Source organism: Pleurodeles waltl, chromosome 2_1 (assembly GCF_031143425.1).
Source record: "Pleurodeles waltl isolate 20211129_DDA chromosome 2_1, aPleWal1.hap1.20221129, whole genome shotgun sequence".
Taxonomy (NCBI): Eukaryota; Metazoa; Chordata; class Amphibia; order Caudata; family Salamandridae; genus Pleurodeles; species Pleurodeles waltl.
The window spans coordinates 472,785,406-472,929,584 of NC_090438.1; positions in this window are offsets into that span (position 1 = coordinate 472,785,406).

Genomic DNA, 144,179 nt, shown 5'->3' on the forward strand with positions numbered 1-144,179 from the left:
CCTGGTCCGAGCCACACAAGTCACCCCATCTTGGATTCCCCTAGGTCTCTAGTTTTCAGAAATGCACAGATTTGGTAGGTTTCCCTAGGTGGCGGCTGAGCTACAGGCCAAAATCTACAGGTAGGCACTTTGCAAAAAACACCTCTGTTTTCCTTCACCAATTTGGCTGTGTCCACGTTGCGCTTTGGGGCGTTTCCTGTCGCGGGCGCTAGGCCTACCCACACAAGTGAGGTATCATTTTTATCGGGAGACATGGGGGAACGCTGGGTGGAAGGAAATTCGTGGCTCCTCTCAGATTCCAGAACTTTCTGCCACAGAAATGTGAGGAACATGTGTTTTTTTAGCCACATTTTGAGGTTTGCAAAGGATTCTGGGTAACAGAACCTGGTCCGAGCCACACAAGTCACCCCATCTTGGATTCCCCTAGGTCTCTAGTTTTCAGAAATGCACAGGTTTGGTAGGTTTCCCTAGGTGGCGGCTGAGCTACCGGCCAAAATCTACAGGTAGGCACTTTGCAAAAAACACCTCTGTTTTCCTTCACCAATTTGGCTGTGTCCACGTTGCGCTTTGGGGCGTTTCCTGTCGCGGGCGCTAGGCCTACCCACACAAGTGAGGTATCATTTTTATCGGGAGACGTGGGGAAACGCTGGGTGGAAGGAAATTCGTGGCTCCTCTCAGATTCCAGAACTTTCTGCCACAGAAATGTGAGGAACATGTGTTTTTTTAGCCACATTTTGAGGTTTGCAAAGGATTCTGGGTAACAGAACCTGGTCCGAGCCACACAAGTCACCCCATCTTGGATTCCCCTAGGTCTCTAGTTTTCAGAAATGCACAGGTTTGGTAGGTTTCCCTAGGTGGCGGCTAAGCTACAGGACAAAATCTACAGGTAGGCACTTTGCAAAAAACACCTCTGTTTTCATTCACCAATTTGGCTGTGTCCACGTTGCGCTTTGGGGCGTTTCCTGTCGCGGGCGCTAGTCCTACCCACACAAGTGAGGTATCATTTTTATCGGGAGACGTGGGGGAACGCTGGGTGGAAGGAAATTCGTGGCTCCTCTCAGATTCCAGAACTTTCTGCCACAGAAATGTGAGGAACATGTGTTTTTTTAGCCACATTTTGAGGTTTGCAAAGGATTCTGGGTAACAGAACCTGGTCCGAGCCACACAAGTCACCCCATCTTGGATTCCCCTAGGTCTCTAGTTTTCAGAAATGCACAGGTTTGGTAGGTTTCCCTAGGTGGCGGCTGAGCTACAGGCCAAAATCTACAGGTAGGCACTTTGCAAAAAACACCTCTGTTTTCCTTCACCAATTTGGCTGTGTCCACGTTGCGCTTTGGGGCGTTTCCTGTCGCGGGCGCTAGGCCTACCCACACAAGTGAGGTATCATTTTTATCGGGAGACGTGGGGGAACGCTGGGTGGAAGGAAATTCGTGGCTCCTCTCAGATTCCAGAACTTTCTGCCACAGAAATGTGAGGAACATGTGTTTTTTTAGCCACATTTTGAGGTTTGCAAAGGATTCTGGGTAACAGAACCTGGTCCGAGCCACACAAGTCACCCCATCTTGGATTCCCCTAGGTCTCTAGTTTTCAGAAATGCACAGGTTTGGTAGGTTTCCCTAGGTGGCGGCTCAGCTACCGGCCAAAATCTACAGGTAGGCACTTTGCAAAAAACACCTCTGTTTTCTTTCACCAATTTGGCTGTGTCCACGTTGCGCTTTGGGGCGTTTCCTGTCGCGGGCGCTAGGCCTACCCACACAAGTGAGGTATCATTTTTATCGGGAGACGTGGGGGAACGCTGGGTGGAAGGAAATTCGTGGCTCCTCTCAGATTCCAGAACTTTCTGCCACAGAAATGTGAGGAACATGTGGTTTTTTAGCCACATTTTGAGGTTTGCAAAGGATTCTGGGTAACAGAACCTGGTCCGAGCCACACAAGTCACCCCATCTTGGATTCCCCTAGGTCTCTAGTTTTCAGAAATGCACAGATTTGGTAGGTTTCCCTAGGTGGCGGCTGAGCTACAGGCCAAAATCTACAGGTAGGCACTTTGCAAAAAACACCTCTGTTTTCCTTCACCAATTTGGCTGTGTCCACGTTGCGCTTTGGGGCGTTTCCTGTCGCGGGCGCTAGGCCTACCCACACAAGTGAGGTATCATTTTTATCGGGAGACATGGGGGAACGCTGGGTGGAAGGAAATTCGTGGCTCCTCTCAGATTCCAGAACTTTCTGCCACAGAAATGTGAGGAACATGTGTTTTTTTAGCCACATTTTGAGGTTTGCAAAGGATTCTGGGTAACAGAACCTGGTCCGAGCCACACAAGTCACCCCATCTTGGATTCCCCTAGGTCTCTAGTTTTCAGAAATGCACAGGTTTGGTAGGTTTCCCTAGGTGGCGGCTGAGCTACCGGCCAAAATCTACAGGTAGGCACTTTGCAAAAAACACCTCTGTTTTCCTTCACCAATTTGGCTGTGTCCACGTTGCGCTTTGGGGCGTTTCCTGTCGCGGGCGCTAGGCCTACCCACACAAGTGAGGTATCATTTTTATCGGGAGACGTAGGGGAACGCTGGGTGGAAGGAAATTCGTGGCTCCTCTCAGATTCCAGAACTTTCTGCCACAGAAATGTGAGGAACATGTGTTTTTTTAGCCACATTTTGAGGTTTGCAAAGGATTCTGGGTAACAGAACCTGGTCCGAGCCACACAAATCACCCCATCTTGGATTCCCCTAGGTCTCTAGTTTTCAGAAATGCACAGGTTCGGTAGGTTTCCCTAGGTGGCGGCTGAGCTACAGGCCAAAATCTACAGGTAGGCACTTTGCAAAAAACACCTCTGTTTTCCTTCACCAATTTGGCTGTGTCCACGTTGCGCTTTGGGGCGTTTCCTGTCGCGGGCGCTAGGCCTACCCACACAAGTGAGGTATCATTTTTATCGGGAGACGTGGGGGAACGCTGGGTGGAAGGAAATTCGTGGCTCCTCTCAGATTCCAGAACTTTCTGCCACAGAAATGTGAGGAACATGTGTTTTTTTAGCCACATTTTGAGGTTTGCAAAGGATTCTGGGTAACAGAACCTGGTCCGAGCCACACAAGTCACCCCATCTTGGATTCCCCTAGGTCTCTAGTTTTCAGAAATGCATAGGTTTGGTAGGTTTCCCTAGGTGGCGGCTGAGCTACCGGCCAAAATTACAGGTAGGCACTTTGCAAAAAACACCTCTGTTTTCCTTCACCAATTTGGCTGTGTCCACGTTGCGCTTTGGGGCGTTTCCTGTCGCGGGCGCTAGGCCTACCCACACAAGTGAGGTATCATTTTTATCGGGAGACGTAGGGGAACGCTGGGTGGAAGGAAATTCTTGGCTCCTCTCAGATTCCAGAACTTTCTGCCACAGAAATGTGAGGAACATGTGTTTTTTTAGCCACATTTTGAGGTTTGCAAAGGATTCTGGGTAACAGAACCTGGTCCGAGCCACACAAGTCACCCCATCTTGGATTCCCCTAGGTCTCTAGTTTTCAGAAATGCACAGGTTCGGTAGGTTTCCCTAGGTGGCGGCTGAGCTACAGGCCAAAATCTACAGGTAGGCACTTTGCAAAAAACACCTCTGTTTTCCTTCACCAATTTGGCTGTGTCCACGTTGCGCTTTGGGGCGTTTCCTGTCGCGGGCGCTAGGCCTACCCACACAAGTGAGGTATCATTTTTATCGGGAGACGTGGGGGAACGCTGGGTGGAAGGAAATTCGTGGCTCCTCTCAGATTCCAGAACTTTCTGCCACAGAAATGTGAGGAACATGTGTTTTTTTAGCCACATTTTGAGGTTTGCAAAGGATTCTGGGTAACAGAACCTGGTCCGAGCCACACAAGTCACCCCATCTTGGATTCCCCTAGGTCTCTAGTTTTCAGAAATGCACAGGTTTGGTAGGTTTCCCTAGGGGGCGGCTGAGCTACAGGCCAAAATCTACAGGTAGGCACTTTGCAAAAAACACCTCTGTTTTCCTTCACCAATTTGGCTGTGTCCACGTTGCACTTTGGGGCGTTTCCTGTCGCGGGCGCTAGGCCTACCCACACAAGTGAGGTATCATTTTTATCGGGAGACGTGGGGGAACGCTGGGTGGAAGGAAATTCGTGGCTCCTCTCAGATTCCAGAACTTTCTGCCACAGAAATGTGAGGAACATGTGTTTTTTTAGCCACATTTTGAGGTTTGCAAAGGATTCTGGGTAACAGAACCTGGTCCGAGCCACACAAGTCACCCCATCTTGGATTCCCCTAGGTCTCTAGTTTTCAGAAATGCACAGGTTTGGTAGGTTTCCCTAGGTGGCGGCTGAGCTACAGGCCAAAATCTTCAAGTAGGCACTTTGCAAAAAACACCTCTGTTTTCCTTCACCAATTTGGCTGTGTCCACGTTGCGCTTTGGGGCGTTTCCTGTCGCGGGCGCTAGGCCTACCCACACAAGTGAGGTATCATTTTTATCTGGAGACGTGGGGGAACGCTGGGTGGAAGGAAATTCGTGGCTCCTCTCAGATTCCAGAACTTTCTGCCACAGAAATGTGAGGAACATGTGTTTTTTTTAGCCACATTTTGAGGTTTGCAAAGGATTCTGGGTAACAGAACCTGGTCCGAGCCACACAAGTCACCCCATCTTGGATTCCCCTAGGTCTCTAGTTTTCAGAAATGCATAGGTTTGGTACGTTTCCCAAGGTGGCGGCTGAGCTACCGGCCAAAATCTACAGGTAGGCACTTTGCAAAAAACACATCTGTTTTCCTTCACCAATTTGGCTGTGTCCACGTTGCGCTTTGGGGCGTTTCCTGTCGCGGGCGCTAGGCCTACCCACACAAGTGAGGTATCATTTTTATCGGGAGACGTGGGGGAACGCTGGGTGGAAGGAAATTCGTGGCTCCTCTCAGATTCCAGAACTTTCTGCCACAGAAATGTGAGGAACATGTGTTTTTTTAGCCACATTTTGAGGTTTGCAAAGGATTCTGGGTAACAGAACCTGGTCCGAGCCACACAAGTCACCCCATCTTGGATTCCCCTAGGTCTCTAGTTTTCAGAAATGCACAGGTTCGGTAGGTTTCCCTAGGTGGCGGCTGAGCTACAGGCCAAAATCTACAGGTAGGTACTTTGCAAAAAACACCTCTGTTTTCCTTCACCAATTTGGCTGTGTCCACGTTGCGCTTTGGGGCGTTTCCTGTCGCGGGCGCTAGGCCTACCCACACAAGTGAGGTATCATTTTTATCGGGAGACGTGGGGGAACGCTGGGTGGAAGGAAATTCGTGGCTCCTCTCAGATTCCAGAACTTTCTGCCACAGAAATGTGAGGAACATGTGTTTTTTTAGCCACATTTTGAGGTTTGCAAAGGATTCTGGGTAACAGAACCTGGTCCGAGCCACACAAGTCACCCCATCTTGGATTCCCCTAGGTCTCTAGTTTTCAGAAATGCATAGGTTTGGTAGGTTTCCCTAGGTGGCGGCTGAGCTACCGGCCAAAATGTACAGGTAGGCACTTTGCAAAAAACACCTCTGTTTTCCTTCACCAATTTGGCTGTGTCCACGTTGCGCTTTGGGGCGTTTCCTGTCGCGGGCGCTAGGCCTACCCACACAAGTGAGGTATCATTTTTATCGGGAGACGTGGGGGAACGCTGGGTGGAAGGAAATTCGTGGCTCCTCTCAGATTCCAGAACTTTCTGCCACAGAAATGTGAGGAACATGTGTTTTTTTAGCCACATTTTGAGGTTTGCAAAGGATTCTGGGTAACAGAACATGGTCCGAGCCACACAAGTCACCCCATCTTGGATTCCCCTAGGTCTCTAGTTTTCAGAAATGCACAGATTTGGTAGGTTTCCCTAGGTGGCGGCTGAGCTACAGGCCAAAATCTACAGGTAGGCACTTTGCAAAAAACACCTCTGTTTTCCTTCACCAATTTGGCTGAGTCCACGTTGCGCTTTGGGGCGTTTCCTGTCGCGGGCGCTAGGCCTACCCACACAAGTGAGGTATCATTTTTATCGGGAGACATGGGGGAACGCTGGGTGGAAGGAAATTCGTGGCTCCTCTCAGATTCCAGAACTTTCTGCCACAGAAATGTGAGGAACATGTGTTTTTTTAGCCACATTTTGAGGTTTGCAAAGGATTCTGGGTAACAGAACCGGGTCCGAGCCACACAAGTCACCCCATCTTGGATTCCCCTAGGTCTCTAGTTTTCAGAAATGCACAGGTTCGGTAGGTTTCCCTAGGTGGCGGCTGAGCTACAGGCCAAAATCTACAGGTAGGCACTTTGCAAAAAACACCTCTGTTTTCCTTCACCAATTTGGCTGTGTCCACGTTGCGCTTTGGGGCGTTTCCTGTCGCGGGCGCTAGGCCTACCCACACAAGTGAGGTATCATTTTTATCGGGAGACGTGGGGGAACGCTGGGTGGAAGGAAATTCGTGGCTCCTCTCAGATTCCAGAACTTTCTGCCACAGAAATGTGAGGAACATGTGTTTTTTTAGCCACATTTTGAGGTTTGCAAAGGATTCTGGGTAACAGAACCTGGTCCGAGCCACACAAGTCACCCCATCTTGGATTCCCCTAGGTCTCTAGTTTTCAGAAATGCACAGGTTTGGTAGGTTTCCCTAGGGGGCGGCTGAGCTACAGGCCAAAATCTACAGGTAGGCACTTTGCAAAAAACACCTCTGTTTTCCTTCACCAATTTGGCTGTGTCCACGTTGCACTTTGGGGCGTTTCCTGTCGCGGGCGCTAGGCCTACCCACACAAGTGAGGTATCATTTTTATCGGGAGACGTGGGGGAACGCTGGGTGGAAGGAAATTCGTGGCTCCTCTCAGATTCCAGAACTTTCTGCCACAGAAATATGAGGAACATGTGTTTTTTTAGCCACATTTTGAGGTTTGCAAAGGATTCTGGGTAACAGAACCTGGTCCGAGCCACACAAGTCACCCCATCTTGGATTCCCCTAGGTCTCTAGTTTTCAGAAATGCACAGATTTGGTAGGTTTCCCTAGGTGGCGGCTGAGCTACAGGCCAAAATCTACAGGTAGGCACTTTGCAAAAAACACCTCTGTTTTCCTTCACCAATTTGGCTGTGTCCACGTTGCGCTTTGGGGCGTTTCCTGTCGCGGGCGCTAGGCCTACCCACACAAGTGAGGTATCATTTTTATCGGGAGACATGGGGGAACGCTGGGTGGAAGGAAATTCGTGGCTCCTCTCAGATTCCAGAACTTTCTGCCACAGAAATGTGAGGAACATGTGTTTTTTTAGCCACATTTTGAGGTTTGCAAAGGATTCTGGGTAACAGAACCTGGTCCGAGCGACACAAGTCACCCCATCTTGGATTCCCCTAGGTCTCTAGTTTTCAGAAATGCACAGGTTTGGTAGGTTTCCCTAGGTGGCGGCTGAGCTACCGGCCAAAATCTACAGGTAGGCACTTTGCAAAAAACACCTCTGTTTTCATTCACCAATTTGGCTGTGTCCACGTGGCGCTTTGGGGCGTTTCCTGTCGCGGGCGCTAGGCCTACCCACACAAGTGAGGTATCATTTTTATCGGGAGACGTGGGGGAACGCTGGGTGGAAGGAAATTCGTGGCTCCTCTCAGATTCCAGAACTTTCTGCCACAGAAATGTGAGGAACATGTGTTTTTTTAGCCACATTTTGAGGTTTGCAAAGGATTCTGGGTAACAGAACCTGGTCCGAGCCACACAAGTCACCCCATCTTGGATTCCCCTAGGTCTCTAGCTTTCAGAAATGCACAGGTTTGGTAGGTTTCCCTAGGTGGCGGCTGAGCTACAGGCCAAAATCTACAGGTAGGCACTTTGCAAAAAACACCTCTGTTTTCCTTCACCAATTTGGCTGTGTCCACGTTGCGCTTTGGGGCGTTTCCTGTCGTGGGCGCTAGGCCTACCCACACAAGTGAGGTATCATTTTTATCGGGAGACGTGGGGGAACGCTGGGTAGAAGGAAATTCGTGGCTCCTCTCAGATTCCAGAACTTTCTGCCACAGAAATGTGAGGAACATGTGTTTTTTTAGCCACATTTTGAGGTTTGCAAAGGATTCTGGGTAACAGAACCTGGTCCGAGCCACACAAGTCACCCCATCTTGGATTCCCCTAGGTCTCTAGTTTTCAGAAATGCACAGGTTTGGTAGGTTTCCCTAGGTGGCGGCTGAGCTACCGGCCAAAATCTACAGGTAGGCCTTTTGCAAAAAACACCTCTGTTTTCCTTCACCAATTTGGCTGTGTCCACGTTGCGCTTTGGGGCGTTTCCTGTCGCGGGCGCTAGGCCTACCCACACAAGTGAGGTATCATTTTTATCGGGAGACATGGGGGAACACTGGGTGGAAGGAAATTCGTGGCTCCTCTCAGATTCCAGAACTTTCTGCCACAGAAATGTGAGGAACATGTGTTTTTTTAGCCACATTTTGAGGTTTGCAAAGGATTCTGGGTAACAGAACCTGGTCCGAGCCACACAAGTCACCCCATCTTGGATTCCCCTAGGTCTCTAGTTTTCAGAAATGCACAGGTTTGGTAGGTTTCCCTAGGTGGCGGCTGAGCTACCGGCCAAAATCTACAGGTAGGCACTTTGCAAAAAACACCTCTGTTTTCCTTCACCAATTTGGCTGTGTCCACGTTGCGCTTTGGGGCGTTTCCTGTCGCGGGCGCTAGGCCTACCCACACAAGTGAGGTATCATTTTTATCGGGAGACGTGGGGGAACGCTGGGTGGAAGGAAATTCGTGGCTCCTCTCAGATTCCAGAACTTTCTGCCACAGAAATGTGAGGAACATGTGTTTTTTTAGCCACATTTTGAGGTTTGCAAAGGATTCTGGGTAACAGAACCTGGTCCGAGCCACACAAGTCACCCCATCTTGGATTCCCCTAGGTCTCTAGCTTTCAGAAATGCACAGGTTTGGTAGGTTTCCCTAGGTGGCGGCTGAGCTACAGGCCAAAATCTACAGGTAGGCACTTTGCAAAAAACACCTCTGTTTTCCTTCACCAATTTGGCTGTGTCCACGTTGCGCTTTGGGGCGTTTCCTGTCGTGGGCGCTAGGCCTACCCACACAAGTGAGGTATCATTTTTATCGGGAGACGTGGGGGAACGCTGGGTAGAAGGAAATTCGTGGCTCCTCTCAGATTCCAGAACTTTCTGCCACAGAAATGTGAGGAACATGTGTTTTTTTAGCCACATTTTGAGGTTTGCAAAGGATTCTGGGTAACAGAACCTGGTCCGAGCCACACAAGTCACCCCATCTTGGATTCCCCTAGGTCTCTAGTTTTCAGAAATGCACAGGTTTGGTAGGTTTCCCTAGGTGGCGGCTGAGCTACAGGACAAAATCTACAGGTAGGCACTTTGCAAAAAACACCTCTGTTTTCCTTCACCAATTTGGCTGTGTCCACGTTGCGCTCTGGGGCGTTTCCTGTCGCGGGCGCTAGGCCTACCCACACAAGTGAGGTATCATTTTTATCGGGAGACGTGGGGGAACGCTGGGTGGAAGGAAATTCGTGGCTCCTCTCAGATTCCAGAACTTTCTGCCACAGAAATGTGAGGAACATGTGTTTTTTTAGCCACATTTTGAGGTTTGCAAAGGATTCTGGGTAACAGAACCTGGTCCGAGCCACACAAGTCACCCCATCTTGGATTCCCCTAGGTCTCTAGTTTTCAGAAATGCATAGGTTTGGTAGGTTTCCCTAGGTGGCGGCTGAGCTACCGGCCAAAATCTACAGGTAGGCACTTTGCAAAAAACACCTCTGTTTTCCTTCACCAATTTGGCTGTGTCCACGTTGCGCTTTGGGGCGTTTCCTGTCGCGGGCGCTAGGCCTACCCACACAAGTGAGGTATCATTTTTATCGGGAGACGTGGGGGAACGCTGGGTGGAAGGAAATTCGTGGCTCCTCTCAGATTCCAGAACTTTCTGCCACAGAAATGTGAGGAACATGTGTTTTTTTAGCCACATTTTGAGGTTTGCAAAGGATTCTGGGTAACAGAACCTGGTCCGAGCCACACAAGTCACCCCATCTTGGATTCCCCTAGGTCTCTAGTTTTCAGAAATGCACAGATTTGGTAGGTTTCCCTAGGTGGCGGCTGAGCTACAGGCCAAAATCTACAGGTAGGCACTTTGCAAAAAACACCTCTGTTTTCCTTCACCAATTTGGCTGTGTCCACGTTGCGCTTTGGGGCGTTTCCTGTCGCGGGCGCTAGGCCTACCCACACAAGTGAGGTATCATTTGTATCGGGAGACATGGGGGAACGCTGGGTGGAAGGAAATTCGTGGCTCCTCTCAGATTCCAGAACTTTCTGCCACAGAAATGTGAGGAACATGTGTTTTTTTAGCCACATTTTGAGGTTTGCAAAGGATTCTGGGTAACAGAACCGGGTCCGAGCCACACAAGTCACCCCATCTTGGATTCCCCTAGGTCTCTAGTTTTCAGAAATGCACAGGTTCGGTAGGTTTCCCTAGGTGGCGGCTGAGCTACAGGCCAAAATCTACAGGTAGGCACTTTGCAAAAAACACCTCTGTTTTCCTTCACCAATTTGGCTGTGTCCACGTTGCGCTTTGGGGCGTTTCCTGTCGCGGGCGCTAGGCCTACCCACACAAGTGAGGTATCATTTTTATCGGGAGACGTGGGGGAACGCTGGGTGGAAGGAAATTCGTGGCTCCTCTCAGATTCCAGAACTTTCTGCCACAGAAATGTGAGGAACATGTGTTTTTTTAGCCACATTTTGAGGTTTGCAAAGGATTCTGGGTAACAGAACCTGGTCCGAGCCACACAAGTCACCCCATCTTGGATTCCCCTAGGTCTCTAGTTTTCAGAAATGCACAGGTTTGGTAGGTTTCCCTAGGGGGCGGCTGAGCTACAGGCCAAAATCTACAGGTAGGCACTTTGCAAAAAACACCTCTGTTTTCCTTCACCAATTTGGCTGTGTCCACGTTGCGCTTTGGGGCGTTTCCTGTCGCGGGCGCTAGGCCTACCCACACAAGTGAGGTATCATTTTTATCGGGAGACGTGGGGGAACGCTGGGTGGAAGGAAATTCGTGGCTCCTCTCAGATTCCAGAACTTTCTGCCACAGAAATGTGAGGAACATGTGTTTTTTTAGCCACATTTTGAGGTTTGCAAAGGATTCTGGGTAACAGAACCTGGTCCGAGCCACACAAGTCACCCCATCTTGGATTCCCCTAGGTCTCTAGTTTTCAGAAATGCACAGATTTGGTAGGTTTCCCTAGGTGGCGGCTGAGCTACAGGCCAAAATCTACAGGTAGGCACTTTGCAAAAAACACCTCTGTTTTCCTTCACCAATTTGGCTGTGTCCACGTTGCGCTTTGGGGCGTTTCCTGTCGCGGGCGCTAGGCCTACCCACACAAGTGAGGTATCATTTTTATCGGGAGACATGGGGGAACGCTGGGTGGAAGGAAATTCGTGGCTCCTCTCAGATTCCAGAACTTTCTGCCACAGAAATGTGAGGAACATGTGTTTTTTTAGCCACATTTTGAGGTTTGCAAAGGATTCTGGGTAACAGAACCTGGTCCGAGCCACACAAGTCACCCCATCTTGGATTCCCCTAGGTCTCTAGTTTTCAGAAATGCACAGGTTTGGTAGGTTTCCCTAGGTGGCGGCTGAGCTACCGGCCAAAATCTACAGGTAGGCACTTTGCAAAAAACACCTCTGTTTTCCTTCACCAATTTGGCTGTGTCCACGTTGCGCTTTGGGGCATTTTCTGTCGCGGGCGCTAGGCCTACCCACACAAGTGAGGTATCATTTTTATCGGGAGACGTGGGGGAACGCTGGGTGGAAGGAAATTCGTGGCTCCTCTCAGATTCCAGAACTTTCTGCCACAGAAATGTGAGGAACATGTGTTTTTTTAGCCACATTTTGAGGTTTGCAAAGGATTCTGGGTAACAGAACCTGGTCCGAGCCACACAAGTCACCCCATCTTGGATTCCCCTAGGTCTCTAGCTTTCAGAAATGCACAGGTTTGGTAGGTTTCCCTAGGTGGCGGCTGAGCTACAGGCCAAAATCTACAGGTAGGCACTTTGCAAAAAACACCTCTGTTTTCCTTCACCAATTTGGCTGTGTCCACGTTGCGCTTTGGGGCGTTTCCTGTCGTGGGCGCTAGGCCTACCCACACAAGTGAGGTATCATTTTTATCGGGAGACGTGGGGGAACGCTGGGTAGAAGGAAATTCGTGGCTCCTCTCAGATTCCAGAACTTTCTGCCACAGAAATGTGAGGAACATGTGTTTTTTTAGCCACATTTTGAGGTTTGCAAAGGATTCTGGGTAACAGAACCTGGTCCGAGCCACACAAGTCACCCCATCTTGGATTCCCCTAGGTCTCTAGTTTTCAGAAATGCACAGGTTTGGTAGGTTTCCCTAGGTGGCGGCTGAGCTACCGGCCAAAATCTACAGGTAGGCACTTTGCAAAAAACACCTCTGTTTTCCTTCACCAATTTGGCTGTGTCCACGTTGCGCTTTGGGGCGTTTCCTGTCGCGGGCGCTAGGCCTACCCACACAAGTGAGGTATCATTTTTATCGGGAGACATGGGGGAACGCTGGGTGGAAGGAAATTCGTGGCTCCTCTCAGATTCCAGAACTTTCTGCCACAGAAATGTGAGGAACATGTGTTTTTTTAGCCACATTTTGAGGTTTGCAAAGGATTCTGGGTAACAGAACCTGGTCCGAGCCACACAAGTCACCCCATCTTGGATTCCCCTAGGTCTCTAGTTTTCAGAAATGCACAGGTTTGGTAGGTTTCCCTAGGTGGCGGCTGAGCTACCGGCCAAAATCTACAGGTAGGCACTTTGCAAAAAACACCTCTGTTTTCCTTCACCAATTTGGCTGTGTCCACGTTGCGCTTTGGGGCGTTTCCTGTCGCGGGCGCTAGGCCTACCCACACAAGTGAGGTATCATTTTTATCGGGAGACGTGGGGGAACGCTGGGTGGAAGGAAATTCGTGGCTCCTCTCAGATTCCAGAACTTTCTGCCACAGAAATGTGAGGAACATGTGTTTTTTTAGCCACATTTTGAGGTTTGCAAAGGATTCTGGGTAACAGAACCTGGTCCGAGCCACACAAGTCACCCCATCTTGGATTCCCCTAGGTCTCTAGCTTTCAGAAATGCACAGGTTTGGTAGGTTTCCCTAGGTGGCGGCTGAGCTACAGGCCAAAATCTACAGGTAGGCACTTTGCAAAAAACACCTCTGTTTTCCTTCACCAATTTGGCTGTGTCCACGTTGCGCTTTGGGGCGTTTCCTGTCGTGGGCGCTAGGCCTACCCACACAAGTGAGGTATCATTTTTATCGGGAGACGTGGGGGAACGCTGGGTAGAAGGAAATTCGTGGCTCCTCTCAGATTCCAGAACTTTCTGCCACAGAAATGTGAGGAACATGTGTTTTTTTAGCCACATTTTGAGGTTTGCAAAGGATTCTGGGTAACAGAACCTGGTCCGAGCCACACAAGTCACCCCATCTTGGATTCCCCTAGGTCTCTAGTTTTCAGAAATGCACAGGTTTGGTAGGTTTCCCTAGGTGGCGGCTGAGCTACAGGACAAAATCTACAGGTAGGCACTTTGCAAAAAACACCTCTGTTTTCCTTCACCAATTTGGCTGTGTCCACGTTGCGCTCTGGGGCGTTTCCTGTCGCGGGCGCTAGGCCTACCCACACAAGTGAGGTATCATTTTTATCGGGAGACGTGGGGGAACGCTGGGTGGAAGGAAATTCGTGGCTCCTCTCAGATTCCAGAACTTTCTGCCACAGAAATGTGAGGAACATGTGTTTTTTTAGCCACATTTTGAGGTTTGCAAAGGATTCTGGGTAACAGAACCTGGTCCGAGCCACACAAGTCACCCCATCTTGGATTCCCCTAGGTCTCTAGTTTTCAGAAATGCATAGGTTTGGTAGGTTTCCCTAGGTGGCGGCTGAGCTACCGGCCAAAATCTACAGGTAGGCACTTTGCAAAAAACACCTCTGTTTTCCTTCACCAATTTGGCTGTGTCCACGTTGCGCTTTGGGGCGTTTCCTGTCGCGGGCGCTAGGCCTACCCACACAAGTGAGGTATCATTTTTATCGGGAGACGTGGGGGAACGCTGGGTGGAAGGAAATTCGTGGCTCCTCTCAGATTCCAGAACTTTCTGCCACAGAAATGTGAGGAACATGTGTTTTTTTAGCCACATTTTGAGGTTTGCAAAGGATTCTGGGTAACAGAACCTGGTCCGAGCCACACAAGTCACCCCATCTTGGATTCCCCTAGGTCTCTAGTTTTCAGAAATGCACAGATTTGGTAGGTTTCCCTAGGTGGCGGCTGAGCTACAGGCCAAAATCTACAGGTAGGCACTTTGCAAAAAACACCTCTGTTTTCCTTCACCAATTTGGCTGTGTCCACGTTGCGCTTTGGGGCGTTTCCTGTCGCGGGCGCTAGGCCTACCCACACAAGTGAGGTATCATTTGTATCGGGAGACATGGGGGAACGCTGGGTGGAAGGAAATTCGTGGCTCCTCTCAGATTCCAGAACTTTCTGCCACAGAAATGTGAGGAACATGTGTTTTTTTAGCCACATTTTGAGGTTTGCAAAGGATTCTGGGTAACAGAACCGGGTCCGAGCCACACAAGTCACCCCATCTTGGATTCCCCTAGGTCTCTAGTTTTCAGAAATGCACAGGTTCGGTAGGTTTCCCTAGGTGGCGGCTGAGCTACAGGCCAAAATCTACAGGTAGGCACTTTGCAAAAAACACCTCTGTTTTCCTTCACCAATTTGGCTGTGTCCACGTTGCGCTTTGGGGCGTTTCCTGTCGCGGGCGCTAGGCCTACCCACACAAGTGAGGTATCATTTTTATCGGGAGACGTGGGGGAACGCTGGGTGGAAGGAAATTCGTGGCTCCTCTCAGATTCCAGAACTTTCTGCCACAGAAATGTGAGGAACATGTGTTTTTTTAGCCACATTTTGAGGTTTGCAAAGGATTCTGGGTAACAGAACCTGGTCCGAGCCACACAAGTCACCCCATCTTGGATTCCCCTAGGTCTCTAGTTTTCAGAAATGCACAGGTTTGGTAGGTTTCCCTAGGGGGCGGCTGAGCTACAGGCCAAAATCTACAGGTAGGCACTTTGCAAAAAACACCTCTGTTTTCCTTCACCAATTTGGCTGTGTCCACGTTGCGCTTTGGGGCGTTTCCTGTCGCGGGCGCTAGGCCTACCCACACAAGTGAGGTATCATTTTTATCGGGAGACGTGGGGGAACGCTGGGTGGAAGGAAATTCGTGGCTCCTCTCAGATTCCAGAACTTTCTGCCACAGAAATGTGAGGAACATGTGTTTTTTTAGCCACATTTTGAGGTTTGCAAAGGATTCTGGGTAACAGAACCTGGTCCGAGCCACACAAGTCACCCCATCTTGGATTCCCCTAGGTCTCTAGTTTTCAGAAATGCACAGATTTGGTAGGTTTCCCTAGGTGGCGGCTGAGCTACAGGCCAAAATCTACAGGTAGGCACTTTGCAAAAAACACCTCTGTTTTCCTTCACCAATTTGGCTGTGTCCACGTTGCGCTTTGGGGCGTTTCCTGTCGCGGGCGCTAGGCCTACCCACACAAGTGAGGTATCATTTTTATCGGGAGACATGGGGGAACGCTGGGTGGAAGGAAATTCGTGGCTCCTCTCAGATTCCAGAACTTTCTGCCACAGAAATGTGAGGAACATGTGTTTTTTTAGCCACATTTTGAGGTTTGCAAAGGATTCTGGGTAACAGAACCTGGTCCGAGCCACACAAGTCACCCCATCTTGGATTCCCCTAGGTCTCTAGTTTTCAGAAATGCACAGGTTTGGTAGGTTTCCCTAGGTGGCGGCTGAGCTACCGGCCAAAATCTACAGGTAGGCACTTTGCAAAAAACACCTCTGTTTTCCTTCACCAATTTGGCTGTGTCCACGTTGCGCTTTGGGGCATTTCCTGTCGCGGGCGCTAGGCCTACCCACACAAGTGAGGTATCATTTTTATCGGGAGACGTGGGGGAACGCTGGGTGGAAGGAAATTCGTGGCTCCTCTCAGATTCCAGAACTTTCTGCCACAGAAATGTGAGGAACATGTGTTTTTTTAGCCACATTTTGAGGTTTGCAAAGGATTCTGGGTAACAGAACCTGGTCCGAGCCACACAAGTCACCCCATCTTGGATTCCCCTAGGTCTCTAGCTTTCAGAAATGCACAGGTTTGGTAGGTTTCCCTAGGTGGCGGCTGAGCTACAGGCCAAAATCTACAGGTAGGCACTTTGCAAAAAACACCTCTGTTTTCCTTCACCAATTTGGCTGTGTCCACGTTGCGCTTTGGGGCGTTTCCTGTCGTGGGCGCTAGGCCTACCCACACAAGTGAGGTATCATTTTTATCGGGAGACGTGGGGGAACGCTGGGTAGAAGGAAATTCGTGGCTCCTCTCAGATTCCAGAACTTTCTGCCACAGAAATGTGAGGAACATGTGTTTTTTTAGCCACATTTTGAGGTTTGCAAAGGATTCTGGGTAACAGAACCTGGTCCGAGCCACACAAGTCACCCCATCTTGGATTCCCCTAGGTCTCTAGTTTTCAGAAATGCACAGGTTTGGTAGGTTTCCCTAGGTGGCGGCTGAGCTACCGGCCAAAATCTACAGGTAGGCACTTTGCAAAAAACACCTCTGTTTTCCTTCACCAATTTGGCTGTGTCCACGTTGCGCTTTGGGGCGTTTCCTGTCGCGGGCGCTAGGCCTACCCACACAAGTGAGGTATCATTTTTATCGGGAGACATGGGGGAACGCTGGGTGGAAGGAAATTCGTGGCTCCTCTCAGATTCCAGAACTTTCTGCCACAGAAATGTGAGGAACATGTGTTTTTTTAGCCACATTTTGAGGTTTGCAAAGGATTCTGGGTAACAGAACCTGGTCCGAGCCACACAAGTCACCCCATCTTGGATTCCCCTAGGTCTCTAGTTTTCAGAAATGCACAGGTTTGGTAGGTTTCCCTAGGTGGCGGCTGAGCTACCGGCCAAAATCTACAGGTAGGCACTTTGCAAAAAACACCTCTCTTTTCCTTCACCAATTTGGCTGTGTCCACGTTGCGCTTTGGGGCGTTTCCTGTCGCGGGCGCTAGGCCTACCCACACAAGTGAGGTATCATTTTTATCGGGAGACGTGGGGGAACGCTGGGTGGAAGGAAATTCGTGGCTCCTCTCAGATTCCAGAACTTTCTGCCACAGAAATGTGAGGAACATGTGTTTTTTTAGCCACATTTTGAGGTTTGCAAAGGATTCTGGGTAACAGAACCTGGTCCGAGCCACACAAGTCACCCCATCTTGGATTCCCCTAGGTCTCTAGCTTTCAGAAATGCACAGGTTTGGTAGGTTTCCCTAGGTGGCGGCTGAGCTACAGGCCAAAATCTACAGGTAGGCACTTTGCAAAAAACACCTCTGTTTTCCTTCACCAATTTGGCTGTGTCCACGTTGCGCTTTGGGGCGTTTCCTGTCGTGGGCGCTAGGCCTACCCACACAAGTGAGGTATCATTTTTATCGGGAGACGTGGGGGAACGCTGGGTAGAAGGAAATTCGTGGCTCCTCTCAGATTCCAGAACTTTCTGCCACAGAAATGTGAGGAACATGTGTTTTTTTAGCCACATTTTGAGGTTTGCAAAGGATTCTGGGTAACAGAACCTGGTCCGAGCCACACAAGTCACCCCATCTTGGATTCCCCTAGGTCTCTAGTTTTCAGAAATGCACAGGTTTGGTAGGTTTCCCTAGGTGGCGGCTGAGCTACAGGACAAAATCTACAGGTAGGCACTTTGCAAAAAACACCTCTGTTTTCCTTCACCAATTTGGCTGTGTCCACGTTGCGCTTTGGGGCGTTTCCTGTCGCGGGCGCTAGGCCTACCCACACAAGTGAGGTATCATTTTTATCGGGAGACGTGGGGGAACGCTGGGTGGAAGGAAATTCGTGGCTCCTCTCAGATTCCAGAACTTTCTGCCACAGAAATGTGAGGAACATGTGTTTTTTTAGCCACATTTTGAGGTTTGCAAAGGATTCTGGGTAACAGAACCTGGTCCGAGCCACACAAGTCACCCCATCTTGGATTCCCCTAGGTCTCTAGTTTTCAGAAATGCACAGGTTTGGTAGGTTTCCCTAGGTGGCGGCTGAGCTACAGGCCAAAATCTACAGGTAGGCACTTTGCAAAAAACACCTCTGTTTTCCTTCACAAATTGGCTGTGTCCACGTTGCGCTTTGGGGCGTTTCCTGTCGCGGGCGCTAGGCCTACCCACACAAGTGAGGTATCATTTTTATCGGGAGACGTGGGGGAACGCTGGGTGGAAGGAAATTCGTGGCTCCTCTCAGATTCCAGAACTTTCTGCCACAGAAATGTGAGGAACATGTGTTTTTTTAGCCACATTTTGAGGTTTGCAAAGGATTCTGGGTAACAGAACCTGGTCCGAGCCACACAAGTCACCCCATCTTGGATTCCCCTAGGTCTCTAGTTTTCAGAAATGCACAGGTTTGGTAGGTTTCCCTAGGTGGCGGCTGAGCTACAGGCCAAAATCTACAGGTAGGCACTTTGCAAAAAACACCTCTGTTTTCCTTCACCAATTTGGCTGTGTCCACGTTGCGCTTTGGGGCGTTTCCTGTCGCGGGCGCTAGGCCTACCCACACAAGTGAGGTATCATTTTTATCGGGAGACGTGGGGGAACGCTGGGTGGAAGGAAATTCGTGGCTCCTCTCAGATTCCAGAACTTTCTGCCACAGAAATGTGAGGAACATGTGTTTTTTTAGCCACATTTTGAGGTTTGCAAAGGATTCTGGGTAACAGAACCTGGTCCGAGCCACACAAGTCACCCCATCTTGGATTCCCCTAGGTCTCTAGTTTTCAGAAATGCACAGGTTTGGTAGGTTTCCCTAGGTGGCGGCTGAGCTACAGGCCAAAATCTACAGGTAGGCACTTTGCAAAAAACACCTCTGTTTTCCTTCACCAATATGGCTGTGTCCACGTTGCGCTTTGGGGCGTTTCCTGTCGCGGGCGCTAGGCCTACCCACACAAGTGAGGTATCATTTTTATCGGGAGACGTGGGGGAACGCTGGGTGGAAGGAAATTCGTGGCTCCTCTCAGATTCCAGAACTTTCTGCCACAGAAATGTGAGGAACATGTGTTTTTTTAGCCACATTTTGAGGTTTGCAAAGGATTCTGGGTAACAGAACCTGGTCCGAGCCACACAAGTCACCCCATCTTGGATTCCCCTAGGTCTCTAGTTTTCAGAAATGCACAGGTTTGGTAGGTTTCCCTAGGTCGCGGCTGAGCTACAGGCCAAAATCTACAGGTAGGCACTTTGCAAAAAACACCTCTGTTTTCCTTCACCAATTTGGCTGTGTCCACGTTGCGCTTTGGGGCGTTTCCTGTCGCGGGCGCTAGGCCTACCCACACAAGTGAGGTATCATTTTTATCGGGAGACGTGGGGGAACGCTGGGTGGAAGGAAATTCGTGGCTCCTCTCAGATTCCAGAACTTTCTGCCACAGAAATGTGAGGAACATGTGTTTTTTTAGCCACATTTTGAGGTTTGCAAAGGATTCTGGGTAACAGAACCTGGTCCGAGCCACACAAGTCACCCCATCGTGGATTCCCCTAGGTCTCTAGTTTTTAGAAATGCACAGGTTTGGTAGGTTTCCCTAGGTGGCGGCTGAGCTACAGGCCAAAATCTACAGGTAGGCACTTTGCAAAAAACACCTCTGTTTTCCTTCACCAATTTGGCTGTGTCCACGTTGCGCTTTGGGGCGTTTCCTGTCGCGGGCGCTAGGCCTACCCACACAAGTGAGGTATCATTTTTATCGGGAGACGTGGGGGAACGCTGGGTGGAAGGAAATTCGTGCCTCCTCTCAGATTCCAGAACTTTCTGCCACAGAAATGTGAGGAACATGTGTTTTTTTAGCCACATTTTGAGGTTTGCAAAGGATTCTGGGTAACAGAACCTGGTCCGAGCCACACAAGTCACCCCATCTTGGATTCCCCTAGGTCTCTAGTTTTCAGAAATGCACAGATTTGTTAGGTTTCCCTAGGTGGCGGCTGAGCTACAGGCCAAAATCTACAGGTAGGCACTTTGCAAAAAACACCTCTGTTTTCCTTCACCAATTTGGCTGTGTCCACGTTGCGCTTTGGGGCGTTTCCTGTCGCGGGCGCTAGGCCTACCTACACAAGTGAGGTATCATTTTTATCGGGAGACGTGGGGGAACGCTGGGTGGAAGGAAATTCGTGGCTCCTCTCAGATTCCAGAACTTTCTGCCACAGAAATGTGAGGAACATGTGTTTTTTTAGCCACATTTTGAGGTTTGCAAAGGATTCTGGGTAACAGAACCTGGTCCGAGCCACACAAGTCACCCCATCTTGGATTCCCCTAGGTCTCTAGTTTTCAGAAATGCACAGGTTTGGTAGGTTTCCCTAGGTGGCGGCTGAGCTACCGGCCAAAATCTACAGGTAGGCACTTTGCAAAAAACACCTCTGTTTTCATTCACCAATTTGGCTGTGTCCACGTTGCGCTTTGGGGCGTTTCCTGTCGCGGGCGCTAGGCCTACCCACACAAGTGAGGTATCATTTTTATCGGGAGACGTGGGGGAACGCTGGGTGGAAGGAAATTCGTGGCTCCTCTCAGATTCCAGAACTTTCTGCCACAGAAATGTGAGGAACATGTGTTTTTTTAGCCACATTTTGAGGTTTGCAAAGGATTCTGGGTAACAGAACCTGGTCCGAGCCACACAAGTCACCCCATCTTGGATTCCCCTAGGTCTCTAGCTTTCAGAAATGCACAGGTTTGGTAGGTTTCCCTAGGTGGCGGCTGAGCTACAGGCCAAAATCTACAGGTAGGCACTTTGCAAAAAACACCTCTGTTTTCCTTCACCAATTTGGCTGTGTCCACGTTGCGCTTTGGGGTGTTTCCTGTCGTGGGCGCTAGGCCTACCCACACAAGTGAGGTATCATTTTTATCGGGAGACGTGGGGGAACGCTGGGTAGAAGGAAATTCGTGGCTCCTCTCAGATTCCCAGAACTTTCTGCCACAGAAATGTGAGGAACATGTGTTTTTTTAGCCACATTTTGAGGTTTGCAAAGGATTCTGGGTAACAGAACCTGGTCCGAGCCACACAAGTCACCCCATCTTGGATTCCCCTAGGTCTCTAGTTTTCAGAAATGCACAGGTTTGGTAGGTTTCCCTAGGTGGCGGCTGAACTACAGGCCAAAATCTACAGGTAGGCACTTTGCAAAAAACACCTCTGTTTTCCTTCACCAATTTGGCTGTGTCCACGTTGCGCTTTGGGGCGTTTCCTGTCGCGGGCGCTAGGCCTACCCACACAAGTGAGGTATCATTTTTATCGGGAGACGTGGGGGAACGCTGGGTGGAAGGAAATTCGTGGCTCCTCTCAGATTCCAGAACTTTCTGCCACAGAAATGTGAGGAACATGTGTTTTTTTTAGCCACATTTTGAGGTTTGCAAAGGATTCTGGGTAACAGAACCTGGTCCGAGCCACACAAGTCACCCCATCTTGGATTCCCCTAGGTCTCTAGTTTTCAGAAATGCACAGGTTTGGTAGGTTTCCCTAGGTGGCGGCTGAGGTACAGGCCAAAATCTACAGGTAGGCACTTTGCAAAAAACACCTCTGTTTTCCTTCACCAATTTGGCTGTGTCCACGTTGCGCTTTGGGGCGTTTCCTGTCGCGGGCGCTAGGCCTACCCACACAAGTGAGGTATCATTTTTATCGGGAGACATGGGGGGAACGCTGGGTGGAAGGAAATTCGTGGCTCCTCTCAGATTCCAGAACTTTCTGCCACAGAAATGTGAGGAACATGTGTTTTTTTAGCCACATTTTGAGGTTTGCAAAGGATTCTGGGTAACAGAACCTGGTCCGAGCCACACAAGTCACCCCATCTTGGATTCCCCTAGGTCTCTAGTTTTCAGAAATGCACAGGTTTGGTAGGTTTCCCTAGGTGGCGGCTGAGCTACCGGCCAAAATCTACAGGTAGGCACTTTGCAAAAAACACCTCTGTTTTCCTTCACCAATTTGGCTGTGTCCACGTTGCGCTTTGGGGCATTTTCTGTCGCGGGCGCTAGGCCTACCCACACAAGTGAGGTATCATTTTTATCGGGAGACGTGGGGGAACGCTGGGTGGAAGGAAATTCGTGGCTCCTCTCAGATTCCAGAACTTTCTGCCACAGAAATGTGAGGAACATGTGTTTTTTTAGCCACATTTTGAGGTTTGCAAAGGATTCTGGGTAACAGAACCTGGTCCGAGCCACACAAGTCACCCCATCTTGGATTCCCCTAGGTCTCTAGCTTTCAGAAATGCACAGGTTTGGTAGGTTTCCCTAGGTGGCGGCTGAGCTACAGGCCAAAATCTACAGGTAGGCACTTTGCAAAAAACACCTCTGTTTTCCTTCACCAATTTGGCTGTGTCCACGTTGCGCTTTGGGGCGTTTCCTGTCGTGGGCGCTAGGCCTACCCACACAAGTGAGGTATCATTTTTATCGGGAGACGTGGGGGGAACGCTGGGTAGAAGGAAATTCGTGGCTCCTCTCAGATTCCAGAACTTTCTGCCACAGAAATGTGAGGAACATGTGTTTTTTTAGCCACATTTTGAGGTTTGCAAAGGATTCTGGGTAACAGAACCTGGTCCGAGCCACACAAGTCACCCCATCTTGGATTCCCCTAGGTCTCTAGTTTCAGAAATGCACAGGTTTGGTAGGTTTCCCTAGGTGGCGGCTGAGCTACCGGCCAAAATCTACAGGTAGGCACTTTGCAAAAAACACCTCTGTTTTCCTTCACCAATTTGGCTGTGTCCACGTTGCGCTTTGGGGCGTTTCCTGTCGCGGGCGCTAGGCCTACCCACACAAGTGAGGTATCATTTTTATCGGGAGACATGGGGGAACGCTGGGTGGAAGGAAATTCGTGGCTCCTCTCAGATTCCAGAACTTTCTGCCACAGAAATGTGAGGAACATGTGTTTTTTTAGCCACATTTTGAGGTTTGCAAAGGATTCTGGGTAACAGAACCTGGTCCGAGCCACACAAGTCACCCCATCTTGGATTCCCCTAGGTCTCTAGTTTTCAGAAATGCACAGGTTTGGTAGGTTTCCCTAGGTGGCGGCTGAGCTACCGGCCAAAATCTACAGGTAGGCACTTTGCAAAAAACACCTCTGTTTTCCTTCACCAATTTGGCTGTGTCCACGTTGCGCTTTGGGGGCGTTTCCTGTCGCGGGCGCTAGGCCTACCCACACAAGTGAGGTATCATTTTTATCGGGAGACGTGGGGGAACGCTGGGTGGAAGGAAATTCGTGGCTCCTCTCAGATTCCAGAACTTTCTGCCACAGAAATGTGAGGAACATGTGTTTTTTTAGCCACATTTTGAGGTTTGCAAAGGATTCTGGGTAACAGAACCTGGTCCGAGCCACACAAGTCACCCCATCTTGGATTCCCCTAGGTCTCTAGCTTTCAGAAATGCACAGGTTTGGTAGGTTTCCCTAGGTGGCGGCTGAGCTACAGGCCAAAATCTACAGGTAGGCACTTTGCAAAAAACACCTCTGTTTTCCTTCACCAATTTGGCTGTGTCCACGTTGCGCTTTGGGGCGTTTCCTGTCGTGGGCGCTAGGCCTACCCACACAAGTGAGGTATCATTTTTATCGGGAGACGTGGGGGAACGCTGGGTAGAAGGAAATTCGTGGCTCCTCTCAGATTCCAGAACTTTCTGCCACAGAAATGTGAGGAACATGTGTTTTTTTAGCCACATTTTGAGGTTTGCAAAGGATTCTGGGTAACAGAACCTGGTCCGAGCCACACAAGTCACCCCATCTTGGATTCCCCTAGGTCTCTAGTTTTCAGAAATGCACAGGTTTGGTAGGTTTCCCTAGGTGGCGGCTGAGCTACAGGACAAAATCTACAGGTAGGGCACTTTGCAAAAAACACCTCTGTTTTCCTTCACCAATTTGGCTGTGTCCACGTTGCGCTCTGGGGCGTTTCCTGTCGCGGGCGCTAGGCCTACCCACACAAGTGAGGTATCATTTTTATCGGGAGACGTGGGGGAACGCTGGGTGGAAGGAAATTCGTGGCTCCTCTCAGATTCCAGAACTTTCTGCCACAGAAATGTGAGGAACATGTGTTTTTTTAGCCACATTTTGAGGTTTGCAAAGGATTCTGGGTAACAGAACCTGGTCCGAGCCACACAAGTCACCCCATCTTGGATTCCCCTAGGTCTCTAGTTTTCAGAAATGCATAGGTTTGGTAGGTTTCCCTAGGTGGCGGCTGAGCTACCGGCCAAAATCTACAGGTAGGCACTTTGCAAAAAACACCTCTGTTTTCCTTCACCAATTTGGCTGTGTCCACGTTGCGCTTTGGGGCGTTTCCTGTCGCGGGCGCTAGGCCTACCCACACAAGTGAGGTATCATTTTTATCGGGAGACGTGGGGGAACGCTGGGTGGAAGGAAATTCGTGGCTCCTCTCAGATTCCAGAACTTTCTGCCACAGAAATGTGAGGAACATGTGTTTTTTTAGCCACATTTTGAGGTTTGCAAAGGATTCTGGGTAACAGAACCTGGTCCGAGCCACACAAGTCACCCCATCTTGGATTCCCCTAGGTCTCTAGTTTTCAGAAATGCACAGATTTGGTAGGTTTCCCTAGGTGGCGGCTGAGCTACAGGCCAAAATCTACAGGTAGGCACTTTGCAAAAAACACCTCTGTTTTCCTTCACCAATTTGGCTGTGTCCACGTTGCGCTTTGGGGCGTTTCCTGTCGCGGGCGCTAGGCCTACCCACACAAGTGAGGTATCATTTGTATCGGGAGACATGGGGGAACGCTGGGTGGAAGGAAATTCGTGGCTCCTCTCAGATTCCAGAACTTTCTGCCACAGAAATGTGAGGAACATGTGTTTTTTTAGCCACATTTTGAGGTTTGCAAAGGATTCTGGGTAACAGAACCGGGTCCGAGCCACACAAGTCACCCCATCTTGGATTCCCCTAGGTCTCTAGTTTTCAGAATGCACAGGTTCGGTAGGTTTCCCTAGGTGGGCGGCTGAGCTACAGGCCAAAATCTACAGGTAGGCACTTTGCAAAAAACACCTCTGTTTTCCTTCACCAATTTGGCTGTGTCCACGTTGCGCTTTGGGGCGTTTCCTGTCGCGGGCGCTAGGCCTACCCACACAAGTGAGGTATCATTTTTATCGGGAGACGTGGGGGAACGCTGGTGGAAGGAAATTCGTGGCTCCTCTCAGATTCCAGAACTTTCTGCCACAGAAATGTGAGGAACATGTGTTTTTTTAGCCACATTTTGAGGTTTGCAAAGGATTCTGGGTAACAGAACCTGGTCCGAGCCACACAAGTCACCCCATCTTGGATTCCCCTAGGTCTCTAGTTTTCAGAAATGCACAGGTTTGGTAGGTTTCCCTAGGGGGCGGCTGAGCTACAGGCCAAAATCTACAGGTAGGCACTTTGCAAAAAAACACCTCTGTTTTCCTTCACCAATTTGGCTGTGTCCACGTTGCGCTTTGGGGCGTTTCCTGTCGCGGGCGCTAGGCCTACCCACACAAGTGAGGTATCATTTTTATCGGAGACGTGGGGGAACGCTGGGTGGAAGGAAATTCGTGGCTCCTCTCAGATTCCAGAACTTTCTGCCACAGAAATGTGAGGAACATGTGTTTTTTTAGCCACATTTTGAGGTTTGCAAAGGATTCTGGGTAACAGAACCTGGTCCGAGCCACACAAGTCACCCCATCTTGGATTCCCCTAGGTCTCTAGTTTTCAGAAATGCACAGATTTGGTAGGTTTCCCTAGGTGGCGGCTGAGCTACAGGCCAAAATCTACAGGTAGGCACTTTGCAAAAAACACCTCTGTTTTCCTTCACCAATTTGGCTGTGTCCACGTTGCGCTTTGGGGCGTTTCCTGTCGCGGGCGCTAGGCCTACCCACACAAGTGAGGTATCATTTTTATCGGGAGACATGGGGGAACGCTGGGTGGAAGGAAATTCGTGGCTCCTCTCAGATTCCAGAACTTTCTGCCACAGAAATGTGAGGAACATGTGTTTTTTTAGCCACATTTTGAGGTTTGCAAAGGATTCTGGGTAACAGAACCTGGTCCGAGCCACACAAGTCACCCCATCTTGGATTCCCCTAGGTCTCTAGTTTTCAGAAATGCACAGGTTTGGTAGGTTTCCCTAGGTGGCGGCTGAGCTACCGGCCAAAATCTACAGGTAGGCACTTTGCAAAAAACACCTCTGTTTTCCTTCACCAATTTGGCTGTGTCCACGTTGCGCTTTGGGGCATTTCCTGTCGCGGGCGCTAGGCCTACCCACACAAGTGAGGTATCATTTTTATCGGGAGACGTGGGGGAACGCTGGGTGGAAGGAAATTCGTGGCTCCTCTCAGATTCCAGAACTTTCTGCCACAGAAATGTGAGGAACATGTGTTTTTTTAGCCACATTTTGAGGTTTGCAAAGGATTCTGGGTAACAGAACCTGGTCCGAGCCACACAAGTCACCCCATCTTGGATTCCCCTAGGTCTCTAGCTTTCAGAAATGCACAGGTTTGGTAGGTTTCCCTAGGTGGCGGCTGAGCTACAGGCCAAAATCTACAGGTAGGCACTTTGCAAAAAACACCTCTGTTTTCCTTCACCAATTTGGCTGTGTCCACGTTGCGCTTTGGGGCGTTTCCTGTCGTGGGCGCTAGGCCTACCCACACAAGTGAGGTATCATTTTTATCGGGAGACGTGGGGGAACGCTGGGTAGAAGGAAATTCGTGGCTCCTCTCAGATTCCAGAACTTTCTGCCACAGAAATGTGAGGAACATGTGTTTTTTTAGCCACATTTTGAGGTTTGCAAAGGATTCTGGGTAACAGAACCTGGTCCGAGCCACACAAGTCACCCCATCTTGGATTCCCCTAGGTCTCTAGTTTTCAGAAATGCACAGGTTTGGTAGGTTTCCCTAGGTGGCGGCTGAGCTACCGGCCAAAATCTACAGGTAGGCACTTTGCAAAAAACACCTCTGTTTTCCTTCACCAATTTGGCTGTGTCCACGTTGCGCTTTGGGGCGTTTCCTGTCGCGGGCGCTAGGCCTACCCACACAAGTGAGGTATCATTTTTATCGGGAGACATGGGGGAACGCTGGGTGGAAGGAAATTCGTGGCTCCTCTCAGATTCCAGAACTTTCTGCCACAGAAATGTGAGGAACATGTGTTTTTTTAGCCACATTTTGAGGTTTGCAAAGGATTCTGGGTAACAGAACCTGGTCCGAGCCACACAAGTCACCCCATCTTGGATTCCCCTAGGTCTCTAGTTTTCAGAAATGCACAGGTTTGGTAGGTTTCCCTAGGTGGCGGCTGAGCTACCGGCCAAAATCTACAGGTAGGCACTTTGCAAAAAACACCTCTCTTTTCCTTCACCAATTTGGCTGTGTCCACGTTGCGCTTTGGGGCGTTTCCTGTCGCGGGCGCTAGGCCTACCCACACAAGTGAGGTATCATTTTTATCGGGAGACGTGGGGGAACGCTGGGTGGAAGGAAATTCGTGGCTCCTCTCAGATTCCAGAACTTTCTGCCACAGAAATGTGAGGAACATGTGTTTTTTTAGCCACATTTTGAGGTTTGCAAAGGATTCTGGGTAACAGAACCTGGTCCGAGCCACACAAGTCACCCCATCTTGGATTCCCCTAGGTCTCTAGCTTTCAGAAATGCACAGGTTTGGTAGGTTTCCCTAGGTGGCGGCTGAGCTACAGGCCAAAATCTACAGGTAGGCACTTTGCAAAAAACACCTCTGTTTTCCTTCACCAATTTGGCTGTGTCCACGTTGCGCTTTGGGGCGTTTCCTGTCGTGGGCGCTAGGCCTACCCACACAAGTGAGGTATCATTTTTATCGGGAGACGTGGGGGAACGCTGGGTAGAAGGAAATTCGTGGCTCCTCTCAGATTCCAGAACTTTCTGCCACAGAAATGTGAGGAACATGTGTTTTTTTAGCCACATTTTGAGGTTTGCAAAGGATTCTGGGTAACAGAACCTGGTCCGAGCCACACAAGTCACCCCATCTTGGATTCCCCTAGGTCTCTAGTTTTCAGAAATGCACAGGTTTGGTAGGTTTCCCTAGGTGGCGGCTGAGCTACAGGACAAAATCTACAGGTAGGCACTTTGCAAAAAACACCTCTGTTTTCCTTCACCAATTTGGCTGTGTCCACGTTGCGCTTTGGGGCGTTTCCTGTCGCGGGCGCTAGGCCTACCCACACAAGTGAGGTATCATTTTTATCGGGAGACGTGGGGGAACGCTGGGTGGAAGGAAATTCGTGGCTCCTCTCAGATTCCAGAACTTTCTGCCACAGAAATGTGAGGAACATGTGTTTTTTTAGCCACATTTTGAGGTTTGCAAAGGATTCTGGGTAACAGAACCTGGTCCGAGCCACACAAGTCACCCCATCTTGGATTCCCCTAGGTCTCTAGTTTTCAGAAATGCACAGGTTTGGTAGGTTTCCCTAGGTGGCGGCTGAGCTACAGGCCAAAATCTACAGGTAGGCACTTTGCAAAAAACACCTCTGTTTTCCTTCACAAATTGGCTGTGTCCACGTTGCGCTTTGGGGCGTTTCCTGTCGCGGGCGCTAGGCCTACCCACACAAGTGAGGTATCATTTTTATCGGGAGACGTGGGGGAACGCTGGGTGGAAGGAAATTCGTGGCTCCTCTCAGATTCCAGAACTTTCTGCCACAGAAATGTGAGGAACATGTGTTTTTTTAGCCACATTTTGAGGTTTGCAAAGGATTCTGGGTAACAGAACCTGGTCCGAGCCACACAAGTCACCCCATCTTGGATTCCCCTAGGTCTCTAGTTTTCAGAAATGCACAGGTTTGGTAGGTTTCCCTAGGTGGCGGCTGAGCTACAGGCCAAAATCTACAGGTAGGCACTTTGCAAAAAACACCTCTGTTTTCCTTCACCAATTTGGCTGTGTCCACGTTGCGCTTTGGGGCGTTTCCTGTCGCGGGCGCTAGGCCTACCCACACAAGTGAGGTATCATTTTTATCGGGAGACGTGGGGGAACGCTGGGTGGAAGGAAATTCGTGGCTCCTCTCAGATTCCAGAACTTTCTGCCACAGAAATGTGAGGAACATGTGTTTTTTTAGCCACATTTTGAGGTTTGCAAAGGATTCTGGGTAACAGAACCTGGTCCGAGCCACACAAGTCACCCCATCTTGGATTCCCCTAGGTCTCTAGTTTTCAGAAATGCACAGGTTTGGTAGGTTTCCCTAGGTGGCGGCTGAGCTACAGGCCAAAATCTACAGGTAGGCACTTTGCAAAAAACACCTCTGTTTTCCTTCACCAATATGGCTGTGTCCACGTTGCGCTTTGGGGCGTTTCCTGTCGCGGGCGCTAGGCCTACCCACACAAGTGAGGTATCATTTTTATCGGGAGACGTGGGGGAACGCTGGGTGGAAGGAAATTCGTGGCTCCTCTCAGATTCCAGAACTTTCTGCCACAGAAATGTGAGGAACATGTGTTTTTTTAGCCACATTTTGAGGTTTGCAAAGGATTCTGGGTAACAGAACCTGGTCCGAGCCACACAAGTCACCCCATCTTGGATTCCCCTAGGTCTCTAGTTTTCAGAAATGCACAGGTTTGGTAGGTTTCCCTAGGTCGCGGCTGAGCTACAGGCCAAAATCTACAGGTAGGCACTTTGCAAAAAACACCTCTGTTTTCCTTCACCAATTTGGCTGTGTCCACGTTGCGCTTTGGGGCGTTTCCTGTCGCGGGCGCTAGGCCTACCCACACAAGTGAGGTATCATTTTTATCGGGAGACGTGGGGGAACGCTGGGTGGAAGGAAATTCGTGGCTCCTCTCAGATTCCAGAACTTTCTGCCACAGAAATGTGAGGAACATGTGTTTTTTTAGCCACATTTTGAGGTTTGCAAAGGATTCTGGGTAACAGAACCTGGTCCGAGCCACACAAGTCACCCCATCGTGGATTCCCCTAGGTCTCTAGTTTTTAGAAATGCACAGGTTTGGTAGGTTTCCCTAGGTGGCGGCTGAGCTACAGGCCAAAATCTACAGGTAGGCACTTTGCAAAAAACACCTCTGTTTTCCTTCACCAATTTGGCTGTGTCCACGTTGCGCTTTGGGGCGTTTCCTGTCGCGGGCGCTAGGCCTACCCACACAAGTGAGGTATCATTTTTATCGGGAGACGTGGGGGAACGCTGGGTGGAAGGAAATTCGTGCCTCCTCTCAGATTCCAGAACTTTCTGCCACAGAAATGTGAGGAACATGTGTTTTTTTAGCCACATTTTGAGGTTTGCAAAGGATTCTGGGTAACAGAACCTGGTCCGAGCCACACAAGTCACCCCATCTTGGATTCCCCTAGGTCTCTAGTTTTCAGAAATGCACAGATTTGTTAGGTTTCCCTAGGTGGCGGCTGAGCTACAGGCCAAAATCTACAGGTAGGCACTTTGCAAAAAACACCTCTGTTTTCCTTCACCAATTTGGCTGTGTCCACGTTGCGCTTTGGGGCGTTTCCTGTCGCGGGCGCTAGGCCTACCTACACAAGTGAGGTATCATTTTTATCGGGAGACGTGGGGGAACGCTGGGTGGAAGGAAATTCGTGGCTCCTCTCAGATTCCAGAACTTTCTGCCACAGAAATGTGAGGAACATGTGTTTTTTTAGCCACATTTTGAGGTTTGCAAAGGATTCTGGGTAACAGAACCTGGTCCGAGCCACACAAGTCACCCCATCTTGGATTCCCCTAGGTCTCTAGTTTTCAGAAATGCACAGGTTTGGTAGGTTTCCCTAGGTGGCGGCTGAGCTACCGGCCAAAATCTACAGGTAGGCACTTTGCAAAAAACACCTCTGTTTTCATTCACCAATTTGGCTGTGTCCACGTTGCGCTTTGGGGCGTTTCCTGTCGCGGGCGCTAGGCCTACCCACACAAGTGAGGTATCATTTTTATCGGGAGACGTGGGGGAACGCTGGGTGGAAGGAAATTCGTGGCTCCTCTCAGATTCCAGAACTTTCTGCCACAGAAATGTGAGGAACATGTGTTTTTTTAGCCACATTTTGAGGTTTGCAAAGGATTCTGGGTAACAGAACCTGGTCCGAGCCACACAAGTCACCCCATCTTGGATTCCCCTAGGTCTCTAGCTTTCAGAAATGCACAGGTTTGGTAGGTTTCCCTAGGTGGCGGCTGAGCTACAGGCCAAAATCTACAGGTAGGCACTTTGCAAAAAACACCTCTGTTTTCCTTCACCAATTTGGCTGTGTCCACGTTGCGCTTTGGGGTGTTTCCTGTCGTGGGCGCTAGGCCTACCCACACAAGTGAGGTATCATTTTTATCGGGAGACGTGGGGGAACGCTGGGTAGAAGGAAATTCGTGGCTCCTCTCAGATTCCAGAACTTTCTGCCACAGAAATGTGAGGAACATGTGTTTTTTTAGCCACATTTTGAGGTTTGCAAAGGATTCTGGGTAACAGAACCTGGTCCGAGCCACACAAGTCACCCCATCTTGGATTCCCCTAGGTCTCTAGTTTTCAGAAATGCACAGGTTTGGTAGGTTTCCCTAGGTGGCGGCTGAACTACAGGCCAAAATCTACAGGTAGGCACTTTGCAAAAAACACCTCTGTTTTCCTTCACCAATTTGGCTGTGTCCACGTTGCGCTTTGGGGCGTTTCCTGTCGCGGGCGCTAGGCCTACCCACACAAGTGAGGTATCATTTTTATCGGGAGACGTGGGGGAACGCTGGGTGGAAGGAAATTCGTGGCTCCTCTCAGATTCCAGAACTTTCTGCCACAGAAATGTGAGGAACATGTGTTTTTTTAGCCACATTTTGAGGTTTGCAAAGGATTCTGGGTAACAGAACCTGGTCCGAGCCACACAAGTCACCCCATCTTGGATTCCCCTAGGTCTCTAGTTTTCAGAAATGCACAGGTTTGGTAGGTTTCCCTAGGTGGCGGCTGAGGTACAGGCCAAAATCTACAGGTAGGCACTTTGCAAAAAACACCTCTGTTTTCCTTCACCAATTTGACTGTGTCCACGTTGCGCTTTGGGGCGTTTCCTGTCGCGGGCGCTAGGCCTACCCACACAAGTGAGGTATCATTTTTATCGGGAGACGTGGGGGAACGCTGGGTGGAAGGAAATTCGTGGCTCCTCTCAGATTCCAGAACTTTCTGCCACAGAAATGTGAGGAACATGTGTTTTTTTAGCCACATTTTGAGGTTTGCAAAGGATTCTGGGTAACAGAACCTGGTCCGAGCCACACAAGTCACCCCATCTTGGATTCCCCTAGGTCTCTAGTTTTCAGAAATGCACAGGTTTGGGAGGTTTCCCTAGGTGGCGGCTGAGCTACAGGACAAAATCTACAGGTAGGCACTTTGCAAAAAACACCTCTGTTTTCCTTCACCAATTTGGCTGTGTCCACGTTGCGCTTTGGGGCGTTTCCTGTCGCGGGCGCTAGGCCTACCCACACAAGTGAGGTATAATTTTTATCGGGAGACGTGGGGGAACGCTGGGTGGAAGGAAATTCGTGGCTCCTCTCAGATTCCAGAACTTTCTGCCACAGAAATGTGAGGAACATGTGTTTTTTTAGCCACATTTTGAGGTTTGCAAAGGATTCTGGGTAACAGAACCTGGTCCGAGCCACACAAGTCACCCCATCTTGGATTCCCCTAGGTCTCTAGTTTTCAGAAATGCACAGGTTTGGTAGGTTTTCCTAGGTGGCGGCTGAGCTACAGGCCAAAATCTACAGGTAGGCACTTTGCAAAAAACACCTCTGTTTTCCTTCACCAATTTGGCTGTGTCCACGTTGCGCTTTGGGGCGATTCCTGTCGCGGGCGCTAGGCCTACCCACACAAGTGAGGTATCATTTTTATCGGGAGACGTGGGGGAACGCTGGGTGGAAGGAAATTCATGACTCCTCTCAGATTCCAGAACTTTCTGCCACAGAAATGTGAGGAACATGTGTTTTTTTAGCCACATTTTGAGGTTTGCAAAGGATTCTGGGTAACAGAACCTGGTCCGAGCCACACAAGTCACCCCATCTTGGATTCCCCTAGGTCTCTAGTTTTCAGAAATGCACAGGTTTGGTAGGTTTCCCTAGGTGGCGGCTGAGCTACAGGCCAAAATCTACAGGTAGGCACTTTGCAAAAAACACCTCTGTTTTCCTTCACCAATTTGGCTGTGTCCACGTTGCGCTTTGGGGCGTTTCCTGTCGCGGGCGCTAGGCCTACCCACACAAGTGAGGTATCATTTTTATCGGGAGACATGGGGGAACGCTGGGTGGAAGGAAATTAGTGGCTCCTCTCAGATTCCAGAACTTTCTGCCACAGAAATTTGAGGAACATGTGTTTTTTTAGCCACATTTTGAGGTTTGCAAAGGATTCTGGGTAACAGAACCTGGTCCGAGCCACACAAGTCACCCCATCTTGGATTCCCCTAGGTCTCTAGTTTTCAGAAAGGCACAGGTTTGGTAGGTTTCCCTAGGTGGCGGCTTAGCTACAGGCCAAAATCTACAGGTAGGCACTTTGCAAAAAACACCTCTGTTTTCCTTCACCAATTTGGCTGTGTCCACGTTGCGCTTTGGGGCGTTTCCTGTCGCGGGCGCTAGGCCTACCCACACAAGTGAGGTATCATTTTTATCGGGAGACGTGGGGGAACGCTGGGTGGAAGGAAATTCGTGGCTCCTCTCAGATTCCAGAACTTTCTGCCACAGAAATGTGAGGAACATGTTTTTTTTTAACCACATTTTGAGGTTTGCAAAGGATTCTGGGTAACAGAACCTGGTCCGAGCCACACAAGTCACCCCATCTTGGATTCCTCTAGGTCTCTAGTTTTCAGAAATGCACAGGTTTGGTAGGTTTCCCTAGGTGGCGGCTGAGCTACAGGCCAAAATCTACAGGTAGGCACTTTGCAAAAAACACCTCTGTTTTCCTTCACCAATTTGGCTGTGCCCACGTTGCGCTTTGGGGCGTTTCCTGTCGCGGGCGCTAGGCCTACCCACACAAGTGAGGTATCATTTTTATCAGGAGACGTGGGGGAACGCTGGGTGGAAGGAAATTAGTGGCTCCTCTCAGATTCCAGAACTTTCTGCCACAGAAATGTGAGGAACATGTGTTTTTTTAGCCACATTTTGAGGTTTGCAAAGGATTCTGGGTAACAGAACCTGGTCCGAGCCACACAAGTCACCCCATCTTGGATTCCCCTAGGTCTCTAGTTTTCAGAAATGGACAGGTTTGGTAGGTTTCCCTAGGTGGCGGCTGAGCTACAGGCCAAAATCTACAGGTAGGCACTTTGCAAAAAACACCTCTGTTTTCCTTCACCAATTTGGCTGTGTCCACGTTGCGCTTTGGGGCGTTTCCTGTCGCGGGCGCCTGGCCTACCCACACAAGTGAGGTATCATTTTTATCGGGAGACATGGGGGAACGCTGGGTGGAAGGAAATTCGTGGCTCCTCTCAGATTCCAGAACTTTCTGACACAGAAATGTGAGGAACATGTTTTTTTTTAACCACATTTTGAGGTTTGCAAAGGATTCTGGGTAACAGAACCTGGTCCGAGCCACACAAGTCACCCCATCTTGGATTCCCCTAGGTCTCTAGTTTTCAGAAATGCACAGATTTGTTAGGTTTCCCTAGGTGGCGGCTGAGCTACAGGCCAAAATCTACAGGTAGGCACTTTGCAAAAAACACCTCTGTTTTCCTTCACCAATTTGGCTGTGTCCACGTTGCGCTTTGGGGCGTTTCCTGTCGCGGGCGCTAGGCCTACCCACACAAGTGAGGTATCATTTTTATCGGGAGACGTGGGGGAACGCTGGGTAGAAGGAAATTCGTGGCTCCTCTCAGATTCCAGAACTTTCTGCCACAGAAATGTGAGGAACATGTGTTTTTTAGCCACATTTTGAGGTTTGCAAAGGATTCTGGGTAACAGAACCTGGTCCGAGCCACACAAGTCACCCCATCTTGGATTCCCCTAGGTCTCTAGTTTTCAGAAATGCACAGGTTTGGTAGGTTTCCCTAGGTGGCGGCTGAGCTACCGGCCAAAATCTACAGGTAGGCACTTTGCAAAAAACACCTCTGTTTTCCTTCACCAATTTGGCTGTGTCCACGTTGCGCTTTGGGGCGTTTCCTGTCGCGGGCGCTAGGCCTACCCACACAAGTGAGGTATCATTTTTATCGGGAGACGTGGGGGAACGCTGGGTGGAAGGAAATTCGTGGCTCCTCTCAGATTCCAGAACTTTCTGACACAGAAATGTGAGGAACATGTGTTTTTTTAGCCACATTTTGAGGTTTGCAAAGGATTCTGGGTAACAGAACCTGGTCCGAGCCACACAAGTCACCCCATCTTGGATTCCCCTAGGTCTCTAGCTTTCAGAAATGCACAGGTTTGGTAGGTTTCCCTAGGTGGCGGCTGAGCTACAGTCCAAAATCTACAGGTAGGCACTTTGCAAAAAACACCTCTGTTTTCCTTCACCAATTTGGCTGTGTCCACGTTGCGCTTTGGGGTGTTTCCTGTCGTGGGCGCTAGGCCTACCCACACAAGTGAGGTATCATTTTTATCGGGAGACGTGGGGGAACGCTGGGTAGAAGGAAATTCGTGGCTCCTCTCAGATTCCAGAACTTTCTGCCACAGAAATGTGAGGAACATGTGTTTTTTTTGCCACATTTTGAGGTTTGCAAAGGATTCTGGGTAACAGAACCTGGTCCGAGCCACACAAGTCACCCCATCTTGGATTCCCCTAGGTGTCTAGTTTTCAGAAATGCACAGATTTGGTAGGTTTCCCTAGGTAGCGGCTGAGCTACCGGCCAAAATCTACAGGTAGGCACTTTGCAAAAAACACCTCTGTTTTCCTTCACCAATTTGGCTGTGTCCACGTTGCGCTTTGGGGCATTTCCTGTCGCGGGCGCTAGGCCTACCCACACAAGTGAGGTATCATTTTTATCGGGAGACGTGGGGGAACGCTGGGTGGAAGGAAATTCGTGGCTCCTCTCAGATTCCAGAACTTTCTGCCACAGAAATATGAGGAACATGTGTTTTTTTAGCCACATTTTGAGGTTTGCAAAGGATTCTGGGTAACAGAACCTGGTCCGAGCCACACAAGTCACCCCATCTTGGATTCCCCTAGGTATCTAGCTTTCAGAAATGCACAGGTTTGGTAGGTTTCCCTAGGTGGCGGCTGAGCTACAGGCCAAAATCTACAGGTAGGCACTTTGCAAAAAACACCTCTGTTTTCCTTCACCAATTTGGCTGTGTCCACGTTGCGCTTTGGGGCGTTTCCTGTCGTGGGCGCTAGGCCTACCCACACAAGTGAGGTATCATTTTTATCGGGAGACGTGGGGGAACGCTGGGTAGAAGGAAATTCGTGGCTCCTCTCAGATTCCAGAACTTTCTGCCACAGAAATGTGAGGAACATGTGTATTTTTAGCCACATTTTGAGGTTTGCAAAGGATTCTGGGTAACAGAACCTGGTCCGAGCCACACAAGTCACCCCATCTTGGATTCCCCTAGGTCTCTAGTTTTCAGAAATGCACAGGTTTGGTAGGTTTCCCTAGGTGGCGGCTGAGCTACAGGCCAAAATCTACAGGTAGGCACTTTGCAAAAAACACCTCTGTTTTCCTTCACCAATTTGTCTGTGTCCACGTTGCGCTTTGGGGCGTTTCCTGTCGCGGGCGCTAGACCTACCCACACAAGTGAGGTATCATTTTTATCGGGAGACATGGGGGAACGCTGGGTGGAAAGAAATTTGTGGCTCCTCTCAGATTCCAGAACTTTCTGCCACAGAAATGTGAGGAACATGTGTTTTTTTTAGCCACATTTTGAGGTTTGCAAAGGATTCTGGGTAACAGAACCTGGTCCGAGCCACACAAGTCACCCCATCTTGGATTCCCCTAGGTCTCTAGTTTTCAGAAATGCACAGGTTTGGTAGGTTTCCCTAGGTGGCGGCTGAACTACAGGCCAAAATCTACAGGTAGGCACTTTGCAAAAAACACCTCTGTTTTCCTTCACCAATTTGGCTGTGTCCACGTTGCGCTTTGGGGCGTTTCCTGTCGCGGGCGCTAGGCCTACCCACACAAGTGAGGTATCATTTTTATCGGGAGACGTGGGGGAACGCTGGGTGGAAGGAAATTCGTGGCTCCTCTCAGATTCCAGATCTTTCTGCCACAGAAATGTGAGGAACATGTGTTTTTTTAGCCACATTTTGAGGTTTGCAAAGGATTCTGGGTAACAGAACCTGGTCCGAGCCACACAAGTCACCCCATCTTGGATTCCCCTAGGTCTCTAGTTTTCAGAAATGCACAGGTTTGGTAGGTTTCCCTAGGTGGCGGCTGAGGTACAGGCCAAAATCTACAGGTAGGCACTTTGCAAAAAACACCTCTGTTTTCCTTCACCAATTTGGCTGTGTCCACGTTGCGCTTTGGGGCGTTTCCTGTCGCGGGCGCTAGGCCTACCCACACAAGTGAGGTATCATTTTTATCGGGAGACGTGGGGGAACGCTGGGTAGAAGGAAATTCGTGGCTCCTCTCAGATTCCAGAACTTTCTGCCACAGAAATGTGAGGAACATGTGTTTTTTAGCCACATTTTGAGGTTTGCAAAGGATTCTGGGTAACAGAACCTGGTCCGAGCCACACAAGTCACCCCATCTTGGATTCCCCTAGGTCTCTAGTTTTCAGAAATGCACAGGTTTGGTAGGTTTCCCTAGGTGGCGGCTGAGCTACCGGCCAAAATCTACAGGTAGGCACTTTGCAAAAAACACCTCTGTTTTCCTTCACCAATTTGGCTGTGTCCACGTTGCGCTTTGGGGCGTTTCCTGTCGCGGGCGCTAGGCCTACCCACACAAGTGAGGTATCATTTTTATCGGGAGACGTGGGGGAACGCTGGGTAGAAGGAAATTCGTGGCTCGTCTCAGATTCCAGAACTTTCTGCCACAGAAATGTGAGGAACATGTGTTTTTTAGCCACATTTTGAGGTTTGCAAAGGATTCTGGGTAACAGAACCTGGTCCGAGCCACACAAGTCACCCCATCTTGGATTCCCCTAGGTCTCTAGTTTTCAGAAATGCACAGGTTTGGTAGGTTTCCCTAGGTGGCGGCTGAGCTACCGGCCAAAATCTACAGGTAGGCACTTTGCAAAAAACACCTCTGTTTTCCTTCACCAATTTGGCTGTGTCCACGTTGCGCTTTGGGGCGTTTCCTGTCGCGGGCGCTATGCCTACCCACACAAGTGAGGTATCATTTTTATCGGGAGACGTGGGGGAACGCTGGGTGGAAGGAAATTCGTGGCTCCTCTCAGATTCCAGAACTTTCTGCCACAGAAATGTGAGGAACATGTGTTTTTTTAGCCACATTTTGAGGTTTGCAAAGGATTCTGGGTAACAGAACCTGGTCCGAGCCACACAAGTCACCCCATCTTGGATTCCCCTAGGTCTCTAGCTTTCAGAAATGCACAGGTTTGGTAGGTTTCCCTAGGTGGCGGCTGAGCTACAGTCCAAAATCTACAGGTAGGCACTTTGCAAAAAACACCTCTGTTTTCCTTCACCAATTTGGCTGTGTCCACGTTGCGCTTTGGGGTGTTTCCTGTCGTGGGCGCTAGGCCTACCCACACAAGTGAGGTATCATTTTTATCGGGAGACGTGGGGGAACGCTGGGTAGAAGGAAATTCGTGGCTCCTCTCAGATTCCAGAACTTTCTGCCACAGAAATGTGAGGAACATGTGTTTTTTTTGCCACATTTTGAGGTTTGCAAAGGATTCTGGGTAACAGAACCTGGTCCGAGCCACACAAGTCACCCCATCTTGGATTCCCCTAGGTGTCTAGTTTTCAGAAATGCACAGATTTGGTAGGTTTCCCTAGGTGGCGGCTGAGCTACCGGCCAAAATCTACAGGTAGGCACTTTGCAAAAAACACCTCTGTTTTCCTTCACCAATTTGGCTGTGTCCACGTTGCGCTTTGGGGCATTTCCTGTCGCGGGCGCTAGGCCTACCCACACAAGTGAGGTATCATTTTTATCGGGAGACGTAGGGGAACGCTGGGTGGAAGGAAATTCGTGGCTCCTCTCAGATTCCAGAACTTTCTGCCACAGAAATATGAGGAACATGTGTTTTTTTAGCCACATTTTGAGGTTTGCAAAGGATTCTGGGTAACAGAACCTGGTCCGAGCCACACAAGTCACCCCATCTTGGATTCCCCTAGGTATCTAGCTTTCAGAAATGCACAGGTTTGGTAGGTTTCCCTAGGTGGCGGCTGAGCTACAGGCCAAAATCTACAGGTAGGCACTTTGCAAAAAACACCTCTGTTTTCCTTCACCAATTTGGCTGTGTCCACGTTGCGCTTTGGGGCGTTTCCTGTCGTGGGCGCTAGGCCTACCCACACAAGTGAGGTATCATTTTTATCGGGAGACGTGGGGGAACGCTGGGTAAAAGGAAATTCGTGGCTCCTCTCAGATTCCAGAACTTTCTGCCACAGAAATGTGAGGAACATGTGTATTTTTAGCCACATTTTGAGGTTTGCAAAGGATTCTGGGTAACAGAACCTGGTCCGAGCCACACAAGTCACCCCATCTTGGATTCCCCTAGGTCTCTAGTTTTCAGAAATGCACAGGTTTGGTAGGTTTCCCTAGGTGGCGGCTGAGCTACAGGCCAAAATCTACAGGTAGGCACTTTGCAAAAAACACCTCTGTTTTCCTTCACCAATTTGTCTGTGTCCACGTTGCGCTTTGGGGCGTTTCCTGTCGCGGGCGCTAGACCCACCCACACAAGTGAGGTATCATTTTTATCGGGAGACATGGGGGAACGCTGGGTGGAAAGAAATTTGTGGCTCCTCTCAGATTCCAGAACTTTCTGCCACAGAAATGTGAGGAACATGTGTTTTTTTAGCCACATTTTGAGGTTTGCAAAGGATTCTGGGTAACAGAACCTGGTCCGAGCCACACAAGTCACCCCATCTTGGATTCCCCTAGGTCTCTAGTTTTCAGAAATGCACAGGTTTGGTAGGTTTCCCTAGGTGGCGGCTGAACTACAGGCCAAAATCTACAGGTAGGCACTTTGCAAAAAACACCTCTGTTTTCCTTCACCAATTTGGCTGTGTCCACGTTGCGCTTTGGGGCGTTTCCTGTCGCGGGCGCTAGGCCTACCCACACAAGTGAGGTATCATTTTTATCGGGAGACGTGGGGGAACGCTGGGTGGAAGGAAATTCGTGGCTCCTCTCAGATTCCAGATCTTTCTGCCACAGAAATGTGAGGAACATGTGTTTTTTTAGCCACATTTTGAGGTTTGCAAAGGATTCTGGGTAACAGAACCTGGTCCGAGCCACACAAGTCACCCCATCTTGGATTCCCCTAGGTCTCTAGTTTTCAGAAATGCACAGGTTTGGTAGGTTTCCCTAGGTGGCGGCTGAGGTACAGGCCAAAATCTACAGGTAGGCACTTTGCAAAAAACACCTCTGTTTTCCTTCACCAATTTGACTGTGTCCACGTTGCGCTTTGGGGCGTTTCCTGTCGCGGGCGCTAGGCCTACCCACACAAGTGAGGTATCATTTTTATCGGGAGACGTGTGGGAACGCTGGGTGGAAGGAAATTCGTGGCTCCTCTCAGATTCCAGAACTTTCTGCCACAGAAATGTGAGGAACATGTGTTTTTTTAGCCACATTTTGAGGTTTGCAAAGGATTCTGGGTAACAGAACCTGGTCCGAGCCACACAAGTCACCCCATCTTGGATTCCCCTAGGTCTCTAGTTTTCAGAAATGCACAGGTTTGGTAGGTTTTCCTAGGTGGCGGCTGAGCTACAGGCCAAAATCTACAGGTAGGCACTTTGCAAAAAACACCTCTGTTTTCCTTCACCAATTTGGCTGTGTCCACGTTGCGCTTTGGGGCGATTCCTGTCGCGGGCGCTAGGCCTACCCACACAAGTGAGGTATCATTTTTATCGGGAGACGTGGGGGAACGCTGGGTGGAAGGAAATTCATGACTCCTCTCAGATTCCAGAACTTTCTGCCACAGAAATGTGAGGAACATGTGTTTTTTTAGCCACATTTTGAGGTTTGCAAAGGATTCTGGGTAACAGAACCTGGTCCGAGCCACACAAGTCACCCCATCTTGGATTCCCCTAGGTCTCTAGTTTTCAGAAATGCACAGGTTTGGTAGGTTTCCCTAGGTGGCGGCTGAGCTACAGGCCAAAATCTACAGGTAGGCACTTTGCAAAAAACACCTCTGTTTTCCTTCACCAATTTGGCTGTGTCCACGTTGCGCTTTGGGGCGTTTCCTGTCGCGGGCGCTAGGCCTACCCACACAAGTGAGGTATCATTTTTATCGGGAGACGTGGGGGAACGCTGGGTGGAAGGAAATTAGTGGCTCCTCTCAGATTCCAGAACTTTCTGCCACAGAAATGTGAGGAACATGTGTTTTTTTAGCCACATTTTGAGGTTTGCAAAGGATTCTGGGTAACAGAACCTGGTCCGAGCCACACAAGTCACCCCATCTTGGATTCCCCTAGGTCTCTAGTTTTCAGAAAGGCACAGGTTTGGTAGGTTTCCCTAGGTGGCGGCTTAGCTACAGGCCAAAATCTACAGGTAGTCACTTTGCAAAAAACACCTCTGTTTTCCTTCACCAATTTGGCAGTGTCCACGTTGCGCTTTGGGGCGTTTCCTGTCGCGGGCGCTAGGCCTACCCACACAAGTGAGGTATCATTTTTATCGGGAGACGTGGGGGAACGCTGGGTGGAAGGAAATTCGTGGCTCCTCTCAGATTCCAGAACTTTCTGCCACAGAAATGTGAGGAACATGTTTTTTTTTAACCACATTTTGAGGTTTGCAAAGGATTCTGGGTAACAGAACCTGGTCCGAGCCACACAAGTCACCCCATCTTGGATTCCTCTAGGTCTCTAGTTTTCAGAAATGCACAGGTTTGGTAGGTTTCCCTAGGTGGCGGCTGAGCTACAGGCCAAAATCTACAGGTAGGCACTTTGCAAAAAACACCTCTGTTTTCCTTCACCAATTTGGCTGTGCCCACGTTGCGCTTTGGGGCGTTTCCTGTCGCGGGCGCTAGGCCTACCCACACAAGTGAGGTATCATTTTTATCGGGAGACGTGGGGGAACGCTGGGTGGAAGGAAATTAGTGGCTCCTCTCAGATTCCAGAACTTTCTGCCACAGAAATGTGAGGAACATGTGTTTTTTTAGCCACATTTTGAGGTTTGCAAAGGATTCTGGGTAACAGAACCTGGTCCGAGCCACACAAGTCACCCCATCTTGGATTCCCCTAGGTCTCTAGTTTTCAGAAATGGACAGGTTTGGTAGGTTTCCCTAGGTGGCGGCTGAGCTACAGGCCAAAATCTACAGGTAGGCACTTTGCAAAAAACACCTCTGTTTTCCTTCACCAATTTGGCTGTGTCCACGTTGCGCTTTGGGGCATTTCCTGTCGCGGGCGCTAGGCCTACCCACACAAGTGAGGTATCATTTTTATCGGGAGACATGGGGGAACGCTGGGTGGAAGGAAATTCGTGGCTCCTCTCAGATTCCAGAACTTTCTGCCACAGAAATGTGAGGAACATGTTTTTTTTTAACCACATTTTGAGGTTTGCAAAGGATTCTGGTTAACAGAACCTGGTCCGAGCCACACAAGTCACCCCATCTTGGATTCCCCTAGGTCTCTAGTTTTCAGAAATGCACAGGTTTGGTAGGTTTCCCTAGGTGGCGGCTGAGCTACAGGCCAAAATCTACAGGTAGGCACTTTGCAAAAAACACCTCTGTTTTCCTTCACCAATTTGGCTGTGTCCACGTTGCGCTTTGGGGCGTTTCCTGTCGCGGGCGCTAGGCCTACCCACACAAGTGAGGTATCATTTTTATCGGGAGACGTGGGGGAACGCTGGGTGGAAGGAAATTAGTGGCTCCTCTCAGATTCCAGAACTTTCTGCCACAGAAATGTGAGGAACATGTGTTTTTTTAGCCACATTTTGAGGTTTGCAAAGGATTCTGGGTAACAGAACCTGGTCCGAGCCACACAAGTCACCCCATCTTGGATTCCCCTAGGTCTCTAGTTTTCAGAAATGCACAGGATTGGTAGGTTTCCCTAGGTGGCGGCTGAGCTACAGGCCAAAATCTACAGGTAGGCACTTTGCAAAAAACACCTCTGTTTTCCTTCACCAATTTGGCTGTGTCCACGTTGCGCTTTGGGGCATTTCCTGTCGCGGGCGCTAGGCCTACCCACACAAGTGAGGTATCATTTTTATCGGGAGACGTGGGGGAACGCTGGGTGGAAGGAAATTCGTCGCTCCTCTCAGATTCCAGAACTTTCTGCCACAGAAATGTGAGGAACGTGTGTTTTTTTAGCCACATTTGGAGATTTGCAAAGGATTCTGGGTAACAGAACCTGGTCCGAGCCACACAAGTCACCCCATCTTGGATTCCGCTAGGTCTCTAGTTTTCAGAAATGCAAAGGTGTGGTAGGTTTCCCTAGGTGGCGGCTGAGCTACAGGCCAAAATCTACAGGTAGGCACTTTGCAAAAAACACCTCTGTTTTCCTTCACCAATTTGGCTGTGTCCACGTTGCGCTTTGGGGCGTTTCCTGTCGCGGGCGCTAGGCCTACCCACACAAGTGAGGTATCATTTTTATCGGGAGACATGGGGGAACGCTGGGTGGAAGGAAATTTGTGGCTCCTCTCAGATTCCAGAACTTTCTGCCACAGAAATGTGAGGAACATGTGTTTTTTTAGCCACATTTGGAGGTTTGCAAAGGATTCTGGGTAACAGAACCTGGTCCGAGCCACACAAGTCACCCCATCTTGGATTCCCCTAGGTCTCTAGTTGTCAGAAATGCAAAGGTTTGGTAGGTTTCCCTAGGTGGCGGCTGAGCAACAGGCCAAAATCTACAGGTAGGCACTTTGCAAAAAACACCTCTGTTTTCTGTGATGTGTCCACGTTGTGTTTTGGGGCATATCCTGTCGCGGGCGCTAGGCCTACCCACACAAGTGAGGTATCATTTTTATCGGGAGACTTGGGGGAACATAGAATAGTAAAACAAGTGTTATTGCCCCTTGTCTTTCTCTAAATTTTTTCCTTCCAAATGTAAGACAGTGAGTAAAAAAGACGTCTATTTGAGAAATGCCCTGTAATTCACATGCTAGTATGGGCACCCCGGAATTCAGAGATGTGCAAATAACCACTGCTTCTCAACACCTTATCTTGTGCCCATTTTGGAAATACAAAGGTTTTCTTGATAGCTATTTTTTACTCTTTATATTTCAGCAAATGAATTGCTGTATACCCGGCATAGATTGAAAACCCACTGCAGGGTGCAGGTCATTTATTGGCTCTGGGTAGCTAGAGTTCTTGATGAACCTATAAGCCCTATATATCCCCGCAACCAGAAGAGTCCAGCAGACGTAAAAGTATATTGCTTTCGAAAATCTGACATTGCTGGAAAAAGTTACAGAGTAAAACGTAGAGAAAAATTGATGTTTTTTTCACCTCAATTTCAATATTTTTCTTTTTCAGTTGTTATTTTCTGTAGTAAACCCTTGTAGGATCTACACAAATGACCCCTTGCTGAATTCAGATTTTTGTCTACTTTTCAAAAATTTTGCGGTTTCTGGGATCCAGCGTTGGTTTCATGCCCATTTCTGTCACTGACTGAAAGGAGGCTGAAAGCACAAAAAATCATAAAAATGGGGTATGTCCCAGTAAAATGCCAAAATTATGTTGAAAAATTGGGTTTTCTGATTCAAGGCTGCCTGTTCCTGAAAGCTGGGAAGCTGGTGATTTTATCACCGCAAACCCTTTGTTGATGCCCTTTTCAGGGAAAAAACCACAATCCTTCTTCTGCAGCCCATTTTCCCAATTTTTTTGAAAAAAACGAAATTTTCACTGTTTTTTGGCTAATTTCTTGGCCTCCTTCTGGGGAACCCACAAAGTCTGGGTACCTCTAGAATCCCTAGGATGTTGGAAAAAAGGACGCAAATTTGGCGTGGGTAGCTTCTGTGAACAAAAAGTTATGAGGGCCTAAGCGCGAACTGCTCCAAATAGCCAAAAAAAAGCTCGGCACAGGAGGGGGAAAAGGCCTGGCAGCGAAGGGGTTAAAAGATAGAAATCTACGGTCTGTCCAACCAAGGCTTGGTTCACCATGAAAGTGCAATCGTCACGCCAGAAAAATATTCCATCCAGGGTATGTCCGGCCAAGTGGGTGGCCGACAAGACCCCTAAATCCCAATCAAAGATGGTCACAAGGTCCAACATAGTTCTTTTGTCATTATCCTCCAAGTGAAAATTACAATCCCCAGTACAATGCATTTGCTGGCCATAATTAATGTTTCAATGGCAAGGTGCTAATGACACAAAAAAATATTTTTTGGGACCTGGGTTCGATAGATCAAGAGGCCCGCCAGCCAAATGTTGTCTCTGTGGCGTATCTTAAAAAGGCCCCTTCACATATCTCCGTGCTAATATTAAGTGGTTCTATTGTACAGTGAAATGTAATCCTATAGATCACTTCCAGCCCTCCTCCCCTCCTGCCAGGTCTATCTAGCCTGTCGGACTCATAACCTGTGGAGGTAGCTATGACAAAGTCAGGAAAGGAATCTTCGCCGGCCCATGTCTCAATTACAAACAAACAATCCAGTGCCATATCTTCAATAGTTTCACCAATTTCAACACTGTGTTTAATTAGAGACTGCACATTAGTGCACATTTCATCTTGCTCAAGGTGCTTGCTTCCTGATCTGCAGAAATAGTAGTATTAGCTCTGGATACATAGGAACCATATTTTTTTGGGCAAATCTGCCCATGCTTTCCTGGGCCATTAACACAGCTCCAACCCCCTAGCTGATCCAGCTTGACCAGCTACCCATCTTTACAGCTTACCACTGAAGCCAGGTCAAGTAACAATTGCTTGGGATACTGAAGGTGAGGGATCACTTCAAGAGATGAGTTTTGAGCTTCTTTCAGAATAGCAAAATAATTGGTGCTGTTCTAAGGATAGTGTTTATATCCTTGGAGTGTAGAGAGGGGTCAGTCTTAAGGAAATCAGAACAAAGATGGCTAGTTTAGGATATTGTGTTTTTAGTTGTGTGGCTGCAAAAGTAATAGGTCCACATTTTCCCCTTTGGGAACCAACTATCTATTTGTAGCACTTGCCTCTCACATTAGAGATGCAGAGGAGTCCAAGGCCTATTCAGGAGAGGTGGTGTGGGCTAGTCATCACTACTAGCTGGTACACAATAATTATATTCAACAAATGATTGTCCAGTCAGTGCTTTTGCTTTAGAAAAGGAAAAGTGCACACACACACACTACTAAATACTATGCTATAACTTACAAATATCTACATTAGGCAGATTGAAAATACCATAGATGACATTACATAATCACATTTGACCCCTATTGGGTGTTCACATTGTCAGCCAATGAACCACATGTTAAAGATACCATCACTTTGTATTGTTCTTGCAACCTTCAATAATGATCACGAGTAGATGCACTTATTAGCATTAATAAAGCATATCAGTCCTTGACCAATACTCACTGTCAACATTAATATATAAATAAATCATTTTAAAATGAACATAGCATGGGTCTTTGTGTTTTTTTTTTGTTAAATCTTTTTTATTAGTTTTATCCATTTAACCTAACTCCAGTTTATACCATACAAATCTGATTGGCACTGATACTTGTTAGATACAGATAGCATTTTCACAGTTTACACACTCAAATTCTTTGAGGAAGAAGCATTGAAATGCGTTCAGTACAATAAAGTGGTAGTGATGAGAACAATTTGCACTGCTATATTGAAATGGCAAATAACTAAGAGTGTACTGGGAAACAGCATCATGCCAGAGGTAGCTACTTAAACTCTATGAGCCACTTCCAGAGAATCCAATGTCAGCACAACTCTGGCATAAACTATGTCCTTTGCTCAGGAACCTGTCAATGCATTTGTAGATTCAATAATGAAAAGAAAAGGAATTACGTGAAGCAAGAGAAAATGACAACAAAACTTAGAGCCCGTTTACATCCTCACCCAACTCCTAGGCCCATGGGCCTCCTCATGTGGCAGTATCTCTGTGACGCCACTTGTGCTCGAGGCACTGTAGAACACTGGACTAAAATCAGTCAAGCGGAAGCGCTAGGAGCCATGAGAGAAAGCATACCAACAAGCAACCAGATTGTGGACGCAGCATATAACATGATTAAGCTAGCACTAGCTCGATTTCGGGTGGCACTGCATCGTCAGCATCTACGTCTGGTTCCGCCCTATTCAAGTGAGTCAACATTTCGTCCCAGCCAGTGGATAGGGGATATCTATGCATGCCCACAGCATCCTCGTGTCGCAGTGCAACCCCCTCTGCTTCTGCCCATATCATAACGAAGCTCCTCCGAGCCAGTACCGATGGGGGTTCGTTGGGTTTCTGCTGTTTAGTAATGAGACACTTGGCTGTCAGAAATCCTAAGTCTAGGAATCTTGTGGATGCTTTATTCTTTTTGGTTCTCTGAAAGAGACCCAGGAGACAGAGACGCAATCAAACAGCGATGGACGTGACGTGTATTTGGAAAGGGATGATGTAACTCCATGCCAATAAGTGCTTAAGGAAGGACAAGACCAGAACATATGGAGGAAGTCTGCTGCAATTAAATTGCAGCGAGGGCAAGCGGTGTCCACACATTTAAAATAACTGTTAATGCGGGCTGGATTGAGATAAGCTCTGTGAAATGTGTAAAATTGACTAAGGTGGAATCTGGCATTGCGGGGGACACTAGTACAGCTGCATGGTGCCCCCGACCAAGTGGCGTCTGTGAAAGGTCTTGCTAGATCACCCTCCCAAGTGATTCGCAAAGCAGTGTGGGCATTCATTGTAAGTGCTCTAAGTGCATCAGTGAACCACCGAATCAGGTGCCTACCTGGCCCCATAACTTGTAAGTATTGCACCAGCAGGTGTGTGGGGGGCTCGGAGGTCACATCTCCCCATATAGTACCTTCAGCAATGAATTGTACAAAAGAAACTGCCCTGAGGGCAGTCCCATCGCCGCTGAGAGCTCACCAAATTGAATCAGACTACCATCGCTATAGAGATCACCCACAGTGTGTAGGTCAGCTGCATGCCAAGGACCCAATTCAGCAGCAGTTGTGAGATGTGCGCTGCGCGGCATACCCAGCAAGGCCAATGCTGGTGCATAGGGAATAGTGTCACTTGTGAGGCGCAGAGACCTACGGTAACAGTGGTGAGCCACATTTAGCAGGAGCTCCGCAGTGGGCTGCGACGTGGTAAGGGGGTGCACAATCTGAGTTAGTGTCCAGGGCGGGGAAGTGGTTGCAGTGTCAGCAAGCTGGAGGCCCGCCACCCAATGCGTCCACCCACTGAAGCTGGGAAGCCAGGTAGTAATGTTCCATATTCAGACCCGAGAGGCTTCCATGGGTCAGTGGTAAATAGAGTGTTTTCAACACCACTCTACAGCAGACTTTATTCCAGATGAACTCCAACATTCCAGGTTCCAATTCACGAAAGAAGCCAGCTGGAACATAGTTGGGCAAATTAGAGAAGTAGTATAGGAGGTGAGGAAGGACCACCATTTTCAAGAAGGTGATCCTGCCAGCTACCGAGAGTGGTAAAGTTTGCCAGAAGTTCATCTGTGATCGGATAGTGGACACTGCTCTGTGAAGACTGCCATTGTGAAGGCCCCTCTCTGTGTGAAATATCTATATGCCCAAAGAACGGAATGTCCTAGGTTGCCAGGGGACATCTGTTCTGGAAATTCGCAGCTTCGGGTCTGGCAGTCCAGGATCAAAAGAGAAAAGGCATGATTTTGCCCAATTAACACACAGACCGGAGAGTGTGGCGGAACAGACCAGGATGACTGCAATATCGGGACGAACGTTGCCAATATCTCGGAGATACAGAAGAAGATCATCCGCGTATAGAGATATGATATGTAGGCCGTCACCCAATGGGATGCCCTAAGTCTGCCTGACCCTATGGAATTCCACAGCCAAAGGCTCCATCACCAGAGAAAACAGCAATGGAGAGAGGTGGCAGCCGTGTCTAGTACCTCTGCCCACTTCTATCAGGTAAGATATGAGCATGCCAACCGTAACCCTAGATCGAGGTAGGGTATACAACATCTGGATCATATGTAGGAAATGTGTGCTGATCCCAAATCGGTGCAGTGACTCGAACAGATAAGACCATTCTAAGGAATCAAAGGCCTTCTCCAGGTCGAGCACTAGACTTCCTGCTCGAAGCCAATCCCGTGTTGAGTAATGCATGACTTTGAATAGGCACCAGATATCGTGCGAGGTGTCCCGTGCTGGCACAAAGCCATTCTGGTCTGATTGCACCAGTTGCGGAACGAAAGGTGCCAAACAAACTGCCAGGACCGTGGCCAGGATTTTGTAGTCAGCATTGAGCATTGCTAGCGGCCTGTAGGAGCCCAGCTCAAATGGATCTCTGCCCGGCTTAGGGAGTGACACCAGCAGCGCCTTGCGCTGTGAAGCCGGTGTGGCCGTCCTGCTGCACCTGCTCATAAAGACAGAGAAGACGAGGTGCGAGTGTTGCAAAGAAAGACTTGTAAAACTCAGATGGGGGACCGTCCGGGCCAGGTGTTTTGCCTGCTGACAAGGCTCATATACCTTCACACACCTCAGTCAATGTCAGGGGCCCCTCCAGCTCTGCTCGTTGGTCATCTGACAATCGGGGTAAGGCAAGCACTGAAAAAAAGTCATCTCCCTCGTCTAGGTCTGCTGTCACCGTAGAACGCTAAAGCGGCTGATAGTACTCAGTAAATTCAGAGTGAATCTCCTGAGGAGTATGGAGGATGTTCCCGACTGCCGAACGGATTGCCATAATAGGACTTCGATCTTGGTCTTGGCGAATGAGACAGGCTAGCAGTTTGATTGAGCGGTCGGCCATAGAATGTGTGCAAGCCGAGTGAACTGCATAATTTAAACAGCGCGATCTCTCTAATAAAGATATGTGTTCTGCTCTGGACTTTGCTAGTTGCTGCGAGTCCGGTGTGAGGTGAGACTGTTTACGTTCATATCCCATCAGGGACCTCTCCACTCTGGTCAAGTCGCTCTCAAGAGACCTCCGCAAGTTCCATTGTGTGCTCATGCAATGACCTCTGATAAATACCTTAAATGACTCCCATTCAACTACTTCAGAGGATGCCGTGCCCATATTGGCCCTCATTATGACATTGGCGGTAAGTCCTGCTTACCACCATGCCAACTGCCGCCAACATACCAGTGCGGATTACCACTACCCATATTATGACCCACACATAGAAATCCATTACTATACAGCCACACACACAAGTCTGCCATCCCAAAGGTCAGTGATAAACTGGTGGTAGCAAAACACACACCGTTATGCCAACAGAACTACGCCCACAGCATTATAACCCATGAATCACTGCGGTGGACATTTAACCGTGGTAAACTATTGGCGGTACGTACCGCCATGCTCAAATTACACACACACATACAAAACAACACTACATTGGACGATTCAAACTACACACACCTGACACACATACACACACCACACACCCCCACACACACACCACTATATAACACACATACACACACACACTACCCACAACCCTTTATGACTCAAATTAATTGACAACAGATAGAGAGAGAGAGAGAGAGAGAGAGAGAGAGAGAAAGAGAGAGAGAGAGAGAGAGAGACACTAAGAGCACCCACAGAACCAGAGCCACATGATACCATCACCCATACTCCATTCACGCACCTTACAGCACACACCTCAACACATCACCACACACACCCTCACACACATCACACACACTACACCCATGGCACCACAAAGACACCCCAGGTTCTCAGAGGAGGAGCTAAGGGTCATGGTGGAGGAAATCATCTGGGTGGAGCCACAGCTATTCGGATCACAGGTGCAGCAGACATCCATTGCAAGGAAGATGGAGCTATAGCGGAAAATCGTGGACTGGGTCAACGCCATGGGACAGCACCCCAGAACAAGGGATGACATCAGGAAGAGGTGGAATGACCTATGGGGGAAGGTATGTTCCGTGATTGCAAGACACCAGATAGCTGTACAGAGGGCTGGCGGTGGACCTCCACCTCCTCTCCCACAACTAACAACATGGGAGGAGCAAGTCTTGCCAATACTGCATCCTGAGGGCCTGGTAGGAGTAGCAGGAGGACTGGACTCTGGTAAGTCAAATCTCTATTACTATGTCATATACTATGACTATGACATACCTGCATGTCATCACATATCGCCAACCCTACCCTTACCCCCATCACCCCACCACCTCACATATACCCCACCATCACACCCCACCCATCCCAATCCCAAGCCCTGCATGCACCACAAATGCATGGACATCACTCACAGCCCTGCATGGAACCCATCACAAAAGCCTGCACATTAGAGACAATCACCTAGCCCACAAAATCACTACTCACACAAGGCAAAGCTGACAGGGCAATCACAACCATACAGGGCATCACACCCATGCACAAGATGTCACTCGCAGAAACAAAAACACTGCATTTACATCCCCACAGGTCCCCCATACAACGTCTCTGAAAAGGAGGTGCCAGAAACATCCAGTCCCCCCACAGAAGAGGCCCACAGTGATGACAGCAGCTCTTGACGCCTGGATCTGGATGATCAACCTGGCACATCAGGGATCTCCGGACAGTCGGTTACCCAGGCACAGTCCCATACCACCACAGAGCCTCCCCCCTCAGGAAACAACAGTACAGCACCCACCCAGTGTATTGCTACATGCACTACGTGCAAGGTGAACAGTAGTGCAGGGTAAGGGCAATGAAATATACTATGGACCATTGGCCTCTGCTTCCATTTTACATTGGTTTACGACTCCATTTTGTCGAGTCTGGTGCTGTGCTTAAAGCACTGTTCTGTGTTTTTCCACAAGCTTCTGCAAACTGCAGGGTGGGGTGTTTTTTCTGCTCAACTTCGCTCCATCTGCCTGATACGAAGGGCGCTATTTATATTCCACGAGCTATTAGTAAGGACAACAGGGGGATGCGCCTGTACTCAAGGAGGAATGCAAGCTTCACCTTGGAGCCCTCTTCTGGGAACCTGGTCTGTTCTGAGGAGACGTCTCGAAGGGTGAACAAGGTACTGCTGATTGCACAATTTGTAAAGGAGGGGGTCTTTTTCTAGAAAGGACTCCTGGGAGTTAGTAAATACTATAAAGGTCAGGAGCCCTGATGGACTGGTTTAGGAACTCTCTTCTGGGTTGGACGCAACGCCAGGAGGACTGATTGTCCAAAAGGAGACTCCCTGTGCCAGTCGATTTGGGTTCCCCGGCTTTGTGTGCGGCGGAGGGATGCAGATTCTCTTTTCGGTGAAGCCTTTCAATTTATAAGCATTGAAGCATATTGTGTGTAATATGCACTTATTATTGCAGTTATTCTCATGTTATTTGTCATGATATCACAGAGTGTTTATATTCTCACAGTTATTCTCATGTTATTTTTCATGATATGTTAGTGTGGTCAGTTTTGCTATATAAGAACTTGCCCCATAAATAAACTTGATTATTCTACTTACTAAGGTGTGTGAGAGTGATTGTTTCACATTGTGCCCTAAACTATCCTGAAGTGCATAGTTCTGTTATTCTGAAGAGTGAAGCAACACAATTTGGCGTAGTCGTTTGCAGGATTTGAAAAAAAATGTTTAACAAGATCAAAGCGAGCTGAAAAGCAAGTTCTCATGTATCAAATCCGGACATAGAAATACCTGGGTGGGAAACTGCTCGTATAAACGTTTAGCTCAGGAATGGTCACGTTGTGCTGGTTTGTGTGAAAATTGGAATGTGTGTATGTTAAATGCAGAACCTGAAAATGTTTCGACATGTTTACCAAAAGTGTCAATGGACAAGGGAAAAGAGATTTGTACGTTAGGGAGGCGAAGCTGGATTTTGCTCTCTGCGTACAGAAAGTTGCATGAAAAATGTTTACAGTTACAGAAAGACCACGAGCAACTGGAGAAGGAGTTAGTAGAAGCCCGAAATTCCTCTACCATGTTAGCTTGTCAAAATACATTGCTAAGTGATAAACTTGAAATGTACCAGCTGGTTGCAGAGAGGACGGCAGTTAGTGTCGCTCAATATAAACACAAAAAACTAAGAGGGAAAGATAATAAAAAGAAGGTACATTTAGCTATCTTTCAGGCAGGGTTAGCCTTTGACCCTGAATTTTGGGATGGAAACATCTGGGATACGTATTATTTTTCAGATGAGTCCGGGGGTGATAATTGTCAGGATGTTAGTCAGGAAAAGACAGAGTGCAGGATTGTTGTCCGTGCGCAGCCAATATATCGGCAAAAGTTACAGCATAGCCCAGCTAACCCTGGAGGGGTGATGCTGGATGCTCTGGAGGATTACACACAGCAAGAACTAAGTGATGTGATAGACAGATTTCGACAGAGGTCCGGAAAAGCATTGCTTACATGGATGGTGCGAGTGCATGATATGGGGGATCAGGGGGTCCAATTAGATCACGGCGACGCCCGAGGCTTTGTATCTTAAGTACGGACCCAGTTATCCAAAATGAGTTTAGAACTTATCCAGGGAATGGTCCCATGACCAATCTGCTGGAGTTAGCGGCACAAGGGTGTGCTCAAAAGTATCGACAGAGTCAGACTGGCCACCTAATGATAAACCTTAGTATACTTTGAGAGATGCAGTACAGAGATTGAAGGAGGAAGGGATGAAAACAGATATCTTTCTGGGTAATGCTCATTTGATGAATAGAATTTTAAATGTGTCTGTACGAAACCGGCTGATTATGTCCGCTCCTCCTGCATACAAGCATGTCATCATGACTTTGTTAATTAATCAGACTGGTAACCCACTGTCTCAGGTGGTAGAAGCTGTGCGTGAGTTGAGTGATTTAGGCGAGTGGACTAAGCCAGAGAGGAATTCAGTCTGAGAATCGTACTGATAACAACAGGGTGTCAAGGCGGGACATGTTTCTGGCCTTGCTGAAAGATGGGGTAGCCAGGGATGACATTGATGGGATAACCACCAAGGACATGTGGGAGATGTACCGCAAACGCGGTTTGGATAAGAAGGAGGGAAGCAGGAAAGGGAACAAGAAAGATAACAAACTGGTGAACCAGAGAAAGGCAGGATGGGAGGAGCGCGAGGATGAAGAGGGAGAGAGAGGGAGAGAGCCCCATAGCAGAGAGAGATCCCTAGATGATGGAGATTAGGAGCAAGAGCACCGAGGCTCAGAGGGAACCCGGACCAGAGAGAGAGACCGGGAACTGACAGGTCCCGAGAGAACTAGAGGCAGAGAGTGGGAGAGGGAGCTAGTAACCTCAGAGAGGTTGCGAGGCAGAGACAGGGATGAGGAGCTTCCTGAGAATTACCGCAGACTGTATCCAGATCTGACTTGGGCAGACTCCGATGTGCGCAGAGTGAAAATAGACTGGGAAATAGGTCAAACTCCGGTGCAGGGATGGGCTCGCAAAGATAACAGACCACAAGTTAAAGTAGACATTTTTTGGAAACGTAGGAATGTTCAGAAAGTACGAGCCCTTGTGGACACCGGAGCGGAGGACTCTTTAATTCATGGAAACCCAAGAAAATTCAAGGGACAGTACTTCACCATTACGGAATTGGGAGGAAAAGAAACCCCAGCACTGCAGATAGTGGTTCCCATGAAAATATGGGCACTCCCAAAGAGAGAATACACTGTCTTGATCGTGCCCATTCCCAAGTACATTATTGGGATTGACATTTTGAAAGGGATTACTCTACATTTGGAAGATGGATATTACCAATTTGGTTCCAAGAGATTTATAGCAATAGCCGCTGTAAGAGTGGGGCTGTTGAAGATTCCTTCAATAACACTTCCCCAAGCCACTAAGGTGATTCAAGTGAAACAGTACAGAATACCGGGAGGACATGAAGAGATTAGCCAGACTATACATGACTACTGGAGGCCGGGGTAATAATTCCCATTACCACTGCGTGGAATAATGCCCTCTGGCCTGTTTGTAAAAGTGATAACAGTTGGAGGATTTGCATTGATTATCGCCAGTTGAATAAATATACCCCTCCTCTGACTGCTGCGGTCCCAGACACCATTACCTTGATTGAAAACATACAGAAACACAGGGGGACCTGGTATGCCAAAATTGACATTGCCAATGCGTTCTTCACGATACCAATAGCCACTGAGAGCCAGCCCCAGCTGGCATTCCAGTGGGCGGGGCGCCAGTACACCTTCTGTAGATTGCCCATGAGGTATTTACATAGCTCCACTATCTGTCACCGGCTGGAGGCAGAGCATTTGGATGAAGTACCAGTGGTTCCTGGAGTGCAAATTTCCCACTCCATAGATGACGTGATGATGCAGGGAGAGACACAAGAACAGGTGCAGATTCAGCTATGCAGGGTGGTGGAATATTTGCAGATTAAAGGGTGGGAGATCAACCCAGAGAAAAAGCAGGGACCGTCTCAGAGCGTGAAATTTTTGGCATTCAGTGGAATCAGGGACACAGAGAAGTGTTGCCAAAATTAAAAGAAAAGATTAAAGAATTTGCAGTGCCGCGAAATCGGAAGGAAGCCCAGTGTTTTATTGGAGTATTCGGGTATTGGAGACAACACATACCCCACTTATCTCAGATTTTGGCCCCATTGTACAAAGTTACATGAAAGAAGAATGCGTTTGAATGGGGAGAGCAGGAGCAGTGCGCGTTTGAATTGGTGAAAGACGCCATTCAGCATGCTTTGGATTTGTGGCCGATTCGGGAAGGAGACATCGAGCTGAATGTGACAGTTCAGGGGCAGCATGCAAATTGGAGTTTATGGCAAAAACAAGGAAGAAAGAGAGTGCCCCTGGGATTTTGGACATAGAAGTTACCCGAGGCAGGAGAGCGGTACACTCCATTTGAGAAGCAGCTGCTGGCTTGCTATTGGGCTCTGGTTGATACCAAGCAAATGACATTGGGACATAGGGGGTCATTCCGACCCCGGCGGGCGGCGGGCGCCGCCCGCCGGGCGGAGACCACCAGAAGACTGCACCGCGGTCAAATGATCGCGGCGGTCATTCTGACTTTCCCTCTGGGCGGGCGGGTGACCGCCAAAAGGCCGCCCGCCCGCCCAGCGGGAAAGCCCCAGCAACGATGAAGCCGGCTCCGAATGGAGCCGGCGGAGTTGCTGGTGTGCGACGGGTGCAGTGGCACCCGTCGCGATTTTCAGTGTCTGCTAGGCAGACACTGAAAAAAATTATGGGGCCCTGTTAGGGGGCCCCACGACACCCGTTCCCGCCATCCTGTTCCTGGTGGTTTTTACCGCCAGGACCAGGATGGCGGGAAGGGGGTCGGAATCCCCATGGCAGTGCTGCGAGCAGCGCCGCCATGGAGGATTCTTTGGGGCAGGGGTAAACCGGCGGGAAACCGCCGGTTGCCCTTTTCTGACCGCGGCTTTACCGCCGCGGTCAGAATTGCCCATGAAGCACCGCCAGCCTGTTGGCGGTGCTTCCGCGGCACTCTGCCCTGGCGGTTTTCAACCGCCAGGGTCAGAATGACCGCCATAATGTAATTTTGAGACCTGAAATCCCCATCATGCAGTGGGTGATGAGTTCTCTTAAGACTCACAGAATTGGGCATGCGCAGGAAGCCAGCATTATAAAATGGAAATGGTATGTCCAGGACAGGGCACGAGCGGGTCTAAAAGGAACCGCCGTTTTGCATGAACAGGTAGCACAGGCTTCCGTGGTGAATTCAGAAATGTTGCACCATGTACCTCCGGTGTGTGAATCTCTGGTAGGATGGGGCCAGCCGTTCGCAGACTTATCTGCAGATGATAAAAAACATGTTTGGTTCACAGATGGCTCAGCAAAATATGTGGGAGCGAAAAGGCACTGGAAAGCAGTGTCCCAAAATCCCTGTTACAAAGAAGCTTTTAACAGCTACAGGACAGGGAAGAAGTAGCCAGTTTGCAGAGCTTTATGCTGTGTATCAAGCTTTGAAACAAGAGCTACCCGGAAAATGTCACATTTATACAGATTCCTGGTCTACCGCCAATGGGTTAGCTACTTGGCTTCCCACGTGGCATGCACATCAGTACAAAATCCATAACAAAGAGGTATGGGGGAAGGAGTTATGGCAGGAGATCTGGGAAATGTTACCTCAAAGCACCGTGACTGTCTATCATGTGGACGCTCACTGTCCGACTGATTCATTAGACCGATGGTTCAATTGTCTTGCAGACGATCGAGCCAAGATTCAAGAGGCTGAAGTGAAGGTGCAGAATTCTGATTTGGTGGGAATGGCTAAATGGGCACACCAGAAATGGGGACATCTTGGAGAAAAAGCTACTCACAGGTGGGCAGAGATTAGAGGGATGCATCTTCCCCTAGATTTAATTAAAACAGCAATCATTGAATGTCTCATTTGTCAGCATACACAGCACAGACCGGTCCCACAGGTGGTGAGAGGCCAGCTAGGCAGAGGTAAATTGCCAGGACAGATATGGCAGATTGATTACATTGGACCAATGCCAGTGAGCAGATGGTGTCAGTATGCCTGCACAGTAGTGGATACTTTCTCTGGTTATCTCATAGCCTTTCCCTGCAAGCGTGCAACTCAGAAGAGCACTCTGAAAACATTAGATCTGTTGATTCTGTACTATGGAGTGCCGCCCCAAATTCAGAGTGATAACGCCAGCCACTTCGAGGGCAGAGTAGTGCAGGACTATTGTGCACAACACAACATTGAGTGGATTTTTCACATACCTTACTACCCACAAGCAGCGGGACTGATTGAGAGGATGAATGGGTTGTGTTGAAATAACAATTGTGCAAACTGTCTGATGGGACACTGAAGGGGTGGAGGGATAATTTGTACGATGATTTGCAAATTTTGAACAACCGACCCCTTACGAATGCCGAGACACCTCTCATTAGAATGCTCACGCCTCCTTTACCGATCAATCCATTTACAGCAAGCAATACCATTGTGTATTGGGAAACAGCTCCAGGAGATTTGGCCCCATATCGGGCTACACCAGAATCTGCAGGACTTGACCTGCATGCTTTACAAATGCATCGATTGAAGCCTAGAGACATCACTCTGATTGAAACAGGGGTTGGAATTCAGATTCCCCCTGAGCATTATGATCTAATCGCCCCTTGATCTGGGCTTGCCCTGACAGGCATCCAAATTTTAGGAGGCGTGATAGACGCAGACTACCAGGGTGAGTTGAAAGTCATTCTCTTGAACAGTGGTGACACAGACCTAGTGGTGCAACCTGGTGATCGCGTTGCCCAGATTGTCATCATGCCGGTTTATGGAGGTGTCGTCAAGAAGGGGAGTGCGCCAGCCCTTCTTACTGTAAGAGGCAAAGGAGGGTTCGGATCTACTAACAGGAACCCAGGGGCCAAAGTGTGGATTGAATCCCCAAATAACCCTCCTCAACCCGCTGATGTCATTGCCACTGGACCCAACAATGTCCTGGTAGTTATGCGACCTGGTCAAGACAAATGGGAACATGTTCCCGCTGACAAATGCTATTTGCTAGAATGATAATACGTGTTTTGTCTTTTGTTCTTTTCAGATCATCCTGTGGGTTGCCTGTGCGATGAGTGTGGTGTATGGACCCCTTTCGGGAGGCTCCACTGGGGAGCAGGAGGGGCTCATATCCCAAAGATTCAATCATCAGCCGCAGATGCCGATGCTATTACATCAACCGAACAATGTTTAGATTCATCTGGCGCAGGAAGTGCTGAATGTATCTCACTTCTGTATGAGTAACATGTGAAGCGTTCAAGATCTGATTACCACTTGTCTAATGGCGGTGCCCACTCCTGCTGCAGTATTATTGCACATCTTTAACAATACAAACCAGGATGAAATGGTAGATGTGAGTAACGTTCGCACCCATATGTCACTCTATGAGTACTGCCGTCATTGCCCGGAGGTGGGTAGGCGGTTGTGGAGGAACATGACATCCATACTCACGTTCAACATCTCAAATGGAGATGTGTGTTATTCATTGACCTGTGATCCTATAAAAATAGGTAAATGTGCTCAGCTTAAACTGGAGAAAAGAGACAAAAACTTAACTGCTGCACAACAGACATTGTGCCACTCACGAAATGATCTGACCTGTTTGAATGTAAATAATTCTGTGTTCTCCCAGAATGTGGTGCCTGCTGCCAATCAATCAATCAATCACTGCATTTTTAAAGCGCGCTACATGCCAGCGAGGGTCTCAAGGCACTGGGGAGGGGGGGGTGCTACTGGTCGAAGAGCCAGGTCTTGAGGAGTCTTCTGAAGGCCAGCAGGTCCTGGGTCTGTCGTAGGATGGTGGGGAGAGTGTTCCAGGTCTTGGCGGTGAGGTAGGAGAAGGATCTGCCGCCGGCGGTGGTTTTTCAGATGCGGGGGACTGTGGCGAGGGCGAGGTTGGCTGAGCAGAGGCTTCGGGTGGGGGTGTGGAAGCTGAGTTGGTTGTTGAGGTAGGTGGGTCCGGTGTTGTGCAGTGCTTTGTGTGCGTGGATCAGGAGCTTGAAGGTGATCCTTTTGTTGACGGGGAGCCAGTGCAGGCCTCCCAGGTGGAGTGTGATGTGGCTGTGGCGGGGGACATCGAGGATGAGTCGGGCCAAGGCGTTCTGGATGCGTTGGAGTCGTCTCAGGAGCTTGTTTGAAGTTCCTGAGTAGAGGGCGTTCCCGTAGTCGAGTCTGTTGGTGATGAGGACCTGGGTAACGGTTTTTCTCGTGTCGAGGGGGATCCATTTGAAGATCCTGCAGAGCATACGGAGGGTGTTGAAGCAGGACGCGGAGACGGCCTTGACTTGCCTGGTCAAGTGAGAGTGGAGTCGAGGATGACCCCCAGGTTGCGTGCGTGCTCCGTGGGTTCCGGGGCTGTGCCTAGTGACGTGGGCCACCAAGAGTCATCCCAGGCTGATGGGGTGGGTCAGAGAATGAGGACCTCCGTCTTGTCTGAGTTCAGCTTCAGTCTGCTGTCCTTCATCCAGTCAGCTACGGCCTTCATTCCTCGGTGGAGGTTAGCTTTGGCGGTGTGGGGATCTTCGGTGAGGGATATGATCAGCTGGGTGTCGTCTGCGTAGGAGATGATGTTGAGGTTGTGTTGTCATGCGACGTGGGCGAGGGGGGCCATGTAGATATTGAACAGTGTCGGGCTGAGGGAGGATCCCTGTGGTACGCCGCAGATGATCTCATTGGTTTTGGTGCAGAAGGGTGGGAGGCGGACGCTCTGGGTTCTGCTGGAGAGGAAGGATGTGGTCCAGGCCAGGGCCTTCTCTTGGATACCGGCGTCATGGAGGCGTGCTGATAGGCTGCGGTGGCAGACCGTGTCAAAGGCTGCTGATACGTCCAGGAGGATGAGGGCGGCTGTTTCTCCTTGGTCCATCAGGGTCCGGATGTCATCAGTGACGGCGATGAGGGCGGTCTCGGTGCTGTGGTTACTGCGAAAACCCGATTGGGAAGGGTCCAGGATGTTGTTGACTTCGAGGTAGCGGGTCAGCTGTTTGTTGACAATCTTCTCGGTCACTTTTGCCTGGAAAGGGAGCAGGGAGATGGGCCGGAAGTTCTTGAGGTCCTTGGGGTCCGCCTTGGGCTTCTTCAGAAGGGCGTTGATCTCGGCGTGCTTCCAGCTTTCTGGGAAGGTTGCTATCTCGAAGCAACAGTTGATTGTTTTCCGGAGGTGGGGCACGATGGTTGCGCTGGCTTTGTTGAAGACGTGGTGAGGGCAGGGGTCCGATGGGGATCCGGAGTGGATGGAGTTCATGGTTTTTATGTTGTCTTCGTCGCTGACGCTGGACCAGACGGTCAGGCGACTGGTGCGAGTGGTAATCGCAGGGGTGGTGGACTCGGTGGTGGGTGCGGGGGGGTCGGAGTTGAAGCTGTCGCGGTTGTCGGTGATCTTGCGGTGGAAGAAGGTGGCCAGGGAGTCGCACAGGTCTTGAGATGGCGGAATGTCGTTGGTGTTGGAGCTGGGGTTGGAGAGTTCTTTCACGATGCTGAAGAGCTCTTTGATGTTGTGTGCGTTGTTGTCTAGGCGGTCCTTGAAGGCGGTCTTCTTGGCGGTCCTGATGAGTTGGTGGTGTCTGCGGGTGGCTCTCTTGAGGGCTGTGTGGTTGTCTGGTGTTCGGTCGTGGAGCCATTTCTTCTCCAGCTTCCGACAGGTGTGCTTGGAGATCCGGAGGTCCTCAGTGAACCAGGCGGCTTTCTTGTTGGTGTGGTTGGTTGTAGAGGTCTTGAGAGGGGCAAGGGTGTTGGCGCAGTCGTTGACCCACTGTGTGAGGTTGGTCGCGGCGGTGTCTGGGTCGGTGGGGTCGGTGGGTGGTCTCAGGGCGAGGGCGGTAGTCAGTTGGTCCTCGGTGACGTTGCCCCAGCAGCGGCGTGGTAGCTGTTGGGTGCGGTGGTGTGTGGTGGGTTTTCTGAAGGTGAAATGGACGCATCTGTGGTCGGTCCAGTGTGGTTCGGTGGTGTGGTTGAAGGAGACGTGGGGGCTTGCGGAGAAGATGGGGTCGAGCGTGTGTCCAGCGGCGTGAGTAGGTGTCGTTACGAGCTGTTTGAGTCCGAGGTTGGCGAGGTTGTCAATCAGGGCGGAGGAGTTGGCGTTGTTGTTGTTCTCGAGGTGGAAGTTCAGGTCCCCGAGGAGGTTGTAGTCCGTGGAAACAAGGGCGTGGGTGCTGATGAGGTCAGCGATGGTGTCACTGAACTGTGGGCGGGGTCCGGGAAGTCTGTAGATAAGAGTTCCTCTGAGGGTGGTGTTGGGGTCTGTGTGGATCTGGAAGTGCATGTGCTCGGCGGTGGTGAGGGTGTCATCGGTGTTCGTTGAGATTTTGATGGTGTCTTTGTGGATGATGGCGATTCCTCCTCCAACTCCATTGGTGCGGTCTCTGCAGGAGATCTTGTAGCCCTGTGGGATGGCTATGGCGATGTCTGGTGCTGAGGTGGCGTTCAGCCAGGTCTCCGTCAGGAAGGCGACGTCGGGGCGGTGGAGTCTAGGAGGTCCCAAAGTTCGATGGTGTGCTTGCGAGCGGAGCGGGTGTTGAGGAGAATGCAGCAGAGGTGGTTGGGTTCTCTGGCTGGTGGTGTGGAGGGTTGGATGCTGGTGAATCTGCAGTTCCGGCAGGTGAAAGGACCCTGGGTGCGTTTCGGGGTGGCCCGGTAGCATGGGTGGCCTCGTCTGGTGTTGAGTGCGTGGAGGGTGCTTGCGTCGTAGTGCAGTCTGGCATTGCGGGGGGTGCGGGTTCCAGGGGTTCTGGTGCTGGGTGCGGTCCAGGCGTGGACGGGCACAGACGGGCTTGCCTTAGGCGCGCCCGCTTCGTGGCCTCCATATGAGGGCAGAGGGAGGGAGGAGCAGCTGGGAGGTGGGAGCGGAGCGGCCAATGGGAGTGAAGGGGGCGAGGCAGCAGGGGCTCAGCAGCAAGGGAAAAACCCAGGGAAAAACCCAGGGGAAAACCCAGGGAAAAACAGCGGGAAAAGACGGCGGGAGAGGGACAACAGAGCACAGGGGTACAGAAAGCAAAACACAGGGGCACAGAATGAAAAAACAAAGTGGCACAGAGGCCAAGCGCAGGGGTAAAGAAACAAGGGAGCGAGTAGTCAGGCGGCAAAAGCAGCAACGGGGGTTCAACCCACAGGGGGCTGCGTGGCAGATGGGGGGGAGCGACCTGCCAATGGGCAGCCATCCGAGGCTGGAGGGGAAGGGCTGGAGCCTCCCCCCCACCACTGGCATCCCTGACACCAGCACTGCCACCAGCACCGCCACCAGCAGCAGCAGCCCCAGAGGGCAGCTGTCTGAGGCTGCAGGGGAAGGGCTGATGCCTCCCCCACCACTGCCTGCACTGCCACCAGCACCACTGCCAGCAACAGCAGCCTCATTGGACAGCCATTCGAGGCTGCAAGGTAAGGGCTGGAGCCTCCCCCCACCACTGGCATCCCCAAAACCAGCCCCGCCACTGCCACCACTGAGCAGCCATCACCGCCGGTGGGCAGTGTGTAGTCCTGCCTCCATGGGCTGTAGTGCACCCTGCAAATCCTGCAGGTGTGACACCCATGTGAGAGACTGTGGCCTTGCACACCCTAAGTGCTGCATCATAGGGCACAAGGCCCCCTCCAGAACCAGTGGAAGAAGCCATCCACTCACCCCCCCCTTGCCAGGATGAAACACACTTGGCACAAGGCCCCCTCCAGAACCAGTGGAAGAAGCCATCAACTCACCACCTCCTTGCCAGGATGACGCACACTGGGCATAAGGCCCCCTCCAGAACCAGTGGAAGAAGCCATCCACCCACCCCATCCTTGCCAGGATGAAGCACACTGGGCACAAGGCCCCCTCCAGAACCAGTGGAAAAAAGCCATCCACTCACCCCCTCCTTGCCAGGATGAAGCACACTGGGCATAAGGCCTCCTCCAGAACCAGTGGGCAAACCACCCACTTGAGAGACTGTGACTTTGCACTCCCCAGGACCAATCAGTAGGCAAACATTCCACCAGAGAGCCTGTGGCTTGGCACTCCCCAGGACCAAGCAGTGGGCAAACCACCCACTTGAGAGACTGTGGCTTTGCTCTCCCCAGTACAGAGTGATGGGTATGTTGCCCCCTCTAGGACCAGTGGTGTTGTACCATCTTCTGGCTGAGGTGCCCCCCTGTTCCCTGTCTCCCTGAGGTGCCTGTGTATTTTCAACTTGATGCCCCTGCAGTGTTCTCTCTTCCGTTTTGTTGCAGGAGTCAAGTCGGGCTTTGCCCTTTGTGATGTGGCCCTGTGGCCCACGGACATTGAGGACTGGGCAGTGTCCCTCCATTTGTATATATGTATATACTGTTTTGATTTTGAAGCACAATTTTCTTGTATTTTATCTTATTACACTCACTTTAATCAATTCCTTTTGTCCTTGCATTATTCCTGAGGGGTACGGGGTGAATATGTTATGTTACTGCATCTGTTTGTGTGTATGGTGTTGGGGGTGTTGCGTGTTGCGTGTGTGTGTCACTATCTTTTTCCTCCCCCCTCCCTTGTTTGCTAGGCGGCAGTACTCACTGTGGTCGTCTTCGCCGGCGTTGCTGTTCGTAATGCATGAAGAAGTTTAGCAGCAATAAGGGAAGATGTGCGACTCGGGCTCCATGGCGTGGTGGTTCTTCCTTGAGTCCCCAGAAGTAAGTCTTTGCCTTCTATGTACTGTTTCCACTGTGCTTTTGATGTTGTTGGTACCGCCCTGGAAAAGGTGGCGGATAGGCCTTCTGTACTACTGTGGGCGGTACATTGTCTTCCACCTGGCTGTTGGCGGTTACCGCTGCGGTGCTTGTAGCGGTCGGTGTGTTAAAGTGGCGGTCAGTGTGGGCGATTTCCGTCATGGTCATAATTCCAATATTGTTACTGCCGGCCTGTTGGCGGTATCACCACTGCTTTATCACCGACCACCAGGTTGTAATGAGTGCCATTATGTTCAAAGTATACGGAGATTGCCTTGTCCAACGAGGCCCTAAAAGCTGCATCCTCCAGGAAATCCGGGTGGAGTCGCCAAATGGTAATGCTGGGGCAGGACGTGTCCTGTCCCATTTGGAGAAGCTGTGGATTATGATCTGAGTGAATACGGCCCAAGTATTCGTACCACTGTAGTGCAGAATATAAGTTAGTGGTACATACCATCCTGTCAAGACGGACATGCAATTGGTGTGGTGCAGAGAAGAACGAATAGACCCTAGTACTGGGATGACGTTGATGGCACACATCCACCATTTGCCAGTGTTGAAGCCAGTTGTGCAGCGCCTGTGTAGCTGTATCTTTAGGAGCAGTGGGCAGTGGCGGGAAGGAACAGTCCAGTGAGGGTTCTAAGATGCAGTTAAAGTCGCCCCCCAATAACTAGGGAAGGTCGCTCCAGTGAGACAGAAGGTTAGAAAGCGTGTGTAAGAATGAGGTCTGATCTGTATTCGGAGCATATATAGACCCCAGCATCACGGCTCGGCCAGCAAGGCGTCCTCACACCAGCATGTAACGGCGCTGCTCATCCACAATATGATTTTCAGCTACAAAGAGGGTTCCCGCCTTAATCCAAATAAGTGCCCCCCTGGCATAAGAGGAGAAGCCCTTCGCATAAAGCTCTCCACGCCAGTGCCGCTGCAGTCTAGCCACCTCAGGTTGCGCAAGGTGAGTCTCCTGCAGGAACGCTATTTGTATTAAATGCCTTTTAAGATATAAATATATAGAATATCTGCGTGCTAGCGTGTGTATGCCTCGCACATTCCATGTAAGGAGATTGAAGGGATTCATGGTGGATCAGTAGGTGAACAGTGTTCCGGTGGTCCAACCCCAGAGACAGGGAACTTCAACGGACCTGTAAGTGGGCCTCTAGGAGGGAGCGGGCAGGGCAAAAATAGGCTCCATACAGAAAGTAACAGAAACAACTGAGGACCAATAACAGGCCCAATAGTAACGTAAGTGAATACCATTAGAGCAGAGGGACAACTGGTGTCTGCCCAAACTAAGTAGTACGCCTATGCAGCACAAACTGTTCTAGAAAAAGGACCCCTCTAGTGGGAATGTGGGGTAGGCAGGGTGCTGGATATACAGTAATAGCCAGGGCGTAACCCCTAGTCCAACATGCGCGCGGGGAGTCAACAGCAGTAGAGTGCAGCATGTAGGGTAGGGGACATATGGAGGTGCTATGTCCAGTGGCTCGCGGCCCATCAATCATAACAGCGGGGTCAGTAGCATCAAACACATACACAGTCACATGCAGAATTAAGATATGTGGTGTATCAGCGACAGTTATTGGAATAGCACAGTTAACATTTAACTTTACCACTAACCTCCAAGCAGCATATTGCGTAATGATTGGGTAAAGTCTGAGGTGTCACCACTGGGCGGTGGGATGACTCAAGTTCAGAGGCTGTCTCGATGGAGGAACCCTCATCTCCATTAGAATTAGTGTGGTCTGCTTCTTCATCCGAAGCTACTGAAAGGACACTAATGGCTGCCGCGGTTTGCAGTGCACAGCGGCGTTCCTACATAATTTGTTCCAAGTCGGAAGCGTGTCGCACCTCTCTCAAGGCAGCCACACGCCTTTTGCATTTCCTACATTTATGGGGCTGTAGGTCCTGGATCGCCGACTCAGTTATCGTGGGGTCTCGCCAATTGACCAGGTCTGAAGACTCCAACCAACCCCATGCCGCCTCCGGTGTGCTACAGGAATGCATTTTATCATCCGCTACTACACACAATTTTGCCGGGAAGAGAAGGGAATATGACAGATTGAGGGAGCGGAATTTGCACTTGACTGGCAGGAAGGATGCACGTTCTCTTTGTACGGCAATGGTGTAGTCCAGGAATATCAAAACCGGGTTATTGTGCACTCAGATTGCAGGTAGTGTTCTCACCGCCCGTAGTATAATATACCTGTCTGCATAATGTAAAAGCCGGAGAAGAAATGGTCGCGGTCCAGCACCTGGCGGGCGGGCCCTGGCAGGGACTCTGTTGACTTGTTCAACCATGAAAAAGGGCGTCAACGAGCCCTCCGGCATCAGCTCCTGAAGCCAGGACTCAGCGAGGCAACTGCGTCTGGGCTCTCCGCACCTTCCGGTAGGCCTATAATTCTGAGATTATTCTGTCTGGTGCGAACCTCTGCATCGTCTACACGGTGTTCCAGTGTCCCTATCCTCCCAATGCGTTTTGCAGCGAAGCCTCCAGCCGGTCCGTCTTAGGCGTTAGGTCCTGGAGCTGGTCTTCTAGTGTGCATGTTCTATCCGAACATCTATCGGTGGTCTGCATGTAGGAGGGTGAGATCACTAGCCACCTTGTCAATTTTACCCTCCAACGTGGTTCGAGCTTTCTCCAAACAATTGCCTATGCGTTCCACCGCCTCCATCATCGTATCCAGTTTACTGCCATCTAGGGATAGAGTGTATGATCGCAGCGTTTGCAGCCTGGTTCCGATTCCAGAGCGGAGGCGACCTGCTCCAGCCATGTTGTATTTTGGGGGGGCTCTGGGTTGAATCTCAGATCACAGGCATGAGAGCCTGTGTGTTACATCCATATAGGAGGCCCGCTTGCATGCGCAAGGTTACAGACCAGGAGCAGCAGCACGAGCAGCCTCCCTCTCCACGGTGTTCAGCTACACAGGTGACTCAACATCTCACCATTACCAAGGAACAACTTCAAGAGTGACCGGCTATTCCGACCGGTTAGTTAAAAATGCGCATGGTGGGGAGGCTGATCAGACAGACCAGTGTCAATGTGCTCCAGCCCACAGCTCTGGGTTCCGCGGCAGGCACCGTCCCAGTCATTTCCGCCCACCGCTGGGGGGTGGTAAAATGAACTTCTGCATGCCCTCACCATCCAATAGGCCCAGGGCCCCACCACGCTCTGCTCGCTGCTCTGCTGCAGCCCCTCAGATTCGAGATGTCTGACTTTAGTAGGCCCCACACACCCAGCCACTGCAGGGCCCCAGCAATGTCCAGCCAAACCCGCGCAGCCGAACTGGACAGCCGCTCACCTCTAGCCAGGGGGCCCTGGCTCCTACACACTCCAACCCAGAGGCCAGTACTGTGTCGGGTGCCCCCCTCGCTTCTTCCATCTCCACCGTCTCTTCCAAGCCTGGAAAATCCACTGCGCAGGACCAGTCTCCCCCAGTCCGGGCCGTGCGGCGTCCCCGGGGCAGGCCGCACCTCTCACCCCTTTGTGTGGGCCAGTCGCCTCGACGGCAATCAAGATGAGTCCGCCGCACTCCTGAATCATTCCCCCTGCTACTGGGAGGTCCAGTAGTCAAGTGGGTGCTGTTGCAGGCTCCGATCGGCTCCCCAGATCCGTATAATTTGCGAATAAATGGGGTATCGTCACGGAGCGCACTTAAGTCGTGCCCACGATCTTAGCCGGCAAGCCACGCCCCCATAGGTCTTTGTGTTTTTTACATAAATTTCATTTTACATTTCCATAAAATGCAACTATAAAAACAGCCACTAGAGGGCACCACTTTATAACCACCTAAAATCCAACTAAAAATTTAGGCCTTAGACAGCGGTGTATACCATGAACCTTCCTTATACACTTTCAGGCCACATTAAATGCCATCTAATCCCCTAGAAGGTGCTGCACTTCTAACAGCGGAGGAAAAGCTCTAGCTTTCGGAGTAATAAAAAAAAAAAAGTGAAAATTGCAAAGGGTCACAAATTCCTTGACCCCACAAAAACAGCATCAGTACTATTAGCAAGCATTTGCAATGCACCGGGACTCGCATTTGCTCGAGTTAGAGCTATTAATGTTCTAAACTCCTAACCGGACTTTTCGTGCCACACAAATTGAAAGAATAAAAAAGAGCACGACGTGCTATGTAAAACACAGTGCGATCACGTTGCGTGGAAAATAAAAAGATAAAGTAGTCCGCAAACCATGCTGAAAACATGGAGCCTCTTATGTTTTCAATAGTTGGCCAGTGCTCTCGAGGAGGGCTAAACACCGGAGGCATGACGTATGCATGCCTTTCACTAATGAAATAAAGCCAATTATAAAAGGCAAGCCCACGAACCAATGAAAGTGACAGGCGTGACATAGGCTTGGTTAAAAGCCCAAAGAGAGATTACAACAGGGAAGGCACGATTGTGCGATCAACCCTAAAAAGTGTGTACGCTATAATCTTTGCAACACAACTTAAAAATGTATATCTTAAAATGTACAAAAGAAATGCAACAACACGGCAAAAGATCCTATTTGGTTACAGGACCGAAATACATGACTTGGTGCACTTTTTGACAGCTATATTGTTTGATGGCGACATGATGCTTTGTACACAACACTCCCTAATCACCCTTCACAATGAGTAAGACGACTATTCGCAACTGAAAAAAAGGCAGAGGTGTTTTTTTACTATCTACTCACTATATTAGTTAGAATTGCTTTAGGCTGCATTGTCACAAACAGCCACTAATAAAAAAAAAAATCGTAAAACAGAACCATGAAAGAAATCACCGCCACATTCAGACTAAATAAATCAAATGTCAAAAAACACAGGAAAATGAGGCTAAATACTAAAAAGAACAAATGTGGTTAAAAATGAAATATCTAACTGGGCTGTCTGATGAGTATCACTCGTCTAATTTACATCAAACCTCTAGGAGAGGAAAGTAATCAAAGCTTGTATGAGGTAATTCTGACAGTTTAATAGAAATAAATCAAGTTATTTACTCTAGCTAAATCATTTCAACGTGGGTGACAACTCTAGTGACAACTTAATATAAATATCTGAACATAATGACTTTTGATGAAATGACAACTTTATTGTACTTCATCCAAGTATGTATTCAGTGCAACTTTGATATGATCAAACTACAATTCCTAAAAGCAATCAAAAATGCAGGTGACCACAAGGCTCCAGTATAGATTGCATTTGTCCTCAGGACTGGACGGGAAATCAAAAACAGCCTTTGCAAAAATGTTCAAACCAGTTCGGTGTCAGCCTCTCTGCCTTTCCTTCTTTTTCCCTCTCTGACGCTACAGCTCGCCCATTGCCTCCTATTTCCTCCTCCTCCCACCTCCTTCGTTCCCTAATGTCCCTACTGTGCCTACTGTAATAAACACCAGGGAGCTGGAAAGCCCAGCAGGAGACACAAACATTCCAAAAACTGTCTTGAACAGACTCAGCCCACGTGGGAAATGCGCGTTGTGTTAAATGGCCAGTGTGGCCCTGTTTATCTTTAGTGAACAAAAAATTACTTTAATATACATGCGATGTAGTACATGGTTGTGAGGTCGTACGAGTAAAGTAAATCCCTCAGGTGTTCAGTACCAATACGGATGTCAAAAATATAAACTCACTGATGGGTGAGATGTCCTACAGTATCCTTTCTGTGTACAGCTGAGTCCTTTTAACATTTTGAGTTGAGTGCACCTACAAAACTCCCAACAGAATTTTTCTTGCATAAAAAAAAACAGTGCGATTGCGCTGCTACAGTTCACACTAATAATGCCTATCGGTAAAAGTGCAATTAACTGTGTAACAAGGTCGATAGTATGCGAAGTGCTCGACTTCTGCCCAGCGAGATTGCTCTGCGAAAACAGAGAAAAAGTAGTCCACAAACCCAGCAAGCCTCGCATGTTTTCTTTACTTGGTCGCTGCGCTCGAGGAGGGCTAACCACCGGAGAAGGCATGACGTATGCGTGCCTTCCACTAATCAAAAGAAGCGGATTCTAACAGGCAAGCCAACTTGCAATGAAAGACACTGACGTGACGTCAAGTGGGCTCCAAGCCCTTTTCTAATACCTAGAGCGTCTCGCTAGCGATACGCATGCGCGAGCGCATGCGACGCAGGCTCGACCATAAAAATGACTTCTTGGTGGCTGCTGTAACTCTCAACACTTCTTATGTTCGTTGGTGGTGGCCTTGGCAATGAAATCAACGCCATGTCCTACTCCTGCTTCAACACCCTCCGCATACTCTGAAAGATCTACAAATGGATACCCACCAAAACCAGAAGAACAGACACCCAAGCCCTTGTAAGTAGCAAGCTAGACTATGGCAATGCCCTCTACGCAGGAACCACGGGCAAACTCCAGAAGAGGCTGCAACGCATCCAGAACGCCTCTGCATGCCTCATCGGGGACATCCCCCTCCGCTGCCACATCACAGACCACCTGAAAAACCTGCACTGGCTCCCAGTCAACAAGAGAAGCACCTTCAAACTCCTCACCCACGGTCACAAAGCACTGCACAACACCGGACCAGAATACCTCAACAGACGACTCTCCTTCTTCACCCTGACCCGGTATCTCCGCTCCGCCACCCTCGCCCTTCTAACCGTCCCACGCGTCCGCAGAACTACAACCATACTTCTTTTTTTGTTTGGGGTGCTCAGTCCCACCTGGGCACTCTACATGCACAAATAGTGGGAGGCAGCTCAGGGAGCCCACCCCCAGCTCCCCCTGGCAACTCCCTACCTGGCCGCAGCATCCCTGCTGCCATTTGAGAGGTAGCAGCTCTTATCTCCCTCCTGCAGCAGTGTGTGTTTTCTCTTGGTGGCTGTCACACTCCTCCCAAGCACCGGGAGTGCAACAACACTCCTGTCCAGGGATCAGGACATTGCCCGCCACAGAGATGGGGGCTCCTGGGAGCAGCAACAGATGATGGTAGGGGGCCTCATGCTCACCCTCTCCCTGAGGCCAAAAATAAATGAAACATGCACCACCCCTCGGTCCCTGGCCCTCCTCAGAAACAATCTTAGGACCTCTACCTGCTCCATTCTTGGATTCTTGGTAAAAGGTCTCAGTCTTGAACATGCCACAACTCAGGCCCTTTGGGGCCAATTTAGATGATTTTGGGCTCATTTTACTCCTGGTGGTGAGAGCTCTAGACACCAGAAGCAATTTTAGCAAAACCCGACAACCTCAAAAGAGATGCAATTTACAAGGAGGTGGTTCTACTGACTCCCTGCACCACCTATCCTCCTGGTCTTTGTTCCTGGGTGCAGAAGTGCAGATCTTTTCCCAATCTGGTCCTCTGGGGGATTAAGTGGGCAGCTTCACTGGCCCTTGGAGAGTCCTACTGGTCCTGAGACCAACTGGGGCGGAATCCTTAGTCTTTATGGGCATCATGCTGTTTCTCCAATCAGTTGTCCATGACTGCCGCAGCCCCAGGGTCCAGCAGAGAAGAGCTCAAACAGCACCGCCGATAAAGATTCTCCCCCATGTGCAAAAGATTTCAGAGGGGTTGGAACGTTATAGAAGCCAAACACCTCGGGCCAAACCTGGGATGTCACATTACCTCTCCAACCCTGTCTCAACCCTCCTGCACAGCATGCTGGGATAGTTCAAGATGGCATCATCCAGGAATCACTGGTCGCATCGGCTCCTGAGTCTGAGCTCCGCCCCTCACTGACATCACTGCCATGGCCCTTCCCACCAATAATTCAAAGAGGAGTACCCCTCCTGTGTTGGCTCCAGTCGTCTGAGTTTCCTCATTTGTTCAATGGGCCTGGGCTATCCCCAGACCTGGTGCAGTGTGACAGGTAAGCACTGTTAATTACTCCTTTTGTGTGGCCTTTGTTCCAGTTGCTGAAGAGAAATGTAAATAACTTGGCAAAGCAGGGTGATAACAGGCCAGGGCTCTGATCCTGAACTAAGTCAGTGAAATATGACAATTCTGGATGACCCATAAGTTGTACAGATACTTTTATTGAACTCAGAGATTCAATTTTCTTACACTTGTTCCACCCAATTTTGATATGCCAGTGGACTTTGTAGGCCAAAGGGAAGCATAACTGCACACTAAGGTGGTCATTAGAACCCTGGCGGACGGTGTTAAAGCGGCGGTAAGACCGCCAAAAGGCCGGCGGACAAAAAAAGAGAATTATGACCCTGGCGAGAGCCGCCAACAAAGACAGCCACTTTAACACACCGCCCGCCACGGCGGTACAGACAAGCAGTGCGGTGGTCACGACAACAGACAGGCGGAACACAATGTACCGCCCATAGTATCACAACCTGCCAATCCCCCACCTTTTCCGGGGCGGATTCACCGTGGATAAAAACACGGCGGAAACAGCTTTGGCAATGGGAAAACGCTCACCCGAACACATCCCACGAGGAACGAGGACTCCATGGACCCGGAACTCCAAGTACTCCATGCCTTTGTCTTTCTGCTCCTCTACGACCATCATCTACGTAGGTGCCGAAGACAACGGTGAGTACTTCACCTACGACATGGGGGAGGGTGGAGGCAAAAGTTAGGGGGACACCCACCAAACACCCCCACCCCCAACCTCGCATTATACAACATACACACCAAAGCATTCACAAAAATCACAGTAACAACCTACAATCCCCCCGGAAGAATGAAAAGACAAAGCAAAATTCGGTCAAACATTGTAATGTGGCAATATACATGTCATACAAAAATATACAGATATATATGAAAATCAGTCATAATTATATACAGTACGAGAAGTAGTGCAGATATGTACACAACAAGGTCCGTGCACCAACAGTCCAAAAATGCATGGGCGAGGCCCACAAAGGATACCTGACCACAATCGGAGAGAACACTGTCGGGGCATCAGATAGAAATACTACAGGCACCTCAGGGGGAAGGGAAGGGGGGGCACCTCAGCCGGATGACTGCAAAGCCAGATCCATGATGGGGCTCCATGCCCATTTATGTATCCTGGGGAGTGCAAAGCCACAGTCATTCAAGTCTCTACAGTGGGTGGGGTGCCCACTGTGCCGTCCTGGGGAGTGCAAAGCCACAGTCTCTCACGTCTCTCCAGTGGGTGGGTTGCCCACTGCTTGGTCCTGGGGAGTGAAAAGCCACAGTCATTCAAGTCTCTACAGTGGGTGGGGTGCCCACTGTGCCATCCTGGGGAGTGCAAAGCCACAGTCTCTCACGTCTCTCCAGTGGGTGGGTTGCCCACTGCTTGGTCCTGGGGAGTGCAAAGCCACAGTCTCTCAAGTCTATCCAGTGGGTGGGGTGCCCACTGTGCCATCCTGGTGAGTGCAAAGCCACAGTCTCTCAAGTCTCTACAGTGGGTGGGGTGCCCACTGTGCCATCCTGGGGAGTGCAAAGCCACAGTCTCTCAAGTCTCTACAGTGGGTGGGGTGCCCACTGTGCCATCCTGGGGAGTGCAAAGCCACAGTCTCTCAAGTAGATGCAGGTCTCCACTGGTACTGGGGGGGACTGGTGCCCAGACTGGATGAGTCTCCCCGTGAAAGTTCCTGTCCTGTCACTGTCCCAGCTGCACATGGGATAAGGATGCCTGATGTGGCGGTCTAATCATTCCTACCCGGTGCTTGCCCTGTTCAGCGGTGCTTCGACATGGCGGTTCAGGACTGTTCAGCGGTGCTTTGCCATGGCGGTCTTTGCCCTGTTCAGCGGTGCTTTGCCATGGCGGTCTTTGCCCTGTTCAGCGGTGCTTTGCCATGGCGGTCTTTGCCCTGTTCAGTGGTGCTTTGCCATGGCGGTCTTTGCCCGGTTCAGCGGTGCTTTGCCATGGCGGTTCTGGTACGGACACTGGTGTGTGGCATGACGTTCCCTACACTGGGCATTGGTGTGTGGCATGACGTTCCATCATAGCCCACCTGGGCTGTGGCAGCCGGGTCCCTCCTGGGCTGTGACTCCGGCGGTGGTCTCCTGACCACTGACGATACTTGTGCCCTCCTGGGCTGTGACTCTGGCGGTGGTCTCCTGACCAGTGACGATACTTGGGCCCTCCTGGGCACTGACTCTGGCGGTGGTCTCCTGACCAGTGACGATACTTGGGCCCTCCTGGGCAATGACTCTGGCGGTGGTCTCCTGACCAGTGACGATACTTGGGCCCTCCTGGGCACTGACTCTGGCGGTGGTCTCCTGACCAGTGACGATACTTGGGCCCTCCTGGGCAATGACTCTGGCGGTGGTCTGTGGACCAGTGACGATACTTGGGCCCTCCTGGGCACTGACTCTGGCGGTGGTCTCGGACCAGTGACGATACTTGGGCCCTCCTGGGCACTGACTCTGGCGGTGGTCTCCTGACCAGTGACGATACTTGGGCCCTCCTGGGCAATGACTCTGGCGGTGGTCTCCTGACCAGTGACGATACTTGTTCCCTCCTGGGCAATGACTTTGGCGGTGGTCTCCTGACCAGTGACAATACTTGGGCCGTCCTGGGCAATGACTCTGGCGGTGGTCTCTGGACCAGTGACGACGGTGCTGGCGGTTGTGTCTCGACCGCCGGAAATGTTGGCGCACTTCTCCGCCGTGACACTCACAACAGGCTGGGCAGACTTCCTCTGGCCCTTCCCCACCTTTGGTGGAGTCACAGTTGACTCTCCAATCCCCTTGGAACCCATGTGAGTTGTTTTCCCACCAGGAGACTTCACACGGTCCCGTCGTCCACTCTCCAATTTTAGAGCCTTTACAGGGGGTGGGCTGCCAGTGCCTTGGCTCCGGGTCATACTGCCTGCCCTGGTGGCCGGTGCACTCCACAAACCTTGAACAGACACCACTGGTATTGGAGGCTTTTTGGCTGAGGCGCTACGACGGGACTGATGAATTGGAGGGGGGGTGGGGGCATAAAGGTCAACTTTACAGAGGGACAGTTTCTGACGAACACTGGATGGGTAGTTGGAGGGGGCCTGGGAGTGGAGGAAGAGGAGGTGGTTGTAGGAGGTGTCACTTTGGGTGTTTTGGGTGCCGGTGCAGGTACTGGAGGCTGTCGTGAGGTGGATGGATTTTGGGTGAGTGATTGCTGGCGTTTGTGTACTTTGGGAGGGGGCGTCACAGACACACTGGGAGAGGACACAGGGGACGTGTAAATGGGAGTGGAGGTGGTGAGTGCAGGTGAGCGGGGTGTGGTGCTGGGTGTTCTGGTGCGAGTCCTGGTGCCTGTAGATGTAGTGCATGCAGGTGAGAGTGTAGGCGAGACTGGGAGGGAGGAGGGAGACGACGACGAGGGGGACACAGTGGAGACAGTGGATGTTGCTGTGTCTGTATGTGGGTGATGCTTGTGTGAGTGCCTGTGGGATGTGTGGTGCCTATGTTTGCTTGAGCTACCTGTGTGTGCTGACTTGTGTGCATACTGGTCTGTAGGTGTGCTTGGGATGGGCTGGGGTACAGGAGATTGGGTCTGGGTGGAGGAGGTTGGAGGGGGGAGGCTAGACACAGGGACAATGGCTGCCATCAGTGCTGAGGCCAGAGATTGCAGGGTTCGCTGAAGGACAGCCTGACCAGAATGAATGCCCTCCAGGAATGCATTACCGTGTTGCAACTCTCGTTCTACACCCTCGATGGCATTCACAATGGTAGACTGTCCAACAGTGAGTGACCTGAGGAGGTCAATGGCCTCCTCACTGAGGGCAGCAGGGGTGACTGGGGCAGGGCCTGAGGTGCCTGGGGCGAAGGTGATGCCCACCCTTCTGGGTGAGCGGGCACGGGGCGAACGCTGAGGGGCTGCTGGGAGGGCGGTGCTGGTAGGGGAGGTGGCGGCTGTACCTGTAGAAGTGGGGCGCACAGATGGTGTCGCCACCACAAGGGAGCCCCCATCGGCGGACGAGTCTGTGTCGCTGCTTGGTGATCCGGTGGCCGACGTGAAGCTCCCCTCGCCCTCCGTCCCACTGGTGCATTCAGAGTCCGTGGTCTGGCCCTCCATGGCCATGTGGGATGCAGCTCCCTCGTGCTTCGGTGCCACTGTACCTCCGCCTGATGATGCTGATGTACAAAAGGACAGGGAGAGCAGAAAAAGGGGGGGAGACAGAAGAAAGAGAGTTTTAGTGCATAGCATACCGCTTCCGTTGGCGGACAAGACAGACACAGCAGCCCCCTGCATTACGCCGTGCTCCTGCCCTCTGCACATGCAATTCCTGGGATATGGCCTACATGGCAATGGTGGACATCTGCGCACATGGATGCCACAGGGGCAACTATACCTCGACTTGGCACTCTGCTGAGGTGGGGTAGAGTGCCACATGGCCTACATTACGGAGGGGCCTTGCCTGCCGAACTCGCCCTGGCCTAGGGACACCCACAGCCCACCTCCCCCACCCAGACACCTCCACTGCGCGCAAAGTCTGCTGAATGAGAGTGTACTCACCCCCTTGTGTCTGCTGTGATGCCCTCAAGCGCCCATCCAACTCCGGGTAGGCCACCGCCAGGATCCGGAACATCAGGGGGGTCATGGTGCGACGGGCACCCCTCCCACGTTGGGAGGCCATCCCCAGCTGAGCCTCCGCCGTCTTCTTGCTGCAGCGGCGAATGTCCTCCCATCTCTTACGGCAGTGGGTGCTCCGTCTCTGGTGGGCCCCCAGGGTCCGGACCTCCTTGGCGATGGCATGCCAAATGTCCCTCTTCTGGTGGGCGCTGACCTACATGACATGCACAAGGAAAGAGGAACAGTCATTAACAACTGCACCGTCGTTGTGAGTAGCCCCCTCCCTACTCTGGCCATGTGGCCCATTCATTCCCATGCATTAATGTACTATGAACTATGCCCCCTTCCCTCTTCCAACCAGCCCTCTCCACCCAGTTTCTCCAACTCCTGTGCAGTGAAGGCAGGGGCCCTTTCCCCAGACGCAGCAGCCATTGTCGCTTCCAGACCGAGGTCACAGCAGCACTTGCAGTGTAGGTCCTCTCCTGTCGAAGGTCAGGTATCTAGTGATTGAACAGATAGAAAATGGCAGTGACGTCCGCGGCGGTGACGTCCGCGGCGGTGCGCATCATCACCGCCGGCGCACCTGTTCATTGGCCCCTGGGACCCATAGGGTCCAAAGTTAGCCAATGCAGCATTGCGCCGCGGTCTACGACCGCCTACCGCGACGGTGTGCAACGCCAGCGCAGTTACCCCACTATCCCATTGCCCCAGTTTAGAGGTCAGGCAGCCGCCATTTCAGGGGCTCACATGGCTTAATTTACCTCTGCGTCACACATAGCTAGGCCTACACTCAACACACATACAGGAAGGGTTCTGTGAGTGGTGTAGTCTTGTGTGTAACTGTGGGTACATACCTGGAGGAATAATGACTGATTCTTCGCTATTGTCCTTCGTAGGCACCGTCAGCTGGGACAGTTGAGAAGATGGCGGAATCCTCTGGTGTACCGACCGCTGGTGGACCTGTTGACAATGGAAGAGCGACATGTCATCGTCACCTACCGGTTTGACCGTGCCACAATCCAGGAACTATGTACCCAGTTGGAGCCAGACCTGATGTCACCAATCCGCCATCCCACTGGAATCCCCCCTGACGTGCAGGTGCTGTCTGTGCTCCAGTTCCTTGCAAGTGGGTCTTTTCAGACAACAGTGGCCATGGCATCAGGGATGTCCCAGCCTATGTTTTCCAACGTGTTGTCCGGAGTGCTGTCTGCCGTGCTGAAACACGTACGGAGATACATCATTTTCCCTGAGGTGGCAGATTTGCCTACAGTGAAAGGTGACTTCTATGCCCTTGGACATATCCCCAACGTCATAGGTGCCATTGATGGCACCCATGTAGCTCTGGTCCCCCCCCACAGGAGTAAACAGGTGTATAGGAACAGGAAGAGTTATCATTCAATGAATGTCCAGATGGTATGTTTGGCAGACCAGTACATCTCGCAGGTAAATGCTATGTTCCCTGGCTCAGTGCATGACGCCTACATCATGCGAAATAGCAGCATCCCTGATATGATGGGTCAACTCCAGAGGCAACATGTATGGCTATTGGGGGACTCTGGTTACCCCAACCTTTTCTGCCTATTGACCCCAGTGAGGAATCCCAGGACCAGGGCAGAGGAACGCTACAATGAGGCCCATGGGCGGACTGGGAGGGTGATCGAACGCACCTTCGGCCTCCTGAAGGCCAGGTTCAGGTTCCTCCATATGACAGGTGGATCCCTATTCTACTCACCGAAGAAGGTGTGCGAGATCATCATTGCCTGCTCCATGCTCCATAATTTGGCTTTGCGATGCCAGGTGCCTTTTCTGCAGGAGGATGATCCAGATGACGGTGTTGTTGCAGCTGTGGAGCCTGTGGACAGTGATGAGGAGGAAGCTGAGGAAGAAGACAACGACAACAGGGAGTCAGTCATACAGCAATATTTCCAGTGACACACAGGTGAGAACATTTGCATGTTTAACATTACATTGACTTTCACACGTCTACCTCTATCCGGTTTGTCGATTTCAAACACTATTTGGTAACTGAGTTGTACCTTTCCATTTCGGTTTCACAGGTGTGGTTACCAACGTGTCATCTGCTTGCATCCTTCAAGGACTTGTGATGTGTGACATAGGTATGTTAGCCTTACAATGGGAAACACATTATGACACTGTCATTGATAATACATAATTAGTAAATCACAGACTGACTCAAGATTGTTTTGTGTTTCAACGGTGTTTATTGAAGTGCTCAGAAATGTGAGGGGGTTGTAAAAAGAGGATGGGTGATGGCGTAGGAATGTCCATGGCAGAGTCCAGTCTATTAGTCTCACAGATGCACTGCCCATCTGGGCATAGGAAGTGGAGCTGGGGCAGTTTAAGTATGGACAGGGTAACAAGGTGGTACAGTGGGAGGACAAACAGGGTGGTCTCATTTCCTGGCGGGGGTCTTTCCATCTTGCTGTGTCCTGTTCCTGGATCTCAGGGACCGCTTGCGTGGTGGTTGTCCATCTGCAGGGGGTGGGGTGCTGGTGTGTTGGTCCTGTGGCGGGGTGTCCTGTCCACTAGCGCCGGCAGAGGTGGTGGGTAGTTCATCGTCCTGGCTAGTGTCAGGGGCCCCTTGGAGTGCCACGGTGTCCCTCATGGTGTTCTGTATGTCCTTCAGCACCCCTACAATGGTGCCCAAGGTGAAGCTGATGGTCCTGAGCTCCTCCCTGAACCACAAATACTGTTCCTCCTGCAGGCACAGGGTCTCCTGAAACTTGGCCAGGACTGTCGCCATCGTCTCCTGGGATTGGTGGTAGGCTTCCATGATGGAGGAGAGGGCCTCGTGGAGAGTGGGTTCCCTTGGCCTGTCCGCCCCCTGTCGCACAGCAGCCCTCCCAGTTCCCCTGTGTTCCTGTGCCTCCGTCCCCTGGACCGTGTGCCCACTACCACTGCCCCCAGGTCCCTGTTGTTGTTGGGGTGCTGGGTTATCCTGGGTTCCCTGTAGTGGTGGACACACCGCTGATTGACCTGTCCTGGGTACGGAGGTTTGGGCCCGCTGGGTGGGTGCTGTGCTGGTGTTACCAGAGGGTGGAAGGTCAGTGTTGGGCTGTGCCTGTGCAAGGGGAACCGACTGTCCCGAGGCCCACGATGGTCCGGGCTGGTCAACAGGATCCAGTAGGGCAGAGCTGCTGTCGTCACTGTGGGCCTCTTCTGGGGGTGGAGTGGTGTTGTCTGGACTCTCTGGTGTGGTGACGGTCCTTCGGGTTCCTGCAGGGGCATAAGAGCATGATTATTGCATGTGTGTGTGATGGTGTGCAATGGGTGGGTGTCTGTGTACCCCAGTGCAAGCATTCCTGTGTGGGGGCTTGTGTGATGATGGTTAGGGGGTTGTTCTGGGTATGTGCAGTGAGCATGCTTTAGTGAGGGGTGACCATGCTTAGTTGTGTCATGCAGGGCTTGGTGTTGGGATGTGTGGTTTGTGTTATTAGTACATTAGTAAGGAGTTTGAGTGATAGGGGAGGGTGTGAGGGTAGGGGTGTGTGATAGCATGCAGGTAGGGTGGGGGATCTGATAGTTAAGATTTGACTTACCAGTGTCCCATCCTCCACCGACTCCTCCGAGGCCCTCTGGATGCATGATGGTCAAGACTTGCTCCTCCCATGTTGTTAGTTGTTGGGGAGGAGGTGGGGGTCCGCCGCCAGTCCGCTGCACCGCGATGTTGTGCCTGGAGACCGTTGAACGCACCTTCCCCCGTAGGTCGTTCCACCTCTTCCTGATGTCCTCCCTATTTCTTGGGTGCTGTCCCACGCCGTTGACCCTGTTTACTTCCTATGTGTACATTAAAGTATCACTAAAGACAAAACAGTCAATTACACTGACTTTCCCTAAAAGAGTGCATTATCATTATAAGGCCTACCCCAGGCCAATACCTAATCCTGCAGAGTCCCTTGTGCACCAGGGTACCTGTACAAAGTTACCAGGCTGTGCACAACTGTAGTCTCCCACACGCAGCCCCCACACATCTGCACACACAATAGTATATGTACTCATGTGTAACTAGCCAAGTGCCCATTACCCTTGCTGCATCGCAGCAGCTTTATCTTAAAAAGTGGACACTGGTGGTAAACATGTGCAGTCTGATTCTCATGTGAATAACGTGGGTGAGACACATGTAATGAGACTCACCCACAGCAAAAATTCCAAAAATGGTAGATTCAGAAAGCAAAAAATCCGGGCAGATTGAATGAGCAGTCTCTGATTGTAACAGCTAGCCTTCTATACTTTTCAGAATCTTTAGAATCAGAAGCAGACTGTGACCGGACAACCATCATGACCACCCACGTTTTCAAATAAAGGTAGTGCCATACAAGAAAAAAGTGATGAGAGCTAGCTCATATTAGTGTGAAATCACGGAACATCTATTTTGGAGGGGAGAAAAGTATGATATGGAAAACTATGAATTATCTTTTAAACTGAGTTGCTAGTTGAATCTTTTAGATTTTCTTGCTTTTTAAGTCTTGGTTATTATAACGTTTCAAGATGTAGGGTGGTTACTGATTACTCGTTACTGAACTTGAATGTAGGTATTAATCCATGGGAATAACTATCACCCATTTCATGTATAACTCTTGATATTTTTCATCAAGGTTTCAAGTCAAAGTAGTATAAGGCAACTAGAATTACCTACTTCCATTCTACTTAATTGTTGTCTTTCTCAGAATATGACTTAATGAGTCAATAATATTTAAGGCTAATAGTACCCACTATAGTCAATACATCAATGATACCGTTGTTTAGACAGAAGAACTGAATATTTGCTTTATGTGGGAAAAATGTGCAGTTGACAGCCAATTTCTGAAACTGGCAACAACAACAGGCTTTCTTTGTTGTCTGTGTTACGGTTATCTATAAAGATGCATATAGTTATATGATTTTGGGAACACTGATAGCACAGTCGGCGCATCAGAGTCAATTCATTGGTATAAATACAGCATGTGGTTGTAAGACAATTAAGGAGGTAAAATATTTACTTGATTATTATCACATTTAAAGAAGCAGGGTGGTTACTGATTACTTGTTACTGGCTTTGAATGCAGGTATTGATCCAAGAAAATAACTATCACCCATGGGTTTTAAGTCAAAATAGTACAAAACGATTAGAATTACCTACTTCCATTCCTTTTGAATGTTTTTTTTCTTCAGATTATGACTTGATGAGTCAATAGTATTTACGGTGTCCAGGCTAATAAGACACACATTAATACAATAAATCAATTAAATTGTTGTTTGTGTAGGATAACTGAATGTTCTGCATCTAAAAGGACTACAGAACAGGGAAGATCAGAGCGCTCCTCACCCTTTGGTGCTTCCTCAAGTTCAGCACACCCTTTTGGTAGCTGATGCCTATTCACATTCAGCATGATTATTTGTTCTTCACTGATAACACATTCTGAAGACACACTGGTTAAAGAACACAACATATATTTCATTGAGAGTCAGCTTAGTCCTGTATTCTGCTGCATTTTGCCAAAGTTCAACTGACTTTACTTTTTCTTGCTTGGAGAGCGCAGTACCCAGAACTGACTATAGACTTTGAAAGAATGGCACATTTTTGCAACACATATTTATTGCCTTTCCAGTCTCAGCTTAATATTTTAGTTTTTTTGAAGAATGAAGTTCAGTCGGTCTGGAAAGCCAAGACTTAGAAGTAGTTTATATTTGCTGTGGCACAGGCACCTTTATTTTAGTTATCATTAGCAGTAAACGCTGCAATAAAATCCCTGGGGTTATGTCATTTCAAATTTTGACCTTGACTTATGCCAAGATGTTGACCTGTGTGTGTGCATCCCCATGCTGAATATTGCATCAGACGCATTCCGACAAATATCTAGCATGGCAGTGCAGGAAATAGCTACATTCATACCAAGTGGCTTCGAGGTAGCCCGGTAGGAAGGAATGCACGTGTAGTTTATAGCGTCCCTAATGCTTAACATGCCCATAGTCATGTGATTGCTGGTTTCCAATGTACTATTGCCTCTTTCAGTGCATTCTCAACCAAGACTATTGCCATGTGCTTCTGAGGCATAGTGACAAAGGCAATGTGTGTGCAGCTTAAACCATTACATTTTGGACATACTTTACAAAAAAGTCCTGAAATGCTGTCCCCTCAAAAAGGGAAAAGTGTGGAGATCAAGCGCCAGCATTTGGCTTACTTCCAATTATGTAAGAGGACCATTGGCAGTTTTCAGTGATGCATTTGTGTTGTTACCAGAGCCACAATACTGTTTTGTTTTTTGCCAGTGCCAGAATTGGCTTAATTAAGGTGTAGTGAGTCTATAATCTGATGAGACTGAGACTAAAAATCCTGTAGGGACATTTCTATGCTAGTTTTGATTGCAGATGCTTCCACATTGTGAACAGGTCGTGGTCCCTTCTGATATGTGTTTGCTGGTTTGGAGGGAGGCAGTAAAGTTGAAAATTAGAGGTCCTCCCAACCTGCCATATTTATGGTTCCCTCGCTCTTTTTAGAGTTGCTGAAATGTCTGGATTCTGGACAGAAGAGCATCTATTGGCTCCACTGTTTAAAACCCCTCTCCTAGGGTTCTAATCACCATAGGCCCTCTGAGGCACATTGACAAACATCCCACCCTATTTAGGGCGGGATGGCCATCACTCATTTTGGCTGCCCTTGTCTGTGAAGCGGGATATAGTGGAAACGAACAGGAATAATGCAAAGAAGGGCCTCCAAACGAAGCAAAAAATGGTGTCAGGGCTGTTTATATTTGTTAAGAAAAAAACTCCCACCTCCTACTTTAGGAGTCTGTTTTCTCTGAACAAAAAAAGTTTGCGGTAATGGTGCATAAAACATGGCGTCTGCCTGGAAAATGCCAGGGCTGTGAAAGCAGCCACAATGGCCTTGGCTCCCTTTACTGCAAAGAGATTCCCACAAGGGATCTCTATATTCAGCTAGCATTCCTCCAACATGATATGGGGACCAGGCACTCCACCTCCATGGCGGGCCAATGGAGAACCTGCCAAACCTTAATTAGGCCCTTAAGGTGCAGTGTGAGGACCGCTAGTTTGTACCATTCTCTGGTCTTAAACCCTAAACAAGGTGCCAAATACTGTGTGCACCTTATGTATAAAGCAGATAGTAACGAACATAGAATACATACCAGATGATCACCTACACATTCATAGGTTTGTGGGTATTCAGTTATTTTGCACTGCACTTCCCATGCTGCACAGTTATCCTACACCTGAATAACAAATGACTTCATGTTGTACACCAACCTGTTGAAGGGTAGGATTTTGAGCAATTTTGTATTGTTAAAATAGTGGCGTTTTGTCACAATAGATCTTACCAATATGCAGTTCCCAAAAACTGTTACACGCTAGCATGCAATTTATTCTGAATACCAAAAGGCGTCTGTTTTGTAAAGCAAACACTGAAAAACTCAGAGGGCCCGATTCAAACATCTTTATTAGCTGTGTAGAAACTCTTCTGAGGGACGGAGATGGGAAGCTTCAGAGATGGCAGCACCCTGATCCAACTCTGCAGAAGGCAGCAACCACGCCATGAAAAATGCCAGTGAAGACACTGAATACCGGTATGCTGACACTCCGTTTCTAGAATCCTCCGAGACCCGGGAGTGTCTTTATTTACGAGGAAGAAACCCAACGCGATGAGTTTTGGACCCACGACATCAGGCTTAGGTCGCCGAATGAATGTAGGATGTGGAGCAGCTCAGTCTGTGGAGCAGATTCCAGTGCAACGTGAGGTGCCTGAGACAGGAGATACTGAACAAGGCAGTATTGATAGATTAGATTGTGGTAGGAGGAGCTTATAACGCGGGGTTTCACAGACTGTGACCCATATTTAAGAAAAAGTGGCCCATCAGAGCTCATGCGTCACTTTTTCTGCACCCCCTTTCCGGCACTTAGCGGCATCATGGTTTGCTGTATTTTTAATACGGTGCATCATGGAGGTCGTTAGCACTATAGTTTGATGCAATTGTGGTGGTTTGCTACACTAGAGTCAAACATTTTGACGCTAGTTTAGCAAAGTTCAAGGAGGCCCCTAAGTTTTCATGAGAGCATCATTTTAACTCCTGATCCGAGCAGGCATTAAAAATTATGCCAAAAATGGTGCAGTGAAAGCTGTTAAATTTTGCTAAGCAATTTCTGCAGGCTTCCTAGCACCAGAACGCACCCTTTGTATACATTATGCCTGGAGCAATGATAATGTGGAGCAAGGGTTTACAAAGTGGCGCAATGCATGCATTGCACCACTTTGTAAGCATGGTGTGTGGAAAAAGCCAATTTAGCGCCGCCTTAGCATCAGATTAATGGTGCTAGGGGCTCTTAAATTCGCCCTTCTAGCATAGACAACATAGTAGAGGGCCCGAATCATTTCTTCTTCATTTCTGCACCCAAATAATGTTGCTAGGTTTACACGTTTCAAGGCTGTTTGCTGTGAAATGGAAAGTAATGAACAAGGTTGCTCCAGTTAAACAGTTAAAATTCCTAACACTGCCTTGTTCGGTGTTCCTGCTCAATCATAAATTCAACAAGCTGGTTCCAGGAAGTCATCTTTCTTTGAAGGTTCACTCCAGTTCTTAGTCTCAACTCACTGTAGGTTCATCCGGCCCCTATATTATTGCTTGGAGGTAACAGCTACTTTCGGAAATACATTACTGAGAGGTCTGAGCGAACTTTTAATTACTACGTCTAATTACTAAGGGGCATATTTATACTCTGTTTGCGCCGGAATTGCGTCGTTTTTTTTTAATGCAAATTCGACGCAAAACGAACTCCATATTTATACTCTGGCGTTAGACGCGTCTAGCGCCAAAGTTCATGGAGTTTGCATCATTTTTTAGCGTGGACACCTACTTTGCGTTAATGACATGCAAGGTAGGCGTTCCTGTCTAAAAAATGACTCTGAGGCATGTGCGCCGTATTTACACTCCCGGGCAAAAATTACGCCCAGGAGTGGGCGGGTAAAAAAAAATGACGTCCAGCCGCTTTTGCGTTGTTTTTTAGCGCCTGGTCAGGGCAGGCGTTAAGGGACCTGTGGGCTCGGAAGGAGCCCAGAGGTGCCCTCCCATGCCCCCAGGGACCCCCCCTGTCACCCTTGCCCACCCCAGGAGGATGCCCAAGGATGGAGGGACCCATCCCAGGGAACTTAAGGTAATTTCAGGTAAGTATTATTTTTTTTTTTTTTTGTGGCATGGGGGGCCTGATTTGTGCCCCCCTACATGCCACTATGCCCAATGACCATGCCCAGGGGACATAAGTCCCCTGGGCTTGGCCATTGGGAAAGGGGGCATGACTCCTGTCTTTGCTAAGACAGGAGTCATTTTAATGGGGGTTGGGAGTGAAAAAAAATGGCGCAAATCGGGTTGAGGCGAAAATTTTGCCTCAGCCTGACTTGCCCCATTTTTTGACGCTTAAGCTCCATATTCCCCTACGCCGGCGCTGCCTGGTGTACGTCATTTTTTTTAACGCACACCAGGCAGCTCCGCCGGCTAACGCCGGCTAACGTCATTGAATAAATACGGCGCCCGCATGGCGCTTCAGAATGGCGTTAGCCGGTGTTAGATTTTTTGACGCACAACTGCGTTGGCGCAGTTGTGCGTCGAAAAGTATAAATATGGCCCTAAATATCTTATCTTAATACTCAGACCCGCAGGCGCACTTCATGACGTTGTTGGCATACATATAGCTACTCCAGCTTTCCTTGCGTTTGAAGTGAGAGGACAAAGCAAGGTCGTAACTACTTAGAGAGAGTCCCATTTTCCTTTTGCCTTGTGAAGTGGAATTCCACTTGTGATATTTGATACCCACCTATGGTGCTCATATCTTCAACGTGACCGGGAGACAACTGCTGTTTAGAGAATCAGTATTTGGCAGCAAGACTAAAACAGAATCAAATCCAAACAAAATTTCAGAGTCAACTATAGACATTATCCTCAAATGAATCCCAGTTATTGTAATCGATCTCGACAAATTGAACACAAACTAACAGATCTAACATCTAAAATTAAGGCAGTCCATGTCGATCTCTCAACTTTTCAGACTGGAATGGAGTAGAAAATTGAGGACTTTGAAATGAAATATGATAGGCTCCCTGATTGGGGGCAAGAAGTGGAGAGTCTTAAACAGAAGATGATGAACCTGAAGATCGTGTTCGATTTCTATAGAGTAATGAGAAACTGGAAGGAGATGAAGTAGTACTTTTTCTGACTGACATGGATGCCACGCGTGCTTGACCTCCATATTAAAGAAGCTCTGGGATTTCAAAGAGCACACCACATCAAATCTAACCACCAAGTCACCAACTCCAGGCCCCCGCCCAACTATAGTTTGTGCAGCATCATGCAAGTCCAATCCCACAAACTGCAACATCATTAATATTTCTGTAGATTTCTCCTCCAACACTAACGAAAGAAGAAGGAAATGTCTTGCTCTGATGCTTAAACTTTGAAACTAAAGTACCAACCATATTTATACTTTTTTAGCGCTGCACTTGCGCCACTTTTTGACGCAAAAAAAAGTACAATTGTATTTTGCAAGTTTGCGCCGCTTTTGCGTCAAAAAATTACGCAACTGCAGCGCTAAAAAAGTATAAATATGGGCCCTAATATGCTAGTCTCACACAGTGGTAAAACAACGGAATTTAATGCTCTGGAAACTCTGAAATATCATTAAGAGACTTTGATAACATTGATATGGTCACTTCAACACTACCCCAGACCTCTGCTTGTGGGATCAAATGGTCAACATCTCTGAGACACCTCCCCTGGAACAGTGCGGACAACACACTGCCCAGTACATTTAAATGAGGGTCAGATTGGAACAGAAGGACAAAAGATCATGGCCTCCCTTTCCAAGTAATATGTTCTCTGTGGGTACCTCTCCCCTCCTCATGCCATCCTCAGCTCCCCCCACCCCCTCATTTAGACTGTAACCCATACATAACCCAGTATGCATTACTGTATTACTGTTTAAGAAATGTTTGCTGGTAATACCCAGTTGAACAAGATGAGGTCTGGACAAGTGGCATTCCAAATCCTCTTTTGGTGATGAAAAGCATACTGAATGATTGCACTAAGAAACAGGACATTTATTTTAGCATTGTTATTTTAAAATCCTAATCTAGCTCATAAAACATGAATGATAGCTAACCAGCATATGAAAAGTAATTCAGCGAAACAAGTCGTAGGAAATGAAAACTGTAAGAAATACACCTGACATTGTTCTTGATTTCTTTTTGTCCTAACACCCTCAAGCTATTTCTAAGCACCATCCTAACTTTTAGCTAGAGCAATAGATCGCTAGCCTGTGCTCAGGTTTTGAAGATGGTCGGCACAGCATAACTGCCTTTTCGTTGTGAAATAGCAAACAACCTGCATCCTATTGCAGCTTGTTTTAGGCTGGAACATAAACATCGACTGGATGAAGGCCACTTGTCCCGTGCAAACCGGTGTGACATCTGACTCAATAGCACTGGCAGGAAGTCCCTCATAATATTGATAAAATATATTTAGAATTTGTAAACAATTCTGAAGAGCAAGTGCTTAGAGTAGAGATTTCTTGCATTCTATGCACACCACGTCACAGTTTCCATGAAACAAAATGGAATAGTATGTAAAAAGCTAGGAATGGAAATAGAAAAATATGAAAGTACCAAATGACGGAAAAAGAAAAATCTGAAGTGAAATTACCACATTGCTCACAGCAACAGTAATGAGATCATCTAGACCCCTCCCCCCTTGAAATCGAATGATAAGGAGTCGACTAACTGCCACCAGCTTATAAGCAGCGATGCACGTGCGAGGCTTTAATGTGACTGTTATGAGAACGGCACACATTGCCTCAGCATCCTTTGCGCAGGCTCTTGTCTTACATGATGAGACATGTATTATGTTTAACTGTGCTGGTTGGTGTGTTCGATTGATAGCTGCATGTGTGCCGGTGTTGCCCTATTCGAGGTTATATTTTCCACTATGATATCATCCCGTATACCTCTTGCTAGGTGTGTGTCCACTGTCCCCAATTTCAAGGGATGGATTCTTGTTATAGAAATGGCCCTGGAAGATCCTGGCCTATGTTTTACGCTCCTGTTAGATTCCTTAACAAAAATATGCTATTTACTAATTGCTCTTCAATTTGGCCCCTAATTTCCAATAGATTCACTCTCCGCTCTTGTGTTGTGTCAGGTGAGACACATCTGAACTAAAAACAGGTGAGGTTGCAACTCTGTGTGGTACAGGGGCAGGGCTCCACCACTACTGTAGATAGCTTCCTGTGGCTATTTAAGCCCACAAAATATTCCCTTTTCTCCCCTTTTTAGGGTCAAGAGCACACAAGTGCTCTGGTCCCTGTTGTAATCTCTCTGTAGGCTTTTTAACACCCCCCATTAGTTTCATTGATTCCTGGACTTGCCTTTTAAAATTTGCTTTATTTCATTAGTGAAAGGCACGCATACGTAATGCTTTATTTGGTGTTTAACCCTCCTCAACAGCACCAGTAAACTACTGAAAACATACGAGGCTCCGTATTTTCTGAATGGCTTCTGCACTCTTTCTTTTTATTTCCTAGGCAGCTCGATCTCGCAGGGGAGCAGTCAAGCACTTTGCATTACATCGACTCTGTTACATGGATAATTCCTCTTTTGCCGGTTACGAGGATAATTGCACTTTTGCAGATACGTTTCACTGCAAACAAATTTCTGTTTTCTTTTCTGTGTCTCCTTCACGCTCAGGGCAACCTTTGGCTCGCATATGTGAAATTGTTTTACGTTTCATTATCAGTTTATGTGGCAAGAAAAGTCCGGTTAGGAGTTTACATTGCTAAAAGCTCAAACTCAAGCAAAGGCGAGAGCCGTTGCATTGCAAATGCTTGTTTTCTTTATTACTTGGCGTACATCCTCTCTTGCCTGTTTCCAGTCGCCTTCTACTGCCAGTCCCACTTGTTGTTCTTGTGCCACCTCCCCACCATATGTGATTGCAGCTGAGACAATAGGCCATGAACACGTTACTTGTCCCATTCAGTTATTTCATAGCCGATCAAAGTATATGTGTGACCTATGTTCTATGTTCTGTATATGGATTTCCGTATTAGGATCAGCCGAGAGCAGTAAACCTAGTTTCCTGGACTGTTAATATTTTATCTTACAATATAAAATGGGAAAAAGTGTTGTACTACCTTTGCGCTCAACAGACAAGTATTGCCTTTACACAGAAAATGCACCTTTCAGTGGTAGAATCCCAAAATCTGAACAGCGAATGGTTGGGCAAAGTAGCCTGGAGCAGCAGAAGAGTGAATGATCAAAAAAGACCGAATGGGTCCAAAAACTGCAAAAAAAATGCAATGTTGTCATTCTCATAAATAAACAGCTCCCGTACAAGATTCATAAAATTTGGAAAATGGTTAGGGGCGTTCTATTTTAATTAGGATGAGAATATTTGATAAAGGAATACTGCTAGGGTCTACATATGCCTTGAATGCATCTAAATTTGATTTCTGGACCAACCCAATCCGTATGTCAGTCATGTTGGGGGTGGCTGGAATTTAGTATTGGACCCAACGATACCCATAGGGTACTACCTCATTATCTCTTTGATGATCAAAAGTTAACTGATATTTGGAGGCTCCTCAATCCTACAGAAAGAGACATTACTTTCCACTCTTATCCACAGGACATTTTTTCATGTATGAATTATTTCCTACTACTTCATTGATCGCAGGAGGTCTTAATAATCACTACTGTGTGGCTTTAGGCCTCGAGTTGAAATGGACTGAGAGCAATGACTTACAGATGCCCACATGATAAAGATGAACCCAAATCATGCCTACAGGTCTATCTATTAGCAAATGAGAAGTAAACCACCAAATGTCACAGGCCTCTGGGAGGAGACATGGAGTGGCCTTATAATGACAGCTTTTTCCTTTGGCAGGTCCCAGCAGGCTGACAAACAAAATGAGCTGGAAAATAATATCAGAGCTGATTATTCACTTTGTAATAGATACGATTGCCCCAGATGTAATTTTTCCAAATTCTATTTGCCCTCTATTTTCAAGTTACTTTATGTCCTCATGTTTTAGCCCAGCACATGCTAACTTGAAATTTCCTATTTTGTAGGGTTTTCCCTTTGTTCTAGCTAGCTAAACTATATGACTCTCAAATTGTCTTCATGCTCAGAGAGCTGAACAGCACTTTTTTTCTACTCATCACATCATTCTTTTGATGTTTTGTATTTCTGTTGTTGAGTGCTTTGTTCCTTTGATGTTAATTCATTTAAACATTTACCGTCGCTTTGGTCAACCTATGGGAATTCTATACTTTTATATAATTTTTTTATCTTGAGAATCATTTAAATAAATTTGAGTCTGAATCTATAATAAAACCCTTAACTTTATTCCAGACTGGAGTTTTCCTTGTTGGGCCAAATTGGTCATTCTTTCCTTTAACCGGTTCTGTGCCGAGGACGTAGTGGTTATGTCCTGCGGCACAGTGCTGCTGTGCCGAGGACGTAACCATTACGTCCTCGGCACACAGCCCAGAGGTAGCGCTCTCGCTCCCTCTGTGTGCTTCCCCCCAGCCCCCCAACCCCCAAAGGCAGGGATGGAAGGTGAAGCCCTTCCCCTACCACCCCGACCCCCGCACCCCCCCTGTGACATCAGCGCGCGAGCGCTCGCTGTTTGTCACAGAGCCTCCCCCATCGCGATCGAAAGAGAAATTCTTTGCATTTCTCTTTCGATCACGTGGGGGATGCCCGGAGAGGCTTCAAAGGGAAGGAAATGTATTTCCTTCCCTTTGAAGTCTCTCCAAGCGTTTCAAAAGCCGGATTGCTTGCAATACGGCTTTTGAAACGCCCATAAGACACCAGGGATGTTTTTTTTTTTTTTTAATTGTCATAAAGGGAGCGACCCCTTGGGCAAGGGTCGCTCCGGGGGGGGGGCATTTTTTTGGAAGGCCTTTTCTGCCCTCCCTGGGGGCAGAAACCTCTAGGCACCAGGGATAATTTTTTTTGTTTTTTTTGTTTTTTGTTTACTTTTTTGTTTTAAGTGTGGGGAGCGACCCCTTAGGCAAGGGTCGCTCCCCTAGGGGGCAAATTATATTTAGGCCATTTCTGCCCCCCTTGGGGGCAGATTGGCCTATTTTGATGAGGCCAATCTGCCCCCAAGGGGGACAGAAACCACTAGACACCAGGGAGTTTTATTTTTACGTGAATTTCACGCAAGGGGAGCGACCCCTTAGGCAAGGGTCGCTCCCCTGGGGGGGGGGGAATTATTTTAGGCCATTTCTGCCCCCCTGGGGGGTAGATCAGCCTATTTTGATTAGGCCGATCTGCCCCCAAGTCGGTCAGAAACCACTAGGCACCAGGGATTTTTTGTTTTGTTTTTGTTTTACAGATGGGGAGCGACCCCTAGGACAAGGGTTGCTCCCCTGGAGGGAAAAAATTTATTTAGGCCATTTCTGCCAAGGGGGCAGAAACCACTAGGCACCGGGGATTTTTTTTTTGGCGCCAATGTCACGCAGGGGGAGCGACCCCATAGGCAAGTGTCGCTCGGGGGTTGGGGAGGTGGGGGACAAATTTATTTTAGCCCATTTCTGCCCCCCCCCCCCGGGGCCGGCTGAGCTAGAGGCCAAAATCCACAAGTAGGCACTGTTTTCTATGAAAAAATGTGATGTGTCCACGTTGTGTTTTGGGCCATTTCCAGTCGCGGGCGCTAGGCCTACCCACCCAAGTGAGGTATCATTTTTATAGGGAGACTTGGGGGAACGCTGGGTGGAAGGAAATTTGTGGCTCCTCTCAGATTCCAGAACTTTCTGTCACCGAAATGTGAGGAAAACGTGTTTTTTTTGCCAAATTTTGAGGTTTGCAAAGGATTCTGAGTAACAGAACCTGGTCAGAGTCCAACAAGTCACCCCATCTTGGATTCCCCTAGGTCTCTAGTTTTCAAAAATGCACAGGTTTGGTAGATTTCCCTAGGTGCCGGCTGAGCTACAGGCCAAAATCTACAGGTAGGCACTTTGCAAAAAACACCTCTGTGTTCTATAAAAAAATGTGATGTGTCCACGTTGCCTTTTTGGGGCATTTCCTGTCTCGGGCGCTAAGCCTACCTACACAAGTCAGGTATCATTTTTATCAGGAGGCTTGGGGGAATGCAGGGTGGAAGGAAATTTGTGGCTCCTCTCTGATTCCAGAACTTTCTGTCACCAAAATGTGAGGAAAAAGTGTTTTTTTAGCCAAATTTTGAGGTTTGCAAAGGATTCTGAGTAACAGAACCTGGTCAGAGTCCCACAAGTCATCCCATCTTGGATTCCCCTAGGTCTCTAGTTTTCAAAAATGCACAGGTTTGGTAGGTTTCCCTAGGTGCCGGCTGAGCTACAGGCCAAAATCTACAGGTAGGCACTTTGCAAAAAACAACTCTGTGTTCTATAAAAAAATGTGATGTGTCCACGTTGCGTTTTGGGGCATTTCCTGTCTCGGGCGCTAGGCCTACCCACACAAGTGAGGTATCATTTTTATCGGGAGACTTGGGGGAACGCAGGGTGGAAGGAAATTTGTGGCTCCTCTCTGATTCCAGAAATTTCTGTCACCAAAATGTGAGGAAAATGTGTTTTTATAGCCAAATTTTGAGGTTTGCAAAGGATTCTGGGTAACAGAACCTGGTCAGAGCCCCACAAGTCACCCCATCTTGGATTCCCCTAGGTCTCTAGTTTTAAAAAATGCACAGGTTTGGTAGGTTTCCGTAGGTGCCGGCTGAGCTAGAGGCCAAAACCTACAGGTAGGAACTTTGCAAAAAACACCTCTGTTTTCTTTACAAAAATGTGATGTGTCCACGTTGCGTTTTGGGGCATTTCCTGTTGCGGGCGCTAGGCCTATCCACACAAGTGAGGTATCATTTTTATCGGAAGACTTGGGGGAACGCTGGGTGAAAAGAAATTTGTGGCTCCTCTCTGGTTCCAGAACTTTCTGTCACCAAAATGTGAGGAAAATGTGTTTTTTTAGCCAAATTTTGAGGTTTGCAAAGGATTCTGGGTAACAGAACCTGGTCAGAGCCCCACAAGTCACCCCATCTTGGAATCCCCTAGGTTTCTAGTTTTTAAAAATGCACAGGTTTGGTAGGGTCCCCCAGGTGCCGGCTGAGCTAGAGGCCAAAATCTACAGGTAGGCACTTTGTAAAAAACACCTCTGTTTTCTTTAAAAAAATGTGATGTGTCCATGTTGTGTTTTGGGGCATTTCCTGTCACGGGCGCTAGGTCTACCCACACAAGTGAGGTATCATTTTTATCGGGAGACTTGGGGGAACAGTGGGTGGAAGGAAATTTGTGGCTCCTCTCTATTTCCAGAACTTTCTGTCACCAAAATGTGAGGAAAATTTGTTTTTTAGCCAAATTTTGAGGTTTGCAAAGGATTCTGGGTAACAGAACCTGGTCAGAGCCTCACAAGTCACCCCATCTTGGATTCCCCTAGGTCTCTAGTTTTCAAAAATGCACAGGTTTGGTAGGTTTCCCTAGGTGCCGGCTGAGCTAGAGGCCAAAATCTACAGGTAGGCACTTTGCAAAAAACACCTCTGTTTTATTTAAAAAAATATGATGTGTCCACGTTGCGTTTTGGGGCATTTCCTGTTGCGGGCACTAGGCCTACCCACACAAGTGAGGTATCATTTTTATCAGGAGACTTGGGTAATGCTGGGTGGAAGGAAATTTGTGGCTCCTCTCAGATTCCAGAACTTTCTGTCACCAAAATGTGAGGAAAACGTGTTTTTTTAGCCAAATTTTGAGGTTTGCAAAGGATTCTGGGTAACAGAACCTGGTCAGAGCCCCACAAGTCACCCCATCTTGGAATTCCCTAGGTTTCTAGTTTTTAAAAATGCACAGGTTTGGTAGGGTCCCCTAGGTGCCGGCTGAGCGAGAGGCCAAAATCTATAGGTAGGCACTTTGTAAAAAACACCTCTGTTTTCTTTAAAAAAATGTGATGTGTCCACGTTGTGTTTTGGGGCATTTCCTGTCACGGGCGCTAGGCCTACCCACACAAGTGAGGTATCATTTTTATCTGGAGACTTGGGGGAACAGTGGGTGGAAGGAAATTTGTGGCTCCTCTCAGATTCCAGAACTTTCTGTCACCGAAATGTGAGGAAAACGTGTTTTTTTAGCCAAATTTTGAGGTTTGCAAAGGATTCTGGGTAACAGAACCTGGTCAGAGCCCCACAAGTCACCCCAACTTGAATTTCCCTAGGTCTCTAGTATTCAAAAATGCACAGGTTTGGTAGGTTTCCCTAGGTGCCGGCTGAGCTACAGGCTAAAATCTACAGGTAGGCAATTTGCAAAAAACACCTCTGTGTTCTATAAAAAAAATGTGATGTGTCCACGTTGCGTTTTGGGGCATTTCCTGTCTCGGGCGCTAGGCCTACCACACAAGTGAGGCATCATTTTTATCGGGAGACTTGGGGGAACACAGGGTGGAAGGAAATTTGTGGCTCCTCTCTGATTCCAGAACTTTCTGTCACCAAAATGTCAGGAAAATGTGTTTTTTTAGCCACATTTTGAGGTTTGCAAAGGATTCTGGGTAACAGAACCTGGACGGAGCCCCAGAAGTCAACCCATCTTGGATTCCCCTAGGTCTCTAGTTTAAAAAAATGCACAGGTTTGATAAGTTTCCCTAGGTGCCGGCTGAGCTAGAGGCCAAAATCTACAGGTAGGCACTTTGCAAAAAACACCTCTGTTTTCTTTCAAAAAATGTGATGTGTCCACATTGTGTTTTGGGGCATTTCCTGTGACGGGCGCTAGGCCTACCCACACAAGTGAGATATCATTTTTATCGGGAGACTTGGGGGAACACTGGGTGGAAGGAAATTTGTGGCTCCTCTCAGATTCCAGAACTTTCTGTCACCGAAATGTAAGGAAAACTTGTTTTTTTAGCCAAATTTTGAGGTTTGCAAAGGATTCAGGGTAACAGAACCTGGTCAGAGCCCCACAAGTCACCCCAACTTGGATTCCCCTAGGTCTCTAGTATTAAAAAATGCACAGGTTTGGTAGGTTTCCCTAGGTGCCGGCTGAGCTACAGGCCAAAATCTACAGGTAGGCACTTTGCAAAAAACACCTCTGTGTTCTATAAAAAAATGTGATGTGTCCACGTTGCATTTTGGGAGTCATTTCCTGTCTCGGGCGCTAGGCCTACCCACACAATTGAGGTATCATTTTTATTGGGAGACTTGGGGGAACGCAGGGTGGAAGGAAATTTGTGGCTCCTCTCTGATTCCAGAGCTTTCTGTCACCAAAATGTGTTTTTTTAGCCAAATTTTGAGGTTTGCAAATGATTCTGGGTAACAGAACCAGGTCAGAGCCCCACAAGTCACCCCATCTTGGATTTCCCTAGGTCTCTAGTTTTCAAAAATGCACAGGTTTGGTAGGTTTCCGTAGGTGCCGGCTGAGCTAGAGGCCAAAATCTACCTCTGTTTTCTTTTAAAAAATGTGATGTGTCCACATTGCGTTTTGGGGTATTTGCTGCTGCGGGCGCTAGGCCTATCCACACAAGTGAGGTATCATTTTTATCGGAAGACTTGGGGGAACGCTGGGTGGAAAGAAATTTGTGGCTCCTCTCTGGTTCCAGAACTTTCTGTCACCAAAATGTGAGGAAAATGTGTTTTTTTAGCCAAATTTTGAGGTTTGCAAAGGATTCTGGGTAAAAGAACCTGGTCAGAGCCCCACAAGTCACCCCATCTTGGATTCCCCTAGGTCTCTAGTTTAAAAAAATGCACAGGTTTGGTAAGTTTCCCTAGGTGCCGGCTGAGCTAGAGGCCAAAATCTACAGGTAGGCACTTTGCAAAAAACACCTCTGTTTTCTTTAAAAAAAATTGATGTGTCTACGTTGCGTTTTGGGGCATTTCCTGTTGCGGGCACTAGGCCTACCCACCCAAGTGAGGTATCATTTTTATCGGGAGACTTGGGGGAACGCTGGGTGGAAGGAAATGTGTGGCTCCTCTCTAATTCCAGAACTTTCTGTCACCAAAATGTGAGGAAAATTTTGTTTTTTAGCCAAATTTTGAGGTTTGCAAAGGATTCTGGGTCAGAGCCCCACAAGTCACTCCATCTTGGATTCCCCTTGGTCTCTAGTTTTCAAAAATGCACAGGTTTGGTAGGTTTCCCTAGGTGCCGGCTGAGCTAGAGGCCAAAATCTACAGGTAGGCACTTTGCAAAAAACACCTCTGTTTTCTTTCAAAAAATGTGATGTGTCCACGTTGCGTTTTGGGGCATTTCCTGTTGCAGGCACTAGGCCTACCCACACAAGTGAGGTATCATTTTTATCAGGAGACTTGGGGGAACGCTGGGTGGAAGGAAATTTGTGGCTCCTCTCAGATTCCAGAACTTTCTGTCAACGAAATGTGAGGAAAACGTGTTTTTTTAGCCAAATGTTAAGGTTTGCAAAGGATTCTGGGTAACAGAACCTGGTCAGAGCACCACAAGTCACCCCATCTTGGATTCCCCTAGGTTTCTAGTTTTTAAAAATGCGCAGGTTTGGTAGGTTCCCCTAGGTGCCGGCTGAGCTAGAGGCCAAAATCTACAGGTAGGCACTTTGTAAAAAACACCTCTGTTTTCTTTAAAAAAATGTGATGTGTCCACGTTATGTTTTGGGGCATTTCCTGTCACCGGAGCTAGGCCTACCCACACAAGTGAGGTATCATTTTTATCGGGAGACTTGGGGGAACACTGGGTGGAAGGAAATTTGTGGCTCCTCTCAGATTCCAGAACTTTCTGTCACCGAAATGTGAGGAAAACGTGTTTTTTTAGCCAATTTTTGAGGTTTGCAAAGGATTCTGGGTAACAGAACCTGGTCAGAGCCCCACAAGTCACCCCATCTTGGATTCCCCTAGGTCTCTAGTTTTAAAAAATGCACAGGTTTGGTAGGTTTCCCTAGGTGCCGGCTGAGCTACAGGCCAAAATCTACAGGTAGGCACTTTGCAAAAAACACCTCTGTGCTCTATAAAAAAATGTGATGTGTCCATGTTGCGTTTTGGGGCATTTCCTGTCTCAGGCGCTAGGCCTACCCACACAAGTGAGGTATCATTTTTATCGGGAGACTTGGGGGAACGCAGGGTGGATGGAAATTTGTGGCTCCTCTCTGATTCCAGAACTCTCTGTCACCAAAATATGAGGAAAATGTGTTTTTTTAGCCAAATTTTGAGGTTTGCAAAGGATTCTGGGTAACAGAACCTGGTCAGAGCCCCACAAGTCACCCCATCTTGGATTCCCCTAGGTCTCTAGTTTTCAAAAATGCACAGGTTTGGTAGGTTTCCCTAGGTGCCGGCTGAGCTACAGGCCAAAATCTACAGGTAGGCACTTTGCAAAAAACACCTCTGTGTTCTATAAAAAAATGTGATGTGTCCACGTTGCGTTTTGGGGCATTTCCTGTCTCGGGCGCTATGCCTACCCACACAAGTGAGGTATCATTTTTATGGGGTTACTTGGGGGAACGCAGGGTGGAAGGAAATTTGTGGCTTCTCTCTGATTCCAGGACTTTCTGTCACCAAAATGTGAGGAAAATGTGTTTTTTTAGCCAAATTTTGAGGTTTGCAAAGGATTCTGGGTAACAGAACCAGGCCAGAGCCCCACAAGTTACCCCATCTTGGATTCCCCTAGGACTCTAGTTTTCAAAAATGCACAGTTTTGGTAGGTTTCCCTAGGTGCCGGCTGAGCTAGAGGCCAAAATCTACAGGTAGGCACTTTGCAAAAAACACCTCTGTTTTCTTTACAAAAATGTGATGTGTCCACGTTATGTTTTGGGGCATTTCCTGTCACGGCCGCTAGGCCTTCCCACACAAGTGAGGTATCATTTTTATCGGGAGACTTGGGGGAACACTGGGTGGAAGGATATTTGTGGCTCCTATCAGATTCTAGAACTTTCTGTCACCGAAATGTGAGGAAAACATGTTTTTTTAGCCAAATTTTGAGGTTTGCAAAGGATTCTGGGTAACAGAACCTGGTTAGAGCCCCACAAGTCACCCCATCTTGGATTCCCCTAGGTCTCTAGTTTTCAAAAATGCACAGGTTTGGTAGGTTTCCCTAGGTGCCGGCTGAGCTAACGGCCAAAATCTACAGGTAGGCACTTTGCAAAAAACACCTCTGTGTTCTATAAAAAAATGTGATGTGTCCCCGTTGCGTTTTGGGGCATTTCCTGTCTCGGGCGCTATGCCTACCCACACAAGTGAGGTATCATTTTTATCGGGAGACTTGGGGGAACGCAGGGTGGAAGGAAATTTGTGGCTCCTCTCTGATTCCAGAACTTTCTGTCACCAAAATGTGAGGAAAATGTGTTTTTTTAGCCAAATTTTGAGGTTTGCAAAGGATTCTGGGTAACAGAACCAGGTCAGAACCCCACAAGTCACCCCATCTTGGATTCCCATAGGTCTCTAGTTTTCAAAAATGCACAGTTTTGGTAGGTTTCCCTAGGTGCCGGCTGAGCTAGAGGCCAAAATCTACAGGTAGGCACTTTGCAAAAAACACCTCTGTTTTCTTTACAAAAATGTGATGTGTCCATGTTGCGTTTTGGGGCATTTCCTGTTGCGGGCGCTAGGCCCATCCACACAAGTGAGGTATCATTTTTATCGGAAGACTTAGGGGAACGCTGGGTGGAAAGAAATTTGTGGCTCCTCTCTGGTTCCAGAACTTTCTGTCACCAAAATGTGAGGAAAAGGCATTTTTTTAGAAAACTTTTGAGGTTTGCAAAGGATTATGGGTAACAGAACCTGGTCAGAGCCCCACAAGTCACCCCATCTTGGATTCCCCCAGGTCTCTAGTTTTAAAAAATGCACAGGTTTGGTAAGTTTCCCTAGGTGCCGGCTGAGCTAGAGGCCAAAATCTACAGGTAGGCACTTTGCAAAAAACACCTCTGTTTTCTTTAAAAAAATGTGATGTGTCCACCTTGCGTTTTGGGGCATTTCCTGTCACGGGCACTAGGCCTACCCACCCAAGTGAGGTATCATTTTTATCGGGAGACTTGGGGGAACGCAGGGTGGAAGGAAATTTGTGGCTCCTCTCTGATTCCAGAACTTTCTGTCACCGAAATGTGAGGAAAACGTGTTTTTTTAGCCAAATTTTGAGGTTTGCAAAGGATTCTGGGTAACAGAACCTGGTCAGAGCCCCACAAGTCACCCCATCTTGGATTCCCCTAGGTCTCTAGTTTTCAAAAATGCACAGGTTTGGTAGGTTTCCCTAGGTGCCGGCTGAGCTACAGGCCAAAATCTACAGGTAGGCACTTTGCAAAAAACACCTCTGTGTTCTATAAAAACATGTGATGTGTCCACGTTGTGTTTTGGGGCATTTACTGTCTCGGGCGCTATGCCTACCCACACAAGTGAGGTATCATTTTTATGGGGTTACTTGGGGGAACGCAGGGTGGAAGGAAATTTGTGGCTTCTCTCTGATTCCAGGACTTTCTGTCACCAAAATGTGAGGAAAATGTGTTTTTTTAGCCAAATTTTGAGGTTTGCAAAGGATTCTGGGTAACAGAACCAGGCCAGAGCCCCACAAGTCACCCCATCTTGGATTCCCCTAGGACTCTAGTTTTCAAAAATGCACAGTTTTGGTAGGTTTCCCTAGGTGCCGGCTGAGCTAGAGGCCAAAATCTACAGGTAGGCACTTTGCAAAAAACACCTCTGTTTTCTTTACAAAAATGTGATGTGTCCACGTTATGTTTTGGGGCATTTCCTGTCACGGCCGCTAGGCCTTCCCACACAAGTGAGGTATCATTTTTATCGGGAGACTTGGGGGAACACTGGGTGGAAGGACATTTGTGGCTCCTATCAGATTCTAGAACTTTCTGTCACCGAAATGTGAGGAAAACATGTTTTTTTAGCCAAATTTTGAGGTTTGCAAAGGATTCTGGGTAACAGAACCTGGTTAGAGCCCCACAAGTCACCCCATCTTGGATTCCCCTAGGTCTCTAGTTTTCAAAAATGCACAGGTTTGGTAGGTTTCCCTAGGTGCCGGCTGAGCTAACGGCCAAAATCTACAGGTAGGCACTTTGCAAAAAACACCTCTGTGTTCTATAAAAAAATGTGATGTGTCCCCGTTGCGTTTTGGGGCATTTCCTGTCTCGGGCGCTATGCCTACCCACACAAGTGAGGTATCATTTTTATCGGGAGACTTGGGGGAACGCAGGGTGGAAGGAAATTTGTGGCTCCTCTCTGATTCCAGAACTTTCTGTCACCAAAATGTGAGGAAAATGTGTTTTTTTAGCCAAATTTTGAGGTTTGCAAAGGATTCTGGGTAACAGAACCAGGTCAGAACCCCACAAGTCACCCCATCTTGGATTCCCATAGGTCTCTAGTTTTCAAAAATGCACAGTTTTGGTAGGTTTCCCTAGGTGCCGGCTGAGCTAGAGGCCAAAATCTACAGGTAGGCACTTTGCAAAAAACACCTCTGTTTTCTTTACAAAAATGTGATGTGTCCATGTTGCGTTTTGGGGCATTTCCTGTTGCGGGCGCTAGGCCCATCCACACAAGTGAGGTATCATTTTTATCGGAAGACTTAGGGGAACGCTGGGTGGAAAGAAATTTGTGGCTCCTCTCTGGTTCCAGAACTTTCTGTCACCAAAATGTGAGGAAAAGGCATTTTTTTAGAAAACTTTTGAGGTTTGCAAAGGATTATGGGTAACAGAACCTGGTCAGAGCCCCACAAGTCACCCCATCTTGGATTCCCCCAGGTCTCTAGTTTTAAAAAATGCACAGGTTTGGTAAGTTTCCCTAGGTGCCGGCTGAGCTAGAGGCCAAAATCTACAGGTAGGCACTTTGCAAAAAACACCTCTGTTTTCTTTAAAAAAATGTGATGTGTCCACCTTGCGTTTTGGGGCATTTCCTGTCACGGGCACTAGGCCTACCCACCCAAGTGAGGTATCATTTTTATCGGGAGACTTGGGGGAACGCAGGGTGGAAGGAAATTTGTGGCTCCTCTCTGATTCCAGAACTTTCTGTCACCGAAATGTGAGGAAAACGTGTTTTTTTAGCCAAATTTTGAGGTTTGCAATGGATTCTGGGTAACAGAACCTGGTCAGAGCCCCACAAGTCACCCCATCTTGGATTCCCCTAGGTCTCTAGTTTTCAAAAATGCACAGGTTTGGTAGGTTTCCCTAGGTGCCGGCTGAGCTACAGGCCAAAATCTACAGGTAGGCACTTTGCAAAAAACACCTCTGTGTTCTATAAAAAAATGTGATGTGTCCACGTTGTGTTTTGGGGCATTTACTGTCTCGGGCGCTATGCCTACCCACACAAGTGAGGTATCATTTTTATCGGGAGACTTGGGGGAACGCAGGGTGGAAGGAAATGTGTGGCTCCTCTCTGATTCCAGAACTTTCTGTCACCAAAATGTGAGGAAAATGTGTTTTTTTAGCCAAATTTTGAGGTTTGCAAAGGATTCTGGGTAACAGAACCAGGTCAGAGCCCCACAAGTCACCCCATCTTGGATTCCCCTAGGTCTCTAGTTTTCAAAAATGCACAGGTTTGGTAGGTTTCCCTAGGTGCCGGCTGAGCTAGAGGCCAAAATCTACAGGTAGGAACTTTGCAAAAAACACCTCTGTTTTCTTTTCAAAAATGTGATGTGTCCACATTGCGTTTTGGGGTATTTGCTGCTGCGGGCGCTAGGCCTATCCACACAAGTGAGGTATCATTTTTATCGGAAGACTTGGGGGAACGCTGGGTGGAAAGAAATTTGTGGCTCCTCTCTGATTCCAGAGCTTTCTGTCACCAAAATGTGTTTTTTTAGCCAAATTTTGAGGTTTGCAAAGGATTCTGGGGAAAAGAACCTGTTCAGAGCCCCACAAGTCACCCCATCTTGGATTCCCCTAGGTCTCTAGTTTAAAAAAATGCACAGGTTTGGTAAGTTTCCCTAGGTGCCGGCTGAGCTAGAGGCCAAAATCTACAGGTAGGCACTTTGCAAAAAACACCTCTGTTTTCTTTAAAAAAAATTGATGTGTCCACGTTGCGTTTTGGGGCATTTCCTGTTGCGGGCACTAGGCCTACCCACCCAAGTGAGGTATCATTTTTATCGGGAGACTTGGGGGAACGCTGGGTGGAAGGAAATTTGTGGCTCCTCTCTAATTCCAGAACTTTCTGTCACCAAAATGTGAGGAAAATTTTGTTTTTTAGCCAAATTTTGAGGTTTGCAAAGGATTCTGGATAACAGAACCTGGTCAGAGCCCCACAAGTCACCCCATCTTGGATTCCCCCAGGTCTCTAGTTTTAAAAAATGCACAGGTTTGGTAAGTTTCCCTAGGTGCCGGCTGAGCTAGAGGCCAAAATCTACAGGTAGGCACTTTGCAAAAAACACCTCTGTTTTCTTTAAAAAAATGTGATGTGTCCACCTTGCGTTTTGGGGCATTTCCTGTCACGGGCACTAGGCCTACCCACCCAAGTGAGGTATCATTTTTATCGGGAGACTTGGGGGAACGCAGGGTGGAAGGAAATTTGTGGCTCCTCTCTGATTCCAGAACTTTCTGTCACCGAAATGTGAGGAAAACGTGTTTTTTTTGCCAAATTTTGAGGTTTGCAAAGGATTCTGGGTAACAGAACCGGTCAGAGCCCCACAAGTCACCCCATCTTGGATTCCCCTAGGTCTCTAGTTTTCAAAAATGCACAGGTTTGGTAGGTTTCCCTAGGTGCCGGCTGAGCTAGAGGCCAAAATCTACAGGTAGGCACTTTGCAAAAAACACCTCTGTTTTCTTTACAAAAATGTGATGTGTCCATGTTGCGTTTTGGGGCATTTCCTGTTGCGGGCGCTAGGCCCATCCACACAAGTGAGGTATCATTTTTATCGGAAGACTTAGGGGAACGCTGGGTGGAAAGAAATTTGTGGCTCCTCTCTGGTTCCAGAACTTTCTGTCACCAAAATGTGAGGAAAAGGCATTTTTTTAGAAAACTTTTGAGGTTTGCAAAGGATTATGGGTAACAGAACCTGGTCAGAGCCCCACAAGTCACCCCATCTTGGATTCCCCCAGGTCTCTAGTTTTAAAAAATGCACAGGTTTGGTAAGTTTCCCTAGGTGCCGGCTGAGCTAGAGGCCAAAATCTACAGGTAGGCACTTTGCAAAAAACACCTCTGTTTTCTTTAAAAAAATGTGATGTGTCCACCTTGCGTTTTGGGGCATTTCCTGTCACGGGCACTAGGCCTACCCACCCAAGTGAGGTATCATTTTTATCGGGAGACTTGGGGGAACGCAGGGTGGAAGGAAATTTGTGGCTCCTCTCTGATTCCAGAACTTTCTGTCACCGAAATGTGAGGAAAACGTGTTTTTTTAGCCAAATTTTGAGGTTTGCAAAGGATTCTGGGTAACAGAACCTGGTCAGAGCCCCACAAGTCACCCCATCTTGGATTCCCCTAGGTCTCTAGTTTTCAAAAATGCACAGGTTTGGTAGGTTTCCCTAGGTGCCGGCTGAGCTACAGGCCAAAATCTACAGGTAGGCACTTTGCAAAAAACACCTCTGTGTTCTATAAAAACATGTGATGTGTCCACGTTGTGTTTTGGGGCATTTACTGTCTCGGGCGCTATGCCTACCCACACAAGTGAGGTATCATTTTTATGGGGTTACTTGGGGGAACGCAGGGTGGAAGGAAATTTGTGGCTTCTCTCTGATTCCAGGACTTTCTGTCACCAAAATGTGAGGAAAATGTGTTTTTTTAGCCAAATTTTGAGGTTTGCAAAGGATTCTGGGTAACAGAACCAGGCCAGAGCCCCACAAGTCACCCCATCTTGGATTCCCCTAGGACTCTAGTTTTCAAAAATGCACAGTTTTGGTAGGTTTCCCTAGGTGCCGGCTGAGCTAGAGGCCAAAATCTACAGGTAGGCACTTTGCAAAAAACACCTCTGTTTTCTTTACAAAAATGTGATGTGTCCACGTTATGTTTTGGGGCATTTCCTGTCACGGCCGCTAGGCCTTCCCACACAAGTGAGGTATCATTTTTATCGGGAGACTTGGGGGAACACTGGGTGGAAGGACATTTGTGGCTCCTATCAGATTCTAGAACTTTCTGTCACCGAAATGTGAGGAAAACATGTTTTTTTAGCCAAATTTTGAGGTTTGCAAAGGATTCTGGGTAACAGAACCTGGTTAGAGCCCCACAAGTCACCCCATCTTGGATTCCCCTAGGTCTCTAGTTTTCAAAAATGCACAGGTTTGGTAGGTTTCCCTAGGTGCCGGCTGAGCTAACGGCCAAAATCTACAGGTAGGCACTTTGCAAAAAACACCTCTGTGTTCTATAAAAAAATGTGATGTGTCCCCGTTGCGTTTTGGGGCATTTCCTGTCTCGGGCGCTATGCCTACCCACACAAGTGAGGTATCATTTTTATCGGGAGACTTGGGGGAACGCAGGGTGGAAGGAAATTTGTGGCTCCTCTCTGATTCCAGAACTTTCTGTCACCAAAATGTGAGGAAAATGTGTTTTTTTAGCCAAATTTTGAGGTTTGCAAAGGATTCTGGGTAACAGAACCAGGTCAGAACCCCACAAGTCACCCCATCTTGGATTCCCATAGGTCTCTAGTTTTCAAAAATGCACAGTTTTGGTAGGTTTCCCTAGGTGCCGGCTGAGCTAGAGGCCAAAATCTACAGGTAGGCACTTTGCAAAAAACACCTCTGTTTTCTTTACAAAAATGTGATGTGTCCATGTTGCGTTTTGGGGCATTTCCTGTTGCGGGCGCTAGGCCCATCCACACAAGTGAGGTATCATTTTTATCGGAAGACTTAGGGGAACGCTGGGTGGAAAGAAATTTGTGGCTCCTCTCTGGTTCCAGAACTTTCTGTCACCAAAATGTGAGGAAAAGGCATTTTTTTAGAAAACTTTTGAGGTTTGCAAAGGATTATGGGTAACAGAACCTGGTCAGAGCCCCACAAGTCACCCCATCTTGGATTCCCCCAGGTCTCTAGTTTTAAAAAATGCACAGGTTTGGTAAGTTTCCCTAGGTGCCGGCTGAGCTAGAGGCCAAAATCTACAGGTAGGCACTTTGCAAAAAACACCTCTGTTTTCTTTAAAAAAATGTGATGTGTCCACCTTGCGTTTTGGGGCATTTCCTGTCACGGGCACTAGGCCTACCCACCCAAGTGAGGTATCATTTTTATCGGGAGACTTGGGGGAACGCAGGGTGGAAGGAAATTTGTGGCTCCTCTCTGATTCCAGAACTTTCTGTCACCGAAATGTGAGGAAAACGTGTTTTTTTAGCCAAATTTTGAGGTTTGCAATGGATTCTGGGTAACAGAACCTGGTCAGAGCCCCACAAGTCACCCCATCTTGGATTCCCCTAGGTCTCTAGTTTTCAAAAATGCACAGGTTTGGTAGGTTTCCCTAGGTGCCGGCTGAGCTACAGGCCAAAATCTACAGGTAGGCACTTTGCAAAAAACACCTCTGTGTTCTATAAAAAAATGTGATGTGTCCACGTTGTGTTTTGGGGCATTTACTGTCTCGGGCGCTATGCCTACCCACACAAGTGAGGTATCATTTTTATCGGGAGACTTGGGGGAACGCAGGGTGGAAGGAAATGTGTGGCTCCTCTCTGATTCCAGAACTTTCTGTCACCAAAATGTGAGGAAAATGTGTTTTTTTAGCCAAATTTTGAGGTTTGCAAAGGATTCTGGGTAACAGAACCAGGTCAGAGCCCCACAAGTCACCCCATCTTGGATTCCCCTAGGTCTCTAGTTTTCAAAAATGCACAGGTTTGGTAGGTTTCCCTAGGTGCCGGCTGAGCTAGAGGCCAAAATCTACAGGTAGGAACTTTGCAAAAAACACCTCTGTTTTCTTTTCAAAAATGTGATGTGTCCACATTGCGTTTTGGGGTATTTGCTGCTGCGGGCGCTAGGCCTATCCACACAAGTGAGGTATCATTTTTATCGGAAGACTTGGGGGAACGCTGGGTGGAAAGAAATTTGTGGCTCCTCTCTGATTCCAGAGCTTTCTGTCACCAAAATGTGTTTTTTTAGCCAAATTTTGAGGTTTGCAAAGGATTCTGGGGAAAAGAACCTGTTCAGAGCCCCACAAGTCACCCCATCTTGGATTCCCCTAGGTCTCTAGTTTAAAAAAATGCACAGGTTTGGTAAGTTTCCCTAGGTGCCGGCTGAGCTAGAGGCCAAAATCTACAGGTAGGCACTTTGCAAAAAACACCTCTGTTTTCTTTAAAAAAAATTGATGTGTCCACGTTGCGTTTTGGGGCATTTCCTGTTGCGGGCACTAGGCCTACCCACCCAAGTGAGGTATCATTTTTATCGGGAGACTTGGGGGAACGCTGGGTGGAAGGAAATTTGTGGCTCCTCTCTAATTCCAGAACTTTCTGTCACCAAAATGTGAGGAAAATTTTGTTTTTTAGCCAAATTTTGAGGTTTGCAAAGGATTCTGGATAACAGAACCTGGTCAGAGCCCCACAAGTCACCCCATCTTGGATTCCCCCAGGTCTCTAGTTTTAAAAAATGCACAGGTTTGGTAAGTTTCCCTAGGTGCCGGCTGAGCTAGAGGCCAAAATCTACAGGTAGGCACTTTGCAAAAAACACCTCTGTTTTCTTTAAAAAAATGTGATGTGTCCACCTTGCGTTTTGGGGCATTTCCTGTCACGGGCACTAGGCCTACCCACCCAAGTGAGGTATCATTTTTATCGGGAGACTTGGGGGAACGCAGGGTGGAAGGAAATTTGTGGCTCCTCTCTGATTCCAGAACTTTCTGTCACCGAAATGTGAGGAAAACGTGTTTTTTTTGCCAAATTTTGAGGTTTGCAAAGGATTCTGGGTAACAGAACCGGTCAGAGCCCCACAAGTCACCCCATCTTGGATTCCCCTAGGTCTCTAGTTTTCAAAAATGCACAGGTTTGGTAGGTTTCCCTAGGTGCCGGCTGAGCTACAGGCCAAAATCTACAGGTAGGCACTTTGCAAAAAACACCTCTGTGTTCTATAAAAAAATGTGATGTGTCCACGTTGTGTTTTGGGGCATTTCCTGTCTCGGGCGCTATGCCTACCCACACAAGTGAGGTATCATTTTTATCGGGAGACTTGGGGGAACGCAGGGTGGAAGGAAATGTGTGGCTCCTCTCTGATTCCAGAACTTTCTGTCACCAAAATGTGAGGAAATTTTTTTTTTTTAGCCAAATTTTGAGGTTTGCAAAGGATTCTGGGTAACAGAACCAGGTCAGAGCCCCACAAGTCACCCCATCTTGGATTCCCCTAGGTCTCTAGTTTTCAAAAATGCACAGGTTTGGTAGGTTTCCCTAGGTGCCGGCTGAGCTAGAGGCCAAAATCTACAGGTAGGCACTTTGCAATAAACACCTCTGTTTTCTTTACAAAAATATGATGTGTCCACGTTGCGTTTTGGGGCATTTCCTGTTGCGGGCGCTAGGCTCCTCCACACAAGTGAGGTATCATTTTTATCGGGAGACTTGGGGGAACACTGGGTGGAAGGAAATTTGTGGCTCCTCTCTGATTCCAGAACTTTCTGTCACCAAAATGTGAGGAAAATGTGTTTTTTTAGCCAAATTTTGAGGTTTGCAAAGGATTCTGGGTAACAGAACCAGGTCAGAACCCACAAGTCACCCCATCTTGGATTCCCCTAGTTCTCTAGTTTTAAAAAATGCACTGTTTTGGTAGGTTTCCCTAGGTGCCGGCTGAGCTAGAGGCCAAAATCTACAGGTAGGCACTTTGCAAAAAACACCTCTGTGTTCTTTACAAAAATGTGGTGTGTCCACGTTGCATTTTGGGGCATTTCCTGTTGCGGGCGCTAGGCCCATCCACACAAGTGAGGTATCATTTTTATCGGAAGACTTGGGGGAACGCTGGGTGGAAAGACATTTGTGGCTCCTCTCTGGGTCCAGAACTTTCTGTCACCAAAATGTGAGGAAACTGCGTTTTTTTAACTAATTTTGAGGTTTGCAAAGGATTCTGGGTAACAGAACCTGGTCAGAGCCTCACAAGTCACCCCATCTTGGATTCCCCTAGGTCTCTAGTTTTCAAAAATGCACAGGTTTGGTAGGTTTCCCTAGGTGCCGGCTGAGCTAGAGGCCAAAATCTACAGGTAGGCACTTTGCAAAAAACACCTCTGTTTTCTTTAAAAAAATATGATGTGTCCACGTTGCGTTTTGGGGCATTTCCTGCTGCGGGCACTAGGCCTACCCACACAAGTGAGGTATCATTTTTATCAGGAGACTTGGGTAATGCTGGGTGGAAGGAAATTTGTGGCTCCTCTCAGATTCCAGAACTTTCTGTCACCAAAATGTGAGGAAAACGTGTTTTTTTAGCCAAATTTTGAGGTTTGCAAAGGATTCTGGGCAACAGAACCTCGTCAGAGCCCCACAAGTCACCCCATCTTGGAATTCCCTAGGTTTCTAGTTTTTAAAAATGCACAGGTTTGATAGGGTCCCCTAGGTGCCGGCTGAGCTAGAGGCCAAAATCTATAGGTAGGCACTTTGTAAAAAACACCTCTGTTTTCTTTAAAAAAATGTGATGTGTCCACGTTGTGTTTTGGGGCATTTCCTGTCACGGGCGCTAGGCCTACCCACACAAGTGAGGTATCATTTTTATCTGGAGACTTGGGGGAACAGTGGGTGGAAGGAAATGTGTGGCTCCTCTCAGATTCCAGAACTTTCTGTCACCAAAATGTGAGGAAAACGTGTTTTTTTAGCCAAATTTTGAGGTTTGCAAAGGATTCTGGGTAACAGAACCTGGTCAGAGCCCCACAAGTCACCCCAACTTGAATTCCCCTAGGTCTCTAGTATTCAAAAATGCACAGGTTTGGTAGGTTTCCCTAGGTGCCGGCTGAGCTACAGGCCAAAATCTACAGGTAGGCACTTTGCAAAAAACACCTCTGTGTTCTATAAAAAAATGTGATGTGTCCACGTTGCGTTTTGGGGCATTTCCTGTCTCGGGAGCTATGCCTACCCACACAAGTGAGGTATCATTTTTATCGGGAGACTTGGGGGAACGCAGGGTGGAAGGAAATTTGTGGCTCCTCTCTGATTCCAGAACTTTCTGTCACCAAAATGTGAGGAAAATTTGTTTTTTTAGCCACATTTTGAGGTTTGCAAAGGATTCTGGGTAACAGAACCTGGTCAGAGCCCCACAAGTCACCCCATCTTGGATTCCCCTAAGTCTCTAGTTTAAAAAAATGCACAGGTTTGATAAGTTTCCCTAGGTGCCGGCTGAGCTAGAGGCCAAAATCTACAGGTAGGCACTTTGCAAAAAACTCCTCTGTTTTCTTTAAAAAAATGTGATGTGTCCACGTTGTGTTTTGGGGCATTTCCTGTCACGGGCGCTAGGCCTACCCACACAAGTGAGATATCATTTTTATCGGGAGACTTGGGGGAACACTGGGTGGAAGGAAATTTGTGGCTCCTCTCAGATTCCATAACTTTCTGTCACCGAAATGTAAGGAAAACATGTTTTTTTAGCCAAATTTTGAGGTTTGCAAAGGATTCAGGGTAACAGAACCTGGTCAGAGCCCCACAAGTCACCCCAACTTGGATTCCCCTAGGTCTCTAGTATTAAGAAATGCACAGGTTTAGTAGGTTTCCCTAGGTGCCGGCTGAGCTACAGGCCAAAATCTACAGGTAGGCACTTTGCAAAAAACACCTCTGTGTTCTATAAAAAAATGTGATGTGTCCACGTTGCGTTTTGGGAGTCATTTCCTGTCTCGGGCGCTAGGCCTACCCACACAATTGAGGTATCATTTTTATTGGGAGACTTGGGGGAACGCAGGGTGGAAAGAAATTTGTGGCTCCTCTCTGATTCCAGAGCTTTCTGTCACCAAAATGTGTTTTTTTAGCCAAATTTTGAGGTTTGCAAATGATTCTGGGTAACAGAACCAGGTCAGAGCCCCACAAGTCACCCCATCTTGGATTTCCCTAGGTCTCTAGTTTTCAAAAATGCACAGGTTTGGTAGGTTTCCCTAGGTGCCGGCTGAGCTAGAGGCCAAAATCTACAGGTAGGCACTTTGCAAAAAACACCTCTGTTTTCTTTTCAAAAATGTGATGTGTCCACATTGCGTTTTGGGGTATTTGCTGCTGCGGGCGCTAGGCCTATCCACACAAGTGAGGTATAATTTTTATCGGAAGACTTGGGGGAACGCTGGGTGGAAAGAAATGTGTGGCTCCTCTCTGATTCCAGAGCTTTCTGTCACCAAAATGTCTTTTTTTAGCCAAATTTTGAGGTTTGCAAAGGATTCTGGGTAAAAGAACCTGGTCAGAGCCCCACAAGTCACCCCATCTTGGATTCCCCTAGGTCTCTAGTTTAAAAAAATGCACAGGTTTGGTAAGTTTCCCTAGGTGCCGGCTGAGCTAGAGGCCAAAATCTACAGGTAGGCACTTTGCAAAAAACACCTCTGTTTTCTTTAAAAAAAATTGATGTGTCCACGTTGCGTTTTGGGGCATTTCCTGTTGCGGGCACTAGGCCTACCCACCCAAGTGAGGTATCATTTTTATCGGGAGACTTGGGGGAACGCTGGGTGGAAGGAAATTTGTGGCTCCTCTCTAATTCCAGAACTTTCTGTCACCAAAATGTGAGGAAAATTTTGTTTTTTAGCCAAATTTTGAGGTTTGCAAAGGATTCTGGGTCAGAGCCCCACAAGTCACTCCATCTTGGATTCCCCTTGGTCTCTAGTTTTCAAAAATGCACAGGTTTGGTAGGTTTCCAAAGGTGCCGGCTGAGCTAGAGGCCAAAATCAACAGGTAGGCACTTTGCAAAAAACACCTCTGTTTTCTTTAAAAAAATGTGATGTGTCCACGTTGCGTTTTGGGGCATTTCCTGTTGCAGGCACTAGGCCTACCCACACAAGTGAGGTATCATTTTTATCAGGAGACTTGGGGGAACGCTGGGTGGAAGGACATTTGTGGCTCCTCTCTGATTCCAGAACTTTCTGTCACCGAAATGTGAGGAAAACGTGTTTTTTTAGCCAAATTTTGAGGTTTGCAAAGGATTCTGGGTAACAGAACCGGTCAGAGCCCCACAAGTCACCCCATCTTGGATTCCCCTAGGTCTCTAGTTTTCAAAAATGCACAGGTTTGGTAGGTTTCCCTAGGTGCCGGCTGAGCTACAGGCCAAAATCTACAGGTAGGCACTTTGCAAAAAACACCTCTGTGTTCTATAAAAAAATGTGATGTGTCCACGTTGTGTTTTGGGGCATTTCCTGTCTCGGGCGCTATGCCTACCCACACAAGTGAGGTATCATTTTTATCGGGAGACTTGGGGGAACGCAGGGTGGAAGGAAATGTGTGGCTCCTCTCTGATTCCAGAACTTTCTGTCACCAAAATGTGAGGAAAATGTGTTTTTTTAGCAAAATTTTGAGGTTTGCAAAGGATTCTGGGTAACAGAACCAGGTCAGAGCCCCACAAGTCACCCCATCTTTGATTCCCCTAGGTCTCTAGTTTTCAAAAATGCACAGGTTTGGTAGGTTTCCCTAGGTGCCGGCTGAGCTAGAGGCCAAAATCTACAGGTAGGCAGTTTGCAAAAAACACCTCTGTTTTCTTTACAAAAATGTGATGTGTCCACGTTGCGTTTTGGGGCATTTCCTGTTGCGGGCGCTAGGCTCCTCCACACAAGTGAGGTATCATTTTTATCGGGAGACATGGGGGAACACTGGGTGGAAGGAAATTTGTGGCTCCTCTCTGATTCCAGAACTTTCTGTCACCAAAATGTGAGGAAAATGTGTTTTTTTAGCCAAATTTTGAGGTTTGCAAAGGATTCTGGGTAACAGAACCAGGTCAGAACCCACAAGTCACCCCATCTTGGATTCCCCTAGTTCTCTAGTTTTAAAAAATGCACAGTTTTGGTAGGTTTCCCTAGGTGCCGGCTGAGCTAGAGGCCAAAATCTACAGGTAGGCACTTTGCAAAAAACACCTCTGTGTTCTTTACAAAAATGTGATGTGTCCACGTTGCATTTTGGGGCATTTCCTGTTGCGGGCACTAGGCCTACCCACACAAGTGAGGTATCATTTTTATCAGGAGACTTGGGTAATGCTGGGTGGAAGGAAATTTGTGGCTCCTCTCAGATTCCAGAACTTTCTGTCACCAAAATGTGAGGAAAACGTGTTTTTTTAGCCAAATTTTGAGGTTTGCAAAGGATTCTGGGTAACAGAACCTCGTCAGAGCCCCACAAGTCACCCCATCTTGGAATTCCCTAGGTTTCTAGTTTTTAAAAATGCACATGTTTGGTAGGGTCCCCTAGGTGCCGGCTGAGCTAGAGGCCAAAATCTATAGGTAGGCACTTTGTAAAAAACACCTCTGTTTTCTTGAAAAAAATGTGATGTGTCCACGTTGTGTTTTGGGGCATTTCCTGTCACGGGCGCTAGGCCTACCCACACAACTGAGGTATCATTTTTATCTGGAGACTTGGGGGAACAGTGGGTGGAAGGAAATTTGTGGCTCCTCTCAGATTCCAGAACTTTCTGTCACCGAAATGTGAGGAAAACGTGTTTTTTTAGCCAAATTTTGAGGTTTGCAAAGGATTCTGGGTAACAGAACCTGGTCAGAGCCCCACAAGTCACCCCAACTTGAATTCCCCTAGGTCTCTAGTATTCAAAAATGCACAGGTTTGGTAGGTTTCCCTAGGTGCCGGCTGAGCTACAGGCCAAAATCTACAGGTAGGCACTTTGCAAAAAACACCTCTGTGTTCTATAAAAAAAATGTGATGTGTCCACGTTGCGTTTTGGGGCATTTCCTGTCTCGGGCGCTAGGCCTACCACACAAGTGAGGCATCATTTTTATCGGGAGACTTGGGGGAACGCAGGGTGGAAGGAAATTTGTGGCTCCTCTCTGATTCCAGAACTTCCTGTCACCAAAATGTGAGGAAATTTTTTTTTTTTAGCCACATTTTGAGGTTTGCAAAGGATTCTGGGTAACAGAACCTGGTCAGAGCCCCACAAGTCACCCCATCTTGGATTCCCCTAGGTCTCTAGTTTAAAAAAATGCACAGGTTTGATAAGTTTCCCTAGGTGCCGGCTGAGCTAGAGGCCAAAATCTACAGGTAGGCACTTTGCAAAAAACTCCTCTGTTTTCTTTCAAAAAATGTGATGTGTCCACGTTGTGTTTTGGGGCATTTCCTGTCACGGGCGCTAGGCCTACCCACACAAGTGAGATATCATTTTTATCGGGAGACTTGGGGGAACACTGGGTGGAAGGAAATTTGTGGCTCCTCTCAGATTCCAGAACTTTCTGTCACCGAAATGTAAGGAAAATGTGTTTTTTTAGCCAAATTTTGAGGTTTGCAAAGGATTCAGGGTAACAGAACCTGGTCAGAGCCCCACAAGTCACCCCATCTTGGATTCCCCTAGGTCTCTAGTATTAAAAAATGCACAGGTTTGGTAGGTTTCCCTAGGTGCCGGCTGAGCTACAGGCCAAAATCTACAGGTAGGCACTTTGCAAAAAACACCTCTGTGTTCTATAAAAAAATGTGATGTGTCCACGTTGCGTTTTGGGAGTCATTTCCTGTCTCGGGCGCTAGGCCTACCCACACAATTGAGGTATCATTTTTATTGGGAGACTTGGGGGAACGCAGGGTGGAAAGAAATTTGTGGCTCCTCTCTGATTCCAGAGCTTTCTGTCACCAAAATGTGTTTTTTTAGCCAAATTTTGAGGTTTGCAAATGATTCTGGGTAACAGAACCAGGTCAGAGCCCCACAAGTCACCCCATCTTGGATTTCCCTAGGTCTCTAGTTTTCAAAAATGCACAGGTTTGGTAGGTTTCCCTAGGTGCCGGCTGAGCTAGAGGCCAAAATCTACAGGTAGGCACTTTGAAAAAAACACCTCTGTTTTCTTTTCAAAAATGTGATGTGTCCACATTGCGTTTTGGGGTATTTGCTGCTGCGGGCGCTAGGCCTATCCACACAAGTGAGGTATCATTTTTATCGGAAGACTTGGGGGAACGCTGGGTGGAAAGAAATTTGTGGCTCCTCTCTGATTCCAGAGCTTTCTGTCACCAAAATGTGTTTTTTTAGCCAAATTTTGAGGTTTGCAAAGGATTCTGGGTAAAAGAACCTGGTCAGAGCCCCACAAGTCACCCCATCTTGGATTCCCCTAGGTCTCTAGTTTAAAAAAATGCACAGGTTTGGTAAGTTTCCCTAGGTGCCGGCTGAGCTAGAGGCCAAAATCTACAGGTAGGCACTTTGCAAAAAACACCTCTGTTTTCTTTAAAAAAAATTGATGTGTCCACGTTGCGTTTTGGGGCATTTCCTGTTGCGGGCACTAGGCCTACCCACCCAAGTGAGGTATCATTTTTATCGGGAGACTTGGGGGAACGCTGGGTGGAAGGAAATTTGTGGCTCCTCTCTAATTCCAGAACTTTCTGTCACCAAAATGAGAGGAAAATTTTGTTTTTTAGCCAAATTTTGAGGTTTGCAAAGGATTCTGGGTCAGAGCCCCACAAGTCACTCCATCTTGGATTCCCCTTGGTCTCTAGTTTTCAAAAATGCACAGGTTTGGTAGGTTTCCAAAGGTGCCGGCTGAGCTAGAGGCCAAAATCTACAGGTAGGCACTTTGCAAAAAACACCTCTGTTTTCTTTACAAAAATGTGATGTGTCCACGTTGCGTTTTGGGGCATTTCCTGTTGCAGGCACTAGGCCTACCCACACAAGTGAGGTATCATTTTTATCAGGAGACTTGGGGGAACGCTGGGTGGAAGGAAATTTGTGGCTCCTCTCATATTCCAGAACTTTCTGTCAACGAAATGTGAGGAAAACGTGTTTTTTTAGCCAAATTTTAAGGTTTGCAAAGGATTCTGGGTAACAGAACCTGGTCAGAGCACCACAAGTCACCCCATCTTGGATTCCCCTAGGTTTCTAGTTTTTAAAAATGCACAGGTTTGGTAGGTTCCCCTAGGTGCCGGCTGAGCTAGAGGCCAAAATCTACAGGTAGGCACTTTGTAAAAAACACCTCTGTTTTCTTTAAAAAAAATTGATGTGTCCACGTTATGTTTTGGGGCATTTCCTGTCACGGGCGCTAGGCCTACCCACACAACTGAGGTATCATTTTTATCGGGAGACTTGGGGGAACACTGGGTGGAAGGAACTTTGTGGCACCTCTCAGATTCCAGAACTTTCTGTCACCGAAATGTAAGGAAAACGTGTTTTTTTAGCCAAATTTTGAGGTTTGCAAAGGATTCTGGGTAACAGAACCTGGTCAGAGCCCCACAAGTCACCCCATCTTGGATTCCCCTAGGTCTCTAGTTTTCAAAAATGCACAGGTTTGGTAGGTTTCCCTAGGTGCCGGCTGAGCTAGAGGCCAAAATCTACAGGTAGGCACTTTGCAAAAAACACCTCTGTTTTCTTTAAAAAAATGTGATGTGTCCACGTTGCGTTTTGGGGCATTTCCTGTCACGGGCACTAGGCCTACCCACCCAAGTGAGGTATCATTTTTATCGGGAGACTTGGGGGAACGCAGGGTGGAAGGAAATTTGTGGCTCCTCTCTGATTCCAGAACTTTCTGTCACCAAAATGTGAGGAAAATGTGTTTTTTTTAGCCAAATTTTGAGGTTTGCAAAGGATTCTGGGTAACAGAACCAGGTCAGAGCCCCACAAGTCACCCCATCATGGATTCCCCTAGGTCTCTAGTTTTCAAAAATGAACAGGTTTGGTAGGTTCCCTAGGTGCCGCCTGAGCTAGAGGCCAAAATCTACAGGTAGGCACTTTGCAAAAAACACCTCTGTTTTCTTTAAAAAAATGTGATGTGTCCACGTTGCGTTTTGGGGCATTTCCTGTTGCGGGCACTAGGCCTACCCACACAAGTGAGGTATCATTTTTATCAGGAGACTTGGGGGAACGCTGGGTGGAAGGAAATTTGTGGCTCCTCTCTGATTCCAGAACTTTCTGTCACCAAAATGTGAGGAAAATGTGTTTTTTTAGCCACATTTTGAGGTTTGCAAAGGATTCTGGGTAACAGAACCTGGTCAGAGCCCCACAAGTCACCCCATCTTGGATTCCCCTAGGTCTCTAGTTTTCAAAAATGCACAGGTTTGGTAGGTTTCCCTAGGTGCCGGCTGAGCTACAGGCCAAAATCTACAGGTAGGCACTTTGCAAAAAACACCTCTGTGTTCTATAAAAAAATGTGATGTGTCCCCGTTGCGTTTTGGGGCATTTCCTGTCTCGGGCGCTATGCCTACCCACACAAATGAGGTATCATTTTTATCGGGAGACTTGGGGGAACGCAGATGGAAGGAAATTTGTGGCTCCTCTCTGATTCCAGAACTTTCTGTCACCAAAATGTGAGGAAAATGTGTTTTTTTAGCCAAATTTTGAGGTTTGCAAAGGATTCTGGGTAACAGAACCAGGTCAGAACCCCACAAGTCACCCCATCTTGGATTCCCACAGGTCTCTAGTTTTCAAAAATGCACAGTTTTGGTAGGTTTCCCTAGGTGCTGGCTGAGCTAGAGGCCAAAATCTACAGGTAGGCACTTTGCAAAAAACACCTCTGTTTTCTTTACAAAAATGTGATGTGTCCATGTTGCGTTTTGGGGCATTTCCTGTTGCGGGCGCTAGGCCCATCCACACAAGTGAGGTATCATTTTTATCGGAAGACTTATTGGAACGCTGGGTGGAAAGAAATTTGTGGCTCCTCTCTGGTTCCAGAACTTTCTGTCACCAAAATGTGAGGAAAATGCGTTTTTTAAGCCAAATTTTGAGGTTTGCAAAGGATTCGGGGTAACAGAACCTGGTCAGAGCCCCACAAGTCACCCCATCTTGGATTCCCCCAGGTCTCTAGTTTTAAAAAATGCACAGGTTTGGTAAGTTTCCCTAGGTGCCGGCTGAGCTAGAGGCCAAAATCTACAGGTAGGCACTTTGCAAAAAACACCTCTGTTTTCTTTAAAAAAATGTGATGTGTCCACCTTGCGTTTTGGGGCATTTCCTGTCACGGGCACTAGGCCTACCCACCCAAGTGAGGTATCATTTTTATCGGGAGACTTGGGGGAACGCAGGGTGGAAGGAAATTTGTGGCTCCTCTCTGATTCCAGAACTTTCTGTCACCGAAATGTGAGGAAAACGTGTTTTTTTAGCCAAATTTGGAGGTTTGCAAAGGATTCTGGGTAACAGAACCTGGTCAGAGCCCCACAAGTCACCCCATCTTGGATTCCCCTAGGTCTCTACTTTTAAAAAATGCACAGGTTTGGTAGGTTTCCCTAGGTGCCGGCTGAGCTACAGGCCAAAATCTACAGGTAGGCACTTTGCAAAAAACACCTCTGTGTTCTATAAAAAAATGTGATGTGTCCACGTTGTGTTTTGGGGCATTTCCTGTCTCGGGCGCTATGCCTACCCACACAAGTGAGGTATCATTTTTATCGGGAGACTTGGGGGAACGCAGGGTGGAAGGAAATTTGTGGCTCCTCTCTGATTCCAGAACTTTCTGTCACCAAAATGTGAGGAAAATGTGTTTTTTTAGCCAAATTTTGAGGTTTGCAAAGGATTCTAGGTAACAGAACCAGGTCAGAGCCCCACAAGTCACCCCATCTTGGATTCCCCTAGGTCTCTAGTTTTCAAAAATGCACAGGTTTGGTAGGTTTCCCTAGGTGCCGGCTGAGCTAGAGGCCAAAATCTACAGGTAGGCACTTTGCAAAAAACACCTCTGTTTTCTTTACAAAAATGTGATGTGTCCACGTTGCGTTTTGGGGCATTTCCTGTTGCGGGCGCTAGGCTCATCCACACAAGTGAGGTATCATTTTTATCGGGAGACTTGGGGGAACACTGGGTGGAAGGAAATTTGTGGCTCCTCTCTGATTCCAGAACTTTCTGTCACCAAAATGTGAGGAAAATGTGTTTTTTTAGCCAAATTTTGAGGTTTGCAAAGGATTCTGGGTAACAGAACCAGGTCAGAACCCACAAGTCACCCCATCTTGGATTCCCCTAGTTCTCTAGTTTTAAAAAATGCACAGTTTTGGTAGGTTTCCCTAGGTGCCGGCTGAGCTAGAGGCCAAAATCTACAGGTAGGCACTTTGCAAAAAACAGCTCTGTGTTCTTTACAAAAATGTGATGTGTCCACGTTGCGTTTTGGGGCATTTCCTGTTGCGGGCGCTAGGCCCATCCACACAAGTGAGGTATCATTTTTATCGGAAGACTTGGGGGAACGCTGGGTGGAAAGACATTTGTGGCTCCTCTCTGGTTCCAGAACTTTCTGTCACCAAAATGTGAGGAAAATTTGTTTTTTTAGCCAATTTTGAGGTTTGCAAAGGATTCTGGGTAACAGAACCTGGTCAGAGCCCCACAAGTCACCCCATCTTGGATTCCCCTAGGTCTCTAGTTTTAAAAAATGCACAGGTTTGGTAAGTTTCCCTCGGTGCCGGCTGAGCTAGAGGCCAAAATCTACAGGTAGGCACTTTGCAAAAAACACCTCTGTTTTCTTTAAAAAAATGTGATGTGTCCACGTTGAGTTTTGGGGCATTTCCTGTCACGGGCACTAGGCCGACCCACCCAAGTGAGGTATCATTTTTATCGGGAGACTTGGGGGAACGCAGGGTGGATGGAAATTAGTGGCTCCTCTCTGATTCCAGAACTTTCTGTCACCGAAATGTGAGGAAAACGTGTTTTTTTAGCCAAATTTTGAGGTTTGCAAAGGATTCAGGGTAACAGAACCTGGTCAGAGCCCCACAAGTCACCCCATCTTGGATTCCCCTAGGTCTCTAGTTTTCAAAAATGCACAGGTTTGGTAGGTTTCCCTAGGTGCCGGCTGAGCTACAGGCCAAAATCTACAGGTAGGCACTTTGCAAAAAACACCTCTGTGTTCTATAAAAAAATGTGATGTGTCCACGTTACGTTTTGGGGCATTTCCTGTCTCGGGCGCTAGGCCTACCCACACAAGTGAGGTATCATTTTTATCGGGAGACTTGGGGGAACGCACAGTGGAAGGAAATTTGTGGCTTCTCTCGGATTCCAGAACTTTCTGTCACCAAAATGTGAGGAAAATGTGTTTTTTTAGCCAAATTTTGAGGTTTGCAAAGGATTCTGGGTAACAGAACCAGGTCAGAGCCCCACAAGTCACCCCATCATGGATTCCCCTAGTTCTCTAGTTTTCAAAAATGCACAGTTTTGGTAGGTTTCCCTAGGTGCCGGCTGAGCTAGAGGCCAAAATCTACAGGTAGGCACTTTGCAATAAACACCTCTGTTTTCTTTACAAAAATGTGATGTGTTCACGTTATGTTTTGGGGCATTTCCTGTCACGGCCGCTAGGCCTACCCACACAAGTGAGGTATCATTTTTATTGGGAGACTTGGGGGAACACTGGGTGGAAGGACATTTGTGGCGCCTCTCAGATTCCAGAACTTTATGTCACCGACATCTGAGGAAAACATGTTTTTTTAGCCAAATTTTGAGGTTTGCAAAGGATTCTGGGTAACAGAACCTGGTCAGAGCCCCACAAGTCACCCCATCTTGGATTCCCCTAGGTCTCTAGTTTTCAAAAATGCACAGGTTTGGTAGGTTTCCCTAGGTGCCGGCAGAGCTACAGGCCAAAATCTACAGGTAGGCACTTTGCAAAAAACACCTCTGTGTTCTATAAAAAAATTTGATGTGTCCACATTGTGTTTTGGGGCATTTCCTGTCTCGGGCGCTATGCCTACCCACACAAGTGAGGTATCATTTTTATCGGGAGACTTGGGGGAACGCAGGGTGGAAGGAAATTTGTGACTCCTCTCTGATTCCAGAACTTTCTGTCACCAAAATGTGAGGAAAATGTGTTTTTTTAGCCAAATTTTGAGGATTGCAAAGGATTCTGGGTAACAGAACCAGGTCAGAGCCCCACAAGTCACCCCATCTTGGATTCCCCTAGGTCTCTAGTTTTCAAAAATGCACATGTTTGGTAGGTTTCCCTAGGTGCCGGCTGAGCTAGAGGCCAAAATCTACAGGTAGGCACTTTGCAAAAAACACCTCTGTTTTCTTTACAAAAATGTGATGTGTCCACGTTGCGTTTTGGGGCATTTCCTGTTGCGGGCGCTAGGCTCATCCACACAAGTGAGGTATCATTTTTATCGGGAGACTTGGGGGAACACTGGGTGGAAGGAGATTTGTGGCTCCTCTCTGATTCCAGAACTTTCTGTCACCAAAATGTGAGGAAAATGTGTTTTTTTAGCCAAATTTTGAGGTTTGCAAAGGATTCTGGGTAACAGAACCAGGTCAGAACCCACAAGTCACCCCATCTTGGATTCCCCTAGTTCTCTAGTTTTAAAAAATGCACAGTTTTGGTAGGTTTCCCTAGGTGCCGGCTGAGCTAGAGGCCAAAATCTACAGGTAGGCACTTTGCAAAAAACACCTCTGTGTTCTTTACAAAAATGTGATGTGTCCACGTTGCGTTTTGGGGCATTTCCTGTTGCGGGCGCTAGGCCCATCCACACAAGTGAGGTATCATTTTTATCGGAAGACTTGGGGGAACGCTGGGTGGAAAGACAGTTGTGGCTCCTCTCTGGTTCCAGAACTTTCTGTCACCAAAATGTGAGGAAAATGTGTTTTTTTAGCCAATTTTGAGGTTTGCAAAGGATTCTGGGTAACAGAACCTGGTCAGAGCCCCACAAGTCACCCCATCTTGGATTCACCTAGGTCTCTAGTTTTAAAAAATGCACAGGTTTGGTAAGTTTCCCTCAGTGCCGGCTGAGCTAGAGGCCAAAATCTACAGGTAGGCACTTTGCAAAAAACACCTCTGTTTTCTTTAAAAAAATGTGATGTGTCCACGTTGCGTTTAGGGGCATTTCCTGTCACGGGCACTAGGCCTACCCACCCAAGTGAGGTATCATTTTTATCGGGAGACTTGGGGGAACGCAGGGTGGAAGGAAATTTGTGGCTCCTCTCTGATTCCAGAACTTTCTGTCACCAAAATGTGAGGAAAATGTGTTTTTTTAGCCAAATTTTGAGGTTTGCAAAGGATTCTGGGTAACAGAACCAGGTCAGAGCCCCACAAGTCACCCCATCTTGGATTCCCCTAGGACTCTTTTTTTCAAAAATGCACAGTTTTGGTAGGTTTCCCTAGGTGCCGGCTGATCTAGTGGCCAAAATCTACAGGTAGGCACTTTGCAAAAAACACCTCTGTTTTCTTTACAAAAATGTGTTGTGTCCACGCCATGTTTTGGGGCATTTCCTGTCACGGCCGCTAGGCCTACCCACACAAGTGAGGTATCATTTTTATCGGGAGACTTGGGGGAACACTGGGTGGAAGGACATTTGTGGCTCCTCTCAGATTCCTGAACTTTCTGTCACCGAAATGTGAGGAAAACATGTTTTTTTAGCCAAATTTTGAGGTTTGCAAAGGATTCTGGGTAACAGAACCTGGTCAGAGCCCCACAAGTCACCCCATCTTGGATTCCCCTAGGTCTCTAGTTTTCAAAAATGCACAGGTTTGGTAGGTTTCCCTAGGTGCCGGCTGAGCTACAGGCCAAAATCTACAGGTAGGCACTTTGCAAAAAACACCTCTGTGTTCTATAAAAAAATGTGATGTGTCCACGTTGTGTTTTGGGGCATTTCCTGTCTCGGGCGCTATGCCTACCCACACAAGTGAGGTATCATTTTTATCGGGAGACTTGGGGGAACGCAGGGTGGAAGGAAATTTGTGGCTCCTCTCTGATTCCAGAACTTTCTGTCACCAAAATGTGAGGAAAATGTGTTTTTTTAGCCAAATTTTGAGGTTTGCAAAGGATTCTGGGTAACAGAACCAGGTCAGAGCCCCACAAGTCACCCCATCTTGGATTCCCCTAGGTCTCTAGTTTTCAAAAATGCACATGTTTGGTAGGTTTCCCTAGGTGCCGGCTGAGCTAGAGGCCAAAATCTACAGGTAGGCACTTTGCAAAAAACACCTCTGTTTTCTTTACAAAAATGTGATGTGTCCACGTTGCGTTTTGGGGCATTTCCTGTTGCGGGCGCTATTCTCATCCACACAAGTGAGGTCTCATTTTTATCGGGAGACTTGGGGGAACACTGGGTGGAAGGAAATTTGTGGCTCCTCTCTGATTCCAGAACTTTCTGTCACCAAAATGTGAGGAAAATGTGTTTTTTTAGCCAAATTTTGAGGTTTGCAAAGGATTCTGGGTAACAGAACCAGGTCAGAACCCACAAGTCACCCCATCTTGGATTCCCCTAGTTCTCTAGTTTTAAAAAATGCACAGTTTTGGTAGGTTTCCCTAGGTGCCGGCTGAGCTAGAGGCCAAAATCTACAGGTAGGCACTTTGCAAAAAACACCTCTGTTTTCTTTAAAAAAATGTGATGTGTCCACGTTGCGTTTAGGGGCATTTCCTGTCACGGGCACTAGGCCTACCCACCCAAGTGAGGTATCATTTTTATCGGGAGACTTGGGGGAACGCAGGGTGGAAGGAAATTTGTGGCTCCTCTCTGATTCCAGAACTTTCTGTCACCGAAATGTGAGGAAAACGTGTTTTTTTTAGCCAAATTTTGAGGTTTGCAAAGGATTCTGGGTAACAGAACCTGGTCAGAGCTCCACAAGTCACCCCATCTTGGATTCCCCTAGGTCTCTAGTTTTCAAAAATGCACAGGTTTGGTAGGTTTCCCTAGGTGCCGGCTGAGCTACAGGCCAAAATCTACAGGTAGGCACTTTGCAAAAAACACCTCTGTGTTCTATAAAAAAATGTGATGTGTCCACGTTACGTTTTGGGGCATTTCCTGTCTCGGGCGCTAGGCCTACCCACACAAGTGAGGTATCATTTTTATCGGGAGACTTGGGGGAACGCACGGTGGAAGGAAATTTGTGGCTTCTCGCTGATTCCAGAACTTTCTGTCACCAAAATGTGAGGAAAATGTGTTTTTTTAGCCAAATTTTGAGGTTTGCAAAGGATTCTGGGTAACAGAACCAGGTCAGAGCCCCACAAGTCACCCCATCATGGATTCCCCTAGGTTTCTAGTTTTCAAAAATGCACAGTTTTGGTAGGTTTCCCTAGGTGCCGGCTGAGCTAGAGGCCAAAATCTACAGGTAGGCACTTTGCAATAAACACCTCTGTTTTCTTTACAAAAATGTGATGTGTCCACGTTATGTTTTGGGGCATTTCCTGTCACGGCCGCTAGGCCTACCCACAGAAGTGAGGTATCATTTTTATCGGGAGACTTGGGGGAACACTGGGTGGAAGGACATTTGTGGCTCCTCTCAGATTCCAGAACTTTCTGTCACCGAAATGTGAGGAAAACATGTTTTTTTAGCCAAATTTTGAGGTTTGCAAAGGATTCTGGGTAACAGAACCTGGTCAGAGCCCCACAAGTCACCCCATCTTGGATTCCCCTAGGTCTCTAGTTTTCAAAAATGCACAGGTTTGGTAGGTTTCCCTAGGTGCCGGCTGAGCTACAGGCCAAAATCTACAGGTAGGCACTTTGCAAAAAACACTTCTGTGTTCTATAAAAAAATGTGATGTGTCCACGTTGCGTTTTGGGGCATTTCCTGTCTCGGGCGCTATGCCTACCCACACAAGTGAGGTATCATTTTTATTGGGAGACTTGGGGGAACGCAGGGTGGAAGGAAATTTGTGGCTCCTCTCAGATTCCAGAACTTTCTGTCACCGAAATGTGAGGAAAACATGTTTTTTTAGCCAAATTTTAAAGGTTTGCAAAGGATTCTGGGTAACAGAACCTGGTCAGAGCCCCACAAGTCACCCCATCTTGGATTCCCCTAAGTCTCTAGTTTTAAAAAATGCACAGGTTTGGTAGGTTTCCCTAGGTGCCGGGTGAGCTACAGGCCAAAATCTACAGGTAGGCACTTTGCAAAAAACACCTCTGTGTTCTATAAAAAAATGTGATGTGTCCCCGTTGCGTTTTGGGGCAATTCCTGTCTCGGGCGCTATGCCTACCCACACAAGTGAGGTATCATTTTTATCGGGAGACTTGGGGGAACGCAGGGTGGAAGGAAATTTGTGGCTCCTCTCTGATTCCAGAACTTTCTGTCACCAAAATGTGAGGAAAATGTGTTTTTTTAGCCAAATTTTGATGTTTGCAAAGGATTCTGGGTAACAGAACCAGGTCAGAACCCCACAAGTCACCCCATCTTGGATTCCCATAGGTCTCTAGTTTTCAAAAATGCACAGTTTTGGTAGGTTTCCCTAGGTGCCGGCTGAGCTAGAGGCCAAAATCTACAGGTAGGCACTTTGCAAAAAACACCTCTGTTTTCTTTACAAAAATGTGATGTGTCCACGTTGCGTTTTGGGGCATTTCCTGTTGCGGGCGCTAGGCCCATCCACACAAGTGAGGTATCATTTTTATCGGAAGACTTAGGGGAACGCTGGGTGGAAAGAAATTTGTGGCTCCTCACTGGTTCCAGAACTTTCTGTCACCAAAATGTGAGGAAAACTTGTTTTTTTAGCCAAATTTTGAGGTTTGCAAAGGATTCTGGGTAACAGAACCTGGTCAGAGCCCCACAAGTCACCCCATCTTGGATTCCCCTAGGTCTCTAGTTTTAAAAAATGCACAGGTTTGGTAGGTTTCCCTAGGTGCCGGCTGAGCTACAGGCCAAAATCTACAGGTAGGCACTTTGCAAAAAACACCTCTGTGTTCTATAAAAAAATGTGATGTGTCCACGTTGCGTTTTGGGGCATTTCCGGTCTCGGGCACTATGCCTACCCACACAAGTGAGGTATCATTTTTATCGGGAGACTTGGGGGAACGCAGGGTGGAAGGAAATTTGTGGCTCCTCTCTGATTCCAGAACTTTCTGTCACCAAAATGTGAGGAAAATGTGTTTTTTTAGCCAAATTTTGAGGTTTGCAAAGGATTCTGGGTAACAGAACCAGGTCAGAGCCCCACAAGTCACCCCATCTTGGATTCCCCTAGGACTCTTTTTTTCAAAAATGCACAGTTTTGGTAGGTTTCCCTAGGTGCCGGCTGAGCTAGTGGCCAAAATCTACAGGTAGGCACTTTGCAAAAAACACCTCTGTTTTCTTTACAAAAATGTGATGTGTCCACGCCATGTTTTGGGGCATTTCCTGTCACGGCCGCTAGGCCTACCCACACAAGTGAGGTATCATTTTTATCGAGAGACTTGGGGGAACACTGGGTGGAAGGACATTTGTGGCTCCTCTCAGATTCCAGAACTTTCTGTCACCAAAATGTGAGGAAAATGTGTTTTTTTAGCCAAATTTTGAGGTTTGCAAAGGATTCTGGGTAACAGAACCAGGTCAGAACCGACAAGTCACCCCATCTTGGATTCCCCTAGGTCTCTAGTATTCAAAAATGCACAGTTTTGGTAGGTTTCCCTAGGTGCCGGCTGAGCTAGAGGCCAAAATCTACATGTAGGCACTTTGCAAAAAACACCTCTGTTTTCTTTACAAAAATGTGATGTGTCCACGTTATGTTTTGGGGCATTTCCTGTCACGGCCGCTAGGCCTACCCACACAAGTGAGGTATCATTTTTATCGGGAGACTTGGGGGAACACTGGGTGGAAGGACATTTGTGGCTCCTCTCTGATTCCAGAACTTTCTGTCACCGAAATGTGAGGAAAACGTTTTTTTTTTTTTAGCCAAATTTTGAGGTTTGCAAAGGATTCTGGGTAACAGAACCTGGTCAGAGCCCCACAAGTCACCCCATCTTGGATTCCCTTAGGTCTCTAGTTTTCAAAAATGCACAGGTTTGGTAGGTTTCCCTAGGTGCCGGCTGAGCTACAGGCCAAAATCTACAGGTAGGCACTTTGCAAAAAACACCTCTGTGTTTTATAAAAAAATGTGATGTATCCACGTTGCGTTTTGGGGCATTTCCTGTCTCGGGCGCTATGCCTACCCACACAAGTGAGGTATCATTTTTATCGGGAGACTTGGGGGAACGAAGGGTGGAAGGAAATTTGTGGCTCCTCTCTGATTCCAGAACTTTCTGTCACCAAAATGTGAGGAAAATTTGTTTTTTTAGCCAAATTTTGAGGTTTGCAAAGGATTCTGGGTAACAGAACCAGGTCAGAACCCCACAAGTCACCCCATCTTGGATTCCCCTAGGTCTCTAGTTTTCAAAAATGCACAGTTTTGGTAGGTTTCCCTAGGTGCCGGCTGAGCTAGAGGCCAAAATCTACAGGTAGGCACTTTGCAAAAAACACCTCTGTTTTCTTTACAAAAATGTGATGTGTCCACGTTTGTTTTGGGGAATTTCCTGTCACGGCCGCTAGGCCTACCCACACAAGTGAGGTATCATTTTTATCGGGAGACTTGGGGGACACTGGGTGGAAGGACATTTGTGGCTCCTCTCAGATTCCAGAACTTTCTGTCACCGAAATGTGAGGAAAACATGTTTTTTTAGCCAAATTTTGAGGTTTGCAAAGGATTCTGGGTAACAGAACCTGGTGAGAGCCCCACAAGTCACCCCATCTTGGATTCCCCTAGGTCTCTAGTTTTCAAAAATGCACAGGTTTGGTAGGTTTCCCTAGGTGCCGGCTGAGCTACAGGCCAAAATCTACAGGTAGGCACTTTGCAAAAAACACCTCTGTGTTCTATAAAAAAATGTGATGTGTCCACGTTGCGTTTTGGGGCATTTCCTGTCTCGGGCGCTATGCCTACCCACACAAGTGAGGTATCATTTTTATCGGGAGACTTGGGGGAACGCAGGGTGGAAGGAAATTTGTGGCTCCTCTCTGATTCCAGAACTTTCTGTCACCAAAATGTGAGGAAAATGTGTTTTTTTAGCCAAATTTTGAGGTTTGCAAAGGATTCTGGGTAACAGAACCAGGTCAGAGCCCCACAAGTCACCCCATCTTGGATTCCCCTAGGACTCTTTTTTTCAAAAATGCACAGTTTTGGTAGGTTTCCCTAGGTGCCGGCTGAGCTAGTGGCCAAAATCTACAGGTAGGCACTTTGCAAAAAACACCTCTGTTTTCTTTACAAAAATGTGATGTGTCCACGCCATGTTTTGGGGCATTTCCTGTCACGGCCGCTAGGCCTACCCACACAAGTGAGGTATCATTTTTATCGGGAGACTTGGGGGAACACTGGGTGGAAGGACATTTGTGGCTCCTCTCAGATTCCAGAACTTTCTGTCACCAAAATGTGAGGAAAATGTGTTTTTTTAGCCAAATTTTGAGGTTTGCAAAGGATTCTGGGTAACAGAACCAGGTCAGAACCGACAAGTCACCCCATCTTGGATTCCCCTAGGTCTCTAGTATTCAAAAGTGCACAGTTTTGGTAGGTTTCCCTAGGTGCCGGCTGAGCTAGAGGCCAAAATCTACATGTAGGCACTTTGCAAAAAACACCTCTGTTTTCTTTACAAAAATGTGATGTGTCCACGTTATGTTTTGGGGCATTTCCTGTCACGGCCGCTAGGCCTACCCACACAAGTGAGGTATCATTTTTATCGGGAGACTTGGGGGAACACTGGGTGGAAGGACATTTGTGGCTCCTCTCTGATTCCAGAACTTTCTGTCACCGAAATGTGAGGAAAACGTTTTTTTTTTTTTAGCCAAATTTTGAGGTTTGCAAAGGATTCTGGGTAACAGAACCTGGTCAGAGCCCCACAAGTCACCCCATCTTGGATTCCCTTAGGTCTCTAGTTTTCAAAAATGCACAGGTTTGGTAGGTTTCCCTAGGTGCCGGCTGAGCTACAGGCCAAAATCTACAGGTAGGCACTTTGCAAAAAACACCTCTGTGTTTTATAAAAAAATGTGATGTATCCACGTTGCGTTTTGGGGCATTTCCTGTCTCGGGCGCTATGCCTACCCACACAAGTGAGGTATCATTTTTATCGGGAGACTTGGGGGAACGAAGGGTGGAAGGAAATTTGTGGCTCCTCTCTGATTCCAGAACTTTCTGTCACCAAAATGTGAGGAAAATTTGTTTTTTTAGCCAAATTTTTAGGTTTGCAAAGGATTCTGGGTAACAGAACCAGGTCAGAACCCCACAAGTCACCCCATCTTGGATTCCCCTAGGTCTCTAGTTTTCAAAAATGCACAGTTTTGGTAGGTTTCCCTAGGTGCCGGCTGAGCTAGAGGCCAAAATCTACAGGTAGGCACTTTGCAAAAAACACCTCTGTTTACTTTACAAAAATGTGATGTGTCCACGTTGCGTTTTGGGGCATTTCCTGTTGCGGGCGCTAGGCCCATCCACACAAGTGAGGTATTATTTTTATCGGAAGACTTGGGGGAACGCTGGGTGGAAAGAAATTTGTGGCTCCTCTCTGATTCCAGAACTTTCTGTCACCAAAATGTGAGGAAAATTTGTTTTTTTAGCCAAATTTTGAGGTTTGCAAAGGATTCTGGGTAACAGAACCAGGTCAGAACCGACAAGTCACCCCATCTTGGATTCCCCTAGTTCTCTAGTTTTCAAAAATGCACAGTTTTGGTAGGTTTCCCTAGGTGCCGGCTGAGCTAGAGGCCAAAATCTACAGGTAGGCACTTTGCAAAAAACACCTCTGTTTTCTTTACTAAAATGTGATGTGTCCACGTTTGTTTTGGGGAATTTCCTGTCACGGCCGCTAGGCCTACCCACACAAGTGAGGTATCATTTTTATCGGGAGACTTGGGGGACACTGGGTGGAAGGACATTTGTGGCTCCTCTCAGATTCCAGAACTTTCTGTCACCGAAAAGTGAGGAAAACATGTTTTTTTAGCCAAATTTTGAGGTTTGCAAAGGATTCTGGGTAACAGAATCTGGTCAGAGCCCCACAAGTCACCCCATCTTGGATTCCCCTAGGTCTCTAGTTTTCAAAAATGCACAGGTTTGGTAGGTTTCCCTAGGTGCCGGCTGAGCTACAGGCCAAAATCTACAGGTAGGCACTTTGCAAAAAACACCTCTGTGTTCTATAAAAAAATGTGATGTGTCCACGTTGCGTTTTGGGGCATTTCCTGTCTCGGGCGCTATGCCTACCCACACAAGTGAGGTATCATTTTTATCGGGAGACTTGGGGGAACGCAGGGTGGAAGGAAATTTGTGGCTCCTCTCTGATTCCAGAACTTTCTATCACCAAAATGTGAGGAAAATGTGTTTTTTTTTGCCAAATTTTGAGGTTTGCAAAGGATTCTGGGTAACAGAACCAGGTCAGAGCCCCACAAGTCACCCCATCTTGGATTCCCCTAGGACTCTAGTTTTCAAAAATGCACAGTTTTGGTAGGTTTCCCTAGGTGCCGGCTGAGCTAGAGGCCAAAATCTACAGGTAGGCACTTTGCAAAAAACACCTCTGTTTTCTTTACAAAAATGTGATGTGTCCATGTTTGTTTTGGGGAATTTCCTGTCACGGCCGCTAGGCCTACCCACACAAGTGAGGTATCATTTTTATCGGGAGACTTGGGGGACACTGGGTGGAAGGACATTTGTGGCTCCTCTCAGATTCCAGAACTTTCTGTCACCGAAATGTGAGGAAAACATGTTTTTTTAGCCAAATTTTGAGGTTTGCAAAGGATTCTGGGTAACAGAACCTGGTCAGAGCCCCACAAGTCACCCCATCTTGGATTCCCCTAGGTCTCTAGTTTTCAAAAATGCACAGGTTTGGTAGGTTTCCCTAGGTGCCGGCTGAGCTACAGGCCAAAATCTACAGGTAGGCACTTTGCAAAAAACACCTCTGTGTTCTATAAAAAAATGTGATGTGTCCACGTTGCGTTTTGGGGCATTTCCTGTCTCGGGCGCTATGCCTACCCACACAAGTGAGGTATCATTTTTATCGGAAGACTTGGGGGAACGCAGGGTGGAAGGAAATTTGTGGTTCCTCTCAGATACCAGAACTTTCTGTCACCGAAATGTGAGGAAAACATGTTTTTTTAGCCAAATTTTGAGGTTTGCAAAGGATTCTAAGTCACCCCATCTTGGATTCCCCTAGGTCTCTAGTTTTCAAAAATGCACAGGTTTGGTAGGTTTCCCTAGGTGCCGGCTGAGCTACAGGCCAAAATCTACAGGTAGGCACTTTGCAAAAAACACCTCTGTGTTCTATAAAAAAATGTGATGTGTCCACGTTGCGTTTTGGGGCATTTCCTGTCTCGGGCGCTATGCCTACCCACACAAGTGAGGTATCATTTTTATCGGGAGACTTGGGGGAACGCAGGGTGGAAGGAAATTTGTGGCTCCTCTCTGATTCCAGAACTTTCTGTCACCAAAATGTGAGGAAAATGTGTTTTTTTAGCCAAATTTTGAGGTTTGCAAAGGATTCTGGGTAACAGAACCAGGTCAGAGCCCCACAAGTCACCCCATCTTGGATTCCCCTAGGACTCTAGTTTTGAAAAATGCACAGTTTTGGTAGGTTTCCCTAGGTGCCGGCTGAGCTAGAGGCCAAAATCTACAGGTAGGCACTTTGCAAAAAACACCTCTGTTTTCTTTACAAAAATGTGATGTGTCCACGTTATGTTTTGGGGCATTTCCTGTCACGGCCGCTAGGCCTACCCACACAAGTGAGGTATCATTTTTATCGGGAGACTTGGGGGAACACTGGGTGGAAGGACATTTGTGGCTCCTCTCAGATTCCAGAACTTTCTGTCACCAAAATGTGAGGAAAATGTGTTTTTTTAGCCAAATTTTGAGGTTTGCAAAGGATTCTGGGTAACAGAACCAGGTCAGAACCAACAAGTCACCCCATCTTGGATTCCCCTAGGTCTCTGGTTTTCAAAAATGCACAGTTTTGGTAGGTTTCCCTAGGTGCCGGCTGAGCTAGAGGCCAAAATCTACAGGTAGGCACTTTGCAAAAAACACCTCTGTTTTCTTTACAAAAATGTGATGTGTCCACGTTATGTTTTGGGGCATCTCCTGTCACGGCCGCTAGGCCTACCCACACAAGTGAGGTATCATTTTTATCGGGAGACTTGGGGGAACACTGGGTGGAAGGACATTTGTGGCTCCTCTCAGATTCCAGAACTTTCTGTCACCGAAATGTGAGGAAAACATGTTTTTTTTGCCAAATTTTGAGGTTTGCAAAGGATTCTGGGTAACAGTACCTGGTCAGAGCCCCACAAGTCACCCCATCTTGGATTCCCCTAGGTCTCTAGTTTTCAAAAATGCACAGGTTTGGTAGGTTTCCCTAGGTGCCGGCTGAGCTACAGGCCAAAATCTACAGGTAGGCACTTTGCAAAAAACACCTCTGTGTTCTATAAAAAAATTTGATGTGTCCACGTTGCGTTTTGGGGCATTTCTGTCTCGGGCGCTATGCCTACCCGCACAAGTGAGGTATCATTTTTATCGGGAGACTTGGGGGAACGCAGGGTGGAAGGAAATTTGTGGCTCCTCTCTGATTCCAGAACTTTCTGTCACCAAAATGTGAGGAAAATGTGTTTTTTTAGCCAAATTTTGAGGTTTGCAAAGGATTCTGGGTAACAGAACCAGGTCAGAGCCCCACAAGTCACCCCATCATGGATTCCCCTAGGTCTCTAGTTTTCAAAAATGCACAGTTTTGGTAGGTTTCCCTAGGTGCCGGCTGAGCTAGAGGCCAAAATCTACAGGTAGGCACTTTGCAAAAAACACCTCTGTTTTCTTTACAAAAATGTGATGTGTCCACGTTATGTTTTGGGGCATTTCCTGTCACGGCCGCTAGGCCTACCCACACAACTGAGGTATCATTTTTATCGGGAGACTTGGGGGAACACTGGGTGGAAGGACATTTGTGGCTCCTCTCTGATTCCAGAACTTTCTGTCACCGAAATGTGGGTAACAGAACCAGGTCAAAGCCCCACAAGTCACCCCATCTTGGATTCCCCTAGGTCTCTAGTTTTCAAAAATGCACAGTTTTGGTAGGTTTCCCTAGGTGCCGGCTGAGCTAGAGGCCAAAATCTACAGGTAGGCACTTTGCAAAAAACACCTCTGTTTTCTTTACAAAAATGTGATGTGTCCACGTTATGTTTTGGGGCATTTCCTGTCACGGCCGCTAGGCCTACCCACACAAGTGAGGTATCATTTTTATCGGGAGACTTGGGGGAACACTGGGTGGAAGGACATTTGTGGCTCCTCTCAGGTTCCAGAACTTTCTGTCACCGAAATGTGAGGAAAACATGTTTTTTTAGCCAAATTTTGAGGTTCGCAAAGGATTCTGGGTAACAGAACCTGGTCAGAGCCCCACAAGTCACCCCATCTTGGATTCCCCTAGGTCTCTAGTTTTCAAAAATGCACAGGTTTGGTAGGTTTCCCTAGGTGCCGGCTGAGCTACAGGCCAAAATCTACAGGTAGGCACTTTGCAAAAAACACCTCTGTGTTCTATAAAAAAATGTGATGTGTGCACGTTGCGTTTTGGGGCATTTCCTGTCTCGGGCGCTATGCCTACCCACACAAGTGAGGTATCATTTTTATCGGGAGACTTGGGGGATCACTGGGTGGAAGGACATTTGTGGCTCCTCTCAGATTCCAGAACTTTCTGTCACCGAAATGTGAGGAAAACATGTTTTTTTAGCCAAATTTTGAGGTTTGCAAAGGATTCTGGGTAACAGAACCTGGTCAGAGCCCCACAAGTCACCCCATCTTGGATTCCCTTACGTCTCTACTTTTAAAAAATGCACAGGTTTGGTAGGTTTCTCTAGGTGCCGGCTGAGCTACAGGCCAAAATCTACAGGTAGGCACTTTGCAAAAAACACCTCTGTGTTCTATAAAAAAATTTGATGTGTCCACGTTGCGTTTTGGGGCATTTCCTGTCTCGGGCGCTATGCCTACCCACACAAGTGAGGTATCATTTTTATCGGGAGACTTGGGGGAACGCAGGGTGGAAGGAAATTTGTGGTTCCTCTCAGATTCCAGAACTTTCTGTCACCGAAATGTGAGGAAAACATGTTTTTTTAGCCAAATTTTGAGGTTTGCAAAGGATTCTGGGTAACAGAACCTGGTCAGAGCCCCACAAGTCACCCCATCTTGGATTCCCCTAGGTCTCTAGTTTTCAAAAATGCACAGGTTTGGTAGGTTTCCCTAGGTGCCGGCTGAGCTACAGGCCAAAATCTACAGGTAGGCACTTTGCAAAAAACACCTCTGTGTTCTATAAAAAAATTTGATGTGTCCACGTTGCGTTTTGGGGCATTTCTGTCTCGGGCGCTATGCCTACCCGCACAAGTGAGGTATCATTTTTATCGGGAGACTTGGGGGAACGCAGGGTGGAAGGAAATTTGTGGCTCCTCTCTGATTCCAGAACTTTCTGTCACCAAAATGTGAGGAAAATGTGTTTTTTTAGCCAAATTTTGAGGTTTGCAAAGGATTCTGGGTAACAGAACCAGGTCAGAGCCCCACAAGTCACCCCATCATGGATTCCCCTAGGTCTCTAGTTTTCAAAAATGCACAGTTTTGGTAGGTTTCCCTAGGTGCCGGCTGAGCTAGAGGCCAAAATCTACAGGTAGGCACTTTGCAAAAAACACCTCTGTTTTCTTTACAAAAATGTGATGTGTCCACGTTATGTTTTGGGGCATTTCCTGTCACGGCCGCTAGGCCTACCCACACAACTGAGGTATCATTTTTATCGGGAGACTTGGGGGAACACTGGGTGGAAGGACATTTGTGGCTCCTCTCTGATTACAGAACTTTCTGTCACCGAAATGTGGGTAACAGAACCAGGTCAGAGCCCCACAAGTCACCCCATCTTGGATTCCCCTAGGTCTCTAGTTTTCAAAAATGCACAGTTTTGGTAGGTTTCCCTAGGTGCCGGCTGAGCTAGAGGCCAAAATCTACAGGTAGGCACTTTGCAAAAAACACCTCTGTTTTCTTTACAAAAATGTGATGTGTCCACGTTATGTTTTGGGGCATTTCCTGTCACGGCCGCTAGGCCTACCCACACAAGTGAGGTATCATTTTTATCGGGAGACTTGGGGGAACACTGGGTGGAAGGACATTTGTGGCTCCTCTCAGGTTCCAGAACTTTCTGTCACCGAAATGTGAGGAAAACATGTTTTTTTAGCCAAATTTTGAGGTTTGCAAAGGATTCTGGGTAACAGAACCTGGTCAGAGCCCCACAAGTCACCCCATCTTGGATTCCCCTAGGTCTCTAGTTTTCAAAAATGCACAGGTTTGGTAGGTTTCCCTAGGTGCCGGCTGAGCTACAGGCCAAAATCTACAGGTAGGCACTTTGCAAAAAACACCTCTGTGTTCTATAAAAAAATGTGATGTGTGCACGTTGCGTTTTGGGGCATTTCCTGTCTCGGGCGCTATGCCTACCCACACAAGTGAGGTATCATTTTTATCGGGAGACTTGGGGGATCACTGGGTGGAAGGACATTTGTGGCTCCTCTCAGATTCCAGAACTTTCTGTCACCGAAATGTGAGGAAAACATGTTTTTTTAGCCAAATTTTGAGGTTTGCAAAGGATTCTGGGTAACAGAACCTGGTCAGAGCCCCACAAGTCACCCCATCTTGGATTCCCTTACGTCTCTACTTTTAAAAAATGCACAGGTTTGGTAGGTTTCTCTAGGTGCCGGCTGAGCTACAGGCCAAAATCTACAGGTAGGCACTTTGCAAAAAACACCTCTGTGTTCTATAAAAAAATGTGATGTGTCCACGTTGCGTTTTGGGGCATTTCCTGTCTCGGGCGCTATGCCTACCCACACAAGTGAGGTATCATTTTTATCGGGAGACTTGGGGGAACGCAGGGTGGAAGGAAATTTGTGGCTCCTCTCTGATTCCAGAACTTTCTGTCACCAAAATGTGAGGAAAATGTGTTTTTTTAGCCAAATTTTGAGGTTTGCAAAGGATTCTGGGTAACAGAACCAGGTCAGAACCCCACAAGTCAAACCATCTTGGATTCCCCTAGGTCTCTAGTTTTCAAAAATGCACAGTTATGGTAGGTTTCCCTAGGTGCCGGCTGAGCTAGAGGCCAAAATCTACAGGTAGGCACTTTGCAAAAAACACCTCTGTTTTCTTTACAAAAATGTGATGTGTCCACGTTGCGTTTTGGGGCATTTCCTGTTGCGGGCGCTAGGCCCATCCACACAAGTGAGGTATCATTTTTATCGGAAGACTTGGGGGAACGCTGGGTGGAAAGAAATTTGTGGCTCCTCTCTGGTTCCAGAACTTTCTGTCACCAAAATGTGAGTAAAATTTGTTTTTTTAGCCAAATTTTGAGGTTTGCAAAGGATTCTGAGTAACAGAACCAGGTCAGAACCGACAAGTCACCCCATCTTGGATTCCCCTAGTTCTCTAGTTTTCAAAAATGCACAGTTTTGGTAGGTTTCCCTAGGTGCCGGCTGAGCTAGAGGCCAAAATCTACAGGTAGGCACTTTGCAAAAAACACCTCTGTTTTCTTTACAAAAATGTGATGTGTCCATGTTTTGTTTTGGGGCATTTCCTGTCACGGCCGCTAGGCCTACCCACACAAGTGAGGTATCATTTTTATCGGGAGACTTGGGGAACACTGGGTGGAAGGACATTTGTGGCTCCTCTCTGATTCCAGAACTTTCTGTCACCGAAATGTGAGGAAAACGTGTTTTTTTAGCCACATTTTGAGGTTTGCAAAGGATTCTGGGTAACAGAACCTGGTCAGAGCCCCACAAGTCACCCCATCTTGGATTCCCTTAGGTCTCTAGTTTTCAAAAATGCACAGGTTTGGTAGGTTTCCCTAGGTGCCGGCTGAGCTACAGGCCAAAATCTACAGGTAGGCACTTTGCAAAAAACACCTCTGTGTTCTATAAAAAAATGTGATGTGTCCACGTTGCGTTTTGGGGCATTTCCTGTCTCGGGCGCTATGCCTACACACACAAGTGAGGTATCATTTTTATCGGGAGACTTGGGGGAACGCAGGGTGGAAGGAAATTTGTGCTCCTCTCTGATTCCAGAACTTTCTGTCACCAAAATGTGAGGAAAATGTGTTTTTTTAGCTAAATTTTGAGGTTTGCAATGGATTCTGGGTAACAGAACCAGGTCAGAACCCACAAGTCACCCATCTTGGATTCCCCTAGGTCTCTAGTTTTCAAAAATGCACAGTTTTGGTAGGTTTCCCTAGGTGCCCGGCTGAGCTAGAGGACAAAATCTACAGGTAGGCACTCTGCAAAAAACACCTCTGTTTTCTTTACAAAAATGTGATGTGTCCACGTTGCGTTTTGGGGCATTTCCTGTTGCGGGCGCTAGGCCCATCCACACAAGTGAGGTATCATTTTTATCGGAAGACTTGGGGGAACGCTGGGTGGAAAGAAATTTGTGGCTCCTCTCTGGTTCCAGAACTTTCTGTCACCAAAATGTGAGGAAAATGTGTTTTTTTAGCCAATTTTGAGGTTTGCAAAGGATTCTGGGTACAGAACCAGGTCAGAACCGACAAGTCACCCCATCTTGGATTCCCCTAGTTCTCTAGTTTTCAAAAATGCACAGTTTTGGTAGGTTTCCCTAGGTGCCGGCTGAGCTAGAGGCCAAAATCTACAGGTAGGCACTTTGCAAAAAACACCTCTGTTTTCTTTACAACAATGTGATGTGTCCACGTTTTGTTTTGGGGCATTTCCTGTCCACGGCCGCTAGGCCTACCCACACAAGTGAGGTATCATTTTTATCGGGAGACTTGGGGGAACACTGGGTGGAAGGACATTTGTGGCTCCTCTCAGATTCCAGAACTTTCTGTCACCGAAATGTGAGGAAAACATGTTTTTTTAGCCAAATTTTGAGGTTTGCAAAGGATTCTGGGTAACAGAACCAGGTCAGAACAGACAAGTCACCCCATCTTGGATTCCCCTAGTTCTCTAGTTTTCAAAATGCACAGTTTTGGTAGGTTTCCCTAGGTGCCGGCTGAGCTAGAGGCCAAAAATCTACAGGTAGGCACTTTGCAAAAAACACCTCTGTTTTCTTTCAAAAAATGTGATGTGTCCATGTTGCGTTTTGGGGCATTTCCTGTTGCAGGCACTAGGCCTACCCACACAAGTGAAGTATCATTTTTATCAGGAGACTTGGGGGAACGATGGGGTGGAAGGAAATTTGTGGTTCCTCTCAGATTCCAGAACTTTCTGTCACCGAAATGTGAGGAAAACATGTTTTTTTAGCCAAATTTTGAGGTTTGCAAAGGATTCTGGGTAACAGAACCTGGTCAGAGCCCCACAAGTCACCCCATCTTGGATTCCCCTAAGTCTCTAGTTTTAAAAAATGCACAGGTTTGGTAGGTTTCCCTAGGTGCCGGCTGAGCTACAGGGCCAAAATCTACAGGTAGGCACTTTGCAAAAAACACCTCTGTGTTCTATAAAAAAATGTGATGTGTCCCCGTTGCGTTTTGGGCAATTCCTGTCTCGGGCGCTATGCCTACCCACACAAGTGAGGTATCATTTTTATCGGGAGACTTGGGGGAACGCAGGGTGGAAGGAAATTTGTGGCTCCTCTCTGATTCCAGAACTTTCTGTCACCAAAATGTGAGGAAAATGTGTTTTTTTAGCCAAATTTTGATGTTTGCAAAGGATTCTGGGTAACAGAACCAGGTCAGAACCCACAAGTCACCCCATCTTGGATTCCTATAGGTCTCTAGTTTCAAAAATGCACAGTTTTGGTAGGTTTCCCTAGGTGCCGGCTGAGCTAGAGGCCAAAATCTACAGGTAGGCACTTTGCAAAAAAACACCTCTGTTTTCTTTACAAAAATGTGATGTGTCCACGTTGCGTTTTGGGGCATTTCCTGTTGCGGGCGCTAGGCCCATCCACACAAGTGAGGTATCATTTTTATCGGAAGACTTAGGGGAACGCTGGGTGGAAAGAAATTTGTGGCTCCTCTCTGGTTCCAGAACTTTCTGTCACCAAAATGTGAGGAAAACTTGTTTTTTTAGCCAAATTTTGAGGTTTGCAAAGGATTCTGGGTAACAGAACCTGGTCAGAGCCCCACAAGTCACCCCATCTTGGATTCCCCTAGGTCTCTAGTTTTAAAAAATGCACAGGTTTGGTAGGTTTCCTTAGGTGCCGGCTGAGCTACAGGCCAAAATCTACAGGTAGGCACTTTGCAAAAAAACACCTCTGTGTTCTATAAAAAAATGTGATGTGTCCACGTTGCGTTTTGGGGCATTTCCTGTCTCGGGCGCTATGCCTACCCACACAAGTGAGGTATCATTTTTATCGGGAGACTTGGGGGAACGCAGGGTGGAAGGAAATTTGTGGCTCCTCTCTGATTCCAGAACTTTCTGTCACCAAAATGTGAGAAAATGTGTTTTTTTAGCCAAATTTTGAGGTTTGCAAAGGATTCTGGGTAACAGAACCAGGTCAGAGCCCCACAAGTCACCCCATCTTGGATTCCCTTAGGTCTCTAGTTTTCAAAAATGCACATGTTTGGTAGGTTTCCCTAGGTGCCGGCTGAGCTACAGGCCAAAATCTACAGGTAGGCACTTTGCAAAAAACACCTCTGTGTTCTATAAAAAAATGTGATGTGTCCACGTTGCGTTTTGGGGCATTTCCTGTCTCGGGCGCTATGCCTACACACACAAGTGAGTATCATTTTTATCGGAGACTTGGGGGAACGCAGGGTGGAAGGAAATTTGTGGCTCCTCTCTGATTCCAGAACTTTCTGTCACCAAAATGTGAGGAAAATGTGTTTTTTTAGCTAAATTTTGAGGTTTGCAAAGGATTCTGGGTAACAGAACCAGGTCAGAACCCCACAAGTCACCACATCTTGGATTCCCCTAGGTCCTCTAGTTTTCAAAAATGCACAGTTTTGGTAGGTTTCCCTAGGTGCCCGGCTGAGCTAGAGGACAAAATCTACAGGTAGGCACTCTGCAAAAAACACCTCTGTTTTCTTTACAAAAATGTGATGTGTCCACGTTGCGTTTTGGGGCATTTCCTGTTGCGGGCGCTAGGCCCATCCACACAAGTGAGGTATCATTTTTATTGGAAGACTTGGGGAACGCTGGGTGGAAAGAAAATTTGTGGCTCCTCTCTGGTTCCAGAACTTTCTGTCACCAAAATGTGAGGAAAATGTGTTTTTTAGCCAAATTTTGAGGTTTGCAAAGGATTCTGGGTACAGAACCAGGTCAGAACCGACAAGTCACCCCATCTTGGATTCCCCTAGTTCTCTAGTTTTCAAAAATGCACAGTTTTGGTAGGTTTCCCTAGGTGCCGGCTGAGCTAGAGGCCAAAATCTACAGGTAGGCACTTTGCAAAAAACACCTCTGTTTTCTTTACAAAAAATGTGATGTGTCCACGTTTTGTTTTGGGGCATTTCCTGTCACGGCCGCTAGGCCTTCCCACACAAGTGAGGTATCATTTTTATCGGGAGACTTGGGGGAACACTGGGTGGAAGGACATTTGTGGCTCCTCTCAGATTCCAGAACTTTCTGTCACCGAAATGTGAGGAAAACATGTTTTTTTAGCCAAATTTTGAGGTTTGCAAAGGATTCTGGGTAACAGAACCAGGTCAGAACCGACAAGTCACCCCATCTTGATTCCCCTAGTTCTCTAGTTTTCAAAAATGCACAGTTTTGGTAGGTTTCCCTAGGTGCCGGCTGAGCTAGAGGCCAAAATCTACAGGTAGGCACTTTGCAAAAAACACCTCTGTTTTCTTTCAAAAAATGTGATGTGTCCATGTTGCGTTTTGGGGCATTTCCTGTTGCAGGCACTAGGCCTACCCACACAAGTGAGGTATCATTTTTATCAGGAGACTTGGGGGAACGATGGGTGGAAGGAAATTTGTGGCTCCTCTCAGATTCCAGAACTTTCTGTCACCGAAATGTGAGGAAAACATGTTTTTTTAGCCAAATTTTGGAGGTTTGCAAAGGATTCTGGGTAACAGAACCTGGTCAGAGCCCCACAAGTCACCCCATCTTGGATTCCCCTAAGTCTCTAGTTTAAAAAAATGCACAGGTTTGGTAGGTTTCCCTAGGTGCCGGCTGAGCTACAGGCCAAAATCTACAGGTAGGCACTTTGCAAAAAACACCTCTGTGTTCTATAAAAAAAATGTGATGTGTCCCGTTGCGTTTTGGGGCAATTCCTGTCTCGGGCGCTATGCCTACCCACACAAGTGAGGTATCATTTTTATTGGGAGACTTGGGGGAACGCAGGGTGGAAGGAAATTTGTGGCTCCTCTCTGATTCCAGAACTTTCTGTCACCAAAATGTGAGGAAAATGTGTTTTTTTAGCCAAATTTTGATGTTTGCAAAGGATTCTGGGTAACAGAACCAGGTCAGAACCCCACAAGTCACCCCATCTTGGATTCCATAGGTCTCTAGTTTTCTAAAATGCACAGTTTTGGTAGGTTTCCCTAGGTGCCGGCTGAGGTAGAGGCCAAAATCTACAGGTAGGCACTTTGCAAAAAACACCTCTGTTTTCTTTACAAAAATGTGATGTGTCCACGTTGCGTTTTGGGGCATTTCCTGTTGCGGGCGCTAGGCCCATCCACACAAGTGAGGTATCATTTTTATCGGAAGACTTAGGGGAACGCTGGGTGGAAAGAAATTTGTGGCTCCTCTCTGGTTCCAGAACTTTCTGTCACCAAAATGTGAGGAAAACTTGTTTTTTTAGCCAAATTTTGAGGTTTGCAAAGGATTCTGGGTAACAGAACCTGGTCAGAGCCCCACAAGTCACCCCATCTTGGATTCCCCTAGGTCTCTAGTTTTAAAAAATGCACAGGTTTGGTAGGTTTCCTTAGGTGCCGGCTGAGCTACAGGCCAAAATCTACAGGTAGGCACTTTGCAAAAAACACCTCTGTGTTCTATAAAAAAATGTGATGTGTCCACGTTGCGTTTTGGGGCATTTCCTGTCTCGGGCGCTATGCCTACTCACACAAGTGAGGTATCATTTTATCGGGAGACTTGGGGGAACGCAGGGTGGAAGGACATTGTGGCTCCTCTCTGATTCCAGAACTTTCTGTCACCAAAATGTGAGAAAATGTGTTTTTTTAGCCAAATTTTGAGGTTTGCAAAGGATTCTGGGTAACAGAACCAGGTCAGAGCCCACAAGTCACCCCATCTTGATTCCCCTAGGTCTCTAGTTTTCAAAAATGCACAGTTTTGGTAGGTTTCCCTAGGTGCCGGCTGAGCTAGAGGACAAAATCTACAGGTAGGCACTCTGCAAAAAACACCTCTGTTTTCTTTACAAAAATGTGAGTGTCCACGTTGCGGTTTGGGGCATTTCCTGTTGCGGGCGCTAGGCCCATCCCACACAAGTGAGGTATCATTTTTATCGGAAGACTTGGGGGAACGCTGGGTGGAAATAAATTTGTGGCTCCTCTCTGGTTCCAGAACTTTCTGTCACCAAAATGTGAGGAAAATGTGTTTTTTTTAGCCAAATTTTGAGGTTTGCAAAGGATTCTGGGTAACAGAACCAGGTCAGAACCGACAAGTCACACCATCTTGGATTCCCCTAGTTCTCTAGTTTTCAAAAATGCACAGTTTTGGTAGGTTTCCCTAGGTGCCGGCTGAGCTAGAGGCCAAAATCTACAGGTAGGCACTTTGCAAAAAACACCTCTGTTTTCTTTCAAAAAATGTGATGTGTCCATGTTGCGTTTTGGGGCATTTCCTGTTGCAGGCACTAGGCCTACCCACACAAGTGAGGTATCATTTTTATCAGGAGACTTGGGGAACGATGGGTGGAAGGAAATTTGTGGCTCCTCTCAGATTCCAGAACTTTCTGTCACCGAAATGTGAGGAAAACATTTTTTTTTAGCCAAATTTTGAGGTTTGCAAAGGATTCTGGGTAACAGAACCAGGTCAGAGCCCCACAAGTCACCCCATCTTGGATTCCCCTAAGTCTCTAGTTTTAAAAAATGCACAGGTTTGGTAGGTTTCCCTAGGTGCCGGCTGAGCTACAGGCCAAAATCTACAGGTAGGCACTTTGCAAAAAACACCTCTGTGTTCTATAAAAAAATGTGATGTGTCCTCGTTGCGTTTTGGGGCAATTCCTGTCTCGGGCGCTATGCCTACCCACACAAGTGAGGTATCATTTTTATCGGGAGACTTGGGGGAACGCAGGGTGGAAGGAAATTTGTGGCTCCTCTCTGATTCCAGAACTTTCTGTCACCAAAATGTGAGGAAAATGTGTTTTTTTAGCCAAATTTTGATGTTTGCAAAGGATTCTGGGTAACAGAACCAGGTCAGAACCCCACAAGTCACCCCCATCTTGGATTCCCATAGGTCTCTAGTTTTCAAAAATGCACAGTTTTGGTAGGTTTCCCTAGGTGCCGGCTGAGCTAGAGGCCAAAATCTACAGGTAGGCACTTTGCAAAAAACACCTCTGTTTTCTTTACAAAAATGTGAAGTGTCCACGTTGCGTTTTGGGGCATTTCCTGTTGCGGGCGCTAGGCCCATCCACACAAGTGAGGTATCATTTTTATCGGAAGACTTAGGGGAACGCTGGGTGGAAAGAAATTTGTGGCTCCTCTCTGGTTCCAGAACTTTCTGTCACCAAAATGTGAGGAAAACGTGTTTTTTTAGCCAAATTTTGAGGTTTGCAAAGGATTCTGGGTAACAGAACCTGGTCAGAGCCCCACAAGTCACCCCATCTTGAATTCCCCTAGGTCTCTAGTTTTAAAAAATGCACAGGTTTGGTAGGTTTCCTTAGGTGCCGGCTGAGCTACAGGCCAAAATCTACAGGTAGGCACTTTGCAAAAAACACCTCTGTGTTCTTTAAAAAAATGTGATGTGTCCACGTTGCGTTTTGGGGCATTTCCTGTCTCAGGCGCTATGCCTACTCACACAAGTGAGGTATCATTTTTATCGGGAGACTTGGGGGAACGCAGGGTGGAAGGAAATTTGTGGCTCCTCTCTGATTCCAGAACTTTCTGTCACCAAAATGTGAGAAAATGTGTTTTTTTAGCCAAATTTTGAGGTTTGCAAAGGATTCTGGGTAACAGAACCAGGTCAGAGCCCCACAAGTCACCCCATCTTGGATTCCCCTCGGTCTCTAGTTTTCAAAAATGCACAGTTTTGGTAGGTTTCCCTAGGTGCCGGCTGAGCTAGAGGCCAAAATCTACAGGTAGGCACTTTGCAAAAAACACCTCTGTTTTCTTTACAAAAATGTGATGTGTCCACGTTACATTTTGGGGCATTTCCTGTCTCGGGCGCTATGCCTACCCACACAAGTGAGGTATCATTTTTATCGGGAGACTTGGGGAACTCAGGGTGGAAGGAAATTTGTGGCTCCTCTCTGATTCCAGAACTTTCTGTCACCAAAATGTGAGGAAAATATGTTTTTTTAGCCAAATTTTGAGGTTTGCAAAGGATTCTGGGTAACAGAACCAGGTCAGAGCCCCACAAGTCACCCATCTTGGATTCCCCTAGGACTCTAGTTTTCAAAAAGCACAGTTTTGGTAGGTTTCCCTAGGTGCCGGCTGAGCTAGAGGCCCAAAATCTACAGGTAGGCACTTTGCAAAACACACCTCTGTTTTCTTTACAAAAATGTGATGTGTCCACGTTGCGTTTTGGGGCATTTCCTGTTGCGGGCGCTAGGCCCATCCACACAAGTGAGGTATCATTTTTATCGGGAGACTTGGGGGAACACTGGGTGGAAGGAAATTTGTGGCTCCTCTCTGATTCCAGAACTTTCTGTCACCAAAATGTGAGGAAAATATGTTTTTTTAGCCAAATTATTAGGTTTGCAAAGGATTCTGGGTAACAGAACCAGGTCAGAGCCCCACAAGTCACCCCATCTTGGATTCCCCTAGGACTCTAGTTTTCAAAAAGCACAGTTTTGGTAGGTTTCCTAGGTGCCGGCTGAGCTAGAGGCCAAAATCTACAGGTAGGCACTTTGCAAAAAACACCTCTGTTTTCTTTACAAAAATGTGATGTGTCCACGTTGCGTTTTGGGGCATTTCCTGTTGCGGGCGCTAGGCCCATCCACACAAGTGAGGTATCATTTTTATCGGGAGACTTGGGGAACACTGGGTGGAAGGAAATTTGTGGCTCCTCTCTGATTCCAGAACTTTCTGTCACCAAAATGTGAGGAAAATGTGTTTTTTTAGCCAAATTTTGAGGTTTGCAAAGGATTCTGGGTAACAGA